General features: G+C 44.0%; 2 protein-coding genes across 2 annotated transcripts; one reads left to right on the forward strand and one right to left on the reverse strand.

Moving 5' to 3' along the window:
• The first annotated feature begins 1,653 nt into the window (after positions 1-1,653).
• On the forward strand, positions 1,654-62,658 carry LOC144933725 (uncharacterized). The gene is made up of 16 exons (XM_078858796.1): positions 1,654-1,666; positions 22,941-23,012; positions 23,737-23,847; positions 26,850-26,945; positions 31,388-34,642; positions 36,503-37,054; positions 37,922-38,038; positions 41,031-41,113; positions 41,443-41,625; positions 49,985-50,372; positions 51,410-51,472; positions 51,758-52,104; positions 56,522-56,614; positions 59,359-59,440; positions 60,602-60,714; positions 62,268-62,658. Exons 5-16 carry the CDS (start codon positions 31,474-31,476, stop codon positions 62,517-62,519), a joined length of 5,442 nt encoding a protein of 1,813 aa, XP_078714922.1. The 5' UTR covers positions 1,654-1,666; positions 22,941-23,012; positions 23,737-23,847; positions 26,850-26,945; positions 31,388-31,473; the 3' UTR covers positions 62,520-62,658.
• Positions 62,659-77,340: 14,682 nt separating this feature from the next.
• On the reverse strand, positions 77,341-105,048 carry DHX30 (DExH-box helicase 30). The gene is made up of 20 exons (XM_078858823.1): positions 104,325-105,048; positions 102,545-102,675; positions 101,377-101,487; positions 100,086-100,282; positions 98,983-99,100; positions 97,884-98,033; positions 97,039-97,191; positions 95,799-96,254; positions 94,112-94,468; positions 93,490-93,565; positions 92,216-92,320; positions 87,677-87,852; positions 87,135-87,341; positions 86,538-86,619; positions 85,320-85,513; positions 83,686-83,839; positions 82,783-82,940; positions 82,060-82,163; positions 80,106-80,245; positions 77,341-79,311 (listed from the first exon to the last, which is right to left on the reverse strand). Exons 1-20 carry the CDS (start codon positions 104,806-104,808, stop codon positions 79,067-79,069), a joined length of 3,798 nt encoding a protein of 1,265 aa, XP_078714949.1. The 5' UTR covers positions 104,809-105,048; the 3' UTR covers positions 77,341-79,066.
• Between the last annotated feature and the right edge of the window lie 1,415 nt (positions 105,049-106,463).

Genomic DNA, 106,463 nt, shown 5'->3' on the forward strand with positions numbered 1-106,463 from the left:
CAAAAAGAAACCTTATTAAAGGAATCCTGTCTGCATTAACCACACGTACTTGTGGTGAACATGCAAACAAAAAAACATGCTCTGATAATATATGCATTGTCTTTGAAACTGGTTGGTACACACAAGAGACAGCTTTCTTTTGAGCCTAGAGAAAAAGACACAGAGAGAAATAGAAATAACCTGCATTCTTCCAATTGTGTCCTTAAAAGAGGTACAATATTGTTATTTATTCAAACTTTAATTCTATATGCCTGCTGGCATTATTTTGTGGCACTCAGATAAAGTTGTGTTTTCCATCCCGATACGAATATGTATTCAAATTGATATGCTTTTCATTTTTTTAACTTGGCAGAATGTCATCCCAAAAATTAACCTTTACAAACTGATCATGTGTATTTTTTTAGTGATTAGACGCAATAAATGGTTATATCTATGGCATTTGCATCGAATGTGATTTTACAATGTAACAAAGCAAATCATTATTTGCGCATCCATTAAAAATATGGGACCGCATCACAGAATAACAGTATTTAAATTCCATTCTCTGATTAGGATTTTGCTGGATTGATTCTTACATATAGCATCTGGAGATGTTTTTGTTTTTATATGCTGTTAAAAAATATTAGTATTCAGGTGATACAATATTGTGCCTGTGCTTTTTAGAGATGATTATTTGTACTGTCTTCAATTACTCAACGGAATATGAGTTTGAGTACTCAACTAGTCGGATTATATGGAAATAGTTGGAATTTTAAAAAGGCTCACTTCTGTGCCCAAGTGTTACTGGACGGGAGGTGATAGGCGGGGCTTGGTGACATAATCGACATCGTCAGCCGCATCACACTGGGTGAGGTTTCAGGGGGTTTCCCTCCTTCGGGAGGCAGGATGTGATGGCAGCCTTTATTTAAAAGGGCCTGAGTCATTGACCACAACATGTAGAAGGTTCGAATATTCAATCTATAAATCGACTTAATCGACTGATCGTTCCAGCTCTAGTCTTAATGGTCATTTTTTCACTTTGAAATTATTATTTTTGTTTCAGCATTAACATGTAAAATTCCACCTGAAGGTATTGCACAATTACAATATAACTGTCAATACCCATGGGTCAGCACATGGGCAAAAAGCCCAGCGTTCCAATGAAGCTCTGCTGTGCTCTTGGCCCGCAGCATATGCACCCAGCTGCTCAACGTCATCTGAATTGAAGTCTTCAATTGCTTGTGTACGTGGCTATCTGCATCCGTCCGCCCTCACGAAATGAAAAGGAAATGGGGTGAATAAATGGACCGCTACAGCGAAGCCAAGCAGGCGTGAGCACCCCACCCCCACCACCACCCCCAGGACCCTGCTCCCCATCCGCCTTGTCACCATGGTAGCCTCGCAGCCATGGCGATAGGGTATCCATGGCGACAGCCCTGCGGTACTGAGCGGGTTGCTGGCAAGTGGGGTGGGGGTGGGGGGGTGCTGCCGATGCGTTGGTGCTGCCGATGCGTTTGCGCAGCACGCGGATCAGGTGCTGCAAAGGAGGAGGATCCACGGTTCTCTCTCTTGCGCGCGCGCGCACGCGGGCGGGGAGCAGTCGAAGTGACCTTGAGTCGGAGCGAAACGGAATAGCAGCAGTTAGCAAGTGAGCTTCAGAGTGCTTGTAGGCAGAATGACGATGCAGGTAGGCTGCGCGCACATTCCATCAGTCGTTAACGATTGCAGTGTTTGCAATGCAGGTATTTTTTAGTGTTTATCTCGCGTGTTTTGCACGTTTTTTTATAGTTGCTATTTTCTGTTGATGTATAGCTTACTGTGTTATTTGTATTATGGTTACAGCGTGATGATTAAAATGACTAAGCATGAGCAATGAGTAATTATTTAAAACCGAATGAAATTGAAATTGTCCATACTAACTGAATTTAATGGAATTTGGTATATAAAATGTAAATAATGATGAGGTTAATTTTCACTGTATACAGCACTGTGTGTGTGGAGATGTCTGCGGTGTGTATAATGTAAAATGTGCAATGTCTGTTGATGTGTGTGAGCAGATGGATTTAGGATTATTTTGGGAAATTAATCTTTGTTGGATTTATATATTTTCTAAAATATTATGGCAGATTAAATGCCGTACACAATTATTTGTAAAACGTGGATACATCAAAGCTTAGAAAGGCTGTCTTGGAATTCAGTACACACTGTTTAATTTGTCCAAAAAATGGTAATAAATAATGTCGTTGCCAGATACTAAGTGTATACATATCTCAACTGCAGCTCACTGATAAATGAACAAAATTACTACGGAAGATGTCAGAACGTAGTAACAGTTATACAATGTAGTGTCTGTAATTATGAAACATAAAACACATGTTTTTGCTATGTGGGCATGTCACGTATGCATTGAGTGAATGGATAATGTTTAATTATTTTTTTTTACAGTAGAAAATGTTAATTCCTGCTGCGCATGAGAAAGTTTACAGACGCCACCAAGTTATTTACATTGTTGTTGACATGTGGTGCCTTCAGGCTCATTCTTTTACGTAACTAAATTGCCTGGGCATAAATATATTTAATTTGTTATTGTGCAAAGTCAGACATACAGTGTACTGTATGTATGACCATAATGGCTTCATTAAATATCGATCTAAATGTATACGTTCCCCAGCAGAGAGCTCAAGCAGATACTGTAATGATTTTACGTTAATTACATTTTTTAAAATCGACATAGAATCCCATACAATTAGTTTGCTCGTTGTGATGTATGCACGTTACGGTTCTGTATAATTTCACAAATATTTTATTTTATAACCACAGGGATAGTTCCAGGCATGTTTTTTTGTTTGAGGTCTCGGCTGGCATAAATATTGTAAATGTGAGTCGCTTTGCACCGCCTTGCCGCGGAGACATAAATTACATAAAAAATATGGATCGTGAATGTAAACATGAGGCTGTGTGCATGCTAATCTACCACTCCAAACAGGGCCCTTTGTTACCCACCGTGCGCATGTGGCCGAAAAGGCCCCCCGTGTTTTCCCTTTCAAACAATTCACTTGCGTGTATTTGAGTGACAGTGTATTTGGATGTATGATTTTTATCTTCTTTGTTGCACGAATATTAATACATTTTTACAATTGAAGCCACGTTTTTATTCGAAACCCATTGTTGATTTTACGTTGATAACTGGGCATTTATACTTCGCATTGATTCGTTCATTTCTCAAACTGAATGCAATTTCACAGATTTTTGGAATCTCACAATTAATATCACGTACTGTAACCACACGATTCAGATCGGCACGTGTCACTATTATTGTCTCATTGCATCAACATCATCTTTCCTCCACCACCGAGATCGTAAATGGTTTAACATGAATTTAAGTTTGGCATGCTTGGGCATTTTGAGATGACAGTATAAATACAATGTATGTTGGTCAATCGCAATAATGTAGCAATAACTTACAAGCACTTTTTCAGACCCCTGCTGGATGAAGACATCCCCAAACCCCATCACTCGTGCGGGTTGATTGACCAAAATTCACCACACTGGCGGACCAATGTATTGAACTATTGGTCAATGATCACGTTAATTAGTGAATGGGCCACTTGTTAATTCAGTGCCTTGTGCTTGATAGATATATATTCGCGTGACCTTTGTCAGGTACATTATAACCAAATGGGGATAGAAAGCACAGTACAGTATTGTTTACAAATACACATTACTGTGATATAATATAAGTCTAAAAAAAGACAAAGATAAGCCCGTATAACCTTAACAGACTTTTGGGGAAAGTCCTGTTAGCGAGTACCATTGAAGGTCAGCACGGCACATGAGGGGGTGGGTGGCCAGCACCACGCCTGGCCGCCTTTGTCTCCCTAGTGGCGATATTTACACACCACACCAGGTAGTCATTTTAGACTGATTCGACCTAGAGGAGGCCCAGGACCGGTTCAGATAATCATCACTGATGTTGGCTGTGAGCGAGAATCGAGCTCGGGTCACTGAGTTCGAAGCACAGTATGCTAACCGCTCCACTATCGTGCACACACACACACGTATATAGTGGCCGACACAATACAACCTCATTAAAATATGTATAATGAAAATATATAACTAAGACCTTTTATACAAACCGTGGACTCTGTGTCTTTTGGTTAATGGTCCTTTGTGTATAATATGAATAGCGATGAATATACCATTAAAATGCACAATTTGGTCAAAAGAATAAGGTGTTATCTTTATACGCATGGTATTAAAATCAGAATTCCCCTTCACATTTGTTGTAATTTAGTTGCACTGGTACTTTATAACGTACATATATCTAACACTTGATCGGCATCATTATCCTCTCTGTAATATTGACCCATTTATATATTCCGCAAGCATGAAATCACAACCATTTTGGTCTCATTACCCCTTGTCAGATGCAGACACTGTATAATCGACCCTGTCTTTATTTCAACATCTCCATTATAATGCTGTCTATTTAAACATTCAGCTTTTGTTACTCGTTACCTCTCATGCCATTAAAATTGCAGGGTTTTTTGTGTTGTAAATTAATCTTTGCTTAATTCAGAATTGCATAAAATGTAACTTGGAAAAGTCTACGGTCACTGTTCAGCTTGTAGTTTATTTCATAGGGATAAAGGAAAATGTGTTTGAAGCCGCACATATGACTCTTATTGTTTCCTTCTTGCACCAAATCGTCCGTCCTTCATATATGTAAAAAAATGGATCATGATTATTAGCCATGGTCTATCCAGAGCTGAATGGAGACCTTCTCATGCTGTTGCCATCCGTCGCGATATTTGTGATGTAACAATTCTCACGTACACGAAACATTTTTTGACACGCATTGTTGGAAGTGCACACATGCATGTATTTTCAACTTCTTTCGCATTGTACGTAACCAACCGTGATAATCGGAAGTGGTGGCACAGAGGTTGGTGTTCTGCGCAATTTACCCGACGACTTGAGTTTAATTCCCAGCCATGGCCAACATCAGTGGCGAGTGATATCAGAAGATATCCTGCTTCCCCCCCACCACGTATTGTTTTGTCAACAAACTCCCACATCTCCAGTGGCATGAGGACGACTTCATCTAGCAGTGGATTACCATCATCCATGATCATTCCACTGCTGGCTGAACGCTTCCCCAAGCCACATAGAACCTATGCACATGATTATTTTGTTTCACTATCTACTATCGATGGATGTATATATGAATGCGCTGCAATCCATGGGAAGCGAATTATTTTTTTAAGCAGTTTGTCCAAATATGTATCTAGAACTTCTTTTGCACCGTGCATAGTCAATCGTGCTAATCGGAGGTGCGGGAAATAGTGCTTTAGAAGGAAAACAATTTGTAGGGCTATTATTTATAGCACTTGATAACATATTCCAATATGCAGGACTTGCACACGACATCCACCAATGGTAACATAGGCACATAGCCAAAAATGAGTTGTTTGCAAATGTGGTTTCTTTGCTTGGCTGTTAGTATGCTCAGATATATCTATATTTGTACGTGTGAGACCTCGTACGAATGGCGCTGTATAACATCGAGTTTTAGTTATCTGTAAGCTTTAACCACAACAGTCCTCTGCGAACCAGTTAACATCTTTCCGTTTAATTTTTTTGAAACTCTACTTTGTGTTCATGAACCTGGCAATTGTAGATTGGCTCTCATATTTCACAACTAAATTAGCTGGCATTACACCTGTGTGCATTATATTGAATGACTGCAGCCTTTTTTACTTCCCAGCCCGCGAACCGCACCGGGTATCTTTAGACATTTTATTATTTAGTGTCCGGGGTAAGCAAACGTGCAGTTCATTTAATGAGCTGCATTCTCGTTTCACAGTAACTCGTTTCATACGTGCAAAATTATCATGAATTTTTTTAAACACATTCTATTTTCACCTTGTAGGTGAGAATTGACATTCAACTGTCATGGCAGCAACATACTCTTATAGTGTGCCACTTCCACAGTATAAGTCGAGTGTTAATTGCAAGTACAATTGAAATTGACACCGGAAAAAGGTGACGTCGTTTCCTTTGGAAATTCAAGTGCTTGCCAATTCAGCTTTATATTGCAGTGCTTCACGTCATCGTTGCTATCGCGTGATGGAATAGCGTTATATAAATCATGCGTTATTATTACTTTGCCTTTGCACATTGTACGAATATTTGGCAGGATATTTTTGGCCAGTGGCACGCTCTCATAATTGTTTCACTTCGTCATTGCTATGGCTTAGTGTAATATCGTTATAAAAGTAATGCGTTGTTATTATTACTTTGCCTTTACACATTGTACGAATGTTTGGCAGTATATTTTTGGTTAGTGGCACGCTCTCATAATTGTTTAAAGGACAGCCGAGCGCAGTATCAGACTCTTCCATTCACACTCCACAATTGCGCTCTCTTTATATCATAGTTTCATGTTATGCTCCACCTGTGTTTAATATAATCATTTTGATTCCCATCCTTAACATTACAAATTTTACATCTGTGATTATGCCCTCAAGAATTCTGAAATCCATCTGTTTAAAAAAAAAAATTATCAGACGGTTTAAAAAGATATGTACGGAGGACTTAAAATTTTGAACAATATTATTTAATATGAACGTAGTAATATAGAATTCACCAGCATGCAAAGTGCATTATTACAGCATACAAAGTGCATGATTAATGTGTCTTCGTCGCATTTAGAGGTAGAATCTTGATACAAATGTAGATGAAAATTGGTGTGACACGATAGTGGGAGTTTGCAGCACCCTAGGCGAAGATGAAGTACAATACTTTCTAATAAATAAGATAAATTATTCAATGTGTTTGTTTACAAAATAAGTAGAGTGCCTGAATAACCTAATGTCACGATGACACGGGCTTTGGCTTAATATACATGGGATGGGCAGATTAATAGTGCACTGACACTTTCTTCTGCCTGCTGGTCTTGTTCAATAACAGATGGTTTGAGAAAATTCCCTCACATTGGCTGGGTAAATGTGCGTTTTCGTTCTGGTGCTCGTCACGATTCACTTGCAAGCACTTCAGCGACACTTTGATGTTTTTCACTGCTTACCGTATTGCGGCAGTGCCTTGCACTCTCTGACCTTTTGTTTTAGCCTTCCCAGATTGTTACGAGAACACATTCCTTTCTTGAAACAGTATTTAAAATGAAATGTTTATTGTTTTATTTGTATTCTTGGTTCTTTCGGTAAAGTCACGTAGAAGGGAAATAATAAAAGAATACAAAATTTAAACCAATATTTGTATTATTTAATAATAATAAATATTATTTTATAATGAAAATATAGAAGGGAAATAATAAAATAAAAAATATTAAACTATTTTTTTATAACTTTATTATTTCCCTTCTACGTGACTTTACCGAAAGAACCAAGAATATGAATCCCTGCAGTCACGAAAGCTTTAAATCGAAATTTTTTGTGTGTTTGCTTTCACTTATATATATGCAATTGAAGGGGACATTATTGGTCCGGTGGTTAGCATATTGTCATATTATCTCAGTGACCTGAGTTCGATTTCTGGCGAAGGCTAACATCATTGCTGAGTGACATATGAACTTGTTCTATTTGTCTTCTTGGTTCTTTCGGTAAAGTCACGTAGAAGGGAAGTAATAAAATAATAAAAATAAAACATAATTTTATTATTTTATTACTTCCCTTATTTTATTACTTCCCTTCTACGTGACTTTACCGAAAGAACCAAGAAGATGAATCCCTGCAGTCACGAAAGCTTTAAATCGAAAAATTGTTCTATTTGCCCCCATTCATCAACTCGCACGGACCAGAGTGGTCAAGTAAGGTCAAACAATCCAATGATCAACACATCCAGTAGTGCATTGAGATATTGCTGTAACATTTGTACTTATTTTAATATGTATTTATGATTGGCAAAAATTAAACACTACACCTTCACATATTAGGGTCATCTCCTTGCTGTAAAACCAAGCTTAACGTAGAACTTGACATTTTGCAAGCAAATGCAAGTCAGCAGGGTCAAAGCACCAGCAATGTTATTTCTCTCGTGAATCCTAGCAGTTGCTGCCAGCCCCGTCACTTCTGAAAGACGTTCAGACTCAGGCTTTCACATTCAGTGAGATGAAGTCATGTGCTGCAGCGATTAATGTCTTCTGCTATTTCCCTCTGCTCCATCCGTGCCAGGTGCCCACGTTAACTACCTCGCCTGGTATGCAGGAAGTTGTGGGCTCTATTCCGACCAAAAAGAAGAGCTACGTATTTCAATTTAAAGCTTTCGTGACTGCAGGGATTCATCTTCTTGGTTCTTTCGGTAAAGTCACGTAGAATGGAAATAATAAAATAATAAAAATAAAACATAATAAAACAATTCTCACGACGTTTCGGACTCTGTCTTCTCGACAGACCTGTTCTTCACCTGAGGACGGCTGCTTGCGTTGTAGCCGAAACGTCGTGAGAATTATTTTAATATGTTTTATTTTTATTATTTTATTACTTCCATTCTACGTGACTTTACCGAAAGAACCAAGAAGATGAAGAGCTACGTAGCTCAGTGAGCCTAACCTGGTAAACTAACAAAAAGCTTTTAGTCGTTTTAGGCGTGCGGCACCAGTAACTCACCTGGCATCGTCACGCAGCCTCTTAAGTCCTTGATGATCTTGCATTTCCTAAGTGTTGCTGAGTTGCCAGAACCGGTATTTGTGTAGGGATTTGTGCTGCATTTCTGTGACTTCTTCTGGCTTCAAACTGTCACACCCAATGAACTCAAAACCCTTTATGGGCAGCCAACGTAAGGCAATGTCTGTGTAAATGTTCTCCTGAGATGTCATTCAAAGCCAGTGTTGCTGAGGAGCCAACGTGGTTCCTTCATCACCCAGTTTGGCTCTTAGTCATCACGGCAGCTGTGGGGATGATGGTTTCATTTTGTTTAAGTTACAGATCATCTTTCAACTTGAATGTTTCTTCAGCTGATATGCTGCAAACCCTCAAACACGAATTTAATAGCAGGATTACTACGGCTAAACATTTTTTAAGTTATACTGCACTGTTAGTCTAATCTAATGATTGAAAAATGTGTGCTTGTTTAAAAATGTGTGCTTGTGCACCGCTACCAACGCAACGGCTTCACCAATTAATTAGTTTAATTGTTGGATTATAATTTGTATCTTTATTTGAAGCTTTCGTGACTGCAGGAATCCATACTCTTTGGTTCTTTCGGTAAAGTCACGTAGGTATAAAATGAAATAAATCACGACGTTTTGGGCGCAACACAAGCATCCGTCATCAGGTTATAATATGTACTTTTGTCATAAAAAATATGTAAAAATGATAGCTTTTCAAGTACTCTTTAATACAAAATGTCATCATCACGTCATCATCATATATGAGCCATAATATAAAATATTATACTTTAATTCATAATACTGTACTGTATCTGTTTTATTAATTTCTATAATTACTTCATGGGATCTCCTTTGCCAGTTCCAAAATATGATAATAGGGTTTTTCCATTTTGTCTGGAAACAAAACAGGTGTTAAGATGTTAAAACACCAAACTGGAACCTTTTACAAGGAATCATGTCTGCATTAACCACAATGCTTGTGGTCAGAATGCAAACAAAAACATACTTTGATAATATATGCATGGTCCTTGAAACTGATGGGTCCACACTAGAGACAGATTTCTTTTGAGCCTCGTCTCAAACGTACACGCCTTTTGGCGTCCTCTGGTCTAACACCGTGGTTAATGCAGACATGATTCCGTGTAAAAGGTTTCAGTTTGGTGTTTTAACATCTTAACACCTGTTTTGTTGCCAGAAAAAAGGGGAAAACCCTATTACCATCTATAATTACTGTACTGTAATATACATGACATGTTTTTTTTTATCACATTCCTTGTAATGCCAAAAGTATAATTGTGAGTTATTAAAGGGTTGTGATGAAAAACTGCAGTAGCCATAATTATGCAAACTCTTACGTGTAGAGAAGAACGTGGGTATAAGTAATTAGTTATCATCTAGTTATTGGTGGTACTTATATTTTTGTCATACACCCAACTTCACCGATGTTCCTCCTCTAACATTTTAGTGACGAGTGCTATATCATGTGCAATGTTGACGTCGTCCTGCACTATTTAAGACCGGAAACAGGTGGATGGCTTCACTATTCTGGCAAATCACCCGAAGATGCTGGATGTAATTTCCAGCAAAACGTCGTACTCAAATTGTAAATGTTGTGGATTCACTTTTCAAACACACCGGTGGGCTGAAAAAGTAATTAATTGGCGTTTTGTTAACGTGACACATTTCTTCCTGATTGGCCGTGTCGGGGGGGGGGAGGGTTGCGACACACTTATACTTACACGGTCTAACCCAAAAACTTTTATTATGAATAATACTGGTCGCGAAAGCCTACGTGTTAAACTCATGTGCAGAGTGTGGGCTCGGAGGGCTTCATGATGGGAGGGTGACCCGTAGCAATCGGGGAGAATTACAAACCCATCCTCTCACTCTCCCTAATGCAGAGACAGAGAGACGTCCTGGAAGTTTCCAGGAGTTAGTAGCAGGGCCCCCCCAGAGAGTTGATAATTATAGCGGCGCTGCATGCAGTCAAAGTTCACTCATTATTGCACGACTTTGCATCAGCTTCTCTTTGCATTTCTGTCATCACCGATTCTCTGTCCAGGATACAGGCACCGTTGAGATAAAGTGCCCTGCTATGCGCAGCTTATGGATGAAATGAGCGGGAGTGCCCTTGAATATTTATCAAAAATTACGTGAGCAGTAAAAAAATGTATGGAGAGATCATACTCACACCAGAATATTGTATGTCCATCATTGCAGCAATTGCTCATGCCCGATTATAGTGAACTTTTTCTCTAATTTCTTTAACTTTCCACAGAACATAGAACTGAGACTACATAACTCGGATGAAACACGTTAATATCAAATGCCTGCAGTCACGAAAAGCTTTAAGTCACGTTTTTGTCAACTTTACTGAAATTAGGTGATTGCACATTTTTACAATATTATTTACTTGAGATCTATGATCGGGCAGTCTCATATAACGATTAGTAGTACAGCATTGCCCTACGAGGCCATAGGGTAATCCTGTAAAGGGTAAAGGTGAAGCCCTGAAATGTTCGCTCAAACTCATGTGCCCTCACACACGAGTTTTCCCTGCGGGGGAAAAAATGACTTCATTAGCGACATGGGATGTTGTTAAATCACAGTTTTATGGTGACTTGTTTTTCAGACTGCAGATTAGAGGACTTTTTTTTATCAGTCGGCACAGTGATGACCATAGTCTAAATAGAAATCACTGAATTGGGTTTGTTGTTATCCTTCACCCGTATTTGAATTATACGAATTAACTACATTGTTAAAATGGATTTACGTCCGTTAGTCAGTGTCATTCACAACAGTGTGAAAGACGAGGTCGAATACCCTCTCGAGAGGGTATTGAACCTACTCTTCCATACTGACCAGACGTCTTTGAAATCGGTGGAAGTACCCAAACATTACCCTGCCATATGCAACGTGCCAATCCACGTGCAGTGACGTACCCATTTATACTTTTAGGTAGACAGGGGTGGGTGACTTTAGCCAACTTGAACCGTTGTATCAACTGCGGCACCGGGGAGATTAAATAGAACCCATTGATCCAAGTCCAGCATGCTAACCATATACCACGGCAGCACCCCACGATACGTCGTACGAGGACAGAAATGTGGAATGTTCCCACTTTGAGCTCTCTCCCTTGTTAAAATATCCCGTACTGTATGTTTTGGCATGTTTACCTTAGTTGTCCGGTTGCTTGGCCATTCCCTTTGTTTCCCGATACACTCCATTGATCCTTCAACAGGACAGAACATTGTCATCTTTCCGATTACATTATAATTTTGTGATTCTTCCAGATAAAAAAAAAACACATTCCTGCGGAGGGAGCTGGTAGGAACGTTGGGTTGCTTGGTCAATGGCCAGGTTCAACGGCGGCGTGGTGTATTCCGCAAATATGGCCGACTGTGAGGGCGGGCACAAGCCGGCGTGAGTAGGTCAAACGTTTAAGGGCACCACGGGGTGGCCAGCCCCTCCCCACCCAGGCCCACCCCTCCCACCCCCCACCCAGCCCCACCCACTCCACCAAGCCCCTCCCCACCCTCCCCACCCAGCCCCTCCCCACCCTCCCCACCCAGCCCTTCCCCACCCTCCCCTCTTCACCCAGCCCCACCCCTCCCATTTTTGGATGGACGGACGGACGGACAGAATAATCCCCTGTGGGCTGGTGGAACCAGGTGGTTCCTACCAGTACTAGAATCGTATCCGTAGAATGTAGAGGCAGCGTCAGGAGTGACGAAAAGCTGAATTTAAATTCCCATTGCTATTAAGCTGCAACCATATGAACCATTCTGGCACATAGGCTTTCGTGACCAATATTATTCATAATACAGTTTTTTTTTCTTGGGTTAGGTCACGTGAGTATGAGTGTGTCGTTGACCCGTCACCACCCGACACAGCCAACCAGTAAGGTTGTGTGTTGGAGAGTAAATCCACATAATGTACTATTTGAGTACCGTGACGTTTCGCTGGCAATTACATTATTACATTATGGCGTATACCTGGTCCTGAAGGGACATGGGGGAGACATCTGAGGCATAGGAGGGTTTTGGATAAGTCGAGAGTAGGCATTATTAATCATCATGGGTCCATGTGGCATCAGCTTTGAATGCCACCATCAACACTCACTGAGATCTCGGTCACCTCTTTCACTGGCCTCCATGAGCACAGTTGCTCACACGAGCTTGCACGGCTCACTTAGTCGCAAAGATTTGATCGCATACTACTACTGCGCGCGAACGCACACACTCACTCTTGAATGTCTCACACCGACACGCTAAATTTCATGAAGTGGCAGCTGTCGGACACATACAGTGGGTATATAACATTTTTTACCATCTCATTCGTGTTGTTTCTTGTTTTGGTATCGCACCCATCCCGTTATGTTCACTCAATTAGCATACAACGCACTATTAGCAAATTATTTACATACCATTTGCATGCACATTTCATATCTAGGTATTGCATGCATGATACGATGCATGTATCATGTGGGCCTAATTGATGCATCGATGGTTCTTGAATAATATCTATAATTTTCTCCATGCAGCACGTACTTATCAATATTTTATTCAAAGTGGCAATTATAGATTTTTTTTTGCATATACAGCATGGGTATATTACACTGCCGTTGTTAATGTGAATTAGGCAGAGTCTGACGTGAGTGGAGCCCTTGAATCGTAATAATAAATCAAACGTGGGCATATTTCAAATCAATCAGCTGGGAAAAATATGCAAAATCTTCCAGGCTACGCCTTGCCCTTTGAAGGCACACACTGCTCAAAGCGCCCAGCGCGCTCTGTGTGCAACGTACTGCCTGCGGTGATTTTCTGCTCTCACGTCCTGAGATAGGGTTCAGGGCTCCAAAGTGGCTTTGTCTTTGCAGGTTACACCCATGGCATTTACAGAGACTCTCGATCCATTCTAGATTTGAAGCTTTCGTGACTGCAAGGATTCATACTCTTTATTATTTTTATTATTTATTTTTACCTACGTGACTTTACCGAAAAAACCTAAGAGTATACTCTCGATCCATCGCGATTTGAAAACAACCATGTTTTGCCACACGTATGTGTGGTTAATGCAGACTTGATGCCTTGCAAAAAGGTATCTATTTGGTGTTTTAACATCTTAACACCTTTTTTATTTCCAGACAGGGTCAAGCCTATTCTTATTTTTGTTCATCAATTTTATTCTGTGTTGCCGTCCCGCATCCTGGGTAATAACTTGTATAACCAGACCTCTTGTTCCGTGTCTCCACGTGCACATTAAAGACCTATTGGTTTTGTAGTAGTATTTGTTTAAACAAGCAACTTTGGGCCAGTTTTGACTTCAGCCTGACTCTGCTAATGAGACCCAGAAGGTGAAACAGTTCGGTGCAGAATCTGTTTGTTGAAACAGGTCCTGCTGGATAACATCGGTCTAGAAAGCCAATGTGGAGATGCATAAACCAAGCCCTGGTGTGTATGGTATTGTATCAAAGGTTTTGAAAATTGGTAGAAGTAAAGTTGCCTGTAAGGGTATCCCCAGGGACCATATATCACCATGATAATTTTCAGCCCTTTGCCAATCTGTTGGATGAAGACCTCCCCACGCTGTGTTGTTCAATGACGTTGTTGGACCATACTTTACCACGCTGGTCAGTGCGGGCTGGTGAAGGGTACGCCCAGGATTGGTTCAGATATCAGTGGCCACTGATGTTAGCCATGGTCAGGAATCAAACTAAAATCGACGGGTTCATCAGGCGGTGTACAAACCGCTGCATTACCGTTGCCTCGTCTTCACATGCATGTTATGCGTTAGGCATGTAACTATTGTAACCATTGACTGAATCCCACCAGCGATGTGTTGAATCATCACGATTCAGGATTGCAATTCAATTAATGTTGCACAAAGTTATTAATTGAATCGCGATCCTCCACAAATGCAGAGCAACATTTACTCGATTGGTGTATAATTTTGTTATGAAATCAGCAGCATTATACTTTCCTCTTGCTTGTGCAGTTATGCCCTCCTCACCAGGTCAATAAAAAACGGATTACATTGATAATGACATTGCCCTCTGTTTTTGTTTTGAGCCCCTGTGAGCTCATCCTTAATTTTTCGCTCTGTTTTGTGCCGTCACACGCGAGTTTTGCCTTACGGGGGAAGGGGGGGGACAGCTTCATGAGCTGCACGGGATGTTGTTAAATCACATATGGTGACTTATTTTTCAGATTGCAGATCAAGGACTTTTATCAGGCAGAATCGTGATAACCATAATCTAAAGAGAATCACTGAATTGGGTTTGTCGTTATCCTTCACCCGTATTTTAATGATACGAATTATCTACATTGTTAAAACGTAATTTATGTCTGTTAGTCAATCTGTCATTCACAACACTTATTTAAGCAATTTTCATTGTACAAATTCAAGTAAGGACTCGAGATTGAACTAATTATTCGGTGATGCAGCATTGTAAGTGGTGTGCACAAGCAATAAAAACAACTAATCATATTCATCAATGACACTGTAGTCTTAAAATAAAAAATGGAAATAGGAAACATTTGGGGCAATGGACCTTTTGCAGAGGTAAACTATTGTGTGAATTTTTTTTCCACAATGCTCATTTCATTGCCTTTTTTCTAAATGTATAACATGCCTCACAGTCACTACTTAAGTCAAGAGTTGTAGAACTGAAGAAACATGTGGTGGAAAAAACATGTGGGGGACAAATGGAGTCTTTGGTGGCAGCGGGGGGCGCGGAATTAAACCATGAAATTGCACAAGCATTTTAAAGTACAAAAATAACATGTTCCAACAAGGAGGACTTCGTGCAGGTAAATACAACCTGAATTGAATACTTTGCAATACTTTTGTTGAGACTGAGTGGGTGGCTGACCCACTTGCTTTGTTTCCAATGTAGTTTCACAATAGACCACATTAAAAACCCGAGTCCTTTCAATGACAATTACTCATTGAGAGGTGGGTTAAAAGTTAAACATCTTTTCTATTTATAAGCTTATCAAAGGCACAATATCTCATCTCAATAAGGGCAGGAAATTGCTCATTTAGTCGAGCATAAGACTTCCAGTCATTCGACTATGTGCTCAATTTATAGCAACAAAAGTACGGCTTAATTGTGAGCTGTCATATTCATGGGGAATTTACACCACTCGCTGAGCACCATCTGAAGGGATTACCACTCCTATGTTGAATGTAATATGGAGACTCACTCTAATGCTTGCAAAAGAGCCGCAAAGTAAAGCTCATCTTATTTACCTGTCTAGGTTAATGTATCTATCGACAACTAATTTCCCTTCTGAGCTGGGTACCATCGATATTTGTGCTCATTCTAAGTTTTATTTTGTTTCAATCCCTGGTGCTTACCGCTTGATATCAGCTGGAGCTATCTAGAAACTGTGCCCTGTAAATATTCCATGTTACATTAAGCCCTGGTACTGACCTTTACCTTGTTACACAGCATGTGTCTTTATACCTTTACATATATCTCTTCACTTGGTGTCTGTTTGGATACTTGCACATGCGGACTGGTAGGGTGATTTATTTCTTCTGATGGTACAAATGTTTCAAAAACGACTGTCATTTTGGTAAATAAAGTGTCTAATACACAAGGGTGAGGGAAAAACAGTGAAGCTAAATACTGCAATGACCAGCTGAGCTACAGGTAAAGGTGCAGCCCTAAAATGATGCGCTCACACTACCACCAGCAGAAGGTTATCCACTCGAGGGAGCTCAAGAGAACCCCTTGCGGATGATATATTTGGCCTACTCTTCCACACTGGTCAGATATCTCAGAAAGATTTTTGAGTACTCACACATTTCCACCAGCAGGACCGTGCTCATCAGCTGCTATAAATAAATCTAAACATGCTTTTAGAGTATTTGGCTGCTATATATGTCCACGTGATAAGCCACTTCGTTGAACTATCATGTGTGGCCAGGTCGCTGATGAAAATGAACTAATAGCTCAGTGAGCTTTACCCGGTAAAATTTAGTTTTAGTATATTTATTTATAGTGATTTCCTTACCTTTTCTATACTTTGCACTCCTATTATTTTTGTATTGTTGTTGTAACTTTCTGACCTGTCCTTATTTGACGTTTGTGACAACGAGCTTCATAGCTCATAGGATTTTTCCAGAATAGCTAAAGATTCTGATCGGCTAACTGTGGTGACAACCCATTTATACCACACAAGAGGCTGGCAGAATTCGAGAAACTTTCCCCATTCTTTAAACTGCCATGCTGGGAGATCGAATCGAAATGGTGACTGCTTGTTTGCGAATCCAGCGAGCTGACCAATGCACCGCGGCAGCATCCGAGCCATAAGCTTCGTCCATAATTAGGATCCTCTCTCGGTTTTTTCTGGTGCCGCTGTTCAAGCCATAAATGATGCAGCAATATATAAATACTGTAGTATGCATTCTACTGTTGTTTTTTCACACGGAATTCAAGTTCATTTATTAGGTATAGCCCTGTGAGCCATTCGGCTCTTGAATCGGGTGCAACCGCAACAAACAAAAAACAAAAACATGAACAAAAAACATCTTAAAGTGAACATGTAACTGAGTGCAAACAGAAAATCCAAGAAAAGACAGCAAAATATTGCAGAAAAAAACACCGTACACCAACGCTGTGTGCAAAAATCCCAGTGGGATGCAAGTCAAACAACCAACAACAACCACAAGACAACTTAGATTAAGGCCATCAGTCTAACTCTGTACTACAACAAACAAACATGGCTAAACCAATATACTTTTCGAAATCACCAAAATAAAGCCATGAAACTAATGAAACAGTGATCATAGGAACTGTGACCGAATTTTCACAATAAACGACGCAAACAACATGTACTACCAAACTCTGCAGCCATAGCTGGCTGCATGAGTCACTCCACAACAGTAGGAGCATCAATCAGAGTATTATCATTTTTCAACGCACCTTTAAGATCAGCAGTTATGGTTAGTACTGTACATGTGAAACCCTTGATACAATACGATGACCTGAGGCCGTGACCTATGACCCTGAAGGTGATGTGGGTTCCTTCCCACGCCACTTCCTCCCCATGCTACTTCATTTTAAATACCAATGGACATCGTTCCTTTAATATGCATTCCGCTTGCATGGATTCTTATTACTCTATTGAGGATGGTTCATTTACTCAGTACATCTTCATGCAAAAACTATACTTGCAAATATTATGGAGACTTTTGACGCTGAGAAAAATGTGAATAGTATGTACTTCAACGAATTTCTCTCACAAGCTTTACCTGAGCCAGGCTAGCTTTTCTAAAAATAGATAACAATCACATTTTAATATATAAAAGTAGCAATATTTGATAAACCACTCGCCCACTCAGCCAGTCTATGTAGTCTAACGCTATTTGATAGCTTTGAAATTAATGATAAACAACAATTTACTATAACTTACGAGGCATAACACAACACCTTTGGAGATTAGTTGCTTCTCCCACTGCTTGATTAGCTTTTCCCCCAGCATGTAAAATGTTTACTCTGCTGGATCGACTATAAAGAGCCATTTCTCTCCTGCTGTTAAGCCGTCTTGATTGATGCTAAAGAGACTATTGGACTCGCAACTCGTGCATGGTCCTCCAAACATGACTTTCTACGTGGCCTGCAAATCACACCTCAGAGAAATTCCAATATTAACGATCTCCTTAAGTAGCCACCCCCTGCCCCAGCCATCAGTGCGCCCCTTGCATCCCATTCTCTATGTAAAGTAATACATTCGCTCATGCCCCAAGGTGCAATTAGCAGTACAGCGAGCATCGTACCGCCATTTTTGATTATTTACGCCTGTCTCAAAAAACGCACAGCATTGGTACAAATGTTGTTATTAATATAAAGTATTGCTCACTCTGTCGAGGGCAGAGAAAGGTTAACTAGATCCGATGCTGCTGTGTTCATTAGCCACAAGGCATTTTTCTTTTCTACAGATGCAAAGAAATGTAATGACAGGCGCATAATATTGACCTGAGGCCTACTGGATAAATAATATAACAGCCTTGTATGTATGCTGAACTTATTTGCACCGTACGTAACCAACTGTGCTATTCTATGCTCAGTATAATTGTGCATTTCTCTGTTACTGTGCCAATTACTATTATAGAATTTAGATTGTTAATTACTCATTTTGTTATATTTGGAATTCCAAATGCCAAACGTGAAAATTCAGGCCATATTAAGAGATAGCTGAGTGGACTATTGCTCAGCTTAGAAAGTCTCAGACAGGGTCCTCAAAACTCCAGGCTTCATACCTGTCCATAGTTTAATAATGTACAGCTCTTTCTCAATCCTCTGCTGGATGAAGGCCACCCTGATGGAAGCCATAGCCTCGAAAATAACTCAGGATTTACAGTGCAGTGCAATGACTGCTTTGCCACCAGTCTCACCCAGTATAGTTTAGCTGTCTACAGGCAGTCCCCGGGAAGGGTTAGGTTCCCGAGAACGATGATCTGTAGCCCGAATTTTCCGTATATCATAAACTGAACAATTTCCCTCCAAAATCAACGATAAAATCCCATAGCCAGAAATAGTTGTGCCTCCCCTACTCGATTACTAGTTTGTTATCTCTCCGTACTGTATCGCTCTGCCGTGCGTTTTCTATCGTTACCTGTAGCGTATTGCTGTACATACGCTCTGCACTCCCTATGATTCTTGCATTTCATTAAATATCTACCCTAATACTACCCACAGTTAAACTAATGGAACATATACTCTATCCAATTGTTTATGAATACCATAAATCATTTTAATATTAATTGTTAACAGAAAGCAGTCCGTTTCGAATGTTCGTTTACCGTGCATTAGGCCAGGCCTAGACTTCTCCGATCGCTGTTGACTGAGACCAAAAGCAATCAAAGTATAATTGTGTTAAATAAAGTACATACAATAAATAAACTTAAAATGAAGAAAACTAGCAATAGAAACAGAGGGGGAAATTAGTTCTAAGCACAGAAATCAAACAATTAGGTAATGCAGAGTAGCTATTAATCACTGCCTTGGGGAAGATGCTGCCCGCCTTACGCCTTGCTCCGCAGTATTCATCTGCAACCTCACCGCGCTCCACTACTTACGCTTACGTAACTAACGCAAACATTTCCGAAAATTGCATTTTTTTACATGATTTTTCGGAGCATTTTCGTAATGTCGGATTTCCATAAGTCGGGCCTTCTGCTACCCAGGGACTCACTGTATTTAATTTTCTTTACCAATTATCAAATGTGCAAAATATTTAGACACTTCATTGGAATTTAATTGCCAAGTCGACAAAAGCCGGCCAAATAAAAATAAATGCAGGCCAAGGTGGACACGATAACTCTATTTTTGGAACCCATGGGATAGTTTACAGCATGGCCAGTGTGGTTGGGTGAAGATGAGTTTTAATATACTGCAGAAATAATAAGACTAGAGCGTAGACTACCAGATTTATGTGGACATTAAAGAGGGTCTTTATGTGCCATTGTCATGAAAACCAAATATGGGGTATTGCCTGTAGTGGATGCATTCACAATTCACCCTTCACAGGAAAGTTGCCAATACATAACAACATCGCGCTGAGCCAGGACAGAAATCTCTGGGACAAAACTGCTCCATGCAAATATTTCGCACATAGATGATGATGGATGATAATTCTATATATAGTTCGATAAAATTATGCTGTTATAAATAGATTTGATCAGTCTTGGGGTCTAATTATTTTCTGAAACCCATTTCATTTTAATCACAATACTTAATGCAAAGTATAATTTTACATTTTCTCAGTATGCTTTCATTGTCCTCTAAATGTATGAAACAAATGGGACTATTAGAGTAATATTTTGAATTAAATGGAAGTAAAGTAATCACATTTATTCTAGATTTGAAGCTTTCGTGACTGCAAGGAATCATCTTCTTAGGTTTTTTTCGGTAAAGTCACGTAGAAAGTAAAATAAAATAAAAACAAAAATCACGACGTTTCGGAGGCAACACAAGTCTCCGTCATCAGGTGGGACCCTCACAGCCAGATTAGCTGTATCAAGTGAGGCAATGATTCAAGATGTAATCCCTTAAAAGCGAGTTGAGGGGGGAGGGAAAGGGAGGGGGGAGCTCATCAGACTATGGTAGCCAATGAAAGGAACGTATCGGGAGGGAGGGGGGGCGAGGCCAAAAGGGTGGGCGATGGACGTGGAAGCGCTTGTGCGCAAGCGGCCAATTACTGCACACGCCAACACAATGGAGCGATTGTGCGCAAGCGGCCAGCCACTGCACCCGCCAACACAATGGGCAGAGAGGAGGAGGGGAGGTCTAATACACATGATAGACAAAAGAACGAAAATGATGATGGGTACAAACTTAGGGGGAGCTCATCAGACTATGGTAGCCAATGAATGGAACGTATCGGGAGGGAGGGGGGGGGCGGAGGGGGGCGAGGCCAAAAGGGTGGGCGACGGACGTGGAAGCGCTTGTGCGCAAGCGGCCAATTACTGCACACGCCAACACAATGGAGAGAGAGGGGGAGGGGGGGTCTGATACACATGATAGACAAAAGAACGAAAATGCCCATGTTTATACCAATGCTGGCTGAACAATGAAGAGAGTACTGTTAAAATAACTGGGGATGTTAACACTCGGTAAAGTACAGTAAAATAGTGCCTGTCAGATAAGATGGTCCAAAAAATTTGTGATTAAGTCTTTTTTGCGTGGTTGATAACATCTTTCCAGTAATCATTGGAAAGATGTTATCAACCACGCAAAAAAGACTTAATCACAAATTTTTTGGACCATCTTATCTGACAGGCACTATTTTACTGTACTTTACCGAGTGTTAACATCCCCAGTTATTTTAACAGTACTCTCTTCATTGTTCAGCCAGCATTGGTATAAACATGGGCATTTTCGTTCTTTTGTCTATCATGTGTATCAGACCCCCCCTCCCCCTCTCTCTCCATTGTGTTGGCGTGTGCAGTAATTGGCCGCTTGCGCACAAGCGCTTCCACGTCCGTCGCCCACCCTTTTGGCCTCGCCCCCCCCCGCCCCCCCCCCGCCCCCCCCCCCGCCCCCCCCCCCTCCCTCCCGATACGTTCCATTCATTGGCTACCATAGTCTGATGAGCTCCCCCTAAGTTTGTACCCATCATCATTTTCGTTCTTTTGTCTATCATGTGTATTAGACCTCCCCTCCTCCTCTCTGCCCATTGTGTTGGCGGGTGCAGTGGCTGGCCGCTTGCGCACAATCGCTCCATTGTGTTGGCGTGTGCAGTAATTGGCCGCTTGCGCACAAGCGCTTCCACGTCCATCGCCCACCCTTTTGGCCTCGCCCCCCCTCCCTCCCGATACGTTCCTTTCATTGGCTACCATAGTCTGATGAGCTCCCCCCTCCCTCTCCCTCCCCCCTCAACTCGCTTTTAAGGGATTACATCTTGAATCATTGCCTCACTTGATACAGCTAATCTGGCTGTGAGGGTCCCACCTGATGACGGAGACTTGTGTTGCCTCCGAAACGTCGTGATTTTTGTTTTTATTTTATTTTACTTTCTACGTGACTTTACCGAAAAAACCTAAGAAGATAATCACATTTAATCTGCATGCTGATTACATTTGAATGTCATTTAAATAAATATCGCATACAGTAATAGGGGTAGAGGTTGATTTTAATGAGGCTACTAATACAGGAAGATGCCGTCGTGTTCATGGTTAGCACACGGGACGTGGGACGGGTAATCATGGGACGTGGGACGTGTAATCATTCTCCAAGCACAGAAGTTGAAATCTCCCCACTTCTATCAACCCAGCAGTATAAACGAGTACACTAAAACTAATCTATTTTATTTTACCACGTAAGGCCCATTGAGCTATATAACTCTTTTTAGTCCACTGGCCACAAATTATAGCTCATCGAAGTGGCTTATCACGTGGAATGTATAGCAGCCAAATACCGGAGGACCGAGAGAAAAATCCACGTGCTCACAGGGTCGGGATCGAACCCACGACCTCCTCCATACCACATGTGGTGGAGTAAAGTGTGGGTGCTCTGGCCTCTTGGAAAAGCTTCTGGTTTGAAAGAGGAGGCCAAAATGCCCTTGAGTGGAGGCACCATCTGTCAGTAGTGGCGTGACCAAGAAATTCCAGTGGCTGCAACTTCACTTTTTTGTGTTAATTTTATTGTCGTTGCCCCGCACCTCCGATTAGCATGGTTTGCTACGTACGGTGCAAACGAAGCTCAACATACATACACATACCTTGGAAGGCAAATGCTCTAGAGTAGTAGGTGTTGCTATTGGTGCTGCTATATCAAACAGCAAGAGTATATTGGCCTCTTCCTTTCATTGTTCTGCAGGTGACAGCATTCCAAACCCTGTTCCAGAGACAGACCAAGAACTAAACTGTGTTATCACGGCCAAAATAGAAGGTAAGCCCCGAACACAAGGGAAGACTCTCGACATGCACACCTTTCATAGCTCTAATCTGATTGCCATTGAATCGTGTGGTCATAACTGCTGTGAATATATAAAGCCACTAAGCGCATTGTCCGTACTACTAGCGTGACATTGCATTTTACTAAGCCTAAGGAACGCAACACTCTCTTCAACATTACTGGTGGGAAACAAAATTTCACAAGAGACCTATATTCGGTCCGTATTTTGTGCGCAAAATGTTGTTTTATCTTTGTTGGTGCCCTACCAACAAATATACTGAGATGCCAAAGCCAACGTCAACTTAATAGCTTAATCCTACAGAATATTGCTTTAACTATTGAAGTTGGAGACCTGAGTCAAATTAATATCCATACACACGAGTAGAAAAACATGTATCTGCAAGTCTATTGTATAATTGCTAAGATTATATAAATTATAAGCTGCAGTAACACTCTATCTCAAATCGGCAGTTTTTCAATCATCAGCCATGGTCAATCCACTACTGAACAACGACCTCACGAAGTTGCCAACATACTTCATGATCCTGCAATGGTTCTTGTAACGCTCAGTATATTATTCACCGATTCTTATTAATCGAAGTACATGTACAAATATCTTCTTCAGGCAGCCAATTAGCATGGCAGCAGAGCAATCTCTTCTGTTTTGTTTACTGTCGGGGCCTAACCGCGTGGTGTGTTCACGCTGTTTTGTTGACAGAAATTTCAGCTCAGATAGTGGAGAAGGCGAAGGCCGGGGCGGTGGCCTTTTTGGTTGGCGAGGGTCAGAAGCAAACGGAGACGGCGTCGGCACACAGGGTAGCGGAAGCTGGTGAGATGACGCACTCCTTGCGACGCACGCACGATTGCAGCAGCAGCACGCGCGCTAACGAGCCGAGATGTTTCATGTTGTGCTGACAAGCGGAGAGTTCTTTTGCTGGCCTACAGAGACATCTGTTATAGGAGGAGAGTGGGTGCGTGCGGATGATGGAAATTCGCAATATTAAACTCTTTATTAAAAACGATCGTGGTCATTAGCTAAGAGCGTTGTTTAAATATTGAAATGCTGGCCAAGAAGCATTAGAATAAACACAATTGGAATTTGGAATAATCATAAAGAAGTTGGACAAGATACAGTTTATTTCATGCACAAACCACATATCTTGTATACAGTGAGGGAAAAAGTATTTGATCCCCTGCTGATTTTGTACGTTTTCCCACTGACAAAGAAATGATCAGTCTATAATTTTAATGGTAGGTTACTTTGAACAGTGAGAGACAGAATAACAACAACAAAATCCAGAAAAACGCATGTCAAAAATGTTTTAAATTGATTTGCATTTTAATGAGGGAAAAAAGTATTTGACCCCTCCGCAAACATGACTTAGCACCTGGTGGAAAAACCCTTGTTGGCAATTACAGAGGTCAGACGTTTCTTGTAATCGGCCACCAGGTTTGCACACATCTCAGGAGGGATTTTGTCCCACTCCTCTTTGCAGATTTTCTCCAAGTCATTAAGGTTTCGAGGCTGACGTTTTTCAACTCGAACCTTCAGCTCCCTCCACAGATTTTCTATGGGATTAAGGTCTGGAGATTGGCTAGGCCACTCCAGGACCTTAATGTGCTTCTTCTTGAGCCACTCCTTTGTTGCCTTGGCCGTGTGTTTTGGGTCATTGTCATGCTGGAATACCCATCCACGACCCATTTTCAATGCCCTGGCTGAGGGAAGGAGGTTCTCACTCAAGATTTGACGGTACATGACCCCGTCCATCGTCCCTTTAATGCGGTGAAGTTGTCCTGTCCCCTTAGCAGAAAAACACCCCCAAAGCATGTTTCCACCTCCATGTTTGACGGTGGGGATGGTGTTCTTGGGGTCATAGGCAGCATTCCTCCTCCTCCAAACACGGCGAGTTGAGTTGATGCCAAAGAGCTCCATTTTGGTCTCATCTGACCACAACACTTTCACCCAGTTGTCCTCTGAATCATTCAGATGTTCATTGGCAAACTTCAAACAGGCATGTATATGTGCTTTCTTGAGCAGGGGGACCTTGCGGGCGCTGCAGGATTTCAGTCCTTCACGGCGTAGTGTGTTACCAACTGTTTTCTTGGTGACTGGTACCAGCTGCCTTGAGATCATTGACAAGATCCTCCCGTGTAGTTCTGGGCTGATTCCTCACCGTTCTCATGATCATTGCAACTCCACGAGGTGAGACCTTGCATGGAGCCCAAGGCCGAGGGAGATGGACAGTTCTTTTGTGTTTCTTCCATTTGCGAATAATCGCACCAACTGTTGTCACTTTCTCACCAAGCTGCTTGGCGATGGTCTTGTAGCCCATTCCAGCCTTGTGTAGGTCTACAATCTTGTCCCTGACATCCTTGTAGAGCTCTTTGGTCTTGGCCATGTTGGAGAGTTTGGAATCTGATTGATTGCTTCTGTGAACAGGTGTCTTTTATACAGGTAACAAGCTGAGATTAGGAGCACTCCCTTTAAGAGTGTGCTCCTAATCTCAGCTCGTTACCTGTATGAAAGACACCTGGGAGCCAGAAATCTTTCTGATCGAGAGGGGGTTAAATACTTATTTCCCTCATTAAAATGCAAATCAATTTATAATATTTTTGACATGCGTTTTTCTGGATTTTGTTGTTGTTATTCTGTCTCTCACTGTTCAAATAAACCTACCATTAAAATTATAGACTGATCATTTCTTTGTCAGTGGGCAAACGTACAAAATCAGCAGGGGATCAAATACTTTTTTCCCTCACTGTATATCACACTCATTGTCAAGTGAAGCAAATGGGCATTCGTGGGGAATGGCGGTTTAAAAAACCGTTACCCCGATTCTGCCGCGGTGGCGAGACGTTAACTACCTCGCCTAGTATATAAGAGGTCGTGGGTTCAATCCCGACCCTGGCAACCTGTATATTTGGAGGTTGCATGTCTCTCTCCCCGTGGTCGCGTGGATTTTCCTTTGGGTCCTCTGGTTTTTTCCCTCCATATAGAAACACGCGTTTAGAATATTTGGCTGCTGTTACAAAATTCCACGTTAATATGCCACTTCATTGAGCTATCATTTGTGGCCCGGTCGCTTTTCAACAAGAGCTATATAGCTCTGTGGGACGTACCTGGTAAAATAAAACAAATAAACAAGCGATGAACAAATCTAGTGACGGAATTATCAACACACTGAGAGTTGGAGATTGAACAAATGATTTGGGTAGATGTAAATTTTAGATTGTATCTACACTTGACAGGGGTCACGAGGATCAACAGTCAGGGCTCTCTCTTCTATCGGTCATTTGAGAATAGATGATGATAAATATTACTACAAACAATTTCTCACTGAAATCTATCATTCATGTACAGTTAAACTTGTGATGGCAATGCTAAAGTCACTGGAAACTTCAGCGATATATAAGATTAATCTTACAACTGGATATGCTGTTGGCGGTTTTGTGATTTCATATTTTGCACTGTTCTGTGCGTTGCATTCAATACCGTTAGGTCTGCGTTAAACGCGTAACTAACGTGTTGATTCGAGTAATTAATATGAAAATAGCCAGAACACTTTTGCAGTACAGCATGCTTTAGACAGTCGTGGTGCTGTATTTAGAAAGTGCAGATAACAGCCACCATAGAGGCATCTGATGGCAGAATTTCGTTAGGACTGCTGGTACTGCAACAAAACAAACAATACAAAAAAGCAAACGCCCAGCTTTGCGAACTCCAGGAGCTAAATTGTGCTGGCGAAACGCTCACATTGACAATGAAACATCGCTGTGCTTGCTGTCAGAAACTGTGTCCACGTTGGCATCTAATTGGCTCTTTGTGTGCAGATCACCAACCCCCATCTGCTGGCAGTGTCAGTCCACCAGCAGCAAAAGCATCATCAGCAGCATCGCGGGACAAGTCAAAGAAGCAAACGCCGAAAGGTAGAAATTTGCTCGGAGAAAATCACACGTCCTTTCAAAAGCCAGTGGCTGTGTGTGGCCGCTTGCGGCCGAGGGCAGTTGACGTGGGGGAGAGTGCCTCGCGAATAAACGTCTTCTATGCGGTGACACCAGCTCACACACGGTGATTCGGGTTAAATCCCAGACACAATGGGGATTACATCGAATTGCAGTCACGGTGAATGGGAATAAGTAGCAACTGGAAAGCCGTGTGCTGATGACCACTGGATGAACTTTCGTGTGTAGATTGGGTTAATTCAATCAATTCGTCAATCTTCTGTGCCATTACGTTGGATAAGAGCTGAGAAGATAGGCATTTCATTCGGGAAAGAGGCGTACACACCAGCAAGGCTTATTGCTTTGTGTATTAAAAATGTGCCGGTTTTGTGCAGTACAATGATAATGGAATATACAGTAGGGAAGGGAAAAAACCCACAGCTGTTTGTGCAGGGAAAAAAAGAACTATGCATAATGGTAGTGTCATGTGGTCTGAATGAAAACATGTTACCTTTGATGTTGATCTACATGAGTCCAAATTACAAGCCAAGGTTACGTGGGTTTTTCAAGGATTGCAAAACCCCTTGCATCCTGGATTATTTGCCCGTTAAGTATGCTACATAGAGTAGTGGTAATAATAATATAATACAATTTCTAATGACCGTGACTTCATTTCTGTGCGTTGGTAAGATTCAGATATATGTCTTTGCAGGGTAGAGGAGAATGGTAAATTACCCCGCAACAGAATTGATTTCTCCGTGGCCACCACTTACGCCTGCATGCGAAGCAGCAGCCCCGTTGCTGACGCTTTGCAGATCGTTAATGTTTCTCGTACAGTGGCACCATGCGATTGTACAGTCATTGGGGGCCCGAACTATGCCTCGGGCTTTTTCAGTAGTGAACCACAACGGCTGCAGGTGGCTACATTTACACGAACGCGATGCTGATGCATAATGCATGCTACTTCACAGTGGTACCATTCGAAATAACCGTCCAATTAGTATGCGCCGTGTTGGATGTAAGGAGCATGTCCTCTGCCCGAGCATTCTCCTGCTCAGACGCACTTTTCTCGGGGTGCAGCCCATGTCACAGAAGACTTCAAACTGTGGTCTTCTTTATAGGGTGAGTAGGTCAACCAATGTTTTCAGATGACTAAACTCAGGTGGTTGCAGGTTAAATAGTGTCAGTGAAATGTCACCTAATGGTGACTTTAAATACATTTTTGGTTGGGAAATTCGGCCAGAGAAAATTACCAGGTTTCCCCCCCCCCCACCATTCTTGCAATTATGGTCGTTACGAGTGTGAATAGATACACTTTGTTACAAATATTTGGCAGGGTCAAGGTGCTCTAAGTCTAGTTTAACATATAGCCTCCGTAAGGCCAATTGATGTATTTTTTTTAATACCTGTTAGTTAACGGTTACATCTGGCAAAAGCCAATGTGTGGATATAGACAACGCGTGTCAGATCATTGAACTCCGTCGTCTGCTCTCTGTTCTGTGTATAAACGAGCATTGCATTAATTTTTTACTTAAAACTTTCGTGGCTGCAGGAATTAATATTATTTGGTTCTTTCGGTAAAGTCACATAGATAGAAAAATAAAAATAAGAGTGAATAAAAATAAAAATTATCTTAAAAACAATAATAAAAAATTTAAACCATTAATGTAGACTGTAACCTGGTTCTTAATCGGAGTGAGCGTACTGGCAGTCTGCTAGATGGAGCTCTAGAGCCCTTATGGAAGATATTTGGCCTACTCTTTCATGCTGGCCTGACTCGTCTTGGAAGAAGTTGGAGAACCCACACGTTACCCAACCACATGCAATCTGCCGATCGATTAACTGTGGTGAGCCCGTCCAATACTACTGGGCGCGCACAGAGGCACGGGAGGATTTAAGAAACTTGCACCAACGTTTACAACTGCCGTGCTGGGAGATCAAATCAGTGACTTTTGCATTGTCGGTGTGGTGTTCACATCGCCACATTAACATCCCAGAGCATTATGTAGCACTCTGAAAATCGTCTTATAACTCGCTAAACTCTTAGTAATTAAAAGTTGAATTTGTATTTATTACATCCATAGCTGGAAGATCCCAACATGATAAGCGATTACATATTGTTTACATTTAAAGTTTCATACATTTAAAGTGTCATAGATAGACCTGTGTTCCTGATTTATATATATATAAAACTAGTACCCGGCATTGTCCGGGGGAAAAAATATATTTCAAAACTTCTCTTAAAAACAACATATACATATTCTTGGTTCTTTCGGTAAAGTCACGTAGAAGGGAAATAATAAAATAATATTAATATAAAACAAAATTTTATTGCTGTGGATTTCACACCTGATGATGATTGCTTGTGTTGCAGTCGAAACGTCGTGATAATTTTTATTGTTTTATATTTATATTATTTTATGATTTCCCTTTTACGTAACTTTACCGAAAGAACCAAAAATATGAATCCCTGCAGTCACGAAAGCTTTAAATCAAAATTTTACATATACATACACAAGTACTAAGCTATTGTGAAAGCCCGGCGTTCCATTTGTCTGTCCATTTGTCCATCAACAAATTTATAAGAGGTTTGAAGAAGTCTTGAATCCAAAAGTAATAGAAAGTGGTGGGTAAATAGTTGATCTAGAAGGTTTCCGAAAATTGTTCACCTTCCCCCCCTCAAATTATATTTTTACCCCCCTGTGGGCATATATACCTTCACACCCCTACATACAATAGAGTGAGTAGTATCTAGTGACTCTATAGTAATATATGGCTCTACAGTAGTATCTGACTCGACAGTAGTATCTACTGAATCTATAGTAGTGTCTATTGACTCTATACTAGTATCCGTTCACAATAGTAGTATCTGCTGACGCAATAGCAGTATCTACTGACAGCAGTATATACTGACTATAGTGGTATCTACTGACTGTACTATTGTACTATTACTGTACTATTATCTACTGACTCTATAGTGATATCTACGGACTCTACGGCACTATCTACAAACTCTATAGTTATATCTATTGACTCTGTAGTAGTATCCACTGACTATACTAATAACTACTAACTTTATAGTAGTATCTGCTTACTCTATATCAGTATCTACTTACTCTATAGTAGCCTCTATTGACTCCGCAGTAGCATCTCCCGACTTTACAGTAGTATCTACGGACTCTACAGTAGTATCTACCGACTCTACAGTATTATCTACTGACTCTACAGTAGTATCTACCGACTTTACAGTAGTATTTACTGACTCTACAGTAGTATCTACTGACTCTACAGTCGTATCTACCGACTCTACAGTAGTATCTACCAGAGGTGGGACAAAGTCATTGTTATGCAAGTCCAAGTCGAGTCGCAAGTCATCAAATTCATGACTCGAGTCTGACTCGAGTCCAAGTCACATGACTCGAGTCCACATCTCATAGGTGGGACAAAGTCATTGTTATGCAAGTCCAAGTCGAGTCGCAAGTCATCAAATTCATGACTCGAGTCTGACTCGAGTCCAAGTCACATGACTCGAGTCCACACCTCTGGTATCTACTGACTCTACAGTAGTATCTACCGACTCTATAGTCGTAACTACTGACTCTATACTAGTTGAATAAATTGTCATAAGAGAGCAGGTTGGAGTATTTTTGGAGAACTTAACTCAATAATGAATTGCACCTTACCAGGGAGCCGATGGATAAGGTTTTTTTTTTATTTGTGTATATACCCTGCTACGTTATGGATCAAAAACTTGGGCATTGTCGAAGAATATAAGATACAAGCCGAAGAGTGCATTAAGTTTGGAGATGTCGAAGTCTAGAACTGTTGCCATTAGAGACAGGAAGAGGAACTCATGGGTTAGGGAACAATTGCAAACAAAGGGAAGATAGTCGGTGTTTGAGGCTCATGGTAGAGTGGCAGCCAAAGGAGGCAACGTTAATTTTTCTGATGAAGATTACAGTCCTTAAAACTAAAAGTTTTAATTAGTATATAAACATAAAATGAACACTGCTATACTTGTATGTATGTTGAACTTCTTTCGCGCCATACTGTACATAGCCAACCGTGCTAATCGGAGGTGCTTGACGATTATATAGCACATACTTGAATCTTTCTTTGGGTTGATCTTGTCAGATACGTCATTATATTCAGTGACATGTCTGTGTGACAAAGGACGTCATCTTAATGTGCAGGTAGTATTGCATGTACCTTTAATTCTAGTGAACACCATTCGCTAACATGTATTACATTTAGGTTGTATGCATTGAGAACAAAGTTCTATTGTGTGATGCCGCTTCTACTTTTTAACATTTCTAATCAAACTTCAACTAACTCCTGTGAAATGTTTTCCTTCTCTCTCTCTCTCATATAATTTCCCCTTTACGTTTTGTTGCTTTTGACTTTTATTTACTTTGTACTACTTGTAGATAAAAACAGTCACTCAGCAAACAACACTTTTAAGGTGGTGACCTGTAGCACGGAGGGGAGAGAAGACGCCTCAGTGACGGCTAACATGAGTCTCAATGGCAAACAAAGCATAGAGGCTCCTTCGTCCGCCATGGACGGCCAAGAGGACACAAGGTTTGATGGTCCGTACGGCGTTGCATCAGGGCAGAAAATGAGTACCGATGCCAAGCGTTGCAGTGAGCAAGCGGACGCGCCCTCCAGGCTCATCGAACCGGTAGATTTCACCAAAGGCCACACTTCACCATCGATCAGTGGCAAGGACAAAAGCCGCGATGCACAATTTTCAGAAATCGACAGTTCGCTGTCCAACGCTCGGCCTGACGAATCTAAACAGTTCGCTCCCGAGCGGAGTAGTACTCCCCAGCAATTGACCAGCACGAGCACGTCCGAAATCCCTCCAATCCCGGCGACAAGGGACGTCCACGCTTTGCAGCTGCGCAGGGAGTGTTTTCAGGGCGCCGATGAGGCATCTAAGAGCTCTGCAAGTCCTCGCATGCTCATGGGTGGGAAAGCAAAACCCTCGCCGCACACGGAAGGCAGAACGGGTTGCAAGACGACAGCACCTGGTGACGTTGCAAAAATGCCAGACGTTATACCTGATGGGCATACTGACGACAACAGTTGCACACACTCCATTGCAGATGATGTCATCCACAAAGGGCAGCAAGCAGCGCTGATGAAGGAAGCTCACCATTCCTTTGACGCTTCGTCTTTTTGGCCGAACGATATAGCAGAGCCTTGGGAGGAAAAGAGGCACGAACAAGGACATCATGACCATTTTTGCAACATGACGGCACAATTGAAGATGGAAACAATTAGCGAGGATGATTTTTCAGGAGGGAAGAGCGATAAAACCGACGTCGGTAAATATTCCGCGGATGCACAAAACCTGACTGCAGGCTGCACCGACACAGGCTTTGGGAATGTTTCAATGAATGAAACATCGGCGAAAAAAAGTGCCTTTACGAGGGCAAACACCATGCCGCACTTTTACGGGTCTGAACCTAGTGCAGAAAAAGCTGGAACGGGGGGCTCTGTTGCTCGCAGTGAAAATCAATCACTAACATCTTCGTTGGGAAAGCCCCAAATGGGTGATGGTCAAAAATTAGGGAGGCAGATGTCAGAACAGTGCTTTGGGCAGAAGTTAGACAGCTATTACAAAGACTGCGCTAAGCCCCCTGACTTTGATTCTAAACCATTTGTTTTGGCTGATTATAAAAGAAAGATGGATGCCGGAGAGGGCTCGCGGATGAATACTGACCCGTTACATGAATTGCTGACAGGCGGTTTGGGCATTTCAAGTGAGCCGGGCACTGACAATTCTAGCAGTGCTCCACAAGAAGGGAATAAGGAAGCTAGGTCAGGTGAGAGCATAAGCTTTGTGCAGGAAACAACTGTTAATACACGTTCTCCAAAGCACCTTGAAATCACATATATGCCCACTGGCTTTGTATGTGCTGAGCAGAAAAAAAGCCCCAGTATCCTGGACAGCGAAGAGAATATCGCGCAGATGGCAGCGCTGCAACAATGCATTGGGAAGAATGCATTGCATAGTCCAGGAAAGGCTAACATCCCCGAAAAGGATTCAAGAAAATCAGTTGAGTCTTCGGTCTGTCGTGGCAGTGCTGAAGAAACATCTGTGGAAAGTGAAAAAAAGCAAGATAAATCTGAAATGAAGGTGGGAAAAGCTGGAAATGAACAAACATTGAGAGGCGATTCAGAAAGGAGTTTACACACCAAGAAAGATGACGCACCCGCTGATGGTGCGGTAAGGTCAATGCATTCATATTTACTTGAGGATAAATCCCAACCGATAATACCGATCGTTTCGGAATATGCTGTGGCATCCAAGTCATCAATTTCGCAGCTTAAATCGGATGAGTACGCACCAAAAGCAGTGGATTCGGAGTCTGACGTTAGCTCAGAGGATGAGCTACAATGCAATGTAGGAAAGCAGCCAGGAGCTGTGCTATCTGAAGGCTTCCTAAGCACTGAGGTCAAGGCCAACGCAAAAAAGTCACCTGCTTACCACAGCCTTTCGAGACTGTCTCCGCTGGAGACGGAAATTTTGTCTGAAATGCAGGACGACGAAGGCAGCAACGACCAATTTTCCGGCGCTAGAAATAAGGTGACGTCAGAGGGGGCACAAGGGAAGGTGGCCTTTAACACGGAGAAGAAATCACAACGGAAAAATGATGGCTCGAGCGAATTTGAGTTCCAGCACATCGCGCAAGACGAGGGTTCATCGCTTCCCTTCGTTTTTCCAGCAAAGGGGCAAATGCACAACGTGGAATACTTGGAATTGAATTCGGCTGCTTTGAAGCCCATTGCTGGCTCCGCGTATTTAAAGGAAGATGACTCGCGCATGCCAGAAAAAAGCGTTCCGTTAAGCAAAAACCCGAAGGACTCTCATCCAACGGGTGAGAGCGTCTCATTTTCCAAAAAACAGATGCCTGGAAAGGACACTATTTCAGCTGATGAGAATAAAGAGGGAGCAGGAGACTTTGCTGACCGTGGAGGACCTAATAACATTTTCAGTTCTCCTTTAATGAAGTCGGACCTTCCTGTGCTAAATTATCGAGATGATGATTATCACCCCGCCGGTGTTTTATTCGAAAATGTTACGTCTGGGAAACCTCGAGCTGCAGATAAACCTGGGAAGATAAAATACTCACAAAGTGTGGATGTTAACACTGCACTGTGCCGAAATGACCGCTCATTTGAAGGGGGTGAGGAATCTTACCTTTTCCCCTGTGGTCCCAGCAAGACTCATTTGTCGGTGGTGGGTGAATTAGACAAAACCTCTCATGTGGCACGCACATCCCCTTCATCTACAGACCAAGTCACAGACTCTAAAGATGTACTTGCTGATAGTTCGACAGACGCAACCAATATTTCATCTGCGCTTGGAATCACGAAGTTTGGCAGCGGAGTGAACGTGCCCAACAAAATATCAGGGCAAGTCAACGCAGACAAAAGTCCTAAACATGCACGGGTAGAAACCACGTCACGTACGTCACATGCTGATAACATTCATCCTTTTGAAAGCAAAGAGCAGCACCAAGAGAGGGAAAACAAGGAGGCATGCCGATCCTCGCAGGAAAGTGTCGTGGGTAAAAATACCGCAGAACACGAGAAAGCTGGAGACAGCCAACGCGTGCACGGGGAATTTGACGGAGATCAAGTGGAAAAGATGAGCCTGGAAATCGTGCAAGGTACTGGTTTTAACGTCTACGTTAAGATGTTTCTAAAATGTAAAGGTATTGGTTTTAATATCTACATTAATTTGTTTTCTAAAATGTATTCTCTACATTCTATGTTGGCTGTATAGATAACGCTCGCAAATGATACGAAATAGGACACCGTTAATTAACAGGGACAACAATTATGGAGGTTACCGTGTTGGAAATTTACAACCAGCCAGTGTGGATGTATTCTCAGTGTCCCATTTTCAGAAAGTTTTTGAGCACGTGCATTTGCAATGCAATATTTAAGTACAATGCAATTTATCTTTCAATATAAAACAAAAATTTGGTGATACTGCATTGGAAATGGTGCACAAATAAAAAAAAACATGTTTTATTTTGAAGATAGTGTGACCTGTGAAATGTAAATGCTATAGAATCATGGCATTGTGTTCATAAATAGTGAAGACAATTTAAAGCGTGACAGATTATCTTGGGCAACGCTTAAGACTGCTGTGTGAGATGTTAACTACCTCGCCTGGTATACAGGATTGCCGTGGATTCTATGCCGACCCTGACGCCTGCTGTATATTTGGAGTTTGCATGTTCTCCCCATGGTCACGTGGATTTTTTATCCCGGTTTTCCTTCCACATTTAGACACATGCGTTTGGAGTATTTGGCTGCTATATATTTCCACATCATAAGCCACTTCATTGAGCTATCATTTGTGGCCAGGTCGCTTCTGAAAAAGAATGATATAGTTCAGTGGGGCTTACCTGGTCAAATAAAAATAGTTTCATCGTTTAGTTTATAATTTTCTAATGTAACTTTTCTATTTTCTTGTAATATTGACACCTTTCCAGTGAAATTATTGCATTTAATCTGTTGTTTAACCCTGCTTTCTTGACGGGCAGAGGCTTATCGACGGCGGAACATTAATTGTTAAGCAACATTAATGCGGACTAATTCTTATGAATAAAATTGGTCGCGAAAGCCTACGTGTTAAATTAATTCTTATCGTTGAAAACAGTAGATGCATTTCCTACTCCAACGATAGATAATATTGCACACAATAAATTTTTCATAAAAAAATTACAATGGTTATGTGGCAATAGGAGATTTAAACCAGCGTTTTCACGAGCCAATACATAGCATGTAGCGCTCATGGCGGTATATTTAAAATCAACAGCAATATGTGAAAATGGCATGGTGTGGACCAATCAGTTTCAAGGACAATGCATATATTATCAGAGTATGTTTTTTGTTGGCATTCTGACCACAAGCATTGTGGTTAATGCAGACATGATTCCTTGTAAAAGTTTTCAGTTTGGTGTTTTAACATCTAAACACCTGTTTTATTGCCAGAAAAAAGGGGAAAAAGCTATTATGACATGAATACTGTACGTAAAAAAATGTCATAACTAACATTAATCGTGAGACATCACAATTATACTAATTGTTGCCTGAAGAGTTAATTTCGTGTATGTTTTACGTCGCTGAGGGGGTCTCCTTCGAGTTACCAAGCTGTTTGCTTTAACACGTAGCAGGCTTTCGCAAGCAATATGATCCATAATAGAGGCATTTTGGGTTAGATCGTGGAAGTATATAAATGTGCCAACTAGTAAGGGTTGTCACGTAAACAGAAGGTGGCCAATTTGTCACTCGTACAACACACCGGTGTGTTGGAGAGCCAAGCCATAACATTTATAATCTGAGTACAACGTTTCGCCAGTAATTACAACTAGCTTCATCAGGCGACTGCCAGATTTGTGGAGAAGCCCACCTGTTTCGTTTCGTTCCTGATATATCAAGCTGTTTGCGTTACCGTGTGTGAAAGTGGAGCTGAAAATTATATTCTTCCCTTGCCTGTTGTTGTCCGACATTGCTAGACAAAAGCACAGCAGATGAGACAATCCCTCTGCAAAGCACAGGGGAGCCAGACAGCCACGTGGACACTTCTGGGACTGCTCCGGCAACAGGTGCACGCGATGCAGGAGGGAAAATGGCAGAGGAGCCATTAGGAGGCGAGGAAAGGAAGGAGGCAGATGACAAGGCTTCTTGCGTTGTGCATGAAGAGGAATCCCTGAAGAGTCCAAAAGCAGGGGCAAACAAGGCAACGTGCAGCGATAGTGGGAAAGTCCGGGCAGATGCCCTGCACGAACGCATTCCCGAGGAGGGCAAACACCTCGTCAAAGCCGATACCGATGGACGTGGGGAAAAAGTTTCGACCAAAAAGGAGCAGCTCCCAGTCATTGGAAAAAACGCTCTAAATGAGAGTCAACAGAAGTCTGAGGTGGATCAGAAGGCAAGCAGAGGGGGCGTGCAGGAGGGGGGGATGGAAATGGTCCCGGATCGGGAGAGGAGGAACAGCAAGCCACTGGAGAAGAGGTCGTATACGAGCACGCCGGAGAAAGACAAGCAGGAGAAAAAACGGAGAAAAGGTTTCCAATCACACAAAGAGTAATCGCAGTCATGTTACTACCCGTGAAAGAAATCGGTGTTTGTTGTGCAGCATAGTCAGAACCACGAGTTGTGAAACTTGAGACTTGCCAGCCTTTTTTGTGCATTTTGCTTCGTCGTAATGAAACCATTTAGAGGTATCCCAAGTGCATTTAATTTAAGTTTACCCTATTTACCGCTTACACATTCACCACACTTAACGACTGCTTGCGTGATTGTGCTTACATTACAGCTGCTGCTGAAACATTAATTACGTAGCTGTGTTTTCAACGCAGAGAGTGACACACGCTCTAAATGCTCTGCGCTTACCATCGCTGCCCCCACCCCCCCCAGGGTTGCCACCTGCCTGTGTTTGACCCGGACATTCCAAGAATTTGGCATCTGTGTTCGGGTGCCACGAATTGTATTGTACCGAGATCTGGTGGTAATCACTTTGAACTTCATCACAGTCGACTGCACAGTTCTGATCGACCGAGACCAGGGGTCGGCTACCTGCGCCTCTGGAGCCATATGATGGCTCTTTGGCTGCCCCCTAGCGGCTCTTTGGCTGCTGTGTGCCTGTTATGTATGTGTGGATGGGTACAATTCGCTTCTGCGTGTTCGATGCGGCTCTCGAAATATTTTGGTCAAAGACAAAAACGAAAAAAATGGGCTCTGCTTCTTCTTTGAAAGGTCGCCGATCCCCTGACCTAGACTGACTGATAAATAAGTTCTTATTTGGTCTACGGTAGAAAATGTGGCAACCCTTATTTCCCCCAACTAACACGGACGCTTGCAAAATGTGTTTGTCCTTTGATTTATTTTGCCCTCTGTGCACTGACCCCTTAACCGCCTGCCTGGCTCGGCAGTGAGTAAGAAGGGGGATGTGGCTAAGAGAACCGAGATGCGGTGTAGGTCCCCCGGCAGGCCTGCTAACAGGAGCCAGCGGGCAATGCTGCAGGGTTCAGCCAAAAGACGGCAGAAAGGTGACGTGCCTGGCGCATGTGCCTAGCCATCTGTACCCTTGCATGTCAAGCCTGTGAACATACACACGCAGTCTGTCCTCTGATTTTTCACATTGTGTAAATGTCCGTGGTTTATATGCTCTATTTTTTTTGTTTATTTGAAGCATGACACTCCACTTGTGCAGAATACCTTTTTGTAAAATATTTCTGTTTTTCTCGGTCTTTCCTCAGCACCACGTACACTTCTTGACCTTACTACCGATGGGCATACGTTATCGCTGCTCCATCTTTGTTACGTCCTTATTTCTGTCCATTTTAATTTTCTTTGTAAAAATGACAAAGGTGTGGGACACATCTCTTTAAATAACTCGTCAATTCAATGCCGTTTGAGAATAATTTTTGTATTAATTGCTGCCACTCATGCTCAGAATGTTGTATAGGTAGAGACATATGACGTCTGGCAGGTAAAGGACAATTGGTAATACCCCTGGCCATACAATTCTCAGACTATCTGGACTCCAGTGGGACAGTGTGCTTTGTGCCCCACTGATGAAGACTGCTTACTTTATGATACGTCCCACATACTCCTGGGCCTACAGGGAGCCTACCCTGCCATCTTCACCAAGCAAGCAGGTTACTGCCGTGTCATTGCCGAATTGCCGCTCGCTCCTGCCAGCGTTACTCACGGCCACGCGTTGTTGTTTACCGCAGTGCTTCGATTTGTTTTAATTTCATTTGCTGAAATACGCGGTCGTGTTCAATGTTGTCCTGCACGAAGTGTGCAGCATTGGTGAAGCATAAAACACCTCATTCCTCTTCGTGACTTCATTCACGGTGCGAGCACCGCTTATTCTGGGCCACATGAATAATAACAAGTCACATTTTTTTTGCGAGAAAAGTTGTTGCCTTGCAGAGCGTAACTTATTACGTTGTTTTAAATATACAAGGTTATTCGGACCTGTGTCTAAGATCAATGTAATAATGCGCTTGTGTTGGCTCTGGATAGAAAAAAAAGCTGACAGGTGAAGGTGCAACGCTTAAAGTGTGTAAGTGAGATAGGGGTTTTCGCTGTGACCCTGTCTAAATGTCTCGTGTTTGACGGGCAAGTGCCATGGCCACGTGAAATCATGCAACAGCTGCTGTAAACGTACATTCATAAGCTGCCCCATAAGTTATATTAAACTGGAGTTTTGCAAACATCAAACTAAACAATTTAGAAAGTTACTCAAATGTTTGCGTAATCAAGCAGAACGGCTGTAATAATGGCATTCCTGTTTAATGTTAATGTATATAGCATCAGCAGTGTTGTTTGCCTGGTTGACTCTGGTCTACGTGTGACGTGTCTGACCACACGACACAATCGACGTCTGAAATTTGCTGATTATCATTCCGCTCACGTTTAATGTCCAAGGAAGCATTTCTGGCCAATACCACAACGTGACTTATCCCCCCCTATGCTTGTAATGTTGTCCTTTGCATGTGAGGGGCTCATTTCTCCACATCTGCTGTGCTGATAGGGTTTAGTAAACTGCACGCAGATTGATAAAAAAAATTTTACCCTTCTATCTGGCAACAAAACTGACACCTTTTTTTACAAGGAGTCATGTTTACATAGACCACAATACCTGCAGTCATAATGCAAAAAAAACATAACTCTGATAATGTGCACTGTCCTTGAAGTTGATTGGTCCACACCCGAGACAGCTTTCCTTAGAGCCTAGTCTCACATGGGTTGGACCAGATGACGCCAAAAGGCGCACAACTCAAAGACAATGCACCATCAGAGTATGAGAGCTCGGGGTAAGCATTTACACCATTGGAACCTCATTTGCCAGTGAAAATATGATATTTTTGCTGGCAAATGAGGTTCCAATGGTGCACGCTGATTGGTTCATTGCGGTTTCTGTGCGCACTTTACTTACACCGTGCGTCGTTCGGCAACAACGCGCATGGTTAACGCCACATAGCACTGGAGTACGGCACTTTGTCCCAAGCGCCTTGGATTGAGCGGCGACCTCAATGCCTAATTTTGTGGGAGTTTATTGCTGGCTAAGGAAATGAAAGATGCAGTGTCCATAAATTTTAATAGGGCACAGTGACCGTTTAGTAACAAAAAAAGGTCACTTTTGCGGTAAATTAAATTTGTTTACACAGCAACACGTTTTGATTTATGCAGCTGTTAGCCTGTTTTTCTCTCTATAAATGCAAGAAGACAATACCCTAACAATGATTCACGTTTGTAGATCTTTAGAATAGTAAATTCGATCACTTAAAAATTCCAAACACTAGATTTTACAATCTGAATTGATATTTAAACTGGAGCAATTCAGTCAAGAGAGTTGAATATTTTAACTGTGGACTATCTATATTCTTGGTTCTTTCGGTAAAGTTACGTAGAAGGGAAATAATAAAATAATAAAAATATAACACTTTTTTCAAATTTTCTTGCTGTGGATTTCACACCTGATGATGATTGCTTGTGTTGCAATCGAAACGTCGTGAAAATTTTTTATCGTGTTATATTTATATTATTTTATTATTTCCCTTCTACGTGACTTTACCGAAAGAACCAAGAATATGAATCCCTGCAGTCACGAAAGCTTTAAATACAAATTTGTGGACTATCTGTTAACGCCACTAAAAAGCATTCATTAATTCCCAAACGATAAAAAAGTCCTGTCTATTTTCTTTAAGCAAAAATTGTCAATATCTGTGTACAGTTGAAATACTTTTTAAGAAAAAATACATTTTATTTTCAAACTGATTTCCACTTGTGTTTTGTAAAGGCTTCCACGATGCAATTGTTTTGTCATTCATTCTGGACACACAAAGCAATTGTCTTTTTTTTTGTACACGTTGAGCAGTTCCAAAAAAGTTTACGACTACCTTAGTCGACTGCTAATGACCTTGTACAACTGTGCCGCATTTGTGCGCAGTTCCACGTAGAGTTTCCAAAAAAAAGAAAAAAAACTTGGCAACGATTTCTTACGACCCTGTGTTTGTTCCCATTCAGTTCAATCCAAGGCCGGTGACGGTAAATCTGTGGAGGTCAGTTCTCGGAAAGAGGCTCCTTCCAGCCCGATTAAGAAGCCCAAGGTGAGCGCTGCATGCATGGAAACACTCGTCACATCTTATCACTGTTTGCATGCCAATCTTGGTTTATCATTATGATCTAGCTTTATCTCGTACTGCCTTCACTATAAACCATGGCCAGTAAAACAAGGCCTTCTTTTGTTTCGCATCTGCATTCAATTGTGCGCGTTTAATTTGTTTTCCTGATTATGCCTTGTTTTGCACAACTCTTATTCACTTTCCTTTGTGTCCACAAATCAGTTCAGTCTGGCAGCCATGCAATTTCTGCAGGCTAGCTTGCCCCCGACTGCACTTTCATTCAAACCTGTATTTTCCATTGTTGTCGCATGTAGCTTCCAGTCCCAAAAAGTCAGGCTCTCCCCATGGCGGTCAAATGCAAAACACCTCCGGCCCCGTCGAAACAAGTCTCATCACGTCCTGACAGATCGGCTAAAATAGCCATGCAGACTTCGCACATCTCAGCCCCTATCAGCACCGGCTCTGCCCAAGTGCGGCCTGCAGTACGGAAGGAGCAGGTGAGACAGAGCCAGGCGTGTGGTTTTGCCCAGGGCTCTGCCTCTGAAGAGGTTTCTACCTACATTTTCTAGGGCTCCATTTCTCAATAATTTTAGGTTGCACTCTTTAAGCAGGTTGTAGCACAATTTATCATCCTCTGAACTCGACGATAACAAAAAAACTTAGCTTAAAAAATATATAATTTCGATGCAATTCAACGTATCAAGTGGCATTCTGAAAACACTGCTTGTTGGATTTTTTTCGTATTTTAATCCAAGAAAATAAAATGTCAGGTTAATTTTTATGAGTCCAGGATTTATTTTTCACTTACAATAATTTGTGAGAGAGATGCGCACTGAAAAGGCACGTGATTAGTACGCGATGAGGACCCCTGCCTGACAAACGGCAGGGGCCATTGGCACTTGGTGTTAGGGTCGGCAAGCTGAGTGACCTTTAGGTATTAAGCTCACCTCTTAAGTCCCAAGACTATGTTTCTAAATGTAATTTTGATCCCCGTGACAACATGGCCTTAAGCCATGGGCAGGGATGGGTGCCACGGTGTAGCGAGATGTTAACAACCTCGCCTGGTATACAGGAGGTCGTGAGATCGATCCCATAGCCTGACGCCTGTATATTTGGAGTTTGCATGTTCTCCCCGTGGTCGTGTGGATTTTTCTCCGGGTCCTCTGTGTTTTTCCCTCCACATTTATAAACATGCGTTTAGAGTATTTACAGCTATAAATTTTCCACGTGATAAGCCACTTCGTTGAGCTATCGTTTGCGGCCAGGTCGCTTCTAAAAAATATCGAGATAGTAGCTCGGTGAGTTTTACTTTAAAATACAAAAATAGTTTAGTTTGAGTATATTTATTTATAGTGATTTCCTTACTTTTCCTATATGTTGCGCTCCTGTCGTTTTTTTGTATTGTGTATAACATTTAATATAATAGGTAATGTATCTAGAATAGGTAATGCACCTAAAACCTGGTGGTCTTTTCTGTGGAACGCGTGGGAGATGAGTGAGGAGTGCAGATCGTTAGAGCAAATGGAGCCCTCTGAGAGAATGTGTGGTAAAAACATGAACGTCATGGAGATGCTCTCCGCATGCAACATTCATTAACAGCGACTAAGTGGTTTTTTTTTATTAACAAAATTGTAGGCTGGTGAGACTTCAGCCTACTGCTAACAAACTGACAATGTTTCATTAACATTAAGCATCATGTGGCTGTGTGGGTAGAAGGCTAATCGGGTCGATGTCCGTGCTCATGTAAGAATCAGAATCTTTATTTAGACTGGAGAAATCTGATGAGCTATGAAGCTCTTTTTCACAGATGTCCAGCTGCATGTCCAGGACCCATGATATACTGTGCCAAGCCCAGAGCTGAGCCAGGTTACTGCTCAGATCAGGAAGAGACTCATTTGCATTCGTTAAACTGCCACAAACATCTCACTGTTGGACCCATTGCAAAAAAGTCTTGAGACTCATAGCTCTCCCGGGTAAAAATCGGCATTACCGTATGATTACTCTAATTCTATTTCACTGTTTCATTCGAATGACGACTAAAAAATATAAGTGCACTATTGTACATCGCTGTGTAGTCAGCTTTGACTTTGAGAGCGGCAAACAGGCCAATGTCGTATGAATCAAGTTAAGTTATATCAGCAAAAAATCGGAAGGAGAACGGCAGAGAATGATGTCCTGATTAAGGCAAATGCAGTCAGCTGACAGGTTGATGGTGGGTGAGAGCCATGGGCACTGGTTGTGCTGTGGCTTATTGTTTTAGTGGAGCCATAAAGGACCTTCCTTTCGGGCACGGAGGGTGAGTTACGACAAAGAAATGATGTTTTGCCCTTCAGCTGATAACTGGCACAGAGCCAGAGATGGGGAAACCTAAAGGACGTAAGTATGGATCCTAAAATATGAAGGTTCTGAAATGTACTTTAAATGAGCATATCAAGTTGTATTTTTATATGGAGTATATTGTTTTACTACAGTATGTCAAACACAAATTTCCTTTAAGGATTCTGAATAATTATGTAGCAGTCATTTTCACAAGCTCGTCTGTGTTTGACTGAACATGTCTGCTATTAAATAAGAAAAAAAAATCCAGGTGAATTTACACGACATCTCGTGTGGGGCAGCTCTAATCTCCAGTGTGCAGTGCTGAGCCAGACGTGGTGGAAATTCCTCCTTCCTATGGTTGAGGCGAGGCTTTCTATTGAACAACCACTTGCTGACTCCTCCACAAAGTGGTACTCACGATAGCAACCCCAGAGGAATGAAACGAGTTGCCAGCCGCCGAGATATGAACGTGCAGCCTTACGACTGTAAGCATTGCATTCACTGCAGTGCGCACTTTCAGATGTGCTTCTGATATTAGGAAGCCACTGGAGCTATGCACTTTTACATCTAAATTTAAAACTCATTTATTTAGAACTGCTTTTTGTGCTAAGTTTGTTGTCCTTCCCCCGCAACCTCAGAACGATTGGCTACGTACGGTGCAAAGAAGTTCAACATACGTACAACACAGATACTGCTGCGCCACCTGGGCCATTGGTGTTAATGGAAGGCAAATATTCCGATAATGTTGCTTGTTAAAAATGACAGAATGCAGAATCAGCACACACACACACTCAGCCAGCAGTTCTCATCAGCCGCATAAACTTACCGCCACGGTCACTGGAATAGTGGAGCCGTGTTGTTGGCACCAATACAGCCGCTGGTGTTTTGTCCTGTGGTGGAATAACTGCTGAGTTTGTTTATTTTTGTTGTTGTAAAGTTTTCAAATGTCCCAAGCTTTTTTTCCAGAGCATCCTGTATGATATGTAGTTTTGCTCCAGGATCATTGATGCTAGGATAAGCAGATAGAAGGGAACACCTGCGTAATAACTGATGTCCTCCTTTAACTACCACACTGTACACTCTGTTAAGGGTGCTGCATCTGTATCAGGGAATAACTGCGGAGTTCCTTGCATATTACAAACACGTTCCCTTTGTCTAAGCCCTTATGTTGTCCTATCAACACACGAGCCATTTTGGTTGTATTTACAACAATGTCTGTTTTTCTCGAGCCATACGATCAACTGCTAAGCAAATCGTTCTTTGTGTGTTGAAATGTCTTTGACGTGTGCGGCGCTGTTGCTGAGTAGTCGGTGGCTAAAATGACTCCAGCGAATCGAATGGTTGCGGAAAGCAATTTGCTTTATTTCAAACCACTTGGTTAATGTCAAAGAAGTGTGCTTTCGCAACCCTTAACAAATGTTATGCAGACATGAAAGAAATTCCTCGGCGCTTTGCTCAGAGATGGTTTTCACTGATCTTGCACACTGAACGGTTAAAGTGTAGCAAGTCAGGAATTTGAAGTGAAGTCAGAAATCGTAGCGATTGGGTAATGTAAATAATGTACCGTAGTTATTTGGTTTATATATATTCAAACGGAACATGAAGAGCTGCGAGATCAATTCAGGGGACTGGGAGCAAACTGCCAGCGATCGACTCATCTGGCAGCAGACTGTGAAAACAGGCCTCAGGAGAGGCGAGGAGAAAAGACACACTACGTGGCAGACCAAGTGGGAACTACAAACACCTCTGGAGCTAGTAATAGGATTTTACCCTTTTATCTGACACCAAAACTGACACCTCTGGAGCTGCCACTGCATTCACTTGCAATTGCTGTGTCAAGGATTGCCACTCAAGGATTGGCCTTATAAATAATTATCGGCACTGCAAAATCCACAGCTGACCTCGTAAAGCACCATAGGCCTCATTTCTAGCCAAAGGTTGTAGGAATGTGAAATAGCACCGACCGTACTGACCATCTGATGCCAATAAAAAGATCGAATAGCGCGGCAATATTTGGTCAGAGTGCTGATGCCAACAAGCGATGAAAATCATATTTCCCTCATTCCAACAACAGATAACCAACCATAGCTGAAGGTGAGCTCTAAACTGTGGCATAGACAGCACTGCACAGCTACACATTACAAAGAAAATACTGTGTCTTCACGTTGACAGGGAGGTCTAAGAATAACCTTTAATATTTAATATTAGGAGAATATATATGTAATGTAGTAACTCGGCGGGAGACGACTTCACGGGTAGCACACTCTTTATTTCACCAAACTCGTTCACAGGTGACTAACACCCACTTAGTATCTCGGGTGACAACCACCCACTTAGCTACCCTGGCGACTAACGCCCACTGAGCTACTCGGGTGACCAACACCCACTTAGCTACCCTGGCGACTAACGCCCACTGAGCTACTCGGGTGACCAACACCCACTTAGCTACTCGGCGACTAACGCCCACTGAGCTACTCGGGTGACCAACACCCACTTAGCTACCCTGGCGACTAACGCCCACTGAGCTACTCGGGTGACCAACACCCACTTAGCTACCCTGGCGACTAACGCCCACTGAGCTACTCGGGTGACCAACACCCACTTAGCTACTCGGCGACTAACGCCCACTGAGCTACTCTGGACACTCCCTGCCCGGGGTGTCCGTCTTGACTGTGGGTCCCCAGCCCGACCCACGTGGGCGTCGGACCCCGGGTCCCACAGTCTCGCCTCCGAGCCACACAGGGCCCCGGTCCCTACAAGGACGGCGGGACTAGGGGTCTCGGGGCACTAGGTCTTCAACTCCGTCTTCGATCTTCAACTGGATCACTCTCCCCGAGTGCTCTCGCGCGTCCCCCTTTATACCCCACCTGCGGACGTCGCTGCGAGCACCCATCCTATTCGACCAATCACTGGGCGCTGGCTACGATCCTGTTTTCCCACATCTCAGCGTGCCTCACCACCCACGCCGCGCCGCCCCGTCATCTGTCACTCCCGGCGCGCGCGTCCACACCACGCCCACAACGCGTGCCCAACCCCGCACCCCGCGCCGCCCCGTGATCCATCACTGTCACAGTCGGCGCACGTCAACACCACCACTACATATATAATAGCAGGTCGATTTTCTGCAACCTCAAAAGCTCCCTGAAGGAACGATCAATTTTTCAGGATGGGTAGGGCTTTGGATATCAGCGCTCACTGTGAATACACAGCTATGATTATTGACCACTGTAATTATAAAAGCAGCAGGGTTGTAAGTCGACACTGTGAGGTGGAAGCATGGAATTAACAACAACACTTGTTATTATTGTCTGCTAAAATGGCTTTGACGACCGATTTGACGTGTCTATTAAGGACTATGCCGAGGTCTATGTGAAGCTATTGGTGATGACAGATGTGTGCATAGATATATAGTTGCAACTTTATAATGTTTGACTCATTTACGTGTATACATGTACGTAGGGACCCACAGACCTGATTCCAGGTACAGTAATCATGGAAAATTTAATACGTGTAAAAAAATAGGAACCCCCCCCCCCCATGGCATATCTGCCAAGTGATGTCCACGTTTAATTGCAATCTTTAGGATTTAACCATTGAACCACTTAATTTTCAAAGGTTATTTTTTTAGATCACCCCCAAAGGATCCTCATCTTCGGTGGGGGTGGTGGGGGGAAGAGATGCAAGAACACTGAGCCAGAACCACTGAGATTCTGCATTCAATTCTGGGTTTCCGCCACGCATGATTAAACCGACTTCTCAGGTGTAGTTGTTACGTTACTAGAGCCTCAACATGGTCAGCAGTCACTGAGCAAAAGCCCTATCACGTGCCATTTGGTTTTCAAGTTTACGTGTAATTGTAATGTTATTTCATCTGGCAAATTTCAGGTCCAAATATTGAACGCTTTTGACTGCCATGCGATAAGTATTTCTCTCGAGTAGGATTTGTAGGAAAGTGGGCCTCCTTGTGTGTGGATTTTTTTTTTATGGAAAGGGATCTTGGAAGTGTTTCTCTGATACCTACTTCCACGGACTGCTTTTTAACAGACATGGTAATGCACTGCTCTGCAAGAGTTCCAAATGGAAGCGCTTTACCTTTGCCCTGGAATGTTTATAGGTGGGCGTTGAACGCTTGCTCTAAACTATTTGAATCGGTCCTTTGAGCAATCTATAAATCATTAATTTGTCTTAACTATTTACAGACAGGAAGTTTTATTTTTTGTGCATTGAACAACTCTGGACAGTTTTTTTTATTGTTATTTAAAAATATAAAAAGTAATTCAATGTGCAACCCTTTTGGAAAGCCACTCCTGGTTCAGAATCAGAATATGTATTTATACTGGAGGAATCCGATTAGCTATAAAGCTCCTTTTTCACAGATGTTAGTTATGGTAGTTGTTTCATGCTGGTCAGTGCAGATTGGCGAAGGGGAGTCAGTGCCCAGAACCAGTTCGGATATCACTCACCACTCTTGTAAGCCTTAACCGGATATCAAACGCAGGTTTGCCGAGTCCATCGAGCATGGTGCTAACCACTGCTCCGCTCCACTTCTCCACCCCTTTATTAAAATTTAATACTGCCGAAGCAAATGCGTTCTAATACCTTGTGTATAAGCCAGTGAGCCATGTGGCAAGCTAATTTTAGAAGATTCCCAATGAATCCCCATTTAAACTTTAGAGCATCAAACAATCAAATAAATTATTATATATATGTGTGTTGCACTGTATTTAAGTTAACTAGTTTGCTGTCCTTCCCGCGCACCTCCGATTAGCATGGTCGGCTACGTACGGTGCGAAAGAAGTTCAACATACACACATACATACTGTAAAGTACATATTCTACCTTTTCATATCGTCTTGAGCACAAAACGTGTTTCTAGCTGCATGCGTATGCCTTTGCCATCTGTATCCCTGCGTAGTGAGTCCAACTGAGTCACAGCCGTTGCTCCTTTTAGAGGCAACACATTTATTGTAACACCGTAACACAAAGGGGTAACGGCCCCTTTACCCGATACAGCCTAGGGTGGTGACCTCACCCAGCTAACTACACTACAAAGAGGGGTTACTGCTACGAAGGGTCGGACCCTCACTCGGGTCTCTGACCACGTGGTTGCCTCGTAAGACGAAGAGCTTCAGCTTGAGACGTAGATCTTCCCGCTTGTCGATGTTGAGCTTCCAGCTTGTAGAATGCAGCGACCCCGGTCCCTCTTAGGGACCCGCCTTATATCCCCCTACAGTCGGGGCCGCTCAGCCCTCGGCTTCGCCCGCCTTCTCGAACATTCTCATTCCCTCTCGATCCTTCTCAAGAGCTCTCCTCGGACACGTGATCACCCACTAGCCCCCCGCCCCCCACCTGGTGCCCCCTGTGTGGACACTCCGGATCACGTGTCTACGGGGTCAACCAGAGTGCCATGGCCCGGGGCAACCCTGCCCCTGGGCTGACGCTCACCACCTCCCCCTCGGGGGAGCCCCCACCACACGCCGTGCGTGGTGCCCGCACTATCCCAGTGCTCACCAAGCCCCGCTAGGGCTGGTTTTACACACAACCACCCACACGGTGCTGTCCACGATGTAGGAACATCGAACGGAACGGCCCTTCTGGGCCGGCACCATACAGTGACATCCATGATGTCCCTACACCTGCAATGTCTTGTTTTCAACAGAACGAGTACAATGGTCTAGACTTAAAACTTTCCTGACTGCAGGAATTCATATTCTTGGTTCTTTTGGTAAAGTCACGTAGATAGAAAACAAAAATCAAGACGACCGCTTGTGTTGCGATCGAAACATCGTGGGTTTTTTGCTTTTAATTTTTGTTTTCTATCTACCGAAAGAACCAAGAATATGAGTACAATGGTCGTTTATTTAGATATAAATGAAGCAAATGTGTAGAATCCTCAACGGATGAAATTGCTAAAACGGTGTAGGCAATTTAAGATAAATTACATCCTCTATGCTGCTTTAATGGAGTAGGACCTCAGATGAAATTGGGTGGTTTTGAATCGAGGTTAAATTTGAGGTCACTATCTAACCCTACATTATAGCCGTTGGGCCCTGCCGTTGTGTGTAAAGTAATTGACCGTGGCTAAATAGATGTGGAGGAGAAAAATGGTCCTTATTCATTATTAACTTTGCCTTTGTTCTCATTATTTAAGTCACAACATGTTACAACGAGCGAGAATAACATCAAAACCTGGCTATGCTTTCTTTGCATGGTTGTGTGTTTTTCCCATTACAGCTTTACACGTACATTATTGTCATAAAAAAACATTTAATACAGTAGGGCTATAAATATACTCCCTCTTGCAATTTTTCGGGCAGAAATTTGCCCCCAGGTGTTTCGTATTGCACGCTACTCATTTTTTTTTAGAATTCTGCCCGTGGGCTGGGGTTGGCAGCGCCACTCCTCGTTGCACGACTAAAAGTCATACCTCCTTTGCCTGCGCGTGTGAGACGGAATTAAGTTGACGTGCAAGCACTTGATTCCACGAAAAAGCCGGTGCCTGATTGCATTGTCCCCAAAAACACCGCCCCGATTTAGAGCGCCGCCGAAGCCAGGGCGGCGGTGTCAGCCAAGCGTGCGGGCGAACAGAAAACCCGGCTGGGGATGACACCAGCCCTCTCTTCGACGAAGACAGCAAGCAAGCCGGCCAGACCCTCCGCCCCCGCCTCCGAGAAGCATCCGGCGCCCGCGACGAGTGGTTCGGCGCTCAGATCCTCCGCGCCAGCCTCGGCGAGGTCCACCCTGGCGGTGAAGCAGGACGTGGCGAAGCTGACGGGCACCTTGAGAGCCAAACCGAGCATCCCGGCCGCCACGGAGAAGTCCCCCAGACCGGCAGCCGCTACCGCAGCCGGTCCCGTTGCTGCCGCTGTCTCTGTGACCGCGAAGGCGCTCATCCCTGCTGCCGCCAGCCCGACGCGGCCGACCTGTGAGTGCTCGCTCGCGCAATTGTGCTCGCTCGTGTGCCGTGTGCGAACAATTATTGTTCATCCGACGTCGATGTGTGTGCTTGCGGTTCAAGCGACATGAGCAAACAGTGTAGGTTTATTTCATAGCGTTACGGCTTGTGCATGCTTAACTAATCCCGAGCGCACAAAATAAGTCGACAATGTAGAACCAAATGTATTTTGTTGAAAATTTTTGAGCAATTTTAATAGATTTATCCTGCCTTATTGCATTGCACATTTAAGCACATTCTTGATTTGTAATACAATTATATTACATTTTTTATCGTGTAGTTAGGTAATCTCGTATACTCTTAAGATAGTGACTGAACACGCTGCCATTCTTGAGGTAGAAACGATGGCTGAAATGGGTCGCATTGTGGTTACAGTGTCGACATTGTTACATCGCTACAGGGTGTGCGTTTAAGTGAAAAGCGGTATTCAGAGTGATACAAAAATACTTTTATGATTGTGTTAAATGGGTGCATTCGGAATGGTGCTCTAAATAAATGTGTCGAGTGGCTCCTTAATCACAGTTGTAACAAATATTATGAAGATGTATGTTTTTCACATTTTAATGGATAGTTATTGGGTGTCATTGATGGTGAAACTGGAGTGATGTGTAAAACGCTGCTTTGTAAAAAAAAAATTAGTTCCCACGATTTAAATTGGAATTTCATGCATTTGAAGTGCATTATTTGTATTGACTACAAGCTTCAATGCTACGATGGTTTGCAAATGACAGTGCAATTCTCGAAGCAAAATTTTACATTTCTTAAATTGTATCGTTATCCTGTTTAATTGTATCACTCGAAATAAATGACTGCCTTGTGCATAATTTTAGCAGCAGCAACAAGCCGCAGCCTATAATTTATGACAAATGGGAGCAGCTACGGCTCTACAGTGATGTCACTCAGGGGAATGTTGCTAGGTTGCTTTCAGCTGGTGCTCAAAAAATCCCTTGCTACGAGGTTCACGGACTCTCTTGCGTTCGCCCTCACACCCACCGCCTTGCGCACAGCTCTGCTCACGGACCGCTGCGCCAAGCCCAGGATGACCCAGCAGAAGTCTCCGGTGTCTACAGGTGCGACCCCCATCCCACGCACAGTCAGAATACATCTGAAGCTATATTCATACTGGAGGAATCCGATGTGCTCCAAAGCTCTTTTTTTATCACAGATGTCCGGTAAGGGCACGGTGTTAGAACTGTTCCAAGTTGGATGTCACGCAAAGTCCTAATTTTCACGTCGCGGCATTTAGCAGAGCGCCCCGCTTTGCTGCGCACCCAACCGAGTGGAGCATTTTGTCGAAATCGGGCGATGGCGGCAATGTTTTGTGCTCCGCGTTCTCCGGCGGTCGGTCTTGGCAGGTACCGGCAAGAAGGGCAGCGGCACCACACCCGTCACCACTCCGGCTGCGGCCGGCGCCGTGGGCCGTCCACCCGGCTCGGCGCGCACCTCGATGGCCCCCCGAGCGCCCGGCGCGCCCGGGGCCTCCCGGAGCTCAGCCACGTCGGCCAGCGGCGGGCGCGGTGCAGGGGCCACGCCGGGCGGGGCCTCGCGCTCAGTGCCAACCACCCCCGGCGAGAAGAAGGCCTCTCGCACCCTGATGACGCCCAAATCGCCCATGGGCACGGCGCCAAACCCCAACCTGAAGGCGGTGCGATCCAAGATCGGCTCCACCGACAACATTAAGCACCAGCCAGCCGGTGGCAAGGTATGGCACTGGGCACGGGTGGGGGGGGGGAGACAAAAGGCGTGCGGTATGGGCGAGCAAGGATTTTGTAACAGTGAGATGAATGTCTTTCAGAAAGTGTTATTGTGGCTGAATATCCATAGGGACCTTTTTGCCGCTATGAAAATTATGAAAAATTAAGAATAGGCTTGACCCTTTCTGGCGATAAAACAGGAGGTTACGGAATAAAAAAGGAATAAAAAATGTGTCAGTTTTGTTGCCAGATAGAAGGGTAAAACACCAATTATCATATTTTTTACTGGCAAATGAGGTTCCAATGGTGTAAATGCTTACCCCGAGCTCTCATACTCTTATGGTGCATTGTCTTTGAGTTGTGCGCCTTTTGGCGTCATCTGGTCCAACCCATGTGAGACTAGGCTCTAAGGAAAGCTGTCTCGGGTGTGGACCAATCAACTTCAAGGACAGTGCTGGAGGAATCCGATGAGCTATAAAATCCAGTAGGAGGGCAGGTCAGATGTTAATAATGATAGCTGAAAGTGATCAGATACTCTATTCAATGCGGATAGAATAATGATATTCATTATTATGTATAAGAATACACTCAAATAAAATTTTTGATAGCAAATAAGATCACAGCAACAGCAGTAATACATGTAATGGGACTTTGCAAACTCAATTAAATTAACAATCGCGTCGCGGAACTTATTTCAGGTGGAAACTATTCTGTCAGCAAGAGGTAGGTGTTCAATGTATTTCAACTGACATTCGACACTACAGTTTTCGGTTATGCGGGTTCTGAATACGAGCTGTGTTTCAACATTAAAATATATAAAGTTATCCATTACGTATGTAAAGTCTGTACGTACTGAGAAAATACATCAGGCTTTCCCCAAACAATTGATAGAATTGCGACCCTGGGAAGAAAATTGAAGTAGCAAACACCCCCTGCTTAACGCATTTCTCGAATGATGTTCTAAGGGATTTCTGGTAAGACCGCATCTTAAGCTGCAGCTGCATTTACACCCCGTGTAGATTCAAGTCGTATTGTGAATTGTATTTGTGAATTGTATTGTGAATTGTATTTTACTCAATCCTGGCTCAGTGGGAAGTGGCTCGTTCTCTTTTTCTGCCCCCATATTTTGGATCTCGCCGCCCCCCCCCCTGCCATCTGTGCAGACCAACTCCCTACCACTGTTCAATACCAGGCTCCAGTCCTTCTTTCTCCCCTCCGCCTGTGACTGCCTGCCGATTCTCAAGAAAACCTATATGCTCTCGTACTCTTTCTTTCCTGGGCATCTGTGAAAAAGAGCTGTATTGCTCATCGGATTCCTCCAGTATAAATACACATTCTCATATATATATAGTTCCATCTCAAAACGAGATGCTATTTAGAACGAGATGTTATTTCGCAAGGCGTACCTCGGCACGAATGGAATGCGTATAAACACCGGTGCAGGATAAGGCTCACACACGTGTGTGTGTGTGCAGTGCAATGACGACGTTTACGGTGTGCGGTTATGGGATATTACAGTAATGGTCCAATTTGAGATATATAGTCAATTTATTTTGATGGGCGAGTTTGGCCTCATGCCCTCTTGTCAAAAGCAGTCCCCCTTTGGAACCCGTCCACAGAAGACTTGGCTTCACGTTATCGAATATTTTTGCTCGACAGTAGCAGAGCAAGACTTGGAAAATCATCGCCCGCCGCAGAGATGCTTTGTGCTCGCGATTGCACTGCCTCTATCTCAAGTTCATATGCCTTGTGGCTGTCTGACAGAGATTTCCATACAAAGCCATGCGATTGTTTTGTACACACGCGCACAAGAGGGGCATTCATTTGAGCAGACATATTTCCACACACGCGCGCACGCCTTAGTTCACACATCAGAGTGGATCAGCGCCCACCGCTAGCACGAGTGACTCTGTCGCACTTGCTCTGCTCGTCCGCCCTTCAGCTCACTTCGCCTGCTGTGTGCATGGCGAGGGGATGATGCGGGGAAGGAAAGAAGGGAAAGGGGGTTCAGCAGATGTCTTGCACGTCAGAGGATGCCGCAGCTATCCTCCAGTAGCTCCTGCTGGTTTCCTCGTTTGGCGTGGACCAGACATGCAATGATTCACTCACCACCCTCCATTTTCCCCACCAGCGATTCGATAAAAACGCCATGATCCCAGGCCGTGAATCTAGTTTTGACTTTCCATCTCGTCTCAACAGTTGTGTTCACCCCGTGAGTAGTCTAAATGTAACTTCAGCTGTCAATTGGCATACGTCGCAGCTGATTAATTGTCACACTCGCAATGCGATTTAATATTTTGTGTGGGTAAGAGTGAGTTTCATTTGGTGATTTGACACATCGTTACTCGCCTAATGCGAACACGGTTGAATCGTCGCCATGCAGACACGTGCATAAAATGAACGAAGGTGCAATTGTACGGGTGTGTGTCTTCTTGTGCAACACACTGACAGCTAAATCATTGTAGCCGAGTAAATATAATGTGCGCCGAAAGGTTTGTAAGAAAGCGGGGCATCACAGATGTTCTGTCATTTAAATATATCTGCATTCATTCTGCAATTGAGTCGTCCGTTTAATTGTTTCGGGTGTGGAACAGAGCCATGATACTTTTTTTTAAGATATAAATGTTTGCTGAACACCTTCAAGCTGTCATTGCCCACCCTACTTAGACATTTAAAACATTCCCCCCAAACTTGTTTTGTCATTCCTCTCAACGTGACCTTCCCCGTCATCGTTAATCTTTCGTTGTGTGGGCGTGAACAATTTGATGTTTCTGCATCAACAGAATACCATCTCCTCATATGGTCGTGGAAAATGTTACATCAGACCTTGTGAATCTTTTCGAAGGCTTGACTAATCCGTTCTTGATCTAATACTTTACATCACAGATTCGTTTGGCTCACAGGGGCTCGCACAGTTGTTACCTACTGGACATCTGCGTAACAAAAAGCTTCATAGCTCATCGGATTCCCATTCAGATTCTGATTCTCTGTTTCAAATGTAATGCCGATGCACGAATTGGAAGCTTCAGGGGACAGGGGAAGCTCTCCCCCCCCCCCCCCGCCGTGCACGTCGTCATTGCAGAGGAGGTCGTGGCATGGTTCTGTGCGCGTAAAGTGGCGTTGACCCAGATAGCGAGGCTGCAGGGGCGTCAGCTGTGCTGTCAAACCCATGTGGGTCACCCTGCTGAGTCGCCGACTGCAGTTGTGTGTTGCAGCTTGTTACCGCCGCTCGGCTTGCACTCACGATGACCGCCTGCCCAACGCACGACAACGCACGGGCGCCTTCTCCCCTGCGTCTTAATTACACTGGTCAACAAAAAAAACGTTTTTTTCTGGCCTGGACTTTTGCAGCTGTTTTGGCTCTATCACATCTCATTTTTATGCTATCGGCATACCCCATTTTCATTGATTTTACCCGAAATTAACTCTGTCACTTATGATTGCAAGCTATTGCGAGTCAGTGACTGCTTTAGTGTTAATATATGGTGCTGTATTTTTAGGACAGTGTGTTTATAATATCATTTTATGTAGATATCCACATTTATTCAATATTTTTCTTCTGCAGTTTTTATTGAAAATGCAATATTTGATATCTCGAAAACCTGATGTGATAGACAAAAACTGATGCCAGATTTGGAATCAGCACCCCCAAAATTGTTAATATTTAACAACATTGAAAACATTACAACACAGTTAATTATGCAGATATGTAGACAGTAGAGGAATTCATGAATCATTACTTTGCATCAATGTGTCACTTTTAACCCTCAAATATTTTAAACATCAGCATGTGATTAGAGGCTTCATCGTGCTGGCTATTAGAACATAACTAATATTGTAACTTATTTTTTTTGTGAAGTCAATTTTTGCGTTTACAAAAATTATCGCTGGAATTTTGTAAAAAAAAATACTCATTCCCTTAGTTAATAAATAATGAAAGTCAGTCGAGACTCCGCTCATGATTTTTAAAAATACATATATTAACAAAAAAGTTAATAACAACTCGTTCAGCATTTTGGCTAATTTGGCATTCGGTCATCGTGTTTCATTGCACACTTTACCTCATGGCGCGCAACCTGCCGATCAGCTGACAGCGGTGGAACCCCATTTATATTGCTGGGTGGGGATAATTGCAAGAAAATTTGCCCACAGGGCCACGTGGGAGTCAACCCCTGGTGCGAGAGTCAAGTCTGTGGTCAATCATTGATGCACGGCACCATCCGGCAGGCGTGGGGAGGTGTGGTCAAATAACCTCCATGACCCATAGGGCATAAGGAGGTCTTCATCCAACAGTGGATTTACTAGAGGGCTGCACGTGTACCAATGCTGTTCTGTTATTAGACGTGACACTTGTGATAAGTCACTGCTAATGGATGTGGGCCTGAACAAAGACTGTATACTGAATTGTGCTGTGGCTCCACACAGATCCAAATCGTGACCAAAAAACTGGACTTCAGCCACGTGACGTCCAAGTGCGGCTCCATGGCTAATGTCAAGCACATCCCTGGTGGAGGCAATGTGAGTTGTGCTGCCACCGTGGAGTGGATGCCACGTGACACTTTCACGCACACACGCTGCCTCTGGGTAATAGGCTGGGCTGATCTATAATCTGACCAACCAGACTCGGCCCGGCAGACTTGCTAAGCAAAACTAAACTATTTTTTATTAAACCAGGTAAGGCTCACTGAGCTATATAGCTCTTTATGAGAAGCGACCTGGCCACAAATGATAGCCTAATGAAGTGGCTTATCACGTGGAGATGTATATCAGCCATATATTCTGCGTGTTACTAAATGTGGAGGGACAAACCAGAGGACCTGGATAAAAAGCCAACGCCACCACGGGGAAAACGTGCAAACTCCGAATATACACGTGTCATATACACGTGTCAGGGTCGGGATAGAACCCACAATCTCCTGTATACCAGGCGAGGTAGGTAACATCCTGCCACCATGGCGCTCAGCAAGTGGGCTGGACCCACTTGCTAGCTTTCAGAAACAGGATCCAAAATATTTAATGCTGCAAAGCACCTGCATTTTATCCGAAAATGAAATTGCTTGCAATGGATGTGCAAAGACCATTGGTGCGAGGTGTCGAGGCCTTGGCATTGCCTCCATGCTGCCCTGTGCTGCTGTCATGAGGATTGCCGAGCGGACCCTCGTAGCACCGCAAGAACATGTGCAGGTTTCAGTCAGCCAAGGTTCCCAGATTTTCACAACGTAACCCTCATCCTGTCGTCAGGGTCACATCCACATCGTGACATTTGGGGGGTTATCCCAATAGTGAATGCACCCCGGTGGTTATTGGTGAGATTCAGAATCGTTATTTAGACTGGAGGAAGAATCCGATGAGCTATGAAGCTCTTTATCACAGATATCCAGTATGGGCACGAGGTCAGCAAGTTGCAGATGGGAGTCGTGAAGTTTGCCCACTGTACCACAGTTATACTAAATATAGTTGACGACCGGCGAGAGACTCAGAACTGAGCCGACTCGTTCTGTCACCAGCATCAGACTGCGTGCCATCTTGATTAAGCACGCTCCACACCCTCGATTAGTATAGTTGGGCTACGTATGGTACAATAGAAGTTCAACATACACCAGGAAGCAAAACGCGGACTCAAAAGTACCGCGATTTTGTCCAAAATTGTGCGGGTGTCTCTTTTGCCGCAACTAAACGCATTGGGGGTGTCGGGCCACCCACAGGGCCCACAGGTGGCTGCACCACTGTCTCTTGGCACTTCGCCTCCCGGCAGGTGGAGGTCGCAGCAGCGGAACATCGCCACTAGCAAGGCCAATACGCTGGTGCCTCATCGCCTCTGCACAAGAGCGCTGTGCTTTCAGCAGATTGGCTTCCTGCCACCTGATCTAGCGATGGCTTCTCATCCCACGCTGTTGACCCCTGCAAACATCCCAACTCTGCTGCCCTCCTCCAGTCCATAATTGCAGGGCGTTTTAATGGGATTTGCCGTCATAACGTCACGCCTGTAATATCAAGGGCATTGTATCAGGCTGCTCGCCTATGACTTTATCACCTGGAATGCACCAGTTCTCATCAGATTTCAGAATATAAGCAGGGTTGATGAGCCCGGATTGTGGTTGGATGGGCGACCGCAGGGCACGGGTCAGGTGTTATAGGCTGCTGCACAGCCACCGTGTCGCGTAGCAAAACCCACTGTTGCACTGTACTGTGCTCCTATGTCAATACTCCCCACACTTCACCAACCCGCACCTCCCAACGTGGTGAAATTTGGTCAAATAACCCCCCCCCCCATGAACCCTGACAGCATAGGGACAAAAGGGCTGTACAAGTGCAGGCATTATACCGCTTATGCATTTAAGTCGAGGAACGTATCCACGCAGGGCTTGATGCCAATAGAGATGATGTAAAATTTTTCACCCAGTTTTTAATATAGATCACATTTATTAATGTTTTTATTGACTTTAGACTTTGCATTCTTTCTCAGCGTGCACACTAACATGACCGTGCTAGCCTTCACATTAGAGGTGTAACAGTTCACCCCCTCCCAGATATATGATGAGCTGTCATTAATCAGGATCATGATACAATTCTAGAATCATATAATGTTTACAATGTGGTGAAAGTAATGCCTCTAATGGCTGCAAGAGTCACGTGAACCCATTTCACACCGAATATTTTCTTACGCGCACGATTCCAGACATGCATCACACTTGCGAGAATCAATCTTTATTGATGATGCATCGTTATGACGTCACTGAACCTGATATAATTTCATCATTTGCACATGGTCAATTGATTTTGCGTGACCTTGCATGTTCTCCTTTAAATAGAATACATTCCACGCAATTATTCTTCATAGCTCTCATAATACTGGGCAGATGTGTTTATTAAATGAAACTGTTTTAACACTGCTAATGATGCTATATTGGAGGAGAGGATGATAATGTGATGTTGGTTATATCGTTAAATAGCTATTTGACACCCTCTCCGACGAGTCTGATTTCTCTGGGCTGCACGATTTCACAGGAAGTTGACACCGTTGACCAAATTGGCATCTTTTATTGTCTGGTGTGGCTCACACCGAACACTCCAATTTATCCTTTTTTAAAATGGAAATTTCACAACATTTATATACTGTATTACATTGTATTTTATTCACACCATACATACAATATAAATGTTTAACCAACTATGTGTCCAGATGTGTGCATTGTGAATCTACTGCTCATGGTAATGCTTTCTGCTATCAGGAGAAGGCTTACCATATTGCCTAATTCCAGGTGCAAATTGTTTCCAAGAAGGTAGATGTCCGTCACGTGGCTTCCAAGTGTGGATCTAAGGACAACATTACTCACAAACCAGGTGGGTCCATCCGCACCGGCTTCCTCGTGTCACTCTGCTGCCGCCTACAAGCTGATTCGCAACTTTCCACACCTACGTTTTTTTTTCTCAAAATGGTCGGCGCAAACGATGCATTGTTGTTTATGTGACTCAATTGGGATTACACACAGGTCAGGTGCTGAGTCTCCCTTGTGCCCACAGGAACAGCTGTCACTGCGTATACCCTTTCATATGTTTGAAATATAATGTAAGGTGTTCTGAGAATTCCTGACGTAGAGGGTGCTTTTCTCAAAAACAAATCATTATCATCATTTGGGTTGGGTTGGGTTTTTTGTTTGCCAAGGGGTGCAGTTGGTTAATTTTCCCAATGATGCTACTCTTTGGATTTCCAGTCGCAACAAAGAAGGCATCGCGTGAAGAGGAATTACATTGCAGTTGCGAGATAAATGTCTTGTCGCGAGCAGCTATTCACTCAGCTAGAGAATAGAACAGTCAGAAAATCCCCTGCTTTGCTTCTCTTATATATTGATCTCCTGTCAATACTGGTATATATAGCTTGGGTAAGATCAACCTGAGTACGAATACTAATGCCAGGATGATATTCTCCGATAGTGATTGCTGCATTGGTAAATATCATCTCACCTCGATGCCCTTAAAGCCCCTACAGCCGAAAATGTCAAAACTCATTGAGTTTCAATTCAGAAACGTTTGAGGGGAGTTTCTAGATACTCTCGTACATTGCATTACCCCCTTCCCCCACCAGGACTCGAGGCAACCTCACGCATGCTTTTGTGTTTATCTAATCTCAACACTCCTCCGCATAAAGACGCACGCCGTGGTGTGGTGGGGGCACTTATTTTAAGAGTGCCCTTTAAAGAGGAAAGGGGGTATATTGCCAATCACAGGCAGTCACTTTGTCTACGGTGCCATACTCACTTAACCATTTTTTTTTTTGCAAAGGAGCATTGTCACGGCAGCACACTGGCGATGCACGCTCCGGAGGTCGACTCGTTTTTTTATCCACACTGCTGTGACTGCAGAGGGCCAGCCAGGGATGTGCTGTTGTCAAGCCGTATTACGTCCTCAGCCATCTGTGATTCACTCTGAGATATGCGAGCTACACAATTAAATAAATAATCCCTTCAACACCAACAGGATTTTGTGTGTATGTCTGTGTGACAGGTGGAGGGAACATTCAGATTGTCAGTAAGAAGCTGGATTTCAGCGAGAAGGCTCAATCCAAAGTAGGCTCCCTGGACAATGCAGATCATGTTCCAGGAGGCGGTAATGTTAAGGTGAATGTCCCATGAATGTGTGAGTGTGCTGCCTAGTGCCTTGGCAGGTGTTTTACACATTCACATCATCGTCACCAGCTATTGTCTATCCACTGCTGGACGAAGCCCTTCCTATGCCGTCACCATTTGTCATGATCCAATGCTGCTTCCATCTTACGCCTGCAAATGAATTGATTTCTTCGTTCCCTCTTCAGGGGTGGTGGGGGAGGTGGTACACGTTGTCTCCTTTGGATGCCATTCCATCACAAATCCCATCCATGGCCATGAACCCAATTAGTGATGTGTCCTGCCCAAGACCACTTACTTTTCTTGAGTGTCAATATGATGTCTCTGGCTTGTGTTTGTTGTCTGATCCACGTGATCACTTTTCTGTTTCTTGTGTGTACGTATGTTGAACGTCTTTCATACCGTACGTAGCCAAGCCTGCTAATTGTAGGTGTAAATCCAAGCACTCATCTCTCCACTCTGCTTCGTGTACTTTTCAGCTTTTGATCTATAGCCTCTGTCAGTGGCCGTGTTTGTGATCCATTATCAGATCTGACAATTTGCACTGATGGACCACTTTCTTCTTCAGATGCCTTGTTCTGCTCATATTCATAATCTATATTTAGACTGGAGGAGGAATCCGATGAGCTATGAAGCTCTTTTTCACAGATGTCCGGTATGGGCAGATCAGTACCAGCATCAACTTTCTAAAGACACTTCTTACTGCTATTGTTCTCTATTTCACTGATGTGATGCCCTATGTATGCACATGCTGCTGTGTTCTCAAGTTGTATTCGTACCACAGTTAATTTGTATTATTTACAAAACTTGTTTTACACTAAGTTAGATGTGCCAATATTTAAGTCCAACCTTGCAGCGTACTTCGTGAATTGCTTCAATACCTCTCGTAATTGAATTTCGCTTAGTTGACTAAAACCTTTTCCATTTACGTTTCAGCCTAAACTCTCCAATGTATTGCTTAGAAATATATATTCAAAAATTGCTCTAAACAATCTTGGTGAGAGCGTATCTCCTTGCTTGACTCCTGTTCTGATTTGTATTTTGCAATTCTCTACCGCGCAAATCAAACTTGCCAAATTTGAAAATGACCCGCAAATTATAAATAGCAATTATCGCCCCCTACTGGCAAATTAAACTATTCCTGTCTCTTGAGTTATCGCCTGGTTAAATAAAATAATTTTGAAGCTTAAAACTCAATATAGCAGTGCCTTCTTTGTAAAATCTTTGACGATTGCTTCAGTTTCCACTGAATCGAATGCGTTTTTTTTTTATAAACAATAAAAACCAGGCACGATTGTATTTGAAATTCATTTGTCTTTTCAAACACTTGATTTATGTTGTGTACGTGGTCACTGATGGGAAATCCTTTCCGAAATCCAGTTTGCTTACATGCTTTATTTGGTCTCTAAAACGTCCACAATCTGTTCCCTGGGATATATCAAAACACTTTCTGCCAGTCTACATGGCCAACCTGAAACACTTGTCTACCAGGTGCCTACCAGGTAGATGACATCTCCATCTCCTTCACATCCCTTTCTCCCCATCAGATCGAGTCGCAGAAGCTGAGTTTCCGCGAAACTGCCAAGTCCCGCACGAACTACGGCAATTCCTCCCACTCGCCCACGACATCAGGAGGGCCCTCGGGACGCATGAGCAAGGTGTCGTCCACGGGCAGCCTGAGCCAGGATGCTTCCCCTGAGCCATGCGACGCACAGGAGCAGCAGAACCACCAACAGAGCCAGCAGCAGCAGCAGCTGTCCACTGAAATCACCGAGGCACTGGCCGGGCAAGGGTTGTAGGGTGGACACACACAAGCACTTCGCGGGTCGGAAGTGGCAGCAGGGGCTAAAGGGTCACAGCAGCTCCAAACTCCCTCCCACCCCCTCCTCCGCCCCAGCACGCACACATGCATGCTAGCTCCCGTTAACGTGACACACGTTAACGGGAGCTCTCCTGAGACAGACACCTGTGCGCGCGCGCGTGCGTGTGTGTGTGTGTTTGCGGACACGCGCACACCACGTTCGCACCCACACGAGCGCGCAGACCCTGTACGTGTCCACCATTACGTGCTCTCATACCTGCCCACACGAGCCCATGCAGCACAGCATCCAGTTTCACCGGAATGTGCCCGGCCAGACCCGATATGCCCCCCCCCATCCTTCAATCAAGCAGGAGAGGCAGGGTGTGCTGCATCTGCAACCACTCTGGCTGGCACCATTGGTTATGAACACACAACACAACACACAACGTGCACGGCTGAGGAGCTTCTAATAACCCCCCCCCCCCACTCCCGATCCATTGCCACATCTGTGTTATTACGCTGCACGCAGTTTTGGCATTCTGTAAAAGATAATGTTGCTTTGATAGCCTTTAGGAACACCTCGAGATTTCTAAATGAAATGGCCGTTGTAAATGACCCAAAAGAGCTGGCAGAGTATGAATACGTTATTACGTGTGGTATTTCTGTAACAGTAATTTCAGTGTTTTCCGAAACACGTACAAGTACATGCTACCAGAAAAATAATCGCACATGATTGGCTGCAAAACCCATCTAATATATAGTACATATATATATATAACCTAATACATCTCGGTGGTGAAGCAAAACACACGAAATCTCGCTTGCAAGTGCCATCCATGGGGCCGAGATACAGGTCACGCTGCAGGCACGTCTGGCCCCCATGCACTGACTGGCTAGCTGGCGAGTGGCCGCGATGAGACTGTGGTGGGGTCGATGGTCTGGCTGGGTGAGGCCGAGCGATGTCTGCACACCGAGCACGGTTTTCGTCTCACCGCACGTCTTCGGACGGACCTGCCGTGCCGTTGAACTCACTCGTAGTTGAAACGAATGCTGCAACCTTGGCAGTTAATCTCCCACACGTTAATCTGGCTATTGCTTGTGTTTAATACTTTTGAATATTTATTACATCCTAAATGTTCTCTATCGTAGCTGGAGTAGTTCTAGGGTAATGTTCATATTACCATGCATTTTAACACCTTGGAAAGTTTAAGGTGTTACATTTTCAGTAGTTCGTTTTACGTGTAAAACTACTTTTAACTGTCTACGAGTCAGGAATGAGGAATGAGACGGTGGTTATTTATTGCCGTGGCATTGCCGGCTTACTGGTAGACAGCGCCACGAGGGATATGTCCAGACGGCAAATTTAACATAGTATTGTAATGATGGTGTTGACAAAAAATATTTATCCAAGAACATTTTGCATGACCAATGGCTTGTAGCGTATACAAGTGTTGCAAGTTTTCGGGAATTACATTGCAGTATGTTAGCTGTAATGTCGACCACATTACACACGTGTCAAACGGGAATCCATTATCCCTGACAAGAGCACACTTTTGCCATTCAGCACAATGCAGAGGAAATACGATGGCGGGTCAGTGTGATGTTGACGTTAGGATTACGATGGCAGTGTTGCTGTTGGTAATGATGGGTGTGTGATAGTGAAGGTGATGGCGGCGTTACGTTTAGGATTTTGATGGAAGTGGCAGTGCTGTTGGTGAACGACAGAGGCATAAACGATGGCTTTGGTATTAGACGATATTGGAAATGATTGTTAGTTATAAATGTAAGACAATAGCATTGAGCCTAAATAGTGCCAATCTTTGTTAGTATCGGTGGTTTGGTGTTCACTTGAAGGGATATGTATGTATGTTGTGGAAGCAGCAGGGCTCCAGATATGACACCTCGACAGCCGAGGACACCGCATGAGTCAGAAGGAATTCGAGAGTCAAGTGGGACTACCTAGCTCTGTGTATTTCACAGATTTCATGCGGACCTCGAACAACTCCTCGGTACGCCTGGTATCATCGATGCGTCTGGTATCATCGATGCGTCTGGCATCATCGATACGTATGGTTTCGTCGATACGTCTGGTATCGTCAGAGCTCCCTGTGCTAAACTCTGCAAAGCAATGTTGTGTTGAAGGCCGGCCGAAAGACGTCCGTAGAAGCATTAAATTCTGATAAAATTACTGTAACCGGACTGTTTTTGGAAATAAATGCTGACTCCATCTTGTTCTGACAGTCATATTTCTGGCTTGTCAGTAGCCCATTGTGCGTATGTGCGTGCACGCGTACGTACGCACACATACACACACATTCACCCGATTACAGGGGTTATCTGCCTTGACTGAGATTTGAATGGTATTAACTCGCCCTGGTAATTTATTTTCAACCGTGTCTACACATTTTAAGTAAAACACGAGTATGTAACTTTTTTTTTACTACCAACATCTATATACGAAGAATATGTACACACTAGCAACTGTTTAAAATATAACGAATGCCACTAATTACGTACTGTCAACGTAGAGTTGTAAACGCTGACATTTCCCATCAATGGTAAGTCTCAATGATTTTCTCTCAAAGTTTTCATTCTTTTGCAACGTTAAACACGTGCCGATTGCGGTCGTGACAACAAAAGCTCGGATCACATTTTTTCCAAAGTAAAATGCTTCTGCAGATGCCCATTGATCTCCAAAAAGAACTTTCTTGTGGACTTTTTTTCCATAACCCTGCAGTGGGCTTCCCCTCTGGACGATAGCTCGGCCCAAACTCCAGCCATAGCTTGGATGGTAGAAGGTTCGAGTCTGCTTCTTCCCCCATCGCGAAGTTGACTTTGCACAAGTCTGGAGTCAAACGCTGGGTTTTGTGGCCGTTGGAAAATGTGGAGATGGATTCATTCTTTAGCTCCAACTCGAAGATCACCATCTTTTGCCGCCGGGTGTCAGATCGGCGAATGTGCGCAACAATAATAGTCGCGTTGGAGGCGGAATGAATTAGCCTAGCATGGAACGCTTGAGATTATTAAAGAGTTTCTGTCTTATACATTTTATTGGCGGTTTTAATTAGTCATTCAGCTCAACAAATTGAGATGACAATTATGTTCAATTGCATCTTTTGCTTTGCAGACTGTTGTGAATGGAATTAATTGCTAATCTACGTAAAAACCGATGGTGTCAAAACATTTTCATGTTCAAACATTTTCCGAATGTTTTAAGTAGTCAGATTGGCCAGCTTCATATATTGACCTATCGTGAGCTCGGTGACTTGTTGAGTTGTTATACGCTTACAGATCAGTCTGTTTCTCACCCTTTGTAAACCGTTAGGAATAGAAATAAAACATCTGCCAAAATCTTACAAGTAATAAGACACCAAAATATTGTTTTTTTTGCAGCAAAGAGCATTGAACAACAATGACATGCACCTCTGGGTAATTTTTTTGTTATGTTAAGCCATGTACTTTGTGCCCAATGTGTTGTATTGCAGCTGTCAGTGCTATTTTGAGTTGTGTTTAGATGCTATTCCTTGGGAAAAATATAAACTTAAAAATATATATTTTTCCACCGTTTCAATGATTCGACGTCAACAGCAAACGCTCTACATTTTATTTTATGTCAACAGCAAAACTCTACAAGGTGAGTTAATGCATTTGGTCAATAATCACATCAAACTCTTTTATACTAGCCTTTTGCCCGTCCAAGGACAGGAGCATTTCAGTAAATCTGAAACTTGCAAGCGAAAAGCAGACCGCGACGTGATATTCATTGCATCATTTCGTGTGCAATTTGTAAGGCCGCGGTGACAGACTTATTTGATTTAAAGGTTATAATCTCTTGTTCATCATGACGTCCTTTTTACGTCTATGTCTCAATAGCGTCACGGAGATCGCGTGACGTGAGGGTTCTGCCTTTGTAGTGAGGGTTGTGAGTTGATGCTGAGGAGGGGGGAGGAGGCGCATCGCCACCCCATGTGGAGTGACGTCACCCGCTAATTATTATTAATGAGGGAGGGGGGGGGTGCTACATGTGGAGTGACGTCACCCGCCCATGATTATTAATTAGTGGGAGGGGGTCCATGTGGAGGACGTCACCTGTTCATGAGTATTAATGAGGGGGGCTGGCCGACGTGGAGTGACGTCACGCGCGGGACACAGACATTATTGGCTCATTATAGTAGTACATTTTACTCGGTCGGGTCCAGCTCAGAGGGACATTTATTAGCAGACGAGTTGAACAGTGCACGTCTATAAATAGTGGATAGGCCCTTGAGGGATCCTCCTATCCATTAATTATTAAAATCAAATGCGTTTTTGAACAATGTGATTTTGGAAGTCAAAGGAACCCCCTCAAATGTCTTGGTATTTTTTTTCCCCCACGTATGTTCCATATAATAATACAATAATTATTTACAGCATAAATCAAAGCAGTCCACTCCAGTGGACTCGATGCATGAGAGGGTCATTGTAATTTCCCAGCCTTTTGTGGGATTCTGATGGAGTTGTTACAGAATGGAATATTGAGTCACTGTCCACAGATATTTTTCCCCCACGTATGTTCCATATAATAATACAATAATTATTTACAGCATAAATCAAAGCAGTCCACTCCAGTGGACTCGATGCATGAGAGGGTCATTGTAATTTCCCAGCCTTTTGTGGGATTCTGATGGAGTTGTTACAGAATGGAATATTGAGTCACTGTCCACAGATATTCGTAAAACAATTGGAATTGGAGTTCAAAGTACCAAAACAAAGGTTAATGCATTTTAATTGGCGGAAAGTAAAGGTGCAGCCCTACAATTGAAGATGTTAACACCCTCGCCTGGTATACAATATGTCGTGGGTTCGATCCCGACCCTGACGCCTGCTGTAGATTTGGAGTTTGCATGTCTCTCTCCAAGTAGTTATGTGGATTTTTCTTCGGGTCCTCTGATTTTTCCCTCCACATTTATAAATATACCTTTAAAGTACTGTATTTGGCTGATATAAATTTCCACATGGCGATAAGCCACTTCGTTGAGCTATCATATGTGTCCAGGTCGTTTCTGAAAAAGAGCTATATAGCTCAGTGGGCCTTACTTGGTAAAATAAAAAGAAATTGTTCAGTTTAATTGGTCGCTCACGCCACTGCTGGCAGAAGGACCTCAACTCGAGGGAGCTCTAGAGAGCCCCTCTAGAGTGTACTTTGGCCGACTGATCCGCGTTGGCCACACTTCAAACAGGTTGGAGTAAGCACACTCTGCCACACCACTCATAACCTGGACCCATATATACTGCCGGATGGACAGAGGCGGGTGAATTCAAGAAACACGCCCATTGCTTCAACTGCCCCAACAGGAGGTCGAACTGGAAACTTCTGTACAACAAGTCCAGAGTGCTGCTGATGATCATTACACCACAAATAGTTGAAAAGCTGAGGTTTCTGAGATGCAAAAAAAGTCTGCTTTTACAAACAGCCTCTGCCATGCTCCATGTTGTCAACCGCATCTTGTGATTTGACCACTCCCAGGTAACCTTCACAATTCCTGTTTTACAACAATGAAATCAATGCCGGAGAAAAAAGGCCACATATACAACCACGTAGTTCAGTTTTGACCAATCAATCGAAGCCAATAATTACATTAACACAGTGGGTTAGGCTAACCAAAAATAGACTATCAGCAATCAGTTATTCAAAGCCCATTCAATTTACAGATTAGGAAGATGGGCCAGTGCGGAGATTATCGATGTCTACATTGGGAAACCAGATGTTACGTGAAACAATTGACACCCATGAAGATAAACCAGAGCCACGGAATGAGCTGAAAACAATGCTACTGCAGCAATAGGGCCAACATTGATCTGCTGTGCTATTTTGCCTGTATCAATGCATCCAAGCAGTAATATCTTGTGACACTTAATGGGTGGCATTCTCACAGCAACCGAAGAGAACTTAAGCTCACCCGTGAAACGTGTATAGAACATGCTATGTGGGTCTACAGTGTAGGTTTTCGTGGTTGTGTTATACAGCCCTGCTGTGTGTTTCGACTGTACCACGTGTTGTTGAGCATGCTGTATGATGTTTCGCTCCGTGTACTCTGACCTTTCTTCAGGAAATGAAACTCAATTTCGTCCAATGGCGCTCGAGTTTCTTCGGTGAACTGATTTTCAGTTCCAGCACGTTGAGTGAAACGTCATACATTATGCTGAACAACACGCAATACGATCCGATAACACATCGGACAGCAATGTTATACAGTGCTGTGATGCACCCCTGAGCGCCCACCATTACTAACTTCAAAGGTGCCACTTCTCTGCTCTTATGAAATCCATCGGTCACACAGGGCGCCACAGTGGCAAGCTGTCATCTCCCTCGCCTGGTACGCAGGAATACATAGGTTCAATCCTGACCTTGACGATGCTTGCGTATATTTGAAGTTCGCGTGGTCTCTCTGCCTGTGGTGATTATGTGGATTTTTATCCAGGTAGTACAGTTTTGCCCTCATTTATAAATATATAAACAACATCCGTTTAAATGATTTGGCTGTTACTATAAATTCCCACGTGTGATGATGAAGCCACTTCGATGAGATTTAATTTATGGCCAGGTCGCCTTTAAAAAAAAATGCTAATAGTTCAGTGGGGCTTACCTGGTAAAATAAAATAGTTTAAATTAGTGCATTAACAAAAATGCACCTCGTTAATCGTACACACATTAACTCAGCCATGTCAGTGCAAGTTCTCTGCTGTGGAAAATGTTTTAGCTCCACATGCTTGTGACTGACATAGCAATCTAGAAGCACGTTTGGTACAGATGCTAGATTTGTTTTTCCATTTCACTTAAACTGGGAACAGAACTAGAGATAGATGCCTTCGTGAGTTACATATCCACGGCCCCCTCTGGCATGGGAAGGGGCTTCCAATAACTTACATGGCTGGCGATTACTTCTGTTTTCCACAAGCCCCGAGGACAGTGTTCTTCACTAATTTCAAAGCGGGGCCACCACTTTCGCCGATAAGACATCGTCAGTGTGAGGACCGCCACACATTTTAAACCATCGGGGGTTTGACAGTAGCACGATGAACAACACTGCCCCGACGACTCCTCATTCTGTCAAGGCTGACCATGTATAACGTCTCTGTCCCATCTCATGAGATACCCGGGCAGCCTTCACATTCATCACTGCGCATTCCTTCCCCACCCCCGCCACCCCATCCGTGCGTCCCAAGAGAGCACAAAGCAAGTCTCAGTGGTTTGCCTCCGAGACATTTGCACGTCGAGAAATCTCGAGTGGATAATATAATTTGTATCGCGAACGTCGCCACGGTGTTGCGTTCACGTGTTGGGGCCACGTCTATTCCATCGTCGAATAGAGAAGAGGAAATATTTGGTGAATTTTTGGTCGAAAAAAAGGCAACCTACATCATATTCACAATTATTCTTGTAATTTTTTACTGAAATATAAATTGTGTCAATTGTAATACCGCATAGTAGTATACGGTACATTAGTACAATATTACAATGGCTGTCCTGCAGTACCGTATAACAATGTATTACAAAACCAATTAAACATTTCGTTAATTTTTGTTAACAAGCATTCACAGTATTTTTGCAATAACAAAATACTAATTCTTACACGTAAATATTCAATACGATTGAATGTCTGATTAAATTTGTTTTCAGCAAAAACACAATACCTCCTCAATGTGTACACCAAAACAACCAGCCAATTGTGTCCACGTTTGAATGTAATACAGGTAGGAACAACAGGTTCCACACTGCCCAAAAGGGATTATTTGTCTGTCGTGCATACCACAGCCCCGCCCCACCAGAGCCCTCCCATTGGCTCGGGGGCGCCGAATACAATTATTTAATTAATCGAGCTCGCGGGGTTTCGCCGACCAATGGGAGCGGTGGGTTGGGGTTGGTAGAGGGGGGGTTCGTGGTGGGGGAGGGGGCACCGCCGCGACTCGGGCCAATGAGGGACGGGCGATGTTTCATTCACAAAATGGAACTGGGGGGGGGAGGCTCCATTCATAAAATGGAAGCCTTGAAAAGAAAAAAGCGGATTTTTTTGCCTCGTGTTTCTTTCAACATTCCCAGCCTTAAGGTGATTCAGTTTGTTCAAAAAAGCAAATGTATTCCTTGTAAAAGATCAAACAAATTAATACATTTATAGGTTAACATGAAGCATATAAATGAACCCCCCTCCCCAAATAAAACAAAACTTTACCGCGTATTATATGACAATGCATATTACAGGTAGGAACAACAGGTTCCACACTGCCCACCAGGGATTATTTGTCTGTCTGTCGTGCATATGTGTCTGTCGTGCACGAATGTGCTGTCCAACCAAGTTCCGACCTGCCCACTCCGAAGGAACGTGTTTAAGGGCTCGTGCCATGAAGAGACCCATGACATGAAAACCACAACTCGCACACCATATCAAAGGCGATCGCCAGCCTGTGATGAAGCTCTGAGAATGCGTGTCATGCTTTTAATGACCAAAAGCGCACAGCACTGCTTTCAGGCCCTCGGGGGAATGTCGTGAAGAAAAAAAATCGCGTCGCTCCACCGTGTGATATTGGGGTGGTTTTCACACTGTAAAATTCTGACTTAAAACTTTCGTGACTGCAGGAATTCATATTCTTTGGTTCTTTCGGTAAAGTCACATAGATAGAAAAATTATTTTAAAAACAAAGTGAATACATTTTTTTTTACTTATGTAGACTGTAGCCTGGCTCTTAATCGGAGTGAGTGTACTGGCAATCTATAATGTGGACTGTCGTCTGGTTATTAAGTTTGGTGAGTACTGGCAGTCTATAATGTAGACTGTAGCAATGGTTATTAAACTGAGTGAGCGTACTGGCAGTATGTCGACTTATTATTGGTTCTTTCAGTAATAAAAATAAAATAAAACAAAAAACACGACGTTTCGATTGCAAAACAAGCGGTCGTCATCAGGAAAAGGGGGGTTAGCCTCTAAAGGCAAACTGTTTATAAAGGTTTAGAGATGGGCGTAGCCCAAGTGTGTCAGCAGCATGGGCGGGGCAGCTAATGTTAATGTAGGAGAAAAGACAAACTACACCAGGGGTCCTCAAACTTTTTAAACAGGGGGCCAGTTCACTGTCCCTCAGACCGTTGGAGGGCCGGACTATATTTAAAAAAAAACTATGAACAAATTCCTATGCACACTGCATATATCTTATTTTGAAGTAAAGAAACAAAACGGGAACAAATACAATATTTAAAATGAAGAACAAGTAAAGTTAAATCAACAAACTTGCCAGTATTTCAATGGGAACTATGGGCCTGCTTTTGGCTAATGAGATGGTCAATGTCCGGTTCCATATTTGTCACTGCTAGTCGTAACAAGTGATGCAAGTGTGCATCCGTTAGTCTAGATCTGGTTGGAGATTTCAAATGTTTCATTCTGGAAAAAGTCTGTTCACAGACATAAGTGCTGCCAAAGAGGGTTGCCATTTTGAGTGCATGGTTCCTGAGATGAGGATATGTCTCAGAGGAGAGAGATGCATAGAAATTATGAAGGCTGCTTGACTTGAATGCGTCTTTCAGAGAGTCACAATTCTGCAGTTCAGCCAGTTCCATTTGGTAAATTGTATCCACATTTTCAATGTCAATAGAAAATGGGTTACGGAAAAGCTGTATGTCCTGTTCATGGAGATGAAGCTCTTTAAATCTAAATTGGAACTCCTTTTGCAATTTTTCCAGTGAATCCACACATGTTTTGTTTGGGAATGCAACCAATGGTTTTTCCGCTAACAGATTTTGAGTTGTGGGGAGATGGCAGAAGTTGTCCTCCTTCACTTGTTTGATGAGGAGGCCTAATTTTACTTCAAATGCTTTGACATGTGATTGCATATCACAGATGAGCTTCCCCTTTCCTTGAAGTTGCACATTGAAACTGTTGAGTAGCTCTGTTACATCTGTCAGAAAGGCAAGGTGCCATTTCCATTCTGCATCATTGAGCTCTGGTACTTCTTTGTTTTTTGAAAGCAGAAAAGCTGTAATCTGTGGAAGTCATAGAAACGTTTCAAAACTCTCCCTCGACTCAGCCAACAGACTTCTGTGTGGTACAGAACATCTTCATAGTCAACATTTAGCTCAGACAGAAATTCCTGAAATTGTCTGTGGTTTAGTGCATGAGCTCTAATGAATTTCGATTGAAAGCTTTCGTGACTGCAGGGATTCATCTTCTTGGTTCTTTCAGTAAAGTCACGTAGAAGGGAAGTAATAAAATAATAAAAATAAAACATAATAAAATAATTCTCACGACGTTTCGGCCACAACGCAAGCAGCCGTCCTCAGGTGAAAACCAGGTCTTTCGAGACGACAGCGTCTGAATGAAACAGCACACGAGCTTGGAGCATATATATAAGCTGGGTTGGAAGAGGGGGGGGAAAGGGCGCCATGACAAAAGAATTTGCATATCAAGAGGAATTTAGCATATTTATGGGAAATGCAGGTATGTGATTAGTACTACATATGCCCGTGCATTATGCAGGACTAGCAGCATCAAAGGGATGGAATATGGGAAATGCAGGAATCTGATTAGTACTACATATGCCCGTGCATTATGCAGGATTAGCAGCATCAAAGGGAGGGGTAGCATTAATACTCCTTCCCTTTATTAAATCTACCCCTCCCTTTGATGCTGCTAATCCTGCATAATGCACGGGCATAATTAGTACTATTCACATACCTTCATTTCCCATATCCCCTCCCTTTGATGCTGCTAGTCCTGCATAATGCACGGGCATATGTAGTACTAATCACATACTTGCATTTCCCATAAATATGCTAAATTCCTCTTGATATGCAAATTCCTTTGTCAAGGCGCCCAGCTTATATATATGCTCCAAGCTCGTGTGCTGTTTCGTTCAGACGCTGTCGCGTCGACAGACCTGGTTTTCACCTGAGGACGGCTTCTTGTGTTGTGGCCGAAACGTCGTGAGAATTATTTATATTATGTTTTATTTTTATTATTTTATTACTTCCCTTCTACGTAGCTCTAATGAAGTTAACACAAGATACCACAATTTTCATAACAGAGTCCCACTTCAGTGATTTACTACACAGCGCTTGTTGGTGGATGAGGCAGTGTATGGCTATTGGATGAAAATGGTTATGTTTGTCCATCTCTTGGTTAATGCGAGCAATTACTCCTTTCTTAGACCCCAACATGCTAGGAGCACCATCAGTTGTCACACTGGCTAGTTTAGCCCAGTTCAGCTCCAAACCATTCACAGTTTGGCAAACCTTTTCATAGATATCCTCTCCTGTAGTTGTCCCTTTGATGCTTTGCAGTGCAGCAAGCTCTTCTGTGACTTCGAAATAGTCATTCGTCCCACGAATAAAAATTAGAAGTTGTGCAGAATCACGAACATCATTGCTTTCGTCGAGTGCCAAGGAAAAATAGTAAAGTTTTTTTGTGGAGTTTTGCAAATGCTGATGCAAAGTGTCTCCCATTTCTTCAATTCTCCGTGTAATTGTAGGTCCTGAAAGACTCACTGTACTAAATAAATCGGCCTTCTCTGGACACATCTCTTTGGCAACAGAAAGAAGGCATTCTTTAACAAATTCTCCCTCCACGAATGGTCTGCCAGTGCACGCTATTAGCTTGGTAACTTGAAAACTTGCTCGCAGTGATGAAATATTTAGCTGCTTCTGCTTCACAAAAGTATTTTGCTGAGTTGTTAATGTATTTTTCAGTTTTAATATTTTATCTTTTCTCACTTCTCCGACCAAACAATCATATTTATCTTCATGTTGAGTTTCATAGTGTCGACGTAAATTGTATTCTTTGAACACAGACACTATATTCTGGCATATCAGACACACAGCTCTTTCCTTGTACTGCATGAAAAAGTAATCATAAGTCCACTGTTCTTTGAATATCCTACACTCCGAGTCAATTTTTCTCTTTCTTGACATCATTGTTTCCTAGGGAGTCAAAATTGCTATTAGTAAAATACCAATATATATACAGCGTTACAAAAACAATATACCAGCAATAACTTTGCCCACACAGAGACATACAGACTGCACTGCCCATCAATGCAGTCTGATTGGGGGAACTCCGCTTTTACCCCAGGCTCACACTGGTGCGGGTGCCATTAAAAAGTTAATTATACCTGCAGTTTTGTTCACAGTGCAGCCGGCCCCTCCCACATGCCCTGGCTTCCTCTGAGTCCTGGGAGGTGGAGTAGTAGTCCGGCTGCGCTGTTCAGTACCTCCCACCGCCTGAAGCTTGATTGCGGCCGGACTACAATTCCCATGATCCAGCGCTTCAGCCGGCCAGCCAATCGGCGGCGGCCGCCCCCTCTCCCTCTTCCACCAATGACCGTCCTTCTCATGTAGAAAATAAGTAACAGACAGGCAGCGGCGGCAAAAACACCCGGCGGGCCGGATAAATGTCCTCGGCGGGCCGCATGTGGCCTGCGGGCCGTAGTTTGAGGACCCCTGAACTACACCAATCGACGGGCCGCCAGGCAATCATTGCACCTCCTTGCTCCACACACCCACACTGCTGACGGTGGAGGTTGACAAGAAAAAAGTATAACCCGTAAAAACAAAGTTTTTCACTATAAATCCTTTATATGTGTGGCAGCGAACTTAATATAAAGGATTTAAAAATATATTCGCCTGTGGAGGACGCGGGGATCGATCCCGCGACCTTTGGCATGGGAAGCGAGGGCGCTACCAACTGCGCTACTCCGCCACGGCCTGTGGAGGGGTTACGCTCTGGGCTCTTACACTCTGACGTTCAGCCAAAGCCATGAATGCGTTCTATTTGAATATATGTAAAATAAAAAAATTTTGCCTAAAAAGTGTAAAATTTTGGGAATTTTTTTTCACGAACAATAATTGTCTGGCACAACGAGTCTGTGTGGAAAATGTCAGCTCGATTGGATCACGGGAAGTGGGTTAAAAAACGACCGAAAGATTTGCACGGTCCTAAGCAAGCAAGCAAGCACGCGAACTTAATATAAAGGATTTAAAAACACAAATCAAGTCATGCCCCAAAGTGGTTGATGACATCTTTCCAATGCTTGCGGAGTTTATAACCATCCTCGTGGTTGAAATTGTCTGTATATATGGACGGCTTCATGAACGAATCTTTGTTGATAGCCAGTAGGCTTGAAAATTACCATCGAATTAGAAAAATCTATTTCGTGCGAGCCAGCCGCATTAAAATAATGATCAGCCATGGCAGAAGATTGGTCCTACCGTGTTTCAAATATGCCTTGTGATCACGAACACGGTCCGAGAGATGTTTGTAGACGCCGGGATATTGCATGTTAGGAATCGTGTCCTTCACAGATGGGATCAGATCACGAATTTTATGTACTGTGTTAAATCGGACCTGGATCTTGTGTATATGATTTTGGAAATCTTTATGGTTACCCCTGCTATGTATGGCAAGGTGATGGTTTTGATTGGATCCTCAGATGACTCCTTCCTCACGGTTGGGGTGATGGCTTTGCGGATTGTGTAGTCAGAATATCCATTCGCCTTGATAACTTGGCGTACGTGTTTGAGTTCACTGGTTAGGTGTTCATGGTCGGGCACACATTGAGCTCTATGGTGTAGCGTTCAACTGTGTCAACCTCCAACAACCTCTGGTGCCGACTGCGTTTTGTATGTTAAACTTCTTTCTCACAGTACGTAAAAAACCGTGCTAATCGCAGCTTAACGAATGTGGATTTGTAAACATAATTGGACCTTTTGCTTAAGGTCAGTGGAGGTGAACACTGCCCTAGTGATCACTTGATAAAACAGTTAACTTTCCTTTTACTTTCATTACACTACGTAACACGATTTTTTTTCCTGGGTAGTGTTATTTTCTAATTGCTTATGCCTCAAAAGTATAGAAAATGGCTATTCCCCACAAACTTGGCTCGTGACCAGGACTTGCGAAGGAATGACACAAATGCACACCACGTTTTCTCATTGAAAATAGGTACATTTCTAAATATCACTGTCCTGGTCACAAAAGCAAAGTTTGTGGGGAATAACAACCAATTTCCGTACTTTTGAGGCATAAGCAATTAGGAAATAAAACTACCCAGGAACAATTTTATTGTTACACAGTGTTATTACTGGAGTGGATGATTAACTTTGCTTTTGTGTCCTGGTCACAAAAGCAATGTTTGTGGGGAATAATAGCCATTTGTGTACGTTTGAGGCATAAGCAATTAGAAAGTACTACCTGGGAACAAAAAAATAACACTAACAAAAAAAACGTTTGTTAGTGTTATTATTCCATGAATGCAAAGTAGGAATCATGCAAGTGAACTCGTACTCTAAGAAAATAGCATGACCACCGTCTTTAAAAAAAAATCTCCAAAATTGTGCACAAAGTAAAGCGGACATCTTTGATGCGGGAGAAATTGAATTGACGATTCAATGAATGTATTACGTTGTGATGTCCAGTCGTGGTTCTGTACATTTAAATTGAAAGCGGCACAAAAGTACCGTTCCAAAACAGAATCAAAATCACGCCGGCTACCCACATGTTTTTTCATTCTCGGTGTGAAATAAGCATCTCATTTGACTTATATCGTGAAATAAATTACAAGTAATCTTACGGAAGATAAGTTTGTATTACAATAGTACAGATCAATATTTGTGAATAACTTCTGAAATACTAATAAATTACACATCTTTTACTATGATGCATAATTTATGCAATCGTCAGTCAATTCATACTGACTTAATTTCAAATCAAATTAAGGACTGGAGTTCACTAATTGACACGAGGGGTTTTGCGAGTGGTTTTAATTTTTTTCATATTTTACATGTACAACTTTTATTTCAACTTTAGCTAAGGATATGTCTCTACAACATATGACAGTACATTAAAATAATGAACCTCAACCTACATAAAATTCATAGCAACATATGAACATATAGATATGAACAAATAAATAAGATTAACATATTATCTGTATATTAAGCAGTTGCATTCAGCTGCATTTGTTGAAATTGTTTTATTAAATACAAGATTGACATTCAATGGATTCTTGATACCATTGCAATGACAGGCTGAACTTTGACCTTGCACAGAGAGTGCATGTCCTTTGCGTGAAGGGTTCTGAGCCAAACAATATTAGCCATGACGGTAACATGATAATTACAGTGCAGCAAACGATTGCTCAAGGAAAATATAAAAAAAACCCCACTTAACATTTAGAAGCAAAGTCCAAAAATATCAGTTTTCGAAATATGTCGACGCGGCCAACAATATAAACACACAGTGCTGATAAACAAAGATTCTGGGAGCATCCAGAATCTCATCCTTCATGCCACTGCCTTCGTCTGGCTGAGCACGTCGAGAATACCTGTGGCCGTAACGCAATGAAGTTGCATGTACGAAAAAACGGATAAGCACAAGACTTTGCAAATTATCACACTCTCGGTAGATTTTATAGCCTGACAAGTTGCAATTGGGCTGAGAGTGGAGACCCATTTTCTCCAAGTTGGTAGAAGTAATCCAGTTCCAAAAAACTGCTCTTCAGTGTTACAATGCCCCAGTGGTGCTCTTTCATTGCTTTGCCGTGGTATTTCAATGAGTAAATAAGACTTTGAATGACTTTCATTAAATAAGACATTTCATAATTCAGTAACCTGTCTTTGCAATTTTGGAAAGAAAATGCAATGTGAAAGGAGCATGACACTGGTATTCATTTTCAATACTGTAATATATTTTTCATTGATTTTTCCACTAGATGGCAGATATATCACGTGATCAATAATGGTGGTATCAGTGCATAACTGCACGTTAGAAGAGCAGTGAGTTTGTTATGCGTTTTTGGTACTCTAAAAGGGTACAAATATACAAGAGGAAGGTATTGAGGAATTGTTCTGAAATTTGACCCTATTTATGCTGCTATGCAATTAATCTTACTCATCTGTCATCCAATATCAACCTTTCGGGCGACGTTGGATGAAGCCAAGGCATCAACTGCACTCGACATCACAAACATGTTTATATCCTGATTGCAGCCATTCCACCCATTTATAATTGTTGCCACAATTGGCAGCCTCATTCTTTTGATACATTTCACTTAAGAGGACAAAAATGTAACAGCATACAGCTCTTCTAATGTGTAGTTGTGCAAGGGCACTGACATGTTTGATTGTCTGCCATTTCGCTGTAATTATACCAAAATATTGCTTGAGTATAAAAAATAAACTGACGAGCAATAGCTTAAATTATCATTAATAATCTTTTACTTATTGAAACAAACACCCACATGGTTGCTTTATAGCATTTGCATGACAGCCTTCCACTAACCAACACACGGTCGTCAGTTCATTAAAATGTTCATAGCTCAAGATTAAATCCTGCAGATATATATACAAACGTACAACCGCGCTCGATGAACAAAACACGCCCTGCAATCAACCACTTAAAGCCAGAGCTCAGCGTAAAAAACGTCTCCGCAGTCCCAAAGAAAAGCGGTCACATGTGTACAGAACAAAAGCAGTTGCGTAACGCAAAATTAGCGACGAAAGCCCAAGGAGGAGCAATGCCACGCCCATCAGTTCCGCGCTGTGAACGGCTCCTGCGGCGCATTGAGTGTCTCCACCAAGATGTCGAGCAACTGCCTGTGCCTTTCCTGGGCGTCCGCGGGGAGGGCTCCGGGCTCGCTCGACGCCAGCAGCTCACACTCCATGGAGCGCAGGGCCTCACGCAGGCCCAGGAGCAGGCGTGCATCCTCGTGACGGCACGCCATGCGCACCAGGTCACCGTCGCCCACCGTCAGCAGGACGTCACCGTCCCCCTCTGCGCCGCACACGAAGACGAGGGTGGATGCGCGCCCGTTAAAGAGTGGGGCTTCGCTTAGACTCTTTCCCGTTCCGATTGACGTGCGTGTACGTCATCAGTTTTTCTTACGATTCCGTTCAAAATGAAACCGGAAAAAAAAATTACAACTAATAGAATGACTATCGGTAACCGAGGCTCCCACAAGGCCATGCGGGAGGATGTGTTGCCCGGTTTAGCACCGGCTATTATAGAGTGCGATCGTGTCGCTACGGTTCTCTGCGGTGAATACAATGTCTTTAAAAACAATGCCGCTACGCCTCTCTAAATAAAATTAACGCTGAGCCGTTTGCGCTTTACGAGATTCAGGGGTGAACGGGACCCATCCTGAAACTTGCAAACGTCTCGGAACGGGAAAGGGCTAAATGCTCCCGACGAGGTCATCTGGCTTGACCACCTGAATGTGAAAATGTATGAGAATAGGTTTTTCCCCTTTAATTTGGCAACAAAACAGGTGTTAAGTTGTTAAAACACCAAACTGAAACCTTTTGCAAGGAATCATGTCTGCATTAACCACAATACTTGTGGTTGGAGGTGCGGAGGAAGGACGATAAACTAAATGCAAAAAACTGTTCTAAAGAAATTCGTTTTCAATCTAGATTATTTAAAAGTGGCTTCCTAATATCGGAAGGAAGAGCGTTCCAGGCGGCCGCAGAAGCGCATCTGACAGCACGCGATGCAGTGACCGAGTCGTGGTGTATATATTTAAACTGCTTGCGTAACGTACTGTAAGATAATTCAAGGCAGCACATTACCTCTCCAGTGAATGGGCGCGTCAGTCATGAGCAGCAGAGCCAAGGGGTGAACCATGGAGCTATCGCGCACGAACACCCTGCCGTTGGACTTCATGGCGCTGTAATAAACCAGGTAGCGGCTACGGAACTCCTCCTCGGTCCTACGCCACACATGAGAACATACAGGGTCACCACGAGCAGACAGATGCTTTTACTGGTAGGAACCTCCTGGTTACACCAGCCCACAGGGGATTATTGTGTCCGTCCGTCCGTCGTGCAGGGAGGGGCTGGGTGGGGAGGGGCTGGTCACCCCGTGGTGCCCTTATAAAACTCAACGTTTAACCTACTCACGCCGGCTTGTGCCCGCCCTCACAGTCGGGCATATTTGCGGAATAAACCACGCCGCCGTTGACCCTGGCCATTGACCGAGCAACCCAACGTTGCTACCAACTCCCTCCGCGGGAATGTGTTTAAATATGCATCAGTGTGGTTGAGTTTGTTGAACACAACTCTGGAGGTGGCCGTGAAGTCAGAGCGCTGACCAGCACCACTGGGTTCATTGGCCCGTGATTTCACTGTAGCAAGTTGTCTCAACAAAGCATCGTGTTAAATTCGTTTTTCACTTAGTTTGGCTAAATTCCAGCCAGGAGAATAAAAATATTGGTATTACTGTCATGCAATAAACACCAATGACATATACAACTATTGTGAATGAAGGCCGCTTAAAGGCTTATTCTGAAAAATAAATGTATTGCAGTCATGAAAACTTGGTTTGAAGCTTTCCTGACTGCAGGAATTACTCTTTGGTTCTTTCGGTAAAGTCACGTAGAAAGAAAATAAATTAAATAATAGAGTACGATGTTTCGATTGCAACACAAGCAACCGTCATGGGGTCACATTGCTCTGAGAAATGTATGAAAGTCTGTGAACGTGACCACTAACCTATAACTCTCTAATCTTTATCTCTTGTTGATATCTTTCTCGCTCACTCACATCTCACTCATCTGTATCTCATTATACTAAATTCAAGCAAGAATGACTCCCACTGATGAGACGCTGTATTTCGAAATCGGTTCAGACTTGAATCAATGCTGCTGAGGTTGTGCACTCCCAAGGGCCGATGGGTTGTATAAAAAATACTTTATTTTTTACACGCGAAGATAGATATGGGAAGGAGGCATATTGTTGAGCTCAGTGATTCTCAAACGCAGTTACGCAGACACCCTGGAGGTACGTGGCAATGTCCCAGGGGGTAAGTGACATGATTTATAACCGTGTGAAATTATATCATACATGAGTCATTGGCGAATAAGCATGTATGAATCTGCCAACATCAAATAACTACAATGAAATTGAAATCCACATGGTAACCTAGAATTATATTAAATACTTTTCTAAACTCAATGATCGTAAACAAAGCGGTTTTCAAGAGCAATCAGGAGAGCGTCGGTTGATTTTTTTTATTCGCTTGCAGTTCCTAGCTAGTTAGGATACCTTGCCAAATGGACAATTGGTTAAAATATTGATGTTCATTATTCATGCATTTATTTCTGAGAACCATGCTGGGTCAGGGCAAGGTTTGAAACAAAATTCAACAAGGGGGGGGTAACCAGTAGCCAATAAAGGTTGAGAACCACTGCTCTAGCATACACATTTTGTATCTTTTAACGACTCAACAAACCACATCTCTCAGTGGGCCACTCCAAGAGTTTTCATGAGCCAAACGCAGAGGTCGCAAACGGGTTTTGATTCCTTACCCATACCCGTACCCGGCCGCACCATGGTCGCAAATGGGTACCCGTACCCGGCCGGGTACGGGTAGCCGGGTATCGGGTAGGGTACGGGTATCGGGTACCGGATTGCGACCTCTGGCCAAACGTAGCCAGTGGAAGAACCCTGGTGTAAACAATGCTCGGACTGCTGAGTAGCGGTGGCCTTGGTAATTGCTGGTTCTGCTCACGCCGGTCGTACTCACTTGTTGAGGGTGCTGCTGTGCAGCAGGACCCTGCCGGTGCGCGTGCGGCACACCAGGCTGTCGGCCCGCAGCTTGCCTTCCCGCGTAACTTCCCCTAAGCGCAGCTGGGGTACGGAAGCACGCGGGGACACAATTGACAGCAAACGGGCAAAAAAATACGCACGCAGGTGCATCAAACAGCGAGCTGCTTCGCAACCCGGGAGCCACTGCCACTCCTGCGCAAGGCAGGGGACGCAGCCACACATTTTAAAATAGGTGTTCTACTCACAAATGGTTCCCGGTGGTTATCGGTTTGATTACAGATAAAATCTGCGACGTTCACCCTCCACTTTGCAATGGACAAGAGGAGTTCGACTGCCACTATAATTGTATTACATCTACGCAATTACCCGCTACGGACTTGTGCTCTACCAAGTATTTCAAGTTTTCCATCATCAACATATTCAGCATTTATCTCATCTTGTTGACGGGAGAAAAACGCACGTAAAAAAATGTCCACGATCTTTGTTCGAAGTTTTTGAAAGGTGTCTATTAGTGAAAAAGTACACATTTTGGGGGTATCTGGACACCGACAATGTTCACAGTAGCTGTGGCCCTGGTGTGAGGTGAACGCTGTATGGAAGGTGTCCAGTTCCTGGTGCGAGGTGAACACTGTACGTAAGGTGTCCACAGTTCCTGGTGCGAGGTGGACATTGTACGGTAAGTGCGTGTCCAGGCACGTACCTGTATAATGTTGGGGTAGAGGGCAGCAGCCAGCACCCCCAGCACGAGCTCGGCTTGGCGGCAATACTCGTTGCACAGTGCCTCGTCGTGCAGGCATTCCGTCGTGTTTTCTACTAAATTCGCATCGTGAATGCCCTGTGAGAACTGCCTCATCAGTCCTGAAACAGCAAGATACACAACAAAAACCCGACATAAATATTCCGTTCAAAAGCAATTTTTGGTTTTCCGATTTGCAGGTTGTCTCAGCACCCTGGCCTGAAGTTACGGAGCACGGTACAATGCAGTGGTAATTCTAGACACGAGATTGATACTGGTCACAGGAGTGTGAAATTTCCCCTGCTGGGTCAGAGTTGCCAACAGGAATGAGTGCCCAACGCATTGTTTGTTTGAGGAGGAAAACATATTGGGTATAATTTGTGTGTGGGCGAAAGTCTTGAAAATGTGTCAAACACATTGTATGTATGTATGTATGCTGAACTTTTTTGCACAGCACGAATTTGTGCCTCTCACTTGACTTATAATAACATCGCATTTAGTACTGTTAGCAAATGCTCATACGACTATTCACTATTAACGACATCGTATTTGCTTTGTAGTGGTGTACTCATGCGACGAGCAACTCAGCAGATTACCTGTCAACCCCTTATGAGTGCCTACCTTATTATTGGCTAACTCATGCCCTTATAAATCTCAACGTTCATCCTACAATGTCCCATCACAAGGGAGAAACACGAACAAATAAACAAAAAAATGCTTGCCCGTATTAAAACGGCTGAATGCCGTATGGATCTGAAAACGCAATTTCTATGTACAAGAATACGGGGTAAACCATATGGGTTGACAGGTATGCAGCAGTGTGTGTGTTTGACGCGGCGCCGCGTGCTCGTGGGGGCCGTCACTCGCCCTGCACATATCGGACGGCGGGCGGGTGCAGCATGTTCTCCGCGGCGCAGTGCTGCTCGTCGGCGCGATCGCCGTACGCGTGCCTCCACTCCTCGAGTGCGTTCACAAAAGCCAGGTGGTCGCTACGAGTCTCGCCCGCCAGCAGCCGCCGTGCCTGCGAACACATTGCGATGACGTTGAGATGACAGTGGGACGAACGCACTCCGGTGACGCGGGGCGATCAATCGCCCACAGTGGCAATGGGTAAACTACGCGACAGGGTTACTGCACGTCATTGTTGGAAGGGGTACAGGAGTAGAGATGTCCGAGTGCGAGAGACGTCTGTGACAGGCCTACACATGCTTGTACCGCGAGTACACCAAAGGCTTTAATAGGGACAGCAGGAACGCAGGCTACCCTCCTTCATAATTCAAGCCGATGTAACTGAGATCGTGCATTCAACTGTGAGTGAGTGCTACGGAAAACAACATAGGTGTTCAAGGTAGCTTTAAAACACGGTTTGTTACAACATAGCGCATTCACGTTGTTTCAGTGGGTAATTATGTATAGAACAAGTGGAACGCTCACTATCCATTCGGATTTAGTAAATTCTTCAGACTTTCATTTAATATGCCAATTTACTGAATGTTACTATGACACATATGTAGTGGGTACGGACGGAGACTCAGGCTTACTAATTGAGGCAACACATTTATTAACCTTAACACCAACACTATTAACACTAAGGGTTAACAGCCCCTTTATCCGATAACCTATGGTGGTGGACCACCAGGCTAGCTACTCTAACACTCTGAGTTAGCAACAACAGACCCGACCCCAACTCGGGTCCGGGTCCCTGTGTTGGAGAATCCTCTCCTGGCGTAGAATGTAGATTTCTTCATGAAGACAAAAGCTGGGGACCCGGATTTTTATCCTGTGTGGCGGGGTTCGCTCCGCCCCTAGCCACGACCCCCTTCTCGAACTCTCGAGGAGGCTCTCCTCTCGACACGTGGTCCCCCCAGCCCCCCCTTTGGGGGTCCCCGGGTAGACACCTCCGGTCACATGTCCTCGGGGTCAACCAGAGTGCCATGGCCCCCTACAACACCGTTCCGAGGCCGGCACTCTCGCCCCCTATCCTGTAGGGGTTGGCACTGCACATAGAGCGTGGGGCCATTACTTGACTGTCGGTGTCTGCTGCCCGAGCCCCATGAGGCCCGTTACTGCATCCCCAATCAGCGGTGTCCGTGGTGGCAATACATTGCATGGTGTGTCTTTCCCAGGCTGGCCACACATAGCAACATGCAGCGATGTCGCTACACATATACAAAAGGTTTCTGCATGATTGGCACTACAGAAATATAGTTCCTTCATCAGGGTGGAAACTGATGTGAAAATGTAATGAAGCACGGCAGGTAGAAGCACTCCCACAGTAAGAGGCATTTCAAATAAATGAAAAATCTAGCGGCGACGCTAATCGTGACTGCGTTACACTCGAGACTCATCAGTCCTTCAGGGTCCTGACGCCCTGACCGGAGTCACTCGAGCGCACATCGCCATGGCGACGCAGCAGGGGGAGGGGCTGACGCGACACCACACGCCGACCACAGCTCGGGATGGGGGGGGTGGCAGGGAATGCGCCGCACTCCCACGCACACCTTGTTGACGGCCGCACGTTGCTGCAGGCCGCTCTGGAAGGGGTCGCGCGAGAGGCTGGAGATGATGACAAGCACGGGGTAGAGGCAGCGGAACAGGGTGGCCAGGACCAGGGCTTTGGCTAGTCGGGGCTCCACCGCCATGTGGGCGAGCCGAGCGCCCAGTGGGGTCAGGGACTCATCCATCATCAGGACGCCTTGGGTGGAGGAGGGGAGGAAGGAGGGGGGGGAGGAGGCGGAAGAGGAGGAAGGCAGCGGCAGGAAGACGAGAGAAAGGAGAGGGGAAGAGGCGAGACACACACGAGATAAGAAATGGGTAAATTGAGAATTGGATGAGGCAGTGAGATGGGAGGAACACAGGAGGAGCAGAGGGGAAAAGAGGACAAAAAGCACAACGGTAAATACAAGATAAGAAATGTTTCCTAAAATATTAAGGAAGCAGTTTTAACGTTATATGTTTAAAGCACATTGTTATGTTTTGGAACTTAAACAACAATTTTAATAATAATGCGATTTAACCAGGAAAGTCGAGTCTTAACCAATTTTCAGGAAGAAACTCTATTGTGTAATTTAACCAATTCAAGCAGAATGCTTGGCTTGTGGGAGAAAATTATAAATAAAACCTTCACAGGAGGGGACACCATTCAAAGGACGGCACAGATAGATTCAGGAATCCATTCACTGTGCTGCCATCCCCTGGTCATTTCACAAACTTTGGAAAATTTACAATTCTGCGTGACCTGCGTGATCCACCAACCCTTGCCAAAAAACATTCGTATCACTGGGAGTGGCGTAGCGTGGTTGGTGTGGGCGTGGTTCAATCAAATAATAATTTCCCCATACCTGGGCATCAGTGCACATGTGGTATTAATGAGAAAGCAAGACCAGGATGAAATGCGGCGTGCCAAACCGAGAGCGGGACGGTACTGGTGCCTCATCCTGGCACGTGTAAAGAAAGACGAAGATCCCCCGTATAGCCTTCATAGACTGTTGGGGCAAGTGCTGTTAGCGAGCACCTACAGCACACGAGGGGTTGGGTGGCCAACACCACGCCCAGCTGCCTTTGTCCTCCCACTGGTGATGTTTACACACCACACCAGATACTCACTGCGGTTGACTGTGAGCAGGAATTGAACTCGGGTCACCGGGTTCATAGAACAACATGCTAACCACTGCGCCACCGCTCCCCACCCTGGTGCACACAAGCACACACAATGTTACCGATCTCCTGCAGGATGCTCACAGCCTCCTCCACAGCGTATTTGTTTGGCCGGTCCAGCGCCTGGTCCAGAAACTGTGCCGCCTGCACATTGCACAACGACGACGCCATCGTATCATCACACCATGAGTACGCCTCTCCCACGTGGCAACCCGAGCGCTGGGGAGGCTGTCTACATCCGTGCCCGTCTGCGCAACCACAAGTGTTTGGTGTTTTCAATTTTAGTCACAGACTTTGTCTCGTCAAGCAGTGGATTTGTACTGAAGTCTTAGTCTGGATTACGTTTAGTCATTCTCTTATTCTCCCCCAATAAGTGAACACATGACATAGTTTTATTTAAAAAACATCCAATCACCATTTTGGGCTCCACCAGTACACTGCAGTCTCTAAATTATCATAGTCTGCGTCTTCATTCATACGAGCTAATTTTATCTCATTGTAGGTCATGCTTTGTTCGTTGGGAGTAACAGAGTCATTGTCACGCTTGATGATTTTCATCCATTCATGGTCATTGTTGCCTAAGTAAAATAGAACATTTTGTTGAAAAAAAAATTTCAGCAATAATTTCGTTCAGAGAAGAACTGTGGGCCGCCGCTCACCGGGATGTGCGGTGTGTGCAGCTTCACTTGCAGCACGAGGCTCTCGAGCGGCGTGCGCAGGATCTCTGGCGTCTCGAACTCGGGCATGGCGGCAAATTGCTCCTCGGAGAAGAGGTGGTAGGAGAAGCCGGGCTGGCAGCGGCCTGCCCTGCCTCGCCTCTGCACCACATTCGTCTTAGACACCCACACCGTGTCAAGGCACGACACCTGCGTGGCCACACACGAGTTTACGTCACACGCGCGGCAAACACAAATGACGCACGCTGCATCGGCGCTTCCACCGCCTCTCGCCTGTGCTGCACCGATACTTTGGAATGCCAATGAGTCACCTGACACCCAGCACATACACTCACCACTCACACTCATCACGTGCAGTCAGCACTCCGATACCTGAAAACTCTCTACTCTCACTCACCAGTCAGTCGTACGGCCTGCCCATTAGCACAGAGTAGGAGGCATCACTGCACGCAGTGCAATAGCGGGATTCACCCAAAAGGTGGAGCCACCACTCAGGGGAGGGAGAGAGGGAGCTCTGGCCATACCTGCGTGCGCATGTCATACTGCTGCAGCTTGTGGCAGCCCGTGTCCACCACGTGCACGATGTCGTCGATGGTGATGGCTGTCTCGGCAATGTTGGTGGCGAGCACCACCTTGCGCACGCCCTCCGGCGGCCGCTGGAAGATGGCCTGTTGATCGACTACCGACAGGCTTGAGTGCACTGCGGGCCGCGGGGGTAGGGGGTGGGGGGTGGGGACAGCGCTGGCATTAGCGCTCTCGTAGCGCCACCCGTGCAGCATCACTATGTTCAGGTGGGTTTACTCACGTGGAGACGGCCAGCAATATTGATCTCGCTGCTCTATAACGTTTTCGCACTGGCGCTTTACAGCTCTTTGATGTTAATTCTAGTCCGATTCAGTACAGTGCATAAAATCCGTGATCTGATTCCATCTGTGAAGGATGTCGTTCCTGACTTACAGTATCCTGGAGTCTACAAATTGAGTTGCATTTGTGGTGATTGCTACATTGGAGAAACAAAACGTCATGTTGCTGATCGTGTCCGCGAGCACAAGTCAGATCTGAAACACGGCAGAACTGATTCTTCGGCCGTTGCCGATCATTGCTACAACTCGGCGGGCTCTCATGAAATTGTCTTTTCCGAGACCAAGGTTCTCTGCAAACCTCCGGGCTACCATCAAAGGTTTGTACACGAAGCCATACAAATATACAAACACAGACATAATTTCAACCGTGATGATGGGTACAAACCACTGGAAAGATGTTATTAACCACGCAAAAAAGACTTAATTACACTTTTTGGACCATCTTATCTGACAGGCACTATTTTAATTTACTTCACCGAGTGTTAACATCCACAGTGTTTAACAGTAATCTCTTCATTGTTCTTTGATCACCGCTCGCCACGTTTCCATTCATTGTGTTGAGCACTACGTGATGTCTTTGATCACCGCTCGCCCTCCGTCCCGGCGCGTCTCCATTCATTGTGTTGAGCACTGCGTGCAGTCTTTGATCGCCGCTCGCCCTCCGTCCCGACACGTCTCCATTCATTGTGTTGAGCACTGCGTGCAGTCTTTGATCACCGCTCCTCCTCCCTCCCGATACGTTTCCATTCATTGGCTACCACAGCCTGATAAGCTCTCCCCCCCTCTCCACCTCCCTTCAACTTGCTTATAAGGGATTACATCTTGAATCATTGCTTCACTTGATGCAGCTAATTCGGCTGTGACGGTCCCACCTGATGACGGAGACTTGTGTTGCCTCCGAAACGTCGTGAATTTTATTTTGTTTTATTTTACTTTCATTAATTGTAATGTTTTTACCTACGTGACTTTACCGAAAAAACCTGAGAATATGAAGCTCTTTGATGTGTTTTTTTGGGTTGTACCGCGTGTTGGTCGGCACAATGTCTGACGTTTCGCTCTATTTGCTGGCAGCTTCTTCAGGAACAGAATATTCAGTTACGAAAGAATTCACAATTCCCATTTCCTGTTGGATATTTTTTTTCCAGCCTGTTCTAACTGAAGTCAGATTTTAACGTCCAAAAACGATTGGATCAAAGGAAGTGATGGAGAGGCATCGTGGCACCAACAGCACTGGCCCGTAACAACCTCTTGACCATAATCCTGACCCTCTGCATTGATGTCGATTACTGTACCACGCACGTGAGTGATAGAAACCTTTGGCCTCAGCCTGCAATACAATCCGATCAAATTAAAATGACATGCTAAGCATATTTGTCATCATAGGACCTCCTTTGCCAGTACCAAAATAGGAGAATAGGTTTTTTTCCCACTTTTTTCTGGCAACAAAAAACACCTTTTACGAGGAATCATGTCTGCATTAACCACAATACTTGTGGTCAGAATGCAAAAAAAAACATACTCTAATAATATATGCATTGTCTTTGAAACTGATTGGTCCACACTAGAGACAGCTTTCTTTTGAGTCTCGTCTCAAACGGTGTTAGACCAGAGGACGCCAAAAGGCGTACAAAAGGTGTGGACCAATCAGTTTCAAAGACAATGCATATATTACTCTTTGGTTCTTTCAGTAAAGTCACGTAGAAAGAAATTAAATAATAATAGAATACGACGTTTCGATTGCAACACAAGCAATCGTCATCAGGTACGAATGAATGAGAAAACAAACCTGGTAAACTTAAAAATATAATGCAATACAACACAGAGAATCGGCTAACATAACAGTCAACACCCTACCTGGTGGATTACGTTCTTCCAAAGATTGCTAAATTTGAGAGAGAGACAAAACACAGACACGGAGACACATAGACAGACACACAAGCAGAGAGAGACTCACACAAAGGCACACAGAAACAACGCCTATGTGTCGAGGCCTTAAATAGAGAGGGGGGGTGGGGCAGAGGGGGGGGTAGAGAACAATGAGAGAGTTGTGTGGAACAAACAAGCACGGCCTGCCCAAAGCGGACGGAGGAGCTAGGCACTGGACTTCTAAACAAACAAGCACGGAGAAAGCACATTTAGTAAAATTAGGAAGTGTAATGCAATGCAACACAGAGTCGGTTAACACACAGTTAACGCATAGCCTCGTTGATTACGTTCTTCCAAAGATTGCTAAATTAGAAGTGTGAAACAAACAAGCATGGCAAATCCTCCCGTAGAGGTGGTTAAAACTAGATTCGAAGCTGTTCCACACAACTCTCTCATTGTTCTCTACCCCACCCCACGCTCTCTGCCCCCCCTCTCTCTATACTTAAGGTCTCGACACATAGGCGCTGTTTCTGTGTGCCTATGTGTGCGTCTCTATGTTTGTCTCTGTGTGAGTCTCTCTCTGCTTGTGTATGTCTATGTGTCTCCGTATCTGTGTTTTGTGTCTCTCTCAAATTTAGCAATCTTTGGAAGAACGTAATCCACCAGGTAGGGTGTTGACTGTTATATTAGCCGACTCTCTGTGTTGTATTACATTATATTTCTAAGTTTACGAGGTTTGTTTTCTCATTCAATCGTACCCGATGACGATTGCTTGTGTTGCAATCGAAACGTCGTATTCTATTATTATTTAATTTAATTTCTTTCTAAGTGACTTTACCGAAAGAACCAAAGAGTAATTCCTGCAGTCACGAAAGCTTCAAATCTAATTTTAATGTATATATTATCAGAGTATGTTTTTTTTTGCATTCTGACCACAAGTATTGTGGTTAATGCAGACATGATTCCTTGTAAAAGGTGTTTTTTTGTTGCCAGAAAAAAGGGGAAAAAACCTCTTCTCATATTGTCATCTTTAAGGACTTAAAACTTTGCACACATATGGAGTAGACCTAGCCTCTTGATGACGAAGGGATTTAGTAGGCAGCCACATGATTCAGCAGTCAATGCACTGGGCTGACATTGCCAAGATCCTGGGTTTTGAATTCAAGCTTAATTCGCTCATGATTAAACTTGGTTCTCAAGTGTGGTGAATTGATGACCCATCCATGACTGCACACAAAAAAATGCATTAAATCAGGTTTTTAACAACTGGCAAACATTTACCTCCAAGAATCTAACTCTACTGGTCTTACAGCCATGCCGAAAACGTTTCCATGTAGCAGGGCACGCCAGAAAAGTGCTCTCCCCTATTGTAGATGAAAAAGGTCACTTGAAGGAATCTCAAAGGTAATTCTGTGATATCATTTTCTGCAGACAGTTATCTAACATGGGGTGATTAAAGAGTTATGAATTGACACTGTCACATTTGAGACAAATAAGTATAACCCGTAAAAACAAAGTTTTTCACTATAAATCCTTTATATGCGTGGCAGCAAACTTAATATAAAGGATTTAAAAATATATTCGTCTGTGGAGGACGCGGGGATCGATCCCGCGACCTTTGGCATGGGAAGCGAGGGCGCTACCAACTGCGCTACTCCGCCACGGCCTGTGGAGGGGTTACGCTCTGGGCTCTTATACTGTAAATGAGTTCTATTTGAATATATGTAAAATAAAAAATTTTGCCTAAAAAGTGTAAAATTTTGAGAATTATTTTTCAAGAACATTAATTGTCTCGCACAACGAGTCTGTGTGGAAAATGTCAGCTCGATTGGATCACGGGAAGTGGGTTAAAAAACGACCGAAAGATTTGCACGGTCGTAAGCAAGCACGCAAGCAAGCAAGCACGCAAGCAAGCAAGCGAACTTAATATAAAGGATTTAAAAATATATTCGCCTGTGGAGGACGCGGGGATCGATCCCGCGACCTTTGGCATGGGAAGCGAGGGCGCTGCCAACTGCGCTACTCCGCCACGGCCTGTGGAGGGGTTACGCTCTGGGCTCTTACACTCTTGACGTTCAGCCAAAGCCATGAATGCGTTCTATTTGAATATATGTAAAATAATTTTTTTTTGCCTAAAAAGTGTAAAATTTTGGGAATTTTTTTTCACGAACAATAATTGTCTGGCACAACGAGTCTGTGTGGAAAATGTCAGCTCGATTGGATCACGGGAAGTGGGTTAAAAAACGACCGAAAGATTTGCACGGTCCTAAGCAAGCAAGCACGCAAGCAAGCAAGCACGCAAACTTAATATAAAGGATTTAAAAAGGGATTCACCTGGCAAAATAAGGTGCTTGTCTAAGCGGTTGTTTAAACGCTGGGAGAGTTTGTCCATCACCCCTCGAATCTCCTGCCAGCCCGGCAAGAAACAGAGCACTCCCCCTGGAGACAACAGCATGACAGCATTAGAGCATACAGCTGGCACAGCCGAGCACAAGTGCAGGCAGAAAATACATTACCAAAGACGTCACCACCTATTCAAGGCAACATATGTATGTTGAACTTCTTTAGTACCGAAAGAAGACAACAGTGCTAATTGGAGGTGCGGCTGTGTAAACTAAAAAACTAAACTATTCTTATTTTACCAGTTAAGGTCCACCAAACTATTTAGCTTTTTCAGAAGCGACCTGGCCACAAACGATAGCTCAATAAAGTGGCTTATGTGGAAATGCTATAGCAGCCAATACTCTAAATCAGGGATGGCCAACCTGTAACAGACCAAGAGCTAAAAAGTACTGATGAATTCAGCAAAGAGCCAAGTATATATATGTGCATCTATATATTGACAGTTTTTGGCACAATACGGCAGACATTCATTATTTTTTTATACTTTGATAGTATGTTCTACATTATGCCCCTTCGACAGAGCCAATTGTGGTGGATTATAAAGAACATGCAGTTCGAGAGACGTCAGTTGGCCACTGCTGTGTTAAACGCATTATGTTGATTCTAAATGTGGAGGGAAAAACTGGAGAACTCAAGAGAAAAATCCACGCGACCATTGAGAGAACGTGCAAACTCCAAACATACAAGCATCAGGGTCGGGATCGAAACCATCACCTCCTGCGGTGTGGTTTTGTAGTGTGGCGTTAAAGTTAGTGCCTGCATCAACCACTCCAGGTCAAGGAAAAAGGGGATGATAGGATTAATTATCTACATCACTCCCCTGACTCATAATGAATGAATAGTGTAATTTCATTGTGCACGTCTTATTCGTGGATCATAGGATGAATTTGCCACTGGACCCCACTTATCCATGAAAATAAGTGAATAGAAGTTCTTACATATCAATTAAAGGCTGCACATAACAGATACATTTCACTGATGTTAGTTACACAATGACAATAATCACATATTTAGCAACTGCCTTTTGACTAATATTGAGAACTTCAAGGGACTGCATTGTAAAATGTCTCGAGTCACAATTATTTTTCTGCTGACACCGAAGAAGGTCCACCGACCCCTAGTGTACACGTATTATTCGTTATTTAGTGGCGAGGTCAATATCAATATTTTCCATTTGTTTGTCATGAGAGAGCTGCAGTGTGGACCTGGCGTGCCACGCGAGCAGATAAACTCCACGACTTCAGCGACAAAATCCAGGTCGGGCGCGGGGTCATCAGAATCCTGCACACCGGAATTATGGGACAGCACAAACCCACACGCGCACATGTGTTACACACACACTCACACTGGAACCGTGTGTGTCATGCAAATATACAATTATATAGATCCACTTGGGAGCCTCGTTCAAATATTTGTCCAAGTACACATGCCACACTGACATACAAGCACGCACACCAACACATACGTATACAGTAACATCTCTTGAGGCTGGACTCGAGGAAGATGGAATTTGGGTTATTCTGCAAAGACTATCATGAAAATAAGAAAAATGACAAAAATCCAAAAGAACTAGACTACTGTCCGCATGCTAAATAATCGTGGGTTAGAATGCGGCATTCTGTAGTCCATCCACATGCATCGGTCTGTCACATGGCCTGCTGGTGTTAGCATTACAACAATCATTCCTTTCTGCAAAACGGTGAAATGTTATTAAAACTTACTTGAACGAAAAGAGGACAACTTTGGATTTAATCGAGTCACTTCTACTCCTCGACGGACACCGAGTGATTGGCACAGACCGACGAGTGGCGCCGTCACAGCACGCACCTTGCTCGGCGGGTGGCGCTGCATGAGTTGGCACACGTTCCGCAGGTGGTACGGCGTCACGGGGTACAGCTTGCCGGGCACTCGCAGCACCGTCGCACCGCCGAAATACTGGGCGAGGCGCTGCGTGTCGGGCGTGGCGGACGCCAGCAGCAGGCGCAGGCGCGGGTTGCGACGCAGCACGTCGCGAAGGAGCACCAGCAGGAAGTCCGTGCCCACGTCACGCTCGTGCACCTCGTCCAGCAGCACGTGGCTCACACCCAGCAGGTCCGGGTTGCTCTGCAGCTTGCGCAGCAGGATGCCCACAGTGCAGAAGAGCACCGCGCCCCCCGGCGTGGGAGGAGAACTCTCCATGCGCACCTACCCGACGCGGCGACATAGGCGGTAGCGGAAGCTGAACATCACCACATTTCTGGGAGGCTCAACTGGGACACATGTACCCCTTTTCTGTTAGGACATCCAAGCCAGGCCAGCATGTGGCCCTCACGGTAGGGGTAGTTTTCCACCGGCTATTTAACGAGCTAAGCCAAAACCAAACTGCAATACCATGGCCTCACAAGACATCCGATTCTGGCCTAGGACCAAGTAGAAAAAAAGTAAGCGTTAATTTCATGTGACGTCAGTACACTGTGAAGACACAGCGTCATCACTCCATCATCTACACGTGACTCAACCAGTTCATTAAATGTGACATTAATGGCATGGCTCTGATGCTAGTGGAAAAACTATCTGGTACCTCTTTTGAGTCGTGCCAGGCTCGGCCATCAAAGGTGAGCAGGCAGAAGTTACTTTCTAAAGTCTAGGGGCGTAAGGGCTGCCAGATCCAATCAGCCACTTGCCTCGCTCTTTTCTTACGTTGGTCGCGTCTACTGCTCATAGGCCACTCCTACTCCACTGCCAGCCGCACTCACTACCCATATAGCCCCAATCTTTGTCCAAATCATGAGTCGAGCAAGAGGCCAGAAAATTTCAATTGGGACAAAATCCCATTTTTCTTCAAATGCTTCTGCATGCCAAGGACAGCCATTCATAAAACGGGACCACATTCAGGCAAAACCAGCAAGTTTGGTCACTTTAGCAACAGCATTAGCTGGGCATGCAACAAATTAACCCCCTCTAGCCTCACAGCGCTTTAATGAACTGTCACAATATGGTGGTTGTTACTCGATAAAAAAAATCGATGCTAGTCTCGTTTTTATCATAAAATATTTATTTTTTATGAATGTTTCTATTTTGTTAACTCCATTTGCCTAAATGTAAGATATCATCATTTAAATAAACATTGGATAAATAGTTAATTACGTGCATGAATGAATGCATGTATCATGACAAAAGGGCTGTACACGTACATTACAATTATGATTATACTACAAAAGCAGTTAACACACTGCTCATGCCGCCTGTATGTATATATCATTTCTTTTGCACCATATGTATACAACTGTGCGAATCAGAGGTGTGGGGGAAGGACGACAAACTAAATACGAAAAGCAGCCTTAAAGAAATGAGTTTTTTATTTAGATTAAAAAGTACATAGCTCCAGAGGCTTCCTAATATCGGAAGATAGTTCCAGACGGCTACAGAAGCGCATCTGAACGCACGCGATGCAGTATTGGGTTAGCAAAAACGCCGTTGCTGCAACGATGCCCTTTAGCCTGAAAAAAACGCGAGTGTCGTGAGCACCACGCACCTGGTACCCGATGTTCCTGCGCAGGTGAGGTCCGAGCTCTTGCCGCACGCGCTGGCACACCGACACGGCGCTAATGCGCCGCGGCTGCGTCACCACCACGTTGCAGTGGGCGCCGGTGCCCGCGCGCGACACCATGCTCTCCAGGATCAGCTGCGGGATCTTGGTGGTCTTGCCGCAGCCCGTCTCGCCAGCCACAATCAGCACCCGCCTGTCCTCCGCCTCCAGCGCGGCCAAGATCTCGTCACGATGGTCCAGGATGGGCAGAGGGTCCTCGCCGGGGGTCACGGGGGGGTTGGCGGCGCGCCACCGCGACAGCAGCTCTTCGCTCAGCTCTTGCGCTTGCTCCGGGGTGAACGGCTTGTAGGGGCGGCCCGTGAACACGCAGCGCACACATGCTTCCTCCACCGCTGGATCCAGCACCTGCGCGGCCTCCGAGGACTGTGTGTAATTTTCGCGCTGTGGAACATAAACAATAATAACAGTTTACAGCCCTATCAAGCCACTAATAAAATGAACCCTGAAGGCGAGAGGATTAGTTGGTTGACCAAAAATTGTAATGAACTACTTTTTCGTGATCAATTACTCAGGTGCCTATATAAATTTAAAATGTTCCCACATCCTTCCCTTCGAAGGCAGGGACCCCGAAGCACTGCTCAGTGTGACGAGGCCAATGATGCATATAGCACCATGCTCTGCCCATCATTTCCTTTCCAGCGGCACACGTCGGAGTCGAAGTGAGACGTTTTTCAGACTATTTTCTTCCTATATGATCAGTAATCAAACTGCTAATCGGTAAATAAATTGATTAATTAACTAAATAATTGAATATCCCGGCGGTAATTTATCCTCGATATCCTGTTCCATATTGAGAAGCAGGCTATGATTAAATCATTTCTTGGAGATCTACAACGTGCATCAGGAAGGTAAAGTGCTATTAAATTACATTTTCTGAAATAAATTCAAATATTTATTGTCCACTCTGTGCCAGATGGTGCGTTCATAAAGGTTTCGTGCAGCATTGGAAGCTGGAGCAATAAAATATCCCAGCCTATAAAAACAAACTCAGTGAGCATGACAAGATCTACCTGTGTTAACTAATGTCAAGTGAAACATTACCACAAAGGTTTATTGGACATTTCCGTAAATTTCCAACAGAGCGTACTGCAGTCAACAAAATTCCCTCCCATGCTGCTTAACACTGCTTTTCAGTCACCAGTTATAAATTAATTGCAAGCTGAACCTGCAGCAGGAAGTCGTGGAGGCGTGTGGCGAGGGCTGGGAGCAGCCTAATGGGAGTGGGTCGCCGGTGCTGAGCGTGCATGTCCTGCAGCGCCGTCTTATTATAATCAACGTTTCTCAGCGGACGGTTGCCGCTGTCCAACAACCCCATTTCCTGTGGGGGCAGAGATGAGGAAATGAATGAAACACATCACGTATATAGAAATGCATCGCTTATAAGCACAAAGTGAAACGATTTAATATGCACTCGCAGGCATGCTCCAAAGTCGACGCAAGTTCACACACTGGACAATTGGGCAAGACACGAGTTCCCATGGCAGCATTCCGAGATCAAACTGGTACCCTTGGGGCCACGTGCCTCTCTTTCAGTGGTTCACGCCACTCCATTTGCTAAGCGATCCACACGCTTTCATCCAGGCCACCCTCAAAACCAGTTGTGACATCATGGGGTCAAGGTGAAAGAGACACCCAGAGTTAGTGGCATCTCTCACTATGGTAAAATTCAGAGCTGTGTTTCTATAAAAACACAACTGCTGAATATAAAAAAATATTAGATTTTGCCTCGGGATAGCATAACCTAACTCCAGAATAAACTACTTGTCTTCACAATAAACTAGCAATGCGCACATCCTTTGGACATGACCGTCTGTTCGTCTGTCCCTCCCTCCAGCCAGCCAGGCAGCCAGCCAGAAAACTGTTTTTGATAATACAGCATGATAAATGATCGCTCTTGTGGAGTGCTGGGACAAGAAACGAGCCACGCGGGGTCCTTGTTAGAATGGTCCAGCGCGGCTATTCCCGAGGGTGAAAGGTCATTGAACGCAATCAGGTGGCGGCTGCTCAAACCTTAAAAGAGGCACACGCCATTGCGCAGGCCCGTTTTATGGCCTCGTTCTTCTTGGGAGCGTGCGCCACAAACACCATGTCCTGTGGCCACGAAAGACGCAGGTGGCACTCGAATGGCCGCTGTTCCGTCACCGTGAAACGCACATGCTTCTGCACAGAGGGATAGCGGAGTGGGTAGAGAGTGCAGTTAGATCAGCAGACATTTGATTTTACAGGAATTACTGCTGCTCAATTCTAAAACTAAACACAAAAATATTTGTATTTTACCAGTTAAGGACCACTGAGGTAAATAGCTCTCTTTCAGAAGAAATCTGGCCACAAATGATAGCCCAATGAAGTGGCTTATCACGTGAAAGTTTATCGCAGCCAATTGCGCTAAACGCATGTTGATTCTAAATGTGGAGGGAAAAACCGGAGGACCTGGAGAAAAATCCATGTGTCCATGGGGAGAGAGACATGCAAACTCCAAAATACATGTGTCAAGAGTTGGGATCGAACCCACGACCTCCTGTATACTGTGATTAAAGAGTTCACAGTGGGTTTCATGCTGCCGTCGGCAACATACTCAGAGGTGTTCCAGCAAAGAATTCACGCCAGGTCTGGCCAGGAAAATGACATTATGTAGTGAACGAATAAGACCCTAAGTGATTCCATGCATGAGATTGAAATAAAAAACAAATAATAATTTCCAGCCACTCAATCCACCAATGGATGAAGGTCTCGCCATGTCACTTCAGTCAGGTTTTGACCATACGTCACCACTGCCATCAGTTTATGTTGGTAAAAAGAGGAAGCGCAGGACTGGTTCTGGTATCACTCGCCAATGATGTTAGCCATGTCTGGGAATCAAATTCTAGTGGACAGGCTCAAGGGTGAAGCGTGCTAACAGTGGTTAGCATGTACCACTCAATTCCCCCTTATATGAAAAACGTGCCTATCGTACAAAAAGCTAATGTAAAATCTGATTATCTGGTAAATACCTAGAGTAAAAGTGGAACACACGGTGTGGAAAATAATCTACGCTGCTCATCACGTTTACGATCTTAAAAGTGTGTTAGAAAATCTCTAAAGTGTAAAAAAAAAGTAACATGATACTCACTTCTGCAGAGGGGGAGGCGGTGGCGATCTGCACTACTGACAAGAGCAGCGTCTTGGAATTGGGAAACTTCTGCATCAACTCGGCCATCTCCGAAGCGTGGCTGATCTGCTCTCTTGTCCTACGAGGGCCAAGAGTTGTTAATTATAATCTGGCCAGGTTGCGCAAGTTATATTTATTATTATTTCTATTATATTGTTTGTCACGTTTCAGAGAAATACAAACAAATGCAAATGGCTGCTATTTTCACCAAACACAAGAATAACTAGCATATGAGTGCAACATTCACCGATCAAAGTTTTGCAAAAGACTTCACCATCTGCACCACATAGCTCTGAGTAAATCATGTTTTGAGTGGAAAGCAAGATGCTTGTAATAATTCTAATTTATTTACTCAGCAAAGCCTCAATGAGCCTCAAGACCTTTTTCGCAGGAGGGTCCTGCTACATTGGAATGATTGGCCAATATAAGGGCGGTTGGCTAAGTACGTGCGAAAGAAGTGTTAACATATAGTAAACTAAATAACTGGAAAAAAAACCCATGCATACACAAGGGGGTGATGCTCAGCACATCAATCTCATGGCTATCTCAATAGACCCAAGAATATAACACCTGGGGGACCATGGTGGTCACTAATCCCAGTCAGAAACCAGACTTCAATCTGTTCAGCTTCTGAGAGGTGATGAAATTGGGAACATTTATGGTGATTTAGTTGATAGGGTAATTTTGCCATAGGAAAGTGGATGCCCATGCAAGAGATACTTTTTTTTTTATATAAATGTCTTTTGAGTAGAAGCAGTACATAGGCCACAATTAGATGGGGTTCGGATAGTGGCTCTGCCAGGGAGGGCACAGTGAACCCTTTGATCAATGACCGGTTTTGTATCAGGGAAGTCCCTAATAACATCACAACCTAAAATTAAAGGTTATTTTTCATATCGGGTCATCTTTATGCGAGTTATCATGTCCCCCCCCCCGCCATTCGTACAGATGGATAACACTGCTGTTTTCAACCTCAGATGGAAAGCATTCAAAACTGCTCGCAGTTATGATGCAGCAAACACAACCTCAAGAAGAAGGCAGTAATATTGTAGACTCGGACCTACCTCTGGAATGGAGCACCTCTATGTCCTCTCCCAGCAGGGTTATTTCTCTGGTACCTTCCCATGTCTGCATTATCTCCTGCTTGAGGGATCAAGGCCAGGCTGTTGGCCTGGTTCTCTGGGACACCCAGCTGGGATGCAATAGCCTGGTATTCGTTACAGCTCAGAGGCTTATTGTTTGCCGAGATCCACCCTTGCTCCTGCAACACAGTGCCAATGCATTATACCAATGTCTGCATAGGCCAGAATGCAAAGTTTTGTAATTCAAATTTGTGCAACACATTTTTTCAAGATGACGAACAAAACATATGACCTGAGATCACGGTGTGTTCTGAGAAAGGGCATAGTTACTCAGTTATACTGGTAGGAACCTCCTGGTTACACCAGCCCACAGGGGATTATTGTGTCCGTCGTGCAGAGGGGCTGGGTGGGGAGGGGAGAGTGGGGACGGGCTGGGTGAGGCTGGGTGGGGAGGGGCTGGGTGGGGAGGGGCTGGTCACCCCGTGGCGCCCTTATAAAACTCAACGTTTAACCTACTCACGCCGGCTTCTGCCCGCCCTCACAGTCGGCCATATTTGCGGAATACACCACGCCGCCGTTGACCCTGGCCATTGACCGAGCAACCCAACCTTCCTACCAGCTCCCACCGCAGGAATGTGTTATTCTTTGGGTCTTTCAGGAAAGTCACGTAACGATGATGACCACTTGTGTTGCGATCGAAACGTCGTAGTTTTTTGTTATTTTCTTTGAACCTATCTACGTGATTTTACCGAAAGACTCAAAGAATATTAATTCCTGCAGTCACGAGAGCTTTAAGTAATGATTTACTCGGTTATGTTAAGAAAATTCATGTACGGACGCATCTCATTTAAATGTATGTGTATGCTCACGATACATGTATTGAATCGTACTCGCGTGAAAATGTATGCTTTGAGATTTGTGCAAATTATATACTATTACATTTCAAATCATGAACAAAATCTTACAGAAAAGACCAAAAAAACCAAAAAAATACATCATGAACCGGACAATGATAATTCATATAAATGGTAGGGGGTTGTTGAGTTTAGTTAATTTTATGTAACCAAGTCAGAACTCAAGAGATCAGAACAGTTTCACTTTCAAGATGTGACCTGGGTCACAAACATGACAAAGAAAACCAAATCAGATCAAAACAACCGCATTACAGAATAAATAAAAATCTAAACAGATATGCATAGATATTGTAAGTAATGAAATTTCCTGTAATGTACAGAACGAGTTACATGAAATGTTACGAGTCATGAATAAGCACCTTGAGCCTGGCACAGGCGACAGCAGCAGCATGCCTCTCTGCCTGCAACTTGCGCCATCCGAACCCCTCAGTGCGCAGATTCACTGGCCACATCACTGACAGTACGCTCCGCTGGGGGTAAAGCACACAGTCCACAATCTTTGAGACTATAAAACTAAACCGTTTTTATTTTACCAGGTAAGGCCCACTGAGCTATACAGTAAAACCTTGGATTGCGAGTAACTTGGTCTGCGAGTGTTTTGCAAGACGAGCAATTTTTTTTAGTAAATATTAATTTGATAAACGAGCAAGGTCTTGCAATACGAGTAGTACGTGTATACGTTTTGTCTGCCGAGCGTCACGTGATCACAACTGATATACGAGTGCTTTGGATTACAAACACGTTTCCGGAACAAATTATGCTCGCAATCCAAGGTTTTACTGCATATCTCTTTTTCAGAAGTGACAAATTATAGCTCAACCAAGTGGCTTATCATGTGGAAATTGACAGCAGCCAAATACTCTTAAACGCATGTTTCAAATTGTGGAGGGAAAACCGGAGGACCCGGAGAAAAATCCACACAGCCACAGGAAGAACGTGCAGACTCCAAACATACAGGCATCAGGGTCGGAATCGAACCCACTACTTCCTATATACCAGGCGAGGTAGTTAACATCTCGCCACCATGGTACCTTCGACAATACAATGTTAGAAATGTAATTTGCACGATCGAGCATGAGTCTATCCTTGGACTCACAATGAAATACAATTTATATTGGTATCACTGACAATGTGCATATATCTAGCAACATAATACATGCACAGCATAATAGTTAGTACAAGTGCACCTACATAAATTTAAACTTATTTTAAAAAATGCAGTCAATTAAGCAGAAAAAGTTTGAAGTGATGGATGCTGTCCTTATTTAATCCAACAACAACAATTATGTACCAAATTAATAGCTAGCTTCCTAAGCAGTGTTTAATTAGAATACAATTTTCAACTTGCAATACAGTAGATTATTAAATTAAGATATTAAAAAAATTAGGAAGTTGAATCAGTTTTATGTGTTTTTCAATCTGGAAAGTATCTCCGTCTCGGTCAAAGTAAAAACTTGCCAAAGACAGCCAACTTCAACCCGAATATGTGCCAGGCCTCGACAACTTTCATCCCAATCTGCACTGCACCTTGAGCCTCCCATCGTAGTTGGTGTAGGAGAGTTTGGTGGGGCATGTGGTGGCACTCGCAACGTGTTCCAGCACTGTCCTCAGCAGGTCCTTAGGCAATGGGAACTCTTGAAGCAAGGCTTCTTGCTCATCTGTGGGTTTTCAGTGCAAATTTTAATCACATGGAATTTAAACAGCTTCTCCCGTTACAATGTGTGGGTGATGAGCAGCAGTTCAGATTGCTAAGCCACAGAGTGAATCCATTACTGAATTCCATATCCATGATACAGCATGATATCACCAATGATATCATTGTAAATTTTGAGATCGGAAATATAATATTCAACCTATGGAAGTTAACCAAGTCCAGACGGATTCAACCACTGTCTATGAGAACGAATATATTTTTGTGTATCGCAAAAATGCTTGAAATTCAAATGTTATCTTTGTATATGAAAATGGTATGTGGTAACCAAGGTAAAGGGGTTTCTTAAGACTATACCACTCACATCCAAACGCTAACTAACATCGTGTGCAAAAGGGAAAGGTGCAGCCCTGAAATTACTTGCTCACAACACTGCTGGCAGATGCCTCTACTAGAGAGAGCATAAGAGAACCCCTGTAGAGAGGCATGAGTACGTCTATCAGAATCAGAACATTGATTTATACAGAGCTATAACGCTCTTTTTCACAGATGTCCAGTCTGCTCTTCCACATTGGCCAGCTGTCTTTGGAGAGGTGAACGTACTCACACTTTACCCCATCACACGTTTCCTGTTGACCGACTGTGGTGTCCCCATTCACAATACCGTACTGTATATTGCTGTATCTTTAGAACTGCTTTTTGTGTTTAGATTGTTGTCATTCCACTGCACCTCCGATCAGCACGATTGGCTACGTACGGTGCAAAAGAAGTTCAACATCATGCAATCACTTTGAATTTGACCAGGTAAGGCCTACTGAGCTATGTAACTTTTTTTCAGAAGCGAGCTGGCCACAAATGACAGCTCAACAAAGTGGCTTATTCTTGGAAATATATGGCAGCCAAATACTGTAAACGCGTGATGTTGATTATAAAATGTGGAGGGGAAACCCGGAGGACCCGGAGAAAAATCCACACGACCACGGGGAGAACATGCAAACTCAAAATATAAAGGCGTCAGGGTCGGGATTGGGATCGAACCCACGACATCCTGTACACCAGGTGATGGAGTTAACATCTCGCCACAGTTGCAGTCACCAACCCATCTGCTATTGGGTTTCTCTACGAGAGCAGTGGCTTGCCGTAATCTCCGGATGATTATAAGACACGACTTAGCCCTGTACGGATTCTAAAGCAAACAGTGGGATGTGTATGTATGCGTGTGACCATACGTGTAGAACTCTACCGACGCAGCTTACAAATTTGAGCTTCTTCCTATCCGCATCTCCCTCTTAAGCCGGAGGACGCAAGATGGGCCGCCTCAGAGGGTGACATTGAGCAGCGCATGCATCGCCACAAAGCACGTGCTACCCCCCCATCCCCCCAGCGCGTCTACGCTTCACCACAAAAGACTTCGAATTAACGCAGAATAATACAACGCCGCCGTTACGCGGACTACAAAAATTGTACAAAACAACCACCCGACATGAGCCACTGCGGCGCTTGTGACAGGCTAGGTGACAGGCGAGGTGCAACCTTGAGGCCACGTGAAAGTGTCAGCAGGCTGTGGCAGGTTACGGGACAGAACCCAGTGTACCCATGTGGGTTCAACCGAAGTGACCGACAGATCTAACGCACACGACGAAGAATTCCACTCGCCTGAGTACCCGGCCTCGAGGCCGCCGCCGGCCTGGCTGGAGGTGACGGCGGCCGCCACTACGCGCCTCCCCGCCGCGCTCTCCACGCCGCCGGCACGGAGCGAGCCCGAGCACCGTCGCGCAGCTGCTTGGGGAGGAGGGGGGCCCCGAGCTGCCTCGCTGCTGCCCCCCAGCCAGGACGAACGCGCCGTGCCGAGGCGGCCAAGGCAGCGCGACAAAACCAGCACGCGTCCCGTGGCCATCTCGGTGGTCGGAGCCGGTGTGGGCCCCAGCGGTCGTGGTGGTGGTGGCAGTGGCAGCAGCGGCGGTGGTGGCACCGGTGGTGGTGGTGGCGGCTTCCGCGCAGCCGCCGCGAGGCCGCAGCGGCCATCTTGTTCAGGGAGAGATGAGTGGGTGATGGGGTTTCGACGAGTTGACGGGTTGCTTCGTCTGTGAGGCAAGAGGTAGCGATTCATACGCCACTCTAAGCATTCGTCGGGAAGCATTGTGTTGGTTGTTGTTGATGTTGTTGTGTTATCCAGGCGTCATGGTGTTACCGCTTTCGTGGTTAAGTCCCGTCTCTCCCAACACCCCTCCTTCCGCTAATCCGACCTACGTGCTGCGATGGACCCGTTGCTCGAAACGTCGCCTAGTACAGTACAATATATATTTGCATTTCAGTTGACGAACGCTGGGCCGACTTACTCCTGACTGTAACGCTGCAGTGGCGTTTAGGAGAGGGGAGCTCCGGCATCATCACGGCGCGACAAAAGTGGCGCGCGATTTTGCTCCCCCTTACCAAGATGGCCGCCGCTCTGAACCGGTCGCGCGCCGATGCCGCTCGTCCCCAACCCCCCCCCCCCAATCGCTGACCCCATCCGATCGCCTCCGCGGACCAATGGGAAGCTCGCGTCTCGTGCCTGCGACCCCACCCACATTCACCTTCAACGGGGGGGGGGCAGCGCGCGCGCGGTGGTGGTTGGAGCTTCGTCGACGTTGGCAATGGGGCAACCCCCACCCCCTCAACCCCCCCCCCAACCCCGCGATTGGTCGAGGCCCTGCCGGGTGCGAACAAAGGGCGAGTTGGCGCGTGCGCGCACGTGCTTTACGTTTTCATTTAAAGCTTTCGTGACTGCAGGGATTCATATTCTTGGTTCTTTCGGTAAAGTCATGTAGAAGGGAAATAATAAAATATTTTTTGTATATTTATATTACTTTATTATTTCCCTTCTACGTGACTTTACCGAAAGAACCAAGAATGTGCTTTACGTTGTTGCCCCCATTCAAATGCTTAATACTCTCCCCCGCAATACGTGGGATGGCGTAGGTGTACAGGGGGTAGTGCGTGCAAGCCACTGTTTAGTTATCGTTCATCCGCATCTCCGATGAGCACGGTTGCTTATGTATGGTGCGAAATAAGTTCGAAATGCATACATTCCCGTTTGCATGTGGTCGGGGTAAATCAATGCGTTGTCAAAATGCATCTCACCTTAACGTAATTTATATAGCGTTTTGACCAAGGCCCTATAGAGAATTAGCAATGGTACATATGAATGTAATGGAGGTGAATAAAATAGATGAAGTAATGAACGAACCGGATGCGTGGATTAAAGCAAAATTTGAGCAAATTAATAGTTGGATGGGGAATGAGTGCTAGCCATGGAGAGATTATTAATAGAAGGATAGATAGTGATTAACGGCCACTGCAGGATAATTACGTGGCTCAATACCAATAAATAAACGTGCAGCCCTATTGCAAGTCCACTGCTGGATGAACAACTTCCCACGCCGCGTCGGTCATGGGAGTTGTTCGGTCATAGTCCTAAACCAAAATTGTTAGTGCGAATTGAAGGTGAGACAGAAATGGGTTCAGATGGCACTCGCCACTCAGGATAGCCGTGCCCGGAAATCGAACTCGGCCCACCGGGTTCACAGCAGTGCATGAATTCTGGCGCCACTTAATTCAATCCCAATAACATAACAGTATTCGACTGTATGCGAGAACCCATTGAGAAAAGTCTATTTTGCAATAGGCCAAGTTAAAGAATGTATTTCTTGTATAATGCACGTATACCTAAAATGGTGCGTTGTTAAACATACTTTTCGTTCAACTGCAGTGATATAATTTGACAAAAGGGCACAGTAAAATTGCAGAAAAACC

Source organism: Lampetra fluviatilis, chromosome 1 (assembly GCF_964198595.1).
Source record: "Lampetra fluviatilis chromosome 1, kcLamFluv1.1, whole genome shotgun sequence".
Classification (NCBI taxonomy): Eukaryota; Metazoa; Chordata; class Hyperoartia; order Petromyzontiformes; family Petromyzontidae; genus Lampetra; species Lampetra fluviatilis.

Excerpts from the sequence above, each read along its gene's own strand:
- LOC144933725 (XM_078858796.1), top strand. The coding sequence starts at position 31,474 with ATGAGTCTCAATGGCAAACAAAGCATAGAGGCTCCTTCGTCCGCCATG. Across the intron at positions 51,473-51,757 it reads GAAGTCTCCGGTGTCTACAG|GTACCGGCAAGAAGGGCAGC; the intron begins GTGCGACCCCCA and ends CGGTCTTGGCAG. Across the intron at positions 56,615-59,358 it reads ACATCCCTGGTGGAGGCAAT|GTGCAAATTGTTTCCAAGAA; the intron begins GTGAGTTGTGCT and ends GCCTAATTCCAG.
- DHX30 (XM_078858823.1), bottom strand. The coding sequence starts at position 104,808 with ATGCTTCCCGACGAATGCTTAGAGTGGCGTATGAATCGCTACCTCTTG. Across the intron at positions 100,283-101,376 it reads TCGCCTGTGCCAGGCTCAAG|GAGCAAGGGTGGATCTCGGC; the intron begins GTGCTTATTCAT and ends ACTGTGTTGCAG. Across the intron at positions 87,853-92,215 it reads CAAGCACCTTATTTTGCCAG|TGCACTCAAGCCTGTCGGTA; the intron begins GTGAATCCCTTT and ends CGCGGCCCGCAG.